Raw genomic sequence first — 134,290 nt, forward strand, 5'->3', positions numbered from 1 at the left:
TACAGTAAGGCAAAAAAAAAAAAAAAAGAAAGAAAGAAAATGAAAAAAAGCAAGAAAGAAAAAGAAAATGTACGAACAGACCAGATTCCAGAGACCAACATCCTTGGTAAAGAGTGTGGGGAAGTCTGTAGTCAATTTGCCTTACGAGAACTACATTTTAAGTGACTAACCTAAATATTAATGCCCTAATGTCAGCAAAACAACTATAAACACACATGCTTCCAATATAGATATCTATATTTGTATCAGCTCAAATTTTACTAAGATTCTTAAAATAATTTAGTGTATTCCCAAAATTATTACTGAAATCTAACAAAGTGAATGACATGATTACTATTTAAATGTTACACATGTGGTATAGGTAGCATTTGTATTTTAAACATTCACTGTGATAGCAGAGGACTATCTCTATGTGACACACAGGCACACACATAGATACCACACACCCTGTCTGTTAAAGTTCCTTAGGTAACCAATACGAGAGTAGCTCATTGCTCATTTGACAAGATTTATTTTATGGTACTTTGTTTTTAAATAATTATAGCTTTGCTTTTATGACAGGTAACTGGCCATATCTTTATTTATTTTATATTCAATCTTTATTCAGAAACCATGTCCTATTTTTTGACACTGTAACTATAGAAATTCGTGGTCAGATTTATGATACAAGAAAAACTCATTGCTATGAATCCTGAATGATGAATAGAAGATGACCAGAAAAGAATGGGCGAGGGTTTTGTAGGCAGAGAAGACAACATGAAAAAAAAGATACGGAGGCACAAAAAAACCCACGTATATTTAGGGAAGGGTAGATGATATTATGGTGAAATCACTGCATGTGTGGAAGCGTGAAATAGGGGAGCTTTGGCGCAACTGTTAATTTTATGCGTCGCTTTGACTGTATCATGTTAGATGGAAGAACGGCTTTGTTATTTCCTTTATCTGGACATTAAGTGCAAGAAAATGTGTACGGATGCTGAGTAAACAAGCGCTAAACTGTGATAGCTAATTTTATGTAACAGCTTGGCTGGGCTATGAAATCCAGCTGTTTGAGCAAACATTAGTCTAGCTGTTGCTGTGGGTGTGAATTTTATCTGTGATTAACTTTTATGGTCAGTTGACTTTAAGTAAAGCAGATTATAGCAGACTATCATGTAGCAGGCTTCGTCCAATCCATTGAAGAACAAAGGGCAAAGGAGTTTCCAGAGAAGAAGGAGTTCTGCCTCGAGACTGTGACATAGAAACCCACCTGAGTTTCCAGCCTTCTGGCCTGCCCTGTGAATTTGAGATTCCAAACTACAACATCAATTCTTACCTGAACTTCCAGGCTGTGCCTGCCCCACAAATTTCATATTTTCCAGTCCCCACAATCATGTGAGCCAATTCCATAAAACACAGGTCCCTGCAGACATACCATCCATCTATACAGTATATCTGTATAGATATATAGATAGATAGAGATACACAGATATAGGTAGGGTTCTGTTTCTCCGGAGAACCCGGACTGATACAAGAGGTTACAGGTGATAATTAATCATCCTCCCCTCCACACTCTGAGAATTGAGAAAGAAGAAGCCAGATAGAAAGAGATGAAGATTAGCCTAAACACTGATGAAGTTCATAGAAGGGCATAGCTTAGAGCTGCAGCCACAACAGGACTCCCTAATTCCGTCTGTGCTTCCCCAGATTAATTTTACAAACCTAGACACGAGCTGAGATGGCAACTGCAGCTCTTGTCTACGAAAGGAGAGCACTTAGAAGAGGAAGAAAGAGACTCCTGAGGACAGGGCTGTCCTAAAAAGAGAATGCTCAGGGGGCTCAGCCATCCTTAACCCATGCTGTTTCCCAGCCTCAAGAGGCAGGAGTCACTATTCTTTCTGGGGGTTGAGTCTAGTGGGGAGAAGGAAAAGAGAAGGGGCTCCTCCCACTCTTTACCTTCCTGAGGCACAGAAGGAGTAGGTATCCCATTAAACAGGCTGGTCTGCTTTGGGTTCAGTCACAGACGGGGCAATCATTTCCCCACAGCAAGTTTCCTTCTTGTGACATGTAAAATACTTGCTTGTAAAGTTCTGCTGTAGTTCAGTACTGTGCTATCTTACTTTTGAGATGAATTAATTTTTTTTAATGTTCTCAAAAGTAATTAAGAAACTTTAAGACACAGCTTCTACTTTTTCCCCGTTTAGCGTAGCTGTTTCTCTCTGCTAGTCAGAGTTTGGATCTGCCTCTGGGAGCCCAAGTGCAATTGGAGGGTAAATACACAAAGTGTGTCGCTCAAGTCAAGAGCAGCCAGAGACCTCTCAACCTAACAGCCTGAGTTTTCTTTTACATATTTCAGAGTCCTCAGTAAAAATCCAGAGAAGGCTCCCTCAGTTACTTCCTAGAGTTACTATAGAAAACAAGAAATTATGTCCTTTGAGTTTACACATGTAGCAACTTTAACAACCTCCATGTTCGATTTTGCTTCAACACTGAAAGCAATGAAAGGAGGTGCCTACCCTGTCTCCCTCCCCCATTTGGTTGATGCTAAGTGGGAATTCCTAGGCTAGATCTCTATAAAAATGGCCGAAATTCAGTAACACAATTTGTGGAGCTGGCAATTAGGCAGGGTCTTTACATTGTGCACATGACAAAGCCCTTTTCATATCGCCATCTTCAATTAAATTATATAAAATTATTCAAAGCTACTAAGATCTCTGTTTTCCTGAGTAATGGCAGGTAATGCCTTGAGAGAGCTTAAAATCAGTTGATATGGAGTAGAGAGGAAAAACTGTTCATTTGCTATTGGTTCCGGGGAGCAGTATTGTGCCCTTGAAGAACAGCAGGGAAGAGTCACACCATAAGCATGTGACGTTTTTCTTCTTTTCAGAGGTTCAAATTGGGGCATACACTCGCTGTTATTTTCAGAAAGGCAGAAGCTCTCTACACAAATGCATCATCCTTTTAGTCAGAAAACATTTAATGCCCTCATACTCTCAGCAATTCTAAGTAAAATAGGAAATAAAGAATAAATAATAGCCAGTCATTTTTTAGGTTTTCTTTAGAATATAAATTTATTGAATAATGCCTTAGTGCTTGCTAGAATTTACTTCTTAAAATAAGTATATACATGATATATAAATATATTTGTATACTATGTATATGTGTGTAAATATATTCCCCTTATTAAGTAAAAAAGTCTTTGTAAGAAGCTGTGTCTTAAGGTTTCTTAATTACTTTGGGGAATATTTAAAAATATGTATCTCAAAAGTAACAAATATATATATATGTGTATATATATATATATGTATATATATATATGTATATATATATATATGTGTGTATATATATATATATATGTGTATATATATATATACATATATATATATATGTGTATATATATATATACACATATATATATTTTCTTCCCATAAAAAGAGAAGATGCTATTTAAAAATCAGCATAGGCCTAAACATTTTTAATGTCAGTTCAGACAGGATGACTTTTTCTGCTGCTGCCACCTGGTGGCAGCTTGCCTAAAACTCAAGGAGCGTAACAAACATTCTCAGTAACTCCCTCTGGCCCAGGGAAAACCTGACAATTATACAGCAAGTTCTAAACCACAGAAAACCTAGATTTGAGATCCAAGTACATCTGTACAGGGAAGTTGCACTGCATATGAAGAGAGAGAAAAAATGATATAACAGTGAAAAGTTAGCACCAGCACTTGAATGTTGACAGGAAGAGAAATACACAAAACATTTTAAAAGTTTTTACAATAGAAAGAGGCCAGGCATGGTGGCTCACACCTGGAATTCCAATACTTTGGGAGGCCGAGGCAGGAAGATTGCTTGAGCCGGGAGTTCAAGACCAGGATGGACAACATAGCAAGACAGACCCCATCTCTACAAAATATAAAAATAAAATTAAAAAAGAAAAAGAATTGGGGGAAAATGTTTTAAGTTAATAAAGGCATACTCATGGTTTTGTTCAAGAAAGGAATTAGTAAAAAAAGAACATTCAAGGTACAAGAAAGAAATGAAAATCTGAGGATTTGACCTAAAATTCATATGGAACCAAAAAAGAGCCTGCATAGCCAAAGCAAGACAGCAAAGAGAACAAATCTGAGCATCACATTACCTGACTTCAAACTATACTATAAGGCCATAGTCACCAAAACAGCATGATACTGGTATTAAAAATAGGCACATAGACCAATGGAACAGAATAGAGAACCCAGAACCCAACACTTAGAGCCAGCTGATCTTCAACAAAGCAAACGGAAACATAAAGTGGGGAAAGGATGCCCTATTGAACAAATGGTGCTGGGATAATTGGCAAGCCACATGTAGAAGAATGAAACTGGATCCTCATCTCTCACCTTATACAAAAATCAACTCAAGATGGATCAAGGACTTAAATCTAAGACCTGAAACTATGAAAATTCTAGAAGATAACATTGGAAAACCCCTCCTAGACATTGACTTAAGCGAAGACTTCATGACCAAGAACCCAAAAGCAAATGCAACAAAAACAAAGATAAATAAATGGGACTTAATTAAACTAAAGAGCTTCTGCACAGCAAAAGGAACAGTCAGCAAGGTAAACAGACAACTCAGAGTGGGAGAAAATCTTCAAAATCTATACATTCAACAAAGACTAATATCCAGAATCTACAAGGAACTCAAATTAGCGACAAAAAAAACAAACAATCCCATCAAAAAGTGGGCTAAGGACATGAATAGACAATTCTCAAAAGAAAATACACAAATGGCTCACAAACATACGAAAAAAATGCTCAACATCACTAATGATCGGGGAAATGCAAATCAAAACCACAATGTGATACCAACTTACTCCTGCAAGAATGGTCATAATCAATAAATCAAAAAAAAAGATGTTGGTATGGATGCAGTGAAAAGGGAACACTTCTGTACTGCTGGTGGGAATGTAAACTAGTAAACCATTATGGAAAACAATGCAGAGAATCCTTAAATAACTAAAAGTAGAACTACCATCCGATCCAGCAATCCCACTACTGGGTATCTACAGAGGAAAATAAGTCATTATATGAAAAAGATACTTGCACGCACATGGTTATAGCAGCACAATTTGCAATTGCAAAAGTATGGAACCATCCCAAATGCCCATCAATCAACGAGTAGATAAAGAAATTGTGAGATATATATATAATCTCACATATATATGTGTGTGTGTGTGTGTGTGTGTGTGTGTGTATACACACACACACCATAGAATATGACTCAGCCATAAAACAGAATGGAATAATAACATTTGCAACAGCCTGGATGCAATTGGAGACCATTATTCTAAGTGAAATAACTCAGAAATGGAAAACCAAACATTGTATGTTCTCACTAATAAGTGGGAGCTAAGCCATGAGGATGCAAAGACATAAGAGTGATACAATGGACCTTGGGGACTCGAGGGAAGGGGTGGGAGGGGGCGAGGGATAAGAGACTACAAATTGGGTTCAGTGTACACTGCCTGGGTGATGAGTGCACCAAAATCTCACCAATCACCACTAAAGAACTTACTCATGTAACCAAATACCACCTGTTCCCAAAAAAACTATGGAAATAAAAAAATTTTTAAAAAAAGAAAGAAAACTTGAGGATTTGAAATACTTAGGATGGGAGGGGGCGGCACTAAGAGCACATGAAAGAGCGTTTGATCAAATTCAATACCTTCAATAGTTCAATCATTATTTTTAAATATTCAGTGAAATAGGAATCAATGACATATTCTAAAGGTAAATGTGAAAACATCCTTATAGTAAAAATATTAGATACATTCCCATTAAAGCCTGAACTAGACCAATATGTCTACTATCTCTTCTATTAATTAATATTGTAAAGTAGGGAACCAATGCAATTAGACAAGAGAAAGAAATTAAAGGCAAAAGAATCATAAAGGAAGAGGTACAACTATCTGTATAGGCAGATACTATTATTAATTTTTTGGAAATTCCAAAATAATCCATGAAACATACTAAAAACAATACCAGTTACGTTGCAGGAGTAAAATTAGAAATCAATATACTTCGTATACAAACAATAACCTGGTAGAACATGTCACAATAGATCTCATTACAATAGAAAATAAAATTTCTAATCAAAAATCTAGTTTAAAAATGTACAAAACCTACATGACTAAAAGTACGCACATACCTAAAGGACACAAAAGCATATCTAACAAACAGAAAGGCATACGGTGGTCTCCCATTGTCAGACTCAACACCAGAATGTATCAGTTAGTTCTAAGATTGTAAATGTAACATGATCTTGATAAATATAGTAGGAGGGTTTTTTTTGTTTTTTTTTTTTTTTTTTTTTTGTCTGGAGGAAGACAAACTGATAATGAAGTTCGTCTGAAAGAATAAATAGGCAAGAATACCATGGAAAATCCTGGGGGCATGAGGGATCACAACTTGTAGAAGCTAACCCTAACATACGTGAAAACAACATAATTAAAGCTTCTGTAATTAAAGCAAAATATTAGCACGTGAATGGGGTGGTAGTCCACTGGAACAGAATATAAAACAAATCAAAATGTAGTTTAATATTTGATGAAGGTAGCAACTAGAATCAACAGGGGAAAGGATAGGTTATCGTTTTTTAACGGTGAGGGTATAACTGGATAGCCTTATGAAAAATAATAAAATTAGATCTATTTCTCACACCACAAACAGTATAAATTTCAAATACATCCAAATGTAAAAATTAAATTCATACAAGTTCTGGAAAGGAAAATGAAACATAGACGAAGTTATTTATAACCTGAAAGTAGATTATACTTGGCAGACAATTATTCAAAACCCAGAGCCTATAAATAAAATTTTAATAAATGTGACTATATTCTAGAAAGCGCTTTTTGCCTGGAAAAAAATTGTAAGAAAAGTCAGAAGATAAAAAATGAGAAAAATCTATATGGAATTTATATCTCAGACAAAAAGCTAATATATTTAATAATGACCTTCTAGTATTTGAAAATAAAAAGACCTACAACCCAAGACAAAAATGAGCAAAAGACATAAATAGAGACTTCAGAGAAAATAGATATATTAATGGCTCTTGAACATATAAAAAGATATTCAACTTTTCTCATACAAGAAATGCACATTAAAACTATAGGAAAGATGCTTCAAGAAAAAGGAGGGTTGAGACTTTCTCTTCTAATCATGATGGAGTAACAGGGTCCTGACTTGCCCCCTACCCTAAATCATTAGAAAACCAGAAAAAAATGTGCAAAACAACTGTCTTCAGACATTGACAAAAGGTAGCAGAAGATTGTTATTCCAGAGGGAGAAAAGGGAAAACGAATGAGAATTTCCTGCTTAGAGGCAATTTCAGGAAGGCAGGGATCAGGAAGAAAAAGGGCTTGGTAGTCTCACTGAAGTGAAGAGACAGACGTGTTCAGGAAGGTCAGAGCAGCAGGAAGCTGTGGAGCAGAAAGTGAGAAGAGGGAGCTCTGCAAAAAAGAACCCCACAAATCTGCACAGAGGTCTACCGGAGACTTTGGCTTGATACCTAAGTTAAGCTTAAAAATGAACTTCAAAAAGATCAAATTGACCCTCAAGATGCTTAAAAGCCTTCCAAAAGAATTCCCAACACACCTTAAAGGAATATAACAAAATTTAGCACTCAACAACATAAAATCTATTATGTCCGTGCCTGATTGAAAATTACTAGATGTGGAAGAAACATAAAAATGTGACCTGTAGCCAGAAGAAATTTCTTAGCAGAAACATCCCAGAAATGACAGAGATGATGGAACTGGCAAATTGAGCTTTAAAATTAGCTATTATACGTTCAATATAGTCAATATTTTTTTTAAAGTAAACATGATGCTGAGAGAAATGGAAGATACCAAAAATAACCAAATGGAACATCTAGAGATTAAAACATATATAATATCTGTAAAGAAAAATAATGACTTGATTGTATTAACATCAGATGCTGCAGAAGAAAATATCAATGCACTTGAATACACAGTGATAGAAATTATCCAAATTGAAACGCAGAGAGAAAAAAGACTGACATAAAAATTGAATAGAGGCTGGGCGCGGTGGTTCAACCCTGTAATCCCAGCACTTTTGAAAGCCGAGGTGGGAGGATCACGAGGTCGAGAGACCGAGACCATCCTGGCTAACACGGTGAAACCCCGTCTCTACTAAAAATACAAAAAATTAGCCGGACGTGGTGACAGGCGCCTGTAGTCCCAGCTACTCGGGAGGCTGAGACAGGAGAATGGCGTGAACCTGGGAGGCGGAGCTTGCAGTGAGCCGAGATGGCACCGCTGCACTCCAGCCTGGGCGACAAAGCGAGACTCCGTCTCAAAAAAAAAAAAAAAATCCTAACACAAAGGCCAAAGCCCATGTTCTTCCTAGGAAGGCCTATTTATGGTTATGAGTATGTGCACAAACTTATCAATAATTGCTTATCTTCCTCCATGGGCCGTATTCAACCAAGGCTCAGCAGTAATAGTGCCTCATGTGTAGATTTTCAATGAGAATGTTGCCACATCCTTCAGTGTTATTAATAAATCCCATTCCTTGTTCTCAATCCCACTGCACAAAATTTACAACTAGAGAAAAACAGTTCATTAGGATGAACTTCAAATAAGCCCCATAAGGCAGAACCGCCTTGAGACTCAAGAGCAAATAAGACCTCAGGGATTCGTTAAAAGTTGACTTTTCTCTAAGAACCTTTGAGGGTTCTTGTCTGGATGAGGCAACTCTAGGGCAAGTCCCTCTGAGTTGATGTCACTTCAGAGACTGTTGCCATGGAGGCTTCATTTCAAATGCATCTCAAAATTAGAGTGTTGCCTTTTTGTTTATTTTATTTTTATTTTTTATTTTTGTTGAGATGAAATTCACCATTTTAAGCCTTTTAAAATGTGCATACAGTGGCTTTTAGTACATTCGCAGTGCTGTGCAAGCATCAGCACTTATTGGTTCCAGAATATTTTATAACCCCCAAGCAGAAACCTCATACCTAGCAGTCACCCCTATTCCTTCCTACCTCCAGCCCCTGGAAACCAGTAACTGGCTTTCTATCTGTACTGATGTGGCCATTCAGGACATTTCATATAAATACATTTATACGATATGCGTCCTTTTGTGCCTGACTTCTTTCACTTAGCATAATGTTTCCAAGGTTCATCCAGGTTGTAGCATACATCAGTATGTCATTCTTTTTTTTTTTTTTTTCCGAGATGGAGTCTTGCTCTGTCACCCAGGCTGGAGTGCAGTGGCTTGATCTTGGCTCACTGCAACCTCCACTTCCCAGGTTCAAGCAATTCTCCTGTCTCAGCCTCCCGAGTAGCTGGGATTACAGGCACCCACCACCACAGCCGGCTAATTTTTATATTTTTAGTAGAGACGGGGTTTCACCATGTTGGCCAGGCTGGTCTCAAACTCCTGAACTCGTGATCTGCCCACGTCGGCCTTTCAAAGTGCTGGGATTACAGCTGTGAGCCACCGTGCCTGGCCTATGTCATTCATTTTTATGACTGAATAATATTCTATTCTGTGTGTATACATTTTATTTACCCTTTCATCAGTTAATGGTCATTTAGATTGTTTCCACTTTTTGGCGATTATAAATAATACTACCTGAAGGTCAGCCGAAGGTGAGATCTTAGAGCTAGAGCCTTCTCAGGTCTTTTCTGAGTAGCGTTCAGCCCTAAGCATGCATCTGACCTTCTAGGTTCCCAGGAATACGTGGGGGCTTTTCAGAGTTCCTATTTCTCAAAGCATCTCATTCTCAGTCTACCATGCCAGGCTTTTGGTTAACCTATTTTTTGCCCCAATTGTGATCTCTTGCTTCTGACTGTGTCTATTACATTTGCCTTTGCATACTTATAACAAGCCCCACCTCCGTACTCCCATCCGGCACCTACAAAGCCACCTTAGCCGTGGGAGAGTCCCAGGTTAGGCAAGATACAGGCAAATCCTTTGAGCTGATCTTTCAGAGAGCCACCAGGGAAGCCAAAACAAACATCAATTTTTTTTTAATCATCCATGGATGGATGAGTGGATAAAGAAACTGCAATACGCACGCACACACAATACATACACACACACACACACACAATACACACACACACACACACACAAGTATTATTTAGCTTTAAAAAAGGAGATTCTGCCCTTTGAGGAAACATGGATGAACACGAATCTGAGGGCGTTATGCTAAGTGAAATAAGCTAGATGCAGAAGGAAAAATATTGCACAAAATCTCTCTTATATGTAGAATCTAAAAAATGTCAAACATATAGGAGCAAAAAAGAACAATGGTTACCAGCGGCAGGTGGGGTGCCGTGGAAAAATGTGTGTCAAAAGGTAAAAAGTTGCAGTTATGTACCATGAATAATCTAGAGATCTAATAAATCTAGTTCTCTATAGCAGGAGAACTGTAGTTAATAATATTGTATACTGGAAAATGTTCTAAAAGAGAGGATTTTAGGTGCTCTTACCACACACACAAAAAGGTAACTATGTGAGATCATGGATATATCAAATTGGTTACTATAGTAATTATTTCACTATGCCATGTATATCAAAATCAGGTTGCACACCTAAAGTTTCTACAATTTTTCTAAAAATCTCAGTTTTTTGAGAATAAGGTCTGTTATGCTCCCTCAGGTACTGGGTACTTGTGCCAGGAATGCGGGCTCCTGTCTTCAAGGCTGTTGCCAACTAGGTAAGAGCAGGAGAAGCCCCCAGGATAAGTTAAAATGCCACAAAGCTCGCTTATGAGATCCAGCTCTTTTTCCTTAAGTGTCGCCTTGGTTGCTGCACGTATGTTTGTTTGTTTGTTTGTTTACTAGTATTCATAGTTCTAAGCAAGTTGATTCTGAAAGTTTTTTACCAGTTTATTTGTTGCTTTTGTGGGTGCAAAAAAGAGTTTTGGAGTTCCCTACTCTGACATTCTTGCTGACATCATTCTAAAATCAACCCCCTTTGTATCCCACTTGAATGACAAATTAGATGGTCCTACTAAGGTTTATTCAGGCAATAAACTGGAATCAGACTGATCTCAGTAAAAATGCTGGCTCTGCCACATCCTAGCTGAATGACAGCGATAAGTTTGTTTATCTCTCTGGATTTCAAATCCCTTAACTTAAAATAAGGATAATAATGCCTAAACTCAAAGAGTTATAGTTATGAATAAATGATGCCATTTCTGACACCATAAATTGAGGTATAAAGCTTATGATGTAATGTGCTTTCCCTGCTTTTACTACTGCAACATGAAGCTTATAGACTTTTTCCCACACCTAAGAAGGAACATAGGATAGGTATTGTTATTGGGTGCGGGGTTAGGGAGGATAAGTGAAATAAAACTATGTGGTTTATTTCTTGTCTTTTTTTTTTTGTGACACAAGTTCTCACTCTTTCACCCACGCTGGAGTGCAATGGCACAATCTTGGTTTACTGCAGCTTCAACCTCCCGGGTTCAAGAGATTCTCCCACCTCAGCCCCCAGAAAATGCAAAAATAATAATAATAATAATAATACAGGATTCTTCTTTGTCCCTATGCTATGCTGTTAAGACAATCAAGAGTATCAAGAGTAGAAGCACTTGTCTTGCAAGTCACCAGGTGGGCCCTCTTCCAAGTGTACTAAAGAAAAATAATATTTTTAAAAGAGTACAACTGGTGCAGTCACAATGCCTAAGACACACAGGTGCACAAATATAAGAGGCTGCAAAATAGAGAAGTAGTTCTCAAATGTTAACATTCATTAGAATTGCCTACAAAAGTTGTTAAAACTCAGGTTTCTTGGCTCCATCAGCAGAGGTTTTTATTCAGTAGGTCTGTGGGTGGAGCCCAAGAATTTATATGATAAGTTCCCAGGCAGTGCTGATGATGCTAGTCTGAGGACCACAAGCTGAGAACCACTGAAGGCAAGGCAACAAGCTCAGGCGCTTCAGGTTCAAGTTCCATGTCACCTCCATTAGCTCTGTGACCTTGGGCAAATCTCTTAATGTGCGATTCAACTTCTTCACCAATAAAAAGAATATCATAATTCCTGCTAATAAATATCACCTGTCCCCAAGATACTTATGAGCATTAAATGATTTAAACTCGTGACAGGAATGCACAAATTCTACTGAATTATGCAAACATCATTAATTATATGAGTTAAGCAACTATCATAGCTAGAATTCACATTATTTCCATATTAGGAACCCAACAGTGAAGATCCATGCTTCTAGAAAACGTGTCTGAAATGTGAGTACTTTGCTACTATGAAGATAATAGTGCCTTGCTTAGACACCATGATGTGAACATGTGAAAGATAACAATAGTAACCACAAGAGTTAAAATATATTGAATGTTTCCTATTTACTAGGCATGGTTCTTAATTTAAGCCTCACAATCCTATGAGGAAGCCACTTGTAATAATTCAAAATCTGTAGCTTAAGAAAGCTTGGGTTTCAAGTGGTCAAGTACCTTTCTCAGGCTCACACAGAAAAGATCAGAAGCAGGGTTTCTAAATAATATGCCTACAGTGCTATTTGCTGATTCATCTAGTTTAGACATGATTGATTGATCCAGGGCCCAGAATAGTAGCTAACTCATAATAGTTATTCAGTATTTTATTTTATTTTATTTTATCTTATCTATTTTATTTTATTTTATTTTATTTTATATTTTATTTTATTTTGATGGAGTCTCCCTCTGTCACCCAGGCTGGAGTGCAGTTGTGCAATCTCGGCTCACTGCAACCTTCACCTCCCAGATTCAAGCAGTCCTCCCGCCTCAGCCTCCCGAGAAGCTGGGATTACAGGCTCCTGCCACCACGCCCAGCTAATTTTGGATTTTTAATAGACATGGGGTTTCACCGCATTGCCCAGGCTGGTCTCGAACTCCTGACCTCAAGTGATCTGCTGGCCTCAGCCTCCCAAACTGCTGGGATTACAGGCATGAGCCACTGCACCTGGCCTTCAATAATTTTTTGCTAAGGGAATTGCTACCAATTAGATTTGATTGGAATTTAGTTCTCTTATGTTCCCCATCCCTAATCTTTCTCTCCTATCTTCCCAATATAGATAAATCACAATATTCATTTCTCAACACTAAATGTCTACTGTACTTGGGGTTTTTTTTTTACTTGTTCTATTTTCTTTTTCCCAGAGTAAACACTGTCCTCATTGCTTTCTATGTGCCTCTTCTTAATATTTCCACATACTCCATTATAACTGCCAAGCACCCAACAATATTATTTCCCAAAAGCACAAACATATGGGACAGTAAATAGATTTCGTTTTCTCCTGGAGGACTCCCTTCTCCTATTCCCACCTGGATTGCTCTCCAGGCTTGAAGCGTGGCTGTCATCCTGGAACTTCCTTCTGCTGCACTCTTGGGTTGGACCTGCTCTTTTCTGGATTCCATGTCTTGGATTACAGTCAGACCTTTGTTCTGCTAGAACACTTTATTCAAAAGTTCCCTTAAAGAAAGAAAGGAGGAGGAGGAGGATGCAGAGAAGGAAGGTAGGGATAATTTTTTGAGTTCTTATTTTTGAACGTATCTTTAGTTCTAACCCTTATACTTGAAAACATTAAGAATAATTTTTGCCATGGAATAATAAAAGGATTCCTCTGTTGTCTTTTATTATAGTAATCACTATTGCCATCCAGATTTTTAATTCCATTCTCATTTCTCTTATGTGCAGGGCTGTCATATCTAACAAATAAAAATACATAACCCTCAGTTAAATTTTACTTTCAGGTAACAAAATATTGTTAGTATAAATATGTCCCAGGCAATATTTGGGATATACTAAAAATGTATTCATGTTTATTTAAACAACGAATTTAATTGGGTACCCTGTATTTGATCTGGAATCTCTATTTGTAAGTAATATTTTTCTCTCTCCCTGGAAGCTTTCAATATATTCTCTTCTCCAAAGTGTTCTAAAATTTCACGATGATGTATGTATCTCTTTTTCTTACTTATTATACAGTATATTCAGTGAGTTCTAACTCTGGGGGAGAAAAACTTTCACCCCTAGGAAATTTTCTTAATTATTATTTTCTTCCCATTCACTATTTCTGTTCCTTTCTCTTTCTGGAATCCTTATTATTGACAGGTTGGACCTCCCCTCCTAGTTTCCATTTTTTAAAAGTTTGTTCATTTCCCTAGGAGACTTTTATCAACTTCACTTTGTAGGCTTTCTATTGGAATTAGAACTTTGCATATTTTTATTTTCAAAAAATGTCCTCTTTATATAGACTGCTTATTTTTCATATCATTCTGTTCCTATTATGTGCACATATCAAAGGATGCTTTTCAATATAAATATTAAGAAAGATTCCCAGAAATACTAATACCTTGTAACTAGGTTACTTCCCTCACTACCTTTAACTACTCTGAATTGTTGTGTTATATAATCCTTCAGACTTGAGAGAAAATAGCTTTTTCGCCCACATTGAACCTTTCTTTCCTCATCCATATCTTAACATCACAAAATCAGAGGATTGGAGAGATATAGAGTCATTTTGTCCAATCACCCAACCACCCATCTTGTCTAGGACTCTTTATGAGTTATCCACTTTGGGGTAACAAATTACACAAATTTAGGAGCTTGAAACAACAGACATTCATTATCTCACAACTCCTGTGGGTCAGGGATTCAAGCACAGCTTTGCCGGGTCTTCTGTTTAGGGTCTCACCAGGCTGCAGCCAAGGGGTTGCCAGGACTGGTTCTCAACTAGAGGCTTGACTAGGGAAGGATCTTCTTCCAATCCCACTCATGTTGTTGGCAGCATTCTGTTTCTTGTGGCTGTAAGAATCACAGAAGCTTGCTTCTTCAAAGCCAGCAACAGAGACAGACTCCAGAAAGATGGGAACTAACACTCTTACACAATCATACACCCAGAATCACATGCATACCATCACCTTTGCATTCTATTGGCATGAACCTCAAGTCACAAGCCCACCCACACTCAAGAGGAGGGGATGACACTAAGGTGTGACTACCAGAAAGCAGGGATCATGGGGACTACCTTAAAATCTCAACCTTGGCACTATTAACATTTGAGAGCCAAGAATTCTTTGTTTTGAATGGCTGTCTTGTGCACTGAAAGATATTTAACAGCATGTCTGGCCCCTAGATGCCAGTAACATGCTGCCACCCCCAGATAAAAATGTCTCCAGACATTGCCAATAGTCCCTTAGGGGCAAAATCACCCCCTGTTGAGAATCACTTCTCCGTAGGAATAATCCGATCACTTACAGTGAACAACTTTCTCAAAAGAAAGGTCCTATTTGCTCTTACAAGTTATGCATTCCTTCTACAGCTTTTTTTCTGAATAGCAAATAAATAAATAAGTGTGTTTGTGTGTGTGTCAGAAGAGGGTGTAAAATCCAGTGATACAGTGATAGCAATTGCTTTTTTAAAAATTGAGACATAATTCACATACTATGAAACTCATCATTTTAACGTGTACAATTCAGTACTTTTTAGTATATTTATAAGGTTGTGTGACTTTTACCACCATCTAATTCAGAACATTTTCACCATCCCAAAAAGAAACCCTGTGCCCTGTGCCCATTAGCAATCACTCCCACTTCCTCTCTTCCCCCAGCTTCTGACAAACACTAATCTACTTTCTATCTCTATAAATTTGCCTATTTGGATCATTTCATGTAAGTGGAATCATATACACATATATGTATATGATATATATGTATATGATTCCATATATATGTATGATTCCATATATATGTATATATGTGTATACATGTATATTTGTGTATATATGTATATATGTGTATATATGTGTGTGTATATGTATATATGATTCCACTTACATGAAACGATCCAAAGTATATATATGTGTATATATGCAAAAGGCTGTATATATATGTATATACATATGTATACATATATACACATATACGTATATATACACACATATATACACATATACACATATATGTATATATACACATATACGTATATATACACATATATACATATATACATGTACATATATGTGTATATGTATACACGCATATATACATGCATGTGTATATATGTATATATATGCAAAAGGATGTATATATGTGTATACATGTATACATCCTTTTGCATATATATACATATATACACATGCATGTATATATATGTATGTGTGTATATATATATATATATATATATATATATATATATACAGCCTTTTGCAACTGGCTTATTTCACTTAACATAATGTTTTCTGTGTTGTAGTATGTATCAGTACTTCATTACTTTTTATGGTTGAATAATATTCCATTGCATGGATATACCATATTTTGTTGATTCATTCATCAGTTAATGTATATTTGGACTGCTTGCACTCTGTGACTATTATGAATAATGCTACTACGAATATTTGTGCTCTTGTGTAAACTTATGTTTTAATACTCTTGGGTATATACTTAGGAATGGACTCACTGGGTCACATGTTTAACTTGTTGAGTGACTGCCAATATTTTCCACAGTGGCTGTGCCATTATATAATGCATTCCAATTTCTCCACATCCTCAGCAACAATTGTCCACCTTTTTATTATAGTTATCCTACTGGATGTAAAGTGTCATCTCATTGTAGGTTTAATTTGTGATCCTTGATGGCTAATGATGTTGAGCACCTTTCCATGTGCTTGTTGGCCATTTATATATTTTCTTTGGGGAAATGTTTGGTCAAGTCCTTTCCCCATGTAATCGAATTGTTTGTCTTTTGTTGTTGAATTTTAAGAGTTATTTATATATTCTGGATCCTAGACTCTTATCAGATATATAACTTCCAAATATTTTCTCCCATTTTATAGATTGCCTTTTCACTTTCTTGATAGTGTTCTTTGAATGCACAAAAAAGCACTCAACTTTGATAAAGCCTAATTTATCTATTTTTAATTTTGTTGCTCCTGCTTTTGGTGTTGTGTCTAAGAATCCACTGCCAAATCCAAGGTCATGAAAACTTATCCCTGCGTTTTCTTCTAAGAGTTGTATAGTTTTAAAAGCAATTGTTTTTTAAAGACCAAATGTTAACCTGCCTTTTTTGTCATAAATGTCCCAAGATTCCTCTAGCAGGCCTCTTGGGCAGCAACATACAATTATCATCAGCTACAAACCTTTCTGCCCTGACCATAGGTTGACCCTAAAAGTGGAAAACCAATAAACACTGATTTGGGAATCAAAGCTAAAAAATAGAAAAATGGTGAAGCAATAGGAGCGGTTGAGATTTTTCAGGGGTAAAATGTGACATGGGAAGAGGAAGTCAAGGACACAAAGACTTTTTGGGACCTCAATGTAAAGGGCACACAGTGGAAGAGAATCCAGTTCTCCATTCAGATTACTTTGCTTTTGATTTTTGAGCATGTTATATTCTATTTCTAGTTCCACCTACTTCTAAACCTGACCTAACCTGAACTTTCCTGAGCTCCTCTGAGCATAGAAGGAGGCAATAGATCTTTTCTATTTTTCTTAGTTCCTTTATTTTTCTCAGGATAAACTACATTCCAAGTCTAGTTTGCCCAAATAAACAACGAAATTCTCAGTTGACATTAACTATTCCTTCTGTAGCAGAACACAACCTCCTGCCTAGAGTCATAGATGTTGGCTTTTCCACACCCACATGGCTTAAGCCCAAGTACAAATTTATTGGATTCAATTTCATATGCGAAGCAAACCTACTTATTGGCATAAATACACAAAGTGGCATATCCTATTTCTTTTCATATTTTCTTTCATTTTCAATACATATACCCACAAACATATATGTAATTTTTCACAAATATGTAACTGTGATAACATGCATGCTTTGGTGGGTGTGTACAATTCTTCTTTTCTTTATTCTTTGGTAACATTGTGCCAATACCACAGACATGACACATGCAGACACCTACACCAATGTTTCTTCATGGTCTTCAGACTTTTACATCTGTGTGTATTAAAATTCAACTTGTTGAGCTCCATTAATACTGATATGCATGGCCTGTCAGGGTGCAGATTGTACTCCTTTTTGAAATGATTTCTCAGGAACCACCAGATGACATTTTCACCCCATCGACTTCCCTCTGATTTCGCTGCTAACTAACCTCCCCCAAAGTGGAAGGACACCCGCTGTGTTAGATCATAGAGCTTCAAGTCCAGGGGAAAACTAAGGATGATTTACAGATGCTTGAGGGCAACTTACATTTCTATAGCAACTAAGCATTTGGAAAATCATTTGCATACACATTATCTCCCTTTATGCTTACAACATGCCTTGGGAGTTGACGTTGTTACTCTTCATTTTATGGATAAGGAAATGACTTGTCACTCGGTAAGTAGTTTAACTATAACCACACTACACTGTACTCTCTAGATTTGGAATAATGTTAGTTTTATATTATCAAAGCCTAGTGAATATTTTGGGATTGCCTATACAAAAAGGGAGATTAAATTTCAGAAGCAAAGTAAGCATCCAAACCCAAGAAGTAAAACATAAAAATTTTCATCTTTAAATATGTGAAAAGCTTATACACAGTGAAAACTCCAGGTCTAGCTCATTTATTCCAACTAATTCGATCTCTGGAACATTCTCTGGCTGGTCTGATTCCTAGAGAACATTAGTAGTAATGGCATGAGTAAAATGCAGGAAACAGCTCAGTCAGGGGAGATGCTCATACCTAGCTCCACCAGGAAAATGGCAGCAGAAAGTCACTCTACGGTGACAGAGTTCATTCTCAGGAAAAAGCCAGCAAGGGCTCCAGCTCCCCCTCTTCTAGGGATCTGTTTGAAAACCGTAGTGGGGGCCCTCATCTTGATCACTCTAGTTTTCCTTAATTCTCAGCTTCACCCTCCCATGTACTACGTCATCAGAAATTTATCATTTATGGATCACTGCAATTGCTCTATTAGTACCCCTAAAATACTGGTGAAGTTTGTGTTAGAGAAGACCATCATCTCCTATGAGGACGGCATGTCACAGCTTTGTAGTGCTTCGTGTTTATATTGTCATGGCCAAGCGTAACATGCGGACCAGCAACTGCTGTCATCACATTTCATCAAGTCAGCTCCCTGCTGGTAGTTGTAGTATTTATATGGAGTTGACTGGTACAACAATAGATATTTTGCCTTGTATTAAAATAGTACTAGTGTGAGTTATTCATCAGTCATACTTCTCTCATGCACTAGCATCTATGATATTGATAGGACAATTTTCTTTTTTACTTGATGCAATATTGTAGTCACTAGATTAACAGTTGTTTCCTACTCCTTTTCTCTCCAGCATCCTCCACATCAGCTTTACAAAGGGCAAGCTCTGGGTTTTTCCCGTAGGTCTGACGCATTCATGCTGTTGCCTTGTCCTCTCTTGGATTGCTTGCTCCAGAGAAAGGCAGGTGCCATGTAGTGAGAACATTCAATCAGCCCTATGGAAAGGGCCATGTGGCGAAGCACTGAGGCCTCCTGCCACACTGAGGCCTTCTGCCAAAAGCCACATGAGTGAGCCATCCAGGATGTGACTCTTCCAATCCCAACTGAGACATCAGATGACCAAAGCCAAGCTCTTGACTGCAACCTTTGAGCAACTCTGAGTCACAGCAACCCAGCTAAGATGCTACCAAATGCCTGACCTGCAGAACCTGGGAAATAATAAATGTTTGTTGTTTTAAGATGCTAATTTTTTTTTTTTTAGATGGAGTCTCACTCTGTCACCCAGGCTGGAGTGCAGTGGCACGATCTTGGCTCACTGCAACTTCCACCTCCTGGGTTCAAGCAATTCTCTGCCTCAGCCTCCCAAGTAGCTGGGATTACAGGTGCCCACCACCATGCCCGGCTAATTTTTTGTATTTTTAGTAGAGATGGGGTTTCACCATCTTGGCCAGGCTGGTCTTGAATTCCTGACCTCATGATCCACCCACCTCAGCCTCCCAAAGTGCTGGGATTATAGGCATGAGCCACCGCACCCAGCCTTAAGATGCTAATTTTTAAAGTAATTTGTTACTCAGAAATAGTGCACATATGAAGAGCTCAAAGTCATTAGTCATCAGGAGAAAAGACAATTAAAGTAACAAGATATCATTTTACAGCAGTAGCCCCAGAGGACCTAGAAATTCTAGACCTGGACGTGTATCCCAACTGAATTTTCCTTTAGGACCATGAGGGGAAATGTATGTTATTTGTGGAAGTAAAATGAGTCTCCATCAATAGGCAAGTGAGTAGGTAAAGTATTTTGCAGCAGTAGAAACAGATTTGCTGTGGACATAACAACATGGATTGACTTTAAAGTGCTGAGTGTTTTTTTATTTATTTTATTTTATTTTATTTTATTTTTTTGAGACGGAGTCTTGCTCTGTCTCCCAGGCTGAGCACAGTGGCGTGATCTCGGCTCACTGCAAGCTCCACCTCCTGGGTTCACACCATTCTCCTGCCTTAGCCTCCAGAGTAGCTGGGATTACAGGTGCCCGCCACCATGCCTGGCTAATTTTTTTGTATTTTTAGTAGAGACGAGGTTTCACCATGTTAGCCAGGATGGTCTCCATCTCCTGACCTCGTGATCTGCCCGCCTCGGCCTCCCAAAGTGCTGGGATTACAGATGTGAGCCGCTGCGCCCAGCCTGAGTGTTTTTAAAAATAAGAAACAGAATGAAATATAACATGGAATATCACTTATGTATATTAAAATTACAAAGCACAGACTTTCAAGTAAGGTGCAATATGTCATGTCATAGCATGGCAGGTGAATGCTCCTGCAGCAACAAATAGAAAAAGCTGTATCAATAACAAAAAGTATGTTTTATGGATATCTGGAAGCTATGAAAGAAATGAGAATGAGAGGAATTGAAATTCCAGAGGAAACAGAACTATTTTGCAGTAAGATAACAAGTTATTTCTGTTTCTAGGAGACTTGGTCCAAGCACAGGGCCTCTGTTGAGAAAAAAATAAACCATCAAAGCTTTTAATGATTCTTACCAGATGGAGTGACAATTAGAAACTTGAGGGACTTCACACACATGGCCAGTTGTCCCCAGAGGACATAGACTGAGCGCTAGAGTCATGTGAACTGAAGACCAGAACAGAAGTTTCTAAAATACAAAGTGAAAACTGCTACACTCTGTGATGCTTAGAAAACGAAGACCCTCCAGAGGGACGGGGTCTGCACTGAACTCACTGATCCAAACTCACTGAGCCAGTGTCTAACATTTGCCAGATTTTGAAGCAGTAGGAGGCTAAAGTGCTAAATGGAAATCCTCTAAAGAGGATAATAGAACTTCTCAATCTTTCATAGCTTAAGAGAAAAGACCCAACAGGTTCTCAGTCAAAAACCTGGAAAGGTCAAGCTTAGGAACAGGGAAAACTAACTGTAGACAGAACCTTACTAAAATTCCAACACAGGCCTAACCATGCTCAGTTCCTGGTAGAATTGTAATCAGCTTCTCACCCTATTTACCTAGTAGAAGGGTGAGCCATCTTTAGTGAATGATAGCATCATCTAGAACATCTATGGTTCTTATGGTTTTGTATACACAGTCTTCAGCATACAATGTGAAACTACTAGATATACAAGGAGATGAGACCACATGACCAATAAAGAAGAGAAAAAGTAGACAGTAAAAGCAGATCCATAGACTACCCAGATTCTGGAGTTAGCAATAAGAATTTTAAAATAACTCCGATTAGCAAGATCAAGAAAATATAAGATGGGTGAATTAGATGAAAGTTATGGGCTGGGCGCGGTGGCTCATGCCTGTAATTCCAGCACTTTGGGAGGCGGAGGCAGGTGAATCAGGAGGTCAGGAGTCCGAGACCAGCCTGGCCAACATGGTGAAACCCTATCTCTACTAAAAATACAAAACATTAGCTGGGCTTAGTGGCAGGTGCCTGTAATCCCAGCTACTCGGGAGGCTGAGGCAGGAGAATCGCTTGAACCTGGGAGGCGGAGGTTGCAGTGAGCCGAGATTGCGCCACTGTACTCCAGCCTGGGCAACAGAGTGAGACTCAGTCTCAAAAAAAAAAAAAGAAAGTTATGGATATTTCTGCCAGAAAACTAGGATCTTTAAAAAATAATCAAGCAGAATTTTCTGGAGTGATGATAATGTTCTAATTGTAATGGGGTGTGGATTACACAGGTGTATGCATTTGTCAAACTCCATGTATGCACACCTCAACTTTGTTCATTTCATTGTATGTAAATTTTACCTCTAAAAAAACTGTAAATAGGCCAGTTGTGGTGTCTCATGCCTGTAATCCCAGCACCTTGGGAGGCCAAGGTGGGTGAATTACCTGAGGTCAGGAGTTCAAGACCACCCCGACCAACATGGTGAAACCCCATCTCTACTACAAATACAAAAATTAGCTGGGCGAAGTGGTGGGCACCTGTAATCCCAGCTACTCAGGAGGCTGAGGCAGGAGAATCGCTTGAACCCGGGAGGTGGAGCTTGCAGTGAGCCGAGTCCTTGTGCCACTGCACTCCAGCCTGGGCAATAAGAGCGAAACTCCGTCTCCAAAAAAAAAACAAAAAACCTGTAAATCAACATTGAGGTATAGTTGATGTGCATGCTGAAATGTTTAGGGAAGAGAATATCAATGTCTGCAACTTACTTTGAAATGCATCCAAAAAAAGATTAATTAATGGGTGCACGGAGGCTGGATAGATGAATAACAAAGCAAACCACGTGAAGTGCTAATGATAGAATTAAGGATTGCCAGCATTCACTATAAAATTCTTTCAACCTTGCTATATATATAAAATTACATAATACAATTTGATATAAGAGGATATTATGATTACTAGTATGCCAACAAATTTGACAGTTTGAATGGAAAATGGACAATTTTCTCAAATTTTTAACTTATTAATATAATGGTTTAAAATAGTTCTCAAATTCTTTGACACTCCTTTAAACTGTGTAGCTTAATTCCCTTCCCTGTGGGTATGGGGACTTAATGACTTCCTTCTAGTGAATAGTAAAAAGCAGAAATAGCAGTTGCAACTTCAGAGATTAGGTCATGCAAGGCACTGTCGCTTCCTGTTTGCTTTCTCTCTTGGATCACCTGCTCTGGGAAAACCAGCACCCATGTCACCCTAAGGAGAGGCCTATGCAGTAAGGAACTGAGGCCTACTGCCAACACTCCGCAAGAAACTGAGACTCCCAGCCAGTAACCGCTCAGTGAGTATAGATGTCTGCAGCCCCAATCAACACCTTCACTAGACCCTGAGCCAGAACAGCCTAGCTAAGCCCCTCCCAAATTTCTGATCTGTAGAATATTTGAGATAATAAATTTTTTTTGTTTTAAGCCCTACATTTTGGGGTAATTTTTTATGCAACAATAGAAAGCTAGTGCATTTAAGCTATGTTAAGAGAAACTAGAAAATCTGATTAGTCAGGCCAGGCGCGGTGGCTCACGCCCGTAATGTCAGCACTTTGGGAGGCTGAGGCGGGGGGATCACCTGAGGTTGGGAGTTCGAGACCAGCCTGGCCAACATGGTGAAACCCTGTCTCTACTAAAAATACAAAACTTAGCTGGGCATGGTGGCACACGCCTGTAATCCCAGCTACTCCAGAAGCTGAGGTGGGAGAATCGCTTGAACTCTGGAAGCAGAGGTTGCAGTGAGCCGAGATAGCGCCACTGTGCTCCATCCTGGGCAACAGGGTGAGACTTCATATCAAAAAAAATAAAATAAAGTAAAAGTTAAAAAAAAGAAAATCTGAATAGTCAAATATTGACTAAGGAAATTGAATCCATTACTAAAATTCCACACAAAGAAAATCCCAAGACTAGGTGGTTTCACCTGTAAATTCTGCCAAATATTTAATGAAGAAATAATACCAATACTGCACAAACTCTTACAAGAGGAGGCAGATAAAGAAGAAATACTTCCTAACTCTTTTGGCATGGCCAGCATAACCTGCCAAAGACCTGATAAAAAAGGAAAATTAAATCAAGTTCTTTCTTCTTTTTAAATAGAAATGTAAAAATCCTTAACAAAATATTAGCAAACTGAAACCAGTAAAAAATTTAAAAGGTAATATATCTGAACTAAGTGAGATTTATTTCACAGATGCAAGAGTAATTTAACATTCAAAAATTGATCAATATATCTCATCAAAATAATACACATAAAGATAAAAATCATATGAGCATCTCAAAGTATGCAGAAAAAATATTTTTAAAAATTGAATATTCATTCATATCAAACACACTTAGCAAGCTAGGAATAAAGGAGAACTTCTTTAATGTGAAAAAGAATTCCTACCAATAAAAAAAAAGGAAAAAAACCTACAATGAACATCCTGCTCAATAATAACACTGAAAACTTTCCGCCTGAGAGAAGGAACAAGACAGAGATACCCATTATCACTACTCATATTCAATATTATACTGGATGGCCTAACCAGTGTAATAAGGCAAGAAAATAAATAAAAGGCATAACGATAGAAAGAAAGAAAGAAAGAAAGAAAGAAAGAAAGAAAGAAAGAAAGCTGTGATTTTTCATAAATGATATGGTTGTATAGATTTTTAAAAATCTGAATTAATCTACAAACTATTAGAATCAATAAATGAATTCAATAAGATTGACGTATACAAGATCAGTGTACAAAAATCAGTTGTATTTTCATATGTGAGCAACAAACAATTAGAAAATCAATTTTTTAAAAAATATATGGTTAACAATAGCATCAAGAAACATCAAACACCTAGGAATAAATCCAACAATAGATGTGTAAGACATCTGCACTTAAAACCAAAAGTTGCTACGGACAGAAAGACGTCTTTTTTTTTTTTTTCTTTGAGACAGAGTTTCACTTTTGTTGCCCAGGCTGGAGTGCAGTGGCACGATCTCGGCTCATGCAACCTCCACCTCCCGGGTTCAAGTGATTCTTCTGCCTCAGCCTCCCGAGTAGCTGGGATTACAGGTACCTGTCTCCACGTCCAGCTAATTTTTCGTATTTTTACTAGAAATGGGTTGTCATCATGTTGGCCAGGCTGGTCTCGAACTCCTGACCTCAGGTGATTCACCCACCTTGGCCTCCCAAAGTGCTGGGATTACAGGTGTGAGCCACTGCACCCGGCCTCAGAAAGAAGTCTTAAGCAAATGGAGGGATATGCCATGTTCATAGATTTGAAGACTAAATGCTGTAAAGAAGGCAATTTTTCCCAAATTAAGCTGTAAATTAAAGTCACAATCAAAAATTCCAGCAGGTTTCTTTCCTGCTGAAATTCAAAAACTGATGGTAAAATTCATGTAGAAATGCAAAAGATCCAAAATAGCCAGAGCAATCCTGAAGAACAATAAAACTGGAAGATCTACACTACAGGTGCCAAGACCTACTATAAAGCTATACTAGCTAAGATATTGTAGTGTTGGCAAAAAAAAAAAAAAAAAAAAAAAGACATTGTCAGCTGGAACACAGTCACCTGATTTATGACCATGACAACACTGCACTGCAATGAGAAAGGAAAGGTCTTACAATAAATTGTGCTGAGTCAGCTGGATAGCCATATGGAAAATAATATTTCTTGACTCATATCTCATACCATATGTTAAAAAAAATTATAGATGAACTGCAGACCCAAATGAGAAAGATAAAACAAAAATATTTTGGAGAACACCTAGGAAACATTTTTCATGGTATTGTAATTAATAACCAATTGCTTCTTAAACAGAATACATATAGCACTATCCATAGAAAAAAATGATACATTGACTGTATTAAAATTAGAAATTCTGGTCATCAAAAGACACCATTAAGAGAATGAAAAGGCAACAAGTGGAGTGGAAGAAGATATAAATAAAACATATTGCTAGCAATGGTCTCACATCCAGAATATTTGAAAGAGTACTACAAATCAATAAGCAAAAGACAGACAACCCAACAGAAAAACAGGCAAAAGACTCAGACGTACACCCACATCCATCCACAAAAGAAGATATCCAAATGGCCGAAGTAGCCAACTTCATTAGTCAACAGAGATATTCAAGTTAAAACCACATTGCATTACTACTATACACCTTCCAAAATGGCTTAAAAAAAATTTTAATTCCAAAAGTGTAATGTCAAGGATGTGCAGCAACTAGGATTTTCATAAGCTGTTGGTGAAAGTGTAAACTGAAACAACCTCTTGAAAAACTATAGAGATAAACATATGCATAGCATTATGACCTAGCAATCCCACCCCTCAATATGTACCCAACATAAGTGCATACATATATTCACCAGGAGACACATATTAGGATGTTCACAGCAACAGTATCTCATAACATCCAGAACCTGAAAACTCAAATATCTGTCAGCTTATGAATGGATAAACAAATTGTTATATATCTACACAGAGGAAACGCATTTCTGGTACATGCAACATGGTGAATCTCAAAAATATGTTGAGCAGAGAATCCAGACACATAAACACATGCACATGATTCCATTTACATAAAGTACAAAAACAGGCAATGAAATGGATGATTCTCATAAATATGATGTGGAGCAAAAGAAGCCAGACACAAAAGAGTAAATACACAAGATTCCATTTTCATAATGTATAAAAAAGCAAAACTAATCAATTAGAAGTTTATATAATGCTTACCGTTTGGAAAAGCTGGAAGAGAGGAGCACAGAGGTGGTTTCTGGGGTGCTCGTAATGTTCTGTTTCTTGATCAGACGAGTATTTATTAAACTGCATCCTTATGGTATGTGAATTTTTCTCTCGTTTTTTGGTCTTTTTAATTTTTTATTTCAATCGCTTTTGGGGTACAAATCGTTTTTGGTTACACGGATAAACTGCATAGTGGTGAGGTCTGAGATTTTAGTGTACCCGTCACCCAAGTTGTGTGCACCGTACACAATACTAAGGTGTGTACATTATTTCTCAATAAAAATGTATTTTTAAAAAGTAAAAGGATATGCATGCATACAAACTAATAATAAACATTTGGCAAAAACATGCCTAATTAAAAGATACAGAAATGTGGTGTGGGGAGGGTAATGGGGAATAGAAATAAAGGGTCCCTTCTGCTGCCCCATGACCCATACACGCCAGTTAGCCCACGCGGGGCAGCTCTGAATCCAAGTTGGCCTCTAGCCTGTGGGATGGGGAGAGAGGTAAGCCCAGCCCAAACATTTGTGGCCTAGGAGAAAAAAGTTCAAATACAGATCCACATACCATATATCTAAAATATTAAAAGTTATAAACCAAGTTAACAAACTGTTAAATAAAATATGTTATTCTTGCTCACCTAGACATATATAGACAAACACACCCCAGCTTCATAATGATCAGGAATGCCAGATTCAAATTTAGAATCCTCAGACTCTCCCAAGCCCCTGGCCCAATCTTCTCTTCCCAACTCAGCTAACACCCACATTGCAAAAAACCTCAGAATTGCATGTGTGGACACCCCAAGATTTATAAATTGCATCCAAACCCTGACAACCAGCCATTCCTTGGGCCTAGAAGTGCACACCAGCAGCACAATCTTCCCTTGGGCAGTTGCCCCTGAAAAAAAGGCCCACACAGGTCTGGGAAGCAGGCTGAGGCCATTTGGGCAGGGCCTTAGAGAGTGGTTTCTAGCTGGGTGCACAGACTCTGAATGGACACATCCCCTTGGGCCCACGTACTCCTTGCCTCATGAGAAGGACACAACCAAAGAGGATAAGGTTAAGAGCCTCTATTGCCAGTTTAAGGGCAACACTAGAGACAAGAGTGCCCTATTCTCCACTTACCCACCCCCACCAAATTGAAATAAGAGCTGACACTTCTGCTACACTTTACGGTTTACAAAGCACCTTCACAAACAATACTCTTAATCAATCCCCACAGTCTTGTAAGCTTGTTACATATCACAATTTGAGAGATGGGGAAACTGAGCTAAAAGTGACTTGCCTGAAGTCACACAGTTAAAACCTGAGTACTCCTAGGTCTCCAGTGGAGGAGTTTCTCCTCCGAATTTCAAAGGTTGTACTCTTTCCATGACTCAACACTGCCATGCATCCCCCAGCTTTGTAAAGAACCCAAGGGCTAAAAAGGAATTGGAAATTGTAAATATGTAGTTGAAACATTTTGGAAAAAAGACCATAGTCAGGGAAGGAAATCTAACACCAAATACAGAAAAGTTCTGGGAAAGAGTCTGGGCCCAGAGCAAAAATCATCACTGGGACAAAGACTACTATGTAGGGTAGCAATCCCAGCTGGGTCGTGGGGACTCCATTCCCACTCCAAACCACAAAATGAGTGCCTTCAAAACATTTAAGCAATCCTCACCCAAATTCCACACAAATTACATGGAGGGGGGTCCTGGCTCCACAGCCCTCCTTCTCTCCACTGAAAATACTTTATCAATGACAGGGCAGCATAAAGCCACAGACCTCCATCTGCTCTAGGACAATCCAGACAGCAGCGTGGCACCAGGCCCAGGTAAGGCCCGACCCTCCTCCAGCAAGGACCCGCTAAGGCTATGCCTCCCTCTAATTAGCAGGGCCTGGCTCAGGGCCTGGGCAGTTATTTAGAGAACCATCGCCTGCTCCCAGCAGAGATATCCATAAGGCTGGGGTGGCAGGCACTGTCTGCCCAAAGTCAGCTGCCTGAAGCTGCCGTCTCCTCATTCCACCATCCCAGGACCCCTGCTGCCACCTCTGCACCCCCAAGCTCAGCAGCATCATGTCACTTGCACACACAGCTGCAGAGTACATGCTCTCAGATGCCCTGCTGCCTGACCGCAGGGGACCCCGCCTCAAAGGACTGCGTCTGGAACTGCCCCTGGACCGGATAGTCAAGTTCGTAGCTGTGGGCTCCCCCTTGTTGCTGATGTCCCTGGCATTCGCCCAGGAGTTCTCCTCTGGTAAGTTGCTTCCAAGACCCAGTGCGCAAGAGAGACTCCCCCTCATGTCACTCTCTGCATGGGCTCTGAAGTGAGATGGTGCGCACAGTGACGGGATTCCATGGCTTCGGGCTGGGCTGGATTATCCAAAAGGCAGATGGTGCATGAGTTCAGGGCACCAGCAAAGCAGAGGCACCAAAAAATTTTGAAAGTCATCTCCAAAATGTTACAGTAAAAAAAAAAAAAAAAAAAAAAATTGTTGTAATTTTAGTATTCATATATTTTATGTCATTTCAAATGATGAAAGCTTTATTTTGGCTTTCATTATGGATGAAAGAAGTTGACACTCCTGGTAATGTTTTTAGGGCCTTAGACCTCTTCATCTTAGCTGGGCTGTCGCCAAGTCTCTTATTTGCTCTGGGCCCTCTTCCCACCCCTAACCCGCCAACTCCAGGGTTATTGACTTGAGAACATGTGTTAAGTGCCTGAGGGCCATGCACATTGGAGATGCTGCATAAACCCACTGCTTCCTGTCTACAAACCCCAGCCGCACACACAGACATTAGCATACACATACATCTAGGGTTTCAGGTGCTAGATTCAGTCAGCAAATCCACTACCTTTGTTAAAGAGAATGTGGACTTCCTGAGAACTGAGACTTCTGGCTTTCCTTTCTGGCAGTGCCATTAGCTTACTACATTTCCCAAACAGGTGTGCCAGCCTCCCACCGCCTCTTTATTCATCCACAACCAGGGCAGAAGAAATGGCTCCCACTTCTTCCTCTTTCTGGAGAATGATGTGAAAACAAAAAGGCAGGAACTCTCCTCCAAGTCCACTTTCCTTTCGGCATAATTTGCCCACCCTTTCTCTTCATTTAGGCTCGGAAGCCCAGGCAATTCATCCTCAACATTTTAGAGTCTAAAGGATGTCAGTTATTTCAGGAAAGAGACATCACCATCAAACCGCAAGCCTTCTGGTACCAGACTACAGGAGCACAAAAAGCCCAGGGGGTGCTCTGAGAGCAAAGAACCACCAGACCCAAAAGGCTGAGTCAGCACTGGCAAGCCCTGGCCATACAGTGGGATGCGTCCAGGAGTGCCCTGTCCTACCGTGACATGGCAGTGCTCAACCCAGAAGACTAAGGTGTGGGAAGAAGACAGTCCCTGCCAGAAACAGAAACTGGGGAAGAGTTAGATGATTGCCCCTGAGTCCCCACTCCTCCACTCCAACTCAGGCGGCCTCAAAGCTGTGTTCCTGTTGCAGGGTCTCCGATCAGCTGCTTCTCTCCCAGTAACTTCAGCATCCGGCAGGCAGCCTACGTGGACAGCTCCTGCTGGGACTCACTGCTTCACCATAAGCAGGACGGGCCTGGCCAGGACAAAATGAAATCTCTCTGGCCCCACAAGGTAAAGCAAACTCTCTGTAAGGCCAGCTTCACGGCTGAGTGGAGTGGTGCAGAACCCCTTCATTCTACTCCCTCTTGCCTCTATCCCCACCACCCCTAACCCATTTATTTTGGTCACTTACTTTCATGTTTCAGGCATTCTCTGAATCTGGCAATCTTTGGTTGCTCCCTTTTATCTAATTGGAAGCTTTGTGCCTAAGGGTGAGGCACATAAACAGGCAGACTTCGGTTTAAGGTGATCCCTTTGGTCTATTTCATTAGTATGTGAAATATTGACTCTGTAGTCCTTTCTCCTGGGCTCATCAGTTTCCTCCTAGAAGAGTCATTCAAACCTTAATTTGTGGGGAGGGGCGGGGTGCAGTTGGAATTAAGCCAGGCTGCCAACCCTCTAGGAACTCGGCTGTGGGTCTCACCATTCAGAGTTCACTCAGCTGCTCCCCCTGTCCCAGCACGGCTCCCCTGCCTCAATGGACCCAAGAGCAGAGTTTAATCTGGTTTAATCTCTCCAGGGAGTAACCGTCAAGCCTCTGTTAGGGGAGGGAAAGAGGAGCCGCTTGACTGCCTCACATTACAGAAAGGATCTGCGGGCTGCTTCTCACACAGATTTTTCCAACAAGATCCCTGTTTTCAGCCTCTCCTGCACTCTTGTTTTCAGAAGTACCTGGTGTCTCCAATTCCTGGTTCTGTGGTGAAAACAGCCTGCCTGTCCCTGCCTCCTCTCCCCATCCTCCCCATGAACTGGTGTCTTCTATCTTGCAACTGCTTTCCAGTCTTCAATATTGGGCTCCCTTGTCTCCTCTCCTGTTCTCTTTGGCCTTATAAAAATATGTCTTATTGTCATCCTAGTGGGGTTTTAGGAGGAGGCAGTGGTAACATGTATGTTTGATTCACGAGGTTTAGTCAGAAGACACTCGTAGCATTTTCTAGGCACGACAGTTTCAAGGCGTCAAATTGCCACAGTTCTAGGACTGAGACAAAACCAGAGACTTAATGGAAAGAGTTAATGAGATTTCTATCACTGGAAGTTCAGGAAGGATCTAAATGGTAAAAAAAAAAAAAAAAAAAAAAAAGAAAAATAAATTCTGTGGTAGAGGAATTCACATATAAGAAAAGGATCAAATTGCCTGATAATCAAGATCGCCAGAAAACTTTATTTTTTTGAGACGGAGTTGTTTTGTGCTTGTCACCTAGGCTAGAGTGCAATGGTGCCATCTTGGCTCACTGCAACCTCTGCCTCCCGGGTTCAAGCGATTCTCCTGTCACAGCCTCCTGAGTAGCTGGGATTACAGGTGCATGCCACCATGCCTAGCTAATTTTTGTATTTTTAGTAGAGATGGAGTTTCACCATGTTGTCCAGGTTGGTCTCAAACTCCTGACCTCAGGTGATCCACCTGCCTCAGCCTCCCAAAGTGCTGGGATTACAGGCATAAGCCATAGCACCTGGCCACCAGGAAGCTTTTTAAACCCAAATTCTCAGGCTCCACTTCAGCCTACTACAACAGAATCTCTAAGTATAAAGGAAGGGTTTATTTTCAATAAACGCCCTTTCTTTTTTTTTTTTTTTTTTTTTTTGAGACAGAGTCTGGCTCTTGTCCCCCAGGCTGGAGTGCAATGGCACGATCTTGGCTCACTGCAACCTCCACCTCCCAGGTTCAAGCGATTCTCCCGCCTCAGCCTCCCAAGTAGCTGGGACTACAGGCACCCGCTACCATCCCCAGCTAATTTTTGTATTTTTAGTAGAGATGGGGTTTTATCACGTTGGTCAGGCTGGTCTCGAACTCCTGACCTTGTGATCCGCCCACCTCGACCTCCCAAAGTGCTGGGATTACAGGCGTGAGCCACCGTGCCCAGCCAAGAAATGCCCTTTCTTAGCAGCAAAAAGTTTCTAATTTTCTCTAGAGCCTGGTGTGCCTTTCCCAACATATCTTTCTTGTTTAATTCAGAAAACACAAACACACACCTTTCTTTTCTTTTCTTTTTGAGACAGAGTCTTACTCTGATGCCAGGCTGGAGTGCAGTGGAGCAATCTTGGCTCACTGCAACCTCCGCCTTCTGGGTTCAAGTGATTATCCTGCCTCAGCCTCCTGAGTAGCTGAGACTACAGGCACCCGCCACCAAGCCCAGCTAATTTTTGTATTTTTAGTAGAGACAGGGTTTCACCATGTTAGCCAGGATGGTCTCGATCTCTTGACCTTGTGATCCAACTGCCTCAGCCTCCCAAAGTGCTGGGATTACAGGTGTGAGCCACTGCGCCCGGCCCCACACCTTTCTTTTCTACCCAGGTACAATCAATTATGTATCCTCCCTCTTTTTCTTCAAATTCTCTTCTGAAATAACAAGCCATCCCTGGTTCAGGAGAAGCTATAAGTGAAGTAATCATTTAGGGAATAAGCTCCAGAATCAGACAGCCTATAGTTCTAAATCCTGGCTCTCCCACCTACTTGATGTACAACCCTGCACAGGTTACTTAATCTTTTCATGCTTTGGTTTCCTTATCTGTAAAATAGAGATACTAAATTGTATCTACCTGATGACATCCTTGTGAAGATCAAATAAAATAATGCATATTAAGCACCTAGCAAAAATGTAGCTTTAAAAAATATTTACAGGCTGGACGTGGTCGCTCACACCTGTAATCCCAGCACTTTAGGAGGCCAAGGTGGGCAGATCACTTGAGGTCAGGAATTCAAGACCAGCCTGGCCAACATGGTGAAACCCCATCTCTACTAAAAACACAAAAAGTAGCCGGGTGTGGTAGTGAGCACCTATAATCCCAGCTACTTGGGAGGCTGAGGCAGGAGAATTGCTTGAACCCACAGGAGGCGGAGCTTGCAGTGAGCAGAGATCGCACCACGGCACTCCAGCCTGGGCAAGAGAGCGAGACTCAATCTCAATAAATAAATAAATAAATAAATAAAAATCTTTACAAGTAGAGATTTTACTGTAGGCAAAATAGTTGGCCCAACCCTGCTAGGTGTGGTAAGTATGATGAGGAAACCTGAAGAAAAGTGCCTGTGTTAATTTGCTAGAGCTGCTGAAACCAAGCACCACCAACTGGGTGGCTTCAACAATCAAAATTATCGTCTCAGGGTTCTGGAGACCGGAAGTCTAAGATCAAGGTGTCATCAGTATTGGCTCCTCTGAAGGCTGCAAGGGAAACGTCTGCCAGGTTCCCACTCCTTGGCCTGTAGATCCAGTGCCCTGGGCAGTCTCCCTGTATGCATTTCTGCTTCTTTACCTGGCTTTTTTTTTAAAAAAGAAAAAAAAGAACATCAGTCATAATGAATTGGAAGCCCACCCTATTCCAGTATGACCTCATTTTGAATTAACTAGTTGCATCCACAACAACCCCATTTCCAAATAAGGTTTCATTCTGAGGTACTGAGAATTAGGACTTCAAGGTATGAATGGAGGGAGGTGGACATGGACACAATTCAACCCATATCAGTCCCTTATTGCAGATAGCTAATGATGCAGTCATTGAGCAGACAAGGCTTATGGATTCCTGAAAGTCACTTATAGATTTACATGCCTGAAAGAGCCCCGCAAAGAATCCCAAGACAGTGTCTGATAGTGTAGTTTGGCATTACCAAGAATCCAAAAATCAGAAAAGACCACTGTGCATCAGACAAGTCCAGGAAGGTGACAGGGAAGAAATGGGATTTTCTCTCCCTTAGGACAACATGGCCTCTGCTGGCCATGATCCCTAGCTAGCTAGCTGCCCAGACTACTTTGAGGGAGGTAGGCAGATGGCTCTCTCTCTCCTTTTCTCTCTCTCTCTCTATATATCCCTCTCCTGTCCTCCCCTCCCCTCCCTTCCCCTCTCCTTCCCACCTCTCCTCTCTCTCTCTCTCCTTATTCTCTCTCTCTCTCCTTATTCTCTCTCTCTCTTCTCCCTGGGACCCCACACAGACCCTGGATCAGAAAAGTGAACCAGGGGAGCATGAAGGTGCACATTCCTTCTGAAGCAGGCCCGCCTGTACTCAGCCAGGTCAGTAGGGTGCCTCAGGGGCTGAGCCTGGGCTAGCCCATTCCCCAAACAGCCTTCCCCTGCTGAGGCAGGAACAGGGGAAAGGAGAGCCCCTCAGTCAGCACTGTCACTCGGGGTCTCAGCAGCCCCGGCCTCCCTCCTCAGCTGCTCTCGCCCTGCAGGCCCTCCCCTACTCCCTGCTGGCCCTGGCCTTGCTCATGTACCTGCCGGTGCTGCTGTGGCAGTATGCAGCTGTGCCAGCCCTCAGCTCCGATCTGCTGTTCATCATCAGCGAACTGGACAAATCTTATAATCGCTCCATCCGCCTCGTGCAGCACATGCTGAAGATCCGGCAGAAGAGTTCCGACCCCTATGTGTTCTGGAATGAGCTGGAGAAGTGAGTTGTCTCTTCCACCTTTTTCTGAGAAATTCAGTCAAGCATTAAAATGATAACTTTGCATAGTCATCTTTAAATGATCTTCCATGCCATCCTTCTCAAGAAGGCAAAGTGCTTAACACATCATCTCATTAACTTTCTATTGTTTCTGTAAAGGGAGAGAGAAAGGACTCTTCCTCTAGTGTACAGATGACCACACTGAGCCCACAAAGGGATTCATCTGTCTAGAATTCCACTTTCATACACTACTGCCTTCAGAAACCTTAAATAGCTCCCTTCATGCCTACCAAAGAATACCCAAACTTTCCCAGATATGTGTGCAAGGCCCTCAACACACTGTCACCATCTACTTTTTCAAAATTCTAACTACCAGGTGACAGAAACCTTCCACCACACTTAGGCAGCCTCCTCCTTTTCCCCTGAACAAATTATTTATCTATGTAATCATTCCTCCACCTGCATACAGGCATTGTCCTGGGTGCTTCTGATACATTCACTTGTATGTGTTGGGGGATGGGGGTAGGAGAGACAAAGCTGTACCTACCCATGTGGGGCTTACATTCTATTAAGGAAACACAGACAAATAAACAGAACACAGAAATGAAATCTACGTTCTGAGATAATAAGTGGTATGAAGAAAAGAAAAAGTAAAGTGGGAAGTGGGGCAAGAGGAAGCTGGAGGGATGGAGAGTGGTGTAGCTTCACACAGAGTGGCCAGGCTAGATGGCCCAAGGAGACAATTGCGCTAACATTTGAATTATATTGTCCCATATTTATGCACATACTCTATCTTCTGAAAAAAAATCCTCTCTATCTTTTGAAGCCCAGATTTCAGCCAATATTTTCCATAAGGGTTTCTGAACATTGAAGGCCACACTGTTACCTCCCTCTCCTAACTTTTACAGCCACTGTGGTTTGTGTCCACTATTTTAGCAACAAACCAAGTGTCATTTTTATTCCGTATTTGCATGTCTTATCTGCCCCTTCCCCACAAGCCAGTCTCTAAGCTTCTTCAGAGCACAAACTGGCTTACATGTACCTGAACACCAAAGCTCTCGACAAACATTTGTGAGCCAAATTATTTACATAAGATGAATGAATTGTCCCAAAGATCATACACAGAGTACACAGGCCAAGAACCAGAATGTACTTTTTTTGGAGTGGGGGGGTGGGGGAGACAGGGTCTCACTCTGTTGCCCAGGCTGGAGTGCAGTGGCACGATCTTGGCTCATTGCAGCCTCAGTCTCCTGGGCACAAGCAATCCTCCCTCCTCAGCCTCCCAAGTAGCTGGAACCATAGGTGTACACTACTACACCCAGCTAATTTTTGTATTTTTTCATAGAGATGAGGTCTTACTGTGTTTCCCATGGTAGTCTCAAACCCCTGGGCTTATGGGACCCTTCCACCTCGGCCGCTGGGATTATGAGCATAAGCCACCATGCCCGGCCCAGAATGCACTTAGCTAAACCCCCAATCCAGTGCTAATTTCATAAGCCTATTGCTACCTAAAGATCCTACTTCAGCTTAGAACTTTAGTCCGCCTTGCTTGGCAGAAATCCAGTGTAATAAATCATTACTCACTGATCATTCACTGGGTTTATCACATTGCAGTAAGTACTTGGAGAATCAAGATATACTCATATGCCTCAGTTTGGGGGAGAAGCATGGTTATGCTCGGGAAGACAGATTTTCATGGGAACCAAGAATGCCATGTTGAAAACAGATCTGTTACTTTGTCACATGCCTCTCTTAGAGTATGGTTCTAAATGGTCACTACTAACCTTGCCTCCTTCCTTCCACTGCCCAGGGCTCGGAAAGAACGATACTTTGAATTCCCTTTGCTAGAGCGGTACCTGGCATGTAAGCAGCGTTCACATTCGCTAGTGGCTACCTACCTCCTGAGGAACTCCCTCTTGCTCATCTTCACCTCCGCCACTTACCTATACCTTGGTCATTTCCATCTGGATGTCTTCTTCCAGGAAGAATTCAGCTGCTCCATCAAGACAGGGCTGCTAAGTGATGAGACCCATGTCCCCAATCTGATCACATGCAGGCTGACATCACTGTCCATTTTCCAGATTGTTAGCCTCTCCAGTGTAGCAATATACACCATATTGGTTCCAGTGATAATATACAACCTCACACGGCTATGTCGGTGGGACAAACGACTTTTATCTGTCTATGAGATGCTCCCAGCTTTTGATCTCCTCAGCAGAAAGATGCTAGGATGTCCCATCAATGACCTCAATGTGATCCTTCTTTTCCTCCGAGCTAACATCTCTGAGCTCATCTCTTTTAGCTGGCTGAGTGTCTTATGTGTGTTGAAGGATACAACCACCCAGAAGCACAATATTGACACAGTAGTTGATTTTATGACTTTATTGGCTGGCTTAGAACCCTCAAAACCCAAACACCTCACCAACTCGGCATGTGATGAACACCCATAGTTAAGAAACCATGGAGCAAGAAAGCTTGTGGAAAGTCTCTCTCCTTCCTCATAAGACATGCACACTAATACACATACACACCAAAAAATTACACATTTTAAAACTGCTAAGCTTGGATTTAACTGAATCATATATCTTTTATCATGTTATCCTAAAAGTGAGAAGACATAACCAAGACATGGAAATAAATGTGAAAGCTGGAGCCGAAGAGTCAAAGAGCTAAAAAATTAAGTCTAGAACATTCTATGAGGATAGTATAAATAAAAAGAAATACAGTCTAGACATGCTGCAAGGAAAGAAGATTCTAAAGTCCGTTTATGGAGGCAATTCCATATCCTTTCTTGAACGCACATTCAGCTTACCCCAGAGAGCAAGTGAGGCAATCTGGCAAAAGATTAATAAAGATGTAAACCCCTGGAAACCCTTTGGTGTGGCCTGAAATCCTAGGAATTTACCCAGCTTGCTTTGTAGAAGTTATCAACCTTGTCCAAGTCCTCTGTAGCCTCCAAAGTGCTGGGAGATGATGGCTTCAATTTGTAATCTGCTCTTAGGATGTAAGGACATAGTAGAACAAGGCTGGGGCCATGTCTCAGCCGTGAGTGGAGCCTTCAGGTGCCCAGATACACTTTTCACCATCTAAACCAGGAACTCATTTCACCAGGGGCTGGGATTATGGGCTATGGACTTCTTCACAACTGTTAACGGAGCCAGGTATGCTTTTAATACTCCAGAGGATACTATGCCTTCCCTTACAGCTAATCACTGAATAGCAAGCACTTACAAATGGGTAGACAGTAAAGTGCTATTGAACTTCTTTCTCTTCTGATTTATTACCCTATTTTAGCTTCTAACTCCCATTCCTATGCCTGTAGTTAATGGAACTTTGGTCTGACTTCAAAGACCACACTCAGACACAATATCATGCTGTCTGCCATTTTATATTTCTTTTTAGAGCTACACATTATGCATTTCTTTAAAGAATTTTTGCATAGGCCATTTAGACCCTTCTTCGTATAGTTAAGTAGAAAAGTTGTGTTGCTTCTGACAGATTCAGGTAAGTTTACCTAACACAAGCAAAGAGCTGATAGATGGTTTCCTATTGTCACTGGGTCAAAGTCCAACTCTTCAGTTGGTACACAAGACTTTTCATGACCCAAAAAACCCTACTTACTGCTTCAGTCTCTCTTCTTGCTTCTCTCTACACACATCTTTCACACTGATCAACTACTTGCAGTTCCCATACTGAGCCTTTGCATATGCTGTCTCCACCATCCAGCATGCCCCCCTTTGTTCTTCACTGGGCCAACCAACCACTACCTCTCCTTCAGAGTCTGCCCAGATGTATCTCCTTTAAGAAACCTTTCCTATCTCCTCCCTCCTTCCCTGAGTGCTGCCAAATAAAATAAAACCTACCTCTGAAACAAACTTATTATACCATATTAACATTGCCAATTTACTTGTCTGTCTTTCCTTCTTAAATTAAGGTTCTTAAAGGTGGTATCATAATAGGCACTAGGTAAATATTCTTCTAAACAAATAAGGACTGAATGAGTTGCTCAGTGGCATGACCTTTGTGGAGCACACATATCCAGCCTCTGAACAGTCCTATATGGAAAAAGCTTTGGACGCAAAGATATGCTTTTAATGGAATTGACCAAAAAGTCAAAGAACATGGAAATAATTATGCAAAATATAATATAGCCATAACTGGAATATTAACCAGCCACTTAAAATTATGCTTATAAGGAAGCTATACTAACATTTGTGAAACTGAAATGATACAATGGTAAATGAACAAAAAGAAAACTTTATTTTCAGTATTGTCTAACCTATACAAAAATGCATAAAATATTAGACACATATACTAACATGGTAAAAGTAGTTCATTCCAAGTGGTAGCATTATGGATTTTTAAACCTTTCTTGTACTATATTTTCTAAATTTCTAAAGTTCGAATGAAATGTTTTGTAAGTGTAAGGAAATGTGTCCAATGAAGAAGAAACAAAAAATATCTTCATGCAAATCCCACTAAAGTCCATTGGCCAAAACAGCCTGCAAACTAGGACAAAGGATAGCACTTTTCTTCCCCCTAGATGTGATACATGTATATGAAAATAAATAATACAAATAAAGTCAGACCCCAAAGCCCGCAAGGACAAAATACAGCAGAACAGCAAATTTTTTTTTTGAGAGAAAAAACTAGAGAGTTACTGAACTAGTTATTGGCATCGCTGGAAGAAGATGCAAGCAAGCCTTCTGCCATCCAGCCTGGGTCACTTACCAATACCGCACCCTAAAGATTTTTCTATCTTCCCTAATTTTAAATAGACCTTGGTTGTAAAGTTAGAACCATATACATGTACATATTATGTACAGAAATACACTTCTGGTTTCACTAGACAAACATTTACTGAGTGCCTACTTAGTGCTAGTATTAAAACTGCGTGTTAAATCTCTCATCTTCCCTACTAGAAAGAGCCAAGGCCTTTCTTCCTGTTCACTACTGTGTTCCCAGCTCCTGGGAAGATGATAGCATTAGGAGGCCCTGCAAACACATTTCTGTGAGCTGCAGAAAGGAACGAAGCAGGGAAAGAAGCAGAGTCCCAGCACTTGGGCTCACTTTGTCCTACAGTCTGGGAAAGCCTGTCTGCACGAAGCATGAAAAACGTATTAAAACGCAGTGGCCCAGCGGGGGAGCGTGAATGAGAGCTCGCATTGGTAAGCTTCTTGTTAGTTCGTTGGTTCAACTATAGTACCCTTCAGCTAAGCACACGGCCGCCGGCCCTCCCTCCTCTCCTCATCCAGCACTAGCCCCCAGCTGTCTCTTTCCTCCCGGTGCCCACGATCGCACCGCCCAGACCACCCTACTCTCCCTGCCCCGGAAGTTACACACTGCCGACACCGGGACGTAACTTCCGGGAAGGGCTTACTTCCAAGACAGACACGGAAGTGCTGGGAGGCGCCGGGAGCCCGTTCGGTTGCGGGTGTCTCTGGCCCTGCGGTCAGCCCTGGGAACGTCCCGGAGAGCTAGATTCCTAGAGGCCCGATTCCGCTAGCCCGGAACAGACAAAGCCAGCGCTCCCGCCCGCTCCCCGACTTAGGATCCGATGCCGGCAGCGTCCTGGGGCCCCCGTAGCGGGGCTGGACCATGAGCCTGCTGGACGGCCTCGCTTCCTCGCCGCGGGCTCCGCTGCAGTCCAGCAAGGCCAGGATGAAAAAGCTCCCGAAGAAGAGCCAGAATGAGAAGTACCGGCTGAAGTACCTGCGGCTGCGCAAAGCGGCCAAGGCCACGGTGTTTGTGAGTCTGACCCACGTTCAGCCGGTCCCCTCCTGGAGACTCCCTCACAAAATCTTTCCCCAAGCTGTTCCCCCTTCCCAGTGTGACAGTATTAATACAGTGTTGGCTTTTCCGTATACGTTACTACTTGTTAGCCTTGTGTCCTTGGACAAATTACGTAATTTCTCTGTGTCCTCATCTGTAAATGAGCTAGTAACTGTCTTGCAGAATAATGAATATTAAATGAGTAAAGAAAAGTGCTTGGTGCGTAAAAGACATACCAATAAATTTTAGTCATCGTTGTTACTGCAGGACTCTAGGAAATGTGTTTGATTCTCGAGATACAGCCCTGAGAATTAGGCATTATTTGTAAAATGAGAACACTGAAGCCCAGAGAGATGATTTGCCCAAGGGTACTGTGTCAGAGCCCTGACTCCAACTTAGATAAACCTGATTCCGTTTTATGACTTCCAGTACACAGACTATTTTCTGAGCACCTCAAATCCCCATAACTGACCCTTTGCCCAAAGAGGTACATGAAACTGTCAGTAATTTCCCCCCTCTAACCTTTGAGTGTTCCAAGTGTTTCTTCCTTTCTTTTATTGTAGAAGCACTGGATTTATTGAGTGAATAAACTTAATATAGCTTGCCAGCCATAACTTTATATTAGAATAGTTTGGCTTGCCTCAGTGCTTGGAAATAGGGGTGGAGTCCTCAAATGTCCCCCCACATCCAAGTCAACAGTTCATCTCTTCTCTCTACCAAAAGCTTGAACGTCTCTCAGCATTTTTGGAAGCATAAGGAAAGGTTCAGAAATTAGAATACACATTCCAAAAGCACTTATTCAGCACTTGCTATGTGTATTGCTTGCTATTTGCACTGGAGAGAAACAAGAAAAGTAAAACTAAGAGAACTTAGCATCTGATTGACTGTTCCCTTTCTTTTATCCCCTATACGTCAAAGGTACCTAAAGCTTGGAATTTATGTTATTTCAAGGATATTGGTTCCATCAAATACATAATGAAGATTTTGTGAAGAAAAAGCGATGTTGTTTTGAACATTGAGAGTTTGAAGTTCCACCTATGGGGGCATTCAGATTCAGCATTCCCTTCAGGATTGGTGCTTGGGAGATAGATTGAGTCATCATTTACAAAAAAAAAAAAAAAAAAAAGAAAAAAGATAATACTTGAATTCGTATAAGTAGATTGTGAAGTTTAAGAATTTTACACACTAAATTTGATTTTGTTCTGTCCAGTTTTTCTCTATTTGGGTTAGACTGGCTTTGTAAGTTTTTCAAGAGTTGAGGCACTTGGGAATAGACAGTTTTCATATTTATAGTATTTAATTTAAGCATATAAGGATTTAAGCAGTATGCCTTTTTCTTTGCCAAAGGCTATACTAATTAGGGTGACCATTAATCTTGGCTTGCCCAGGACAGTCCTGGTTCACCGTATTGTTCTGGCATAAGCATTAATAGTACCCCCTTTTCACTCAAAGATGTCCCGGATTGGATAATAAATTACATAGCTATACCCTGTCCATAGTAGAACCTGACTACCTTTATCTATGGATTTATTTATAGTTTGTCACACGGTCGAATAGCTCCTTCTTCTCAGTAATACAAGCTTTTTTGGTTTGAAATATGGATCCTCTTCCCAGCATAATAATGTGATTTTTTTATTCATTTTATGTTATTATATTCACATTTTTACTTAAAGGAAAATGCTGCTATTTGTGATGAAATTGCTCGTCTTGAGGAAAAATTTCTTAAAGCAAAAGAAGAAAGAAGGTGAGCTGGCTTCATTTTGTGTTCAGCATCACCTTTTTGGTGATTGATTTGGTGATTGATAATGGTGTTACTGCTCTGGAGACTTTTTTTCCCAGTGGGATTGATGCGTATCGCACAGCCCCTTGGCCACTTGATCAAGCACAGAGAAACTTACAGCCTGAGGCATTGGTGCCTGCACACCCAAGTTATGTTGGGCCATGGCGATGAGACAGCTCCTCTACTCATCTTTCTGAAAAAGCCATCTTGCCACATCTAATAAATAATCTTACTAAGATTATTTAATCTTATGGCCCAATTATAAAAGCCAAGTGATAAAAGCAACTGCCTCTCGTTCTACAAATATTTATTCTGTACGTACTATTCTGTGCAAAGCACAATGGGTATATATACATGTGTAAATAATGTGCCTTTCAGAAGCCTAACACCGTCCAACATCAAGGTAGAGGAACCGTCCAGATGCAAGAGATAAGCTACAGTTCTTATCCTTGGCCTCTTGAAGTATTGATTATCCTCCAGGGCTTTATGATTCATAGGGCCTAATAAGAACCTTTCTTTTATGAGTATAGTAATCTTTGTATATAATTCTGGCTTTTCCCAGTACTTGAGTAAAATACTGAATTGAGACAATACGGAAGTTCATTTCTCTGCTCCTTTCCTTCCTGATCTCAGGTACTTGCTAAAGAAGCTCCTCCAGCTTCAGGCTCTAACTGAAGGGGAAGTACAGGCTGCAGCTCCTTCCCACAGTTCCAGTTTGCCCCTGACTTATGGTGTGGCCAGCTCTGTGGGAACTATACAGGGAGCTGGGCCTATTTCAGGGCCCAGCACTGGGGCTGAGGAACCATTTGGGAAGAAAACTAAGAAGGAGAAAAAAGAAAAAGGCAAAGAGAACAACAAACTGGAAGGTACTTTGGGGAGATGATATCAGTTGCCCCAGTGACTCACCTACTAATGACAGTTAGACCTGGTACTAACTGACAGACACACACAGCTGCAGATGTACTTAGAGTCTCATCTGGTTCTTAAGGAGCCCTAGGAGCCCTTGAGAAAACAAATGTCAAATGTATTAGAGCCACTTTGGGTGGAGAAATTCGAGCTAGACTTCGTTAAATGCAAGGGGAGCAGACTGAGACTTCCCCCTTCCCCCAACTCTCTGGGTTGCATTCCATTTAGTCTTTCCTAGAGGCAGGGAAATGGGCTAGGTGGCCTTTGGAGCACACTGCTGGCTTGGTAAATTTCTGATCTTACAGATGAAATAAGAGGCCTTAAAAAGTATAAGGCCTTTGGCTCCTAAGCACTAATCTGGGCAGGTTAGAAAGCTACTCAGGGCTTTGGGCGAAAGCCCCATATGCCCATTCAGTAAGTATATAAAACCAGGATTGGCTTATTGCCCTCACCATTCACGTGCAAATTTATCCCTTCCCTTCAACATTGGAAGGGGCCTAAAGTGGGTGACCCCAGATTTGCGTTTCAGTTCTGAAGAAAACATGCAAGAAAAAGAAAATGGCGGGAGGTGCTCGCAAGCTGGTTCAGCCCATTGCCCTGGATCCCTCAGGACGGCCTGTGTTCCCCATCGGACTAGGGGGTCTAACAGTATATAGCCTGGGGGAGGTGAGTGAGACCAGCGATATATAGAGAGGAGAATCAGGGAAATACGGGAATGGGGTTGAGCCTTCCCTCCCTGTTCCCATTAGCAGCAGCCTCTTGCTGATCCATACCAACCCCAGCGTATCTCCAGTCCCTGCAAAACCAGGTCAGTGTTGTCTGCTACACAGCCTACTCTCTGTCTTTGTGTGATTTGTCACTCTTTGCAGCCCCAAAGTGGTTCTAAAGGCTACCACAGGAAACTGGACTTCTAAATTCTTCAGTGACCTCAATCCCAGGTTGGGGGAATGTTTTTTATAGATCATCACCGACCGACCTGGCTTTCATGATGAGAGTGCCATCTACCCCGTGGGCTATTGCAGTACTCGAATATATGCCAGCATGAAGTGCCCAGACCAGAAGTGTCTATATACCTGTCAGATCAAGGATGGTGGTGTGCAGCCTCAGGTACCCCCTCTAATAATAACCACTGTTTGTCTTTAGAACCTTCTCTGTGCTAGGATATGTATTACCTGTTCTGATACCTTACAAGGTAGATATGTATAATCACCATTTGGGTAATCCCAAGATGCAGAAAAGTGGCTGGCCCTAAGTCACACCTCTGCTAATAAGTGGTTGAGTTTGGATGTGAATCTATTATCTGTCTCATTCTCAAACTGATGCTCTTTTCTCTTGAACCATGCTACTTCAACTGCTGACTTTGTGACTATGTGAGGCTTGATCAAGCCTACTTATGTGAGGTACAGGCCAAAATAGAGGGAAGATTAGTTTGATACACTGCCATTTCAAGTTGGACCAAGATGGAGTTAGCAAAGAAATTGCATATTAGTTTCTGGCTGCAAATACTCTTAAGGACCTGAGAGTCTTAAATCCTAGTCTTACTAAATACCTTTTTTCATCCTTCTCAGTGCTAAGATTTGAGACAGTACATTTTCCCCAACCATCATCTCCTGATTGTTAGGGAAAAACAAAAAAATAGACCATTTTCGGAGTTCTAAGCTTCACTGAGGAAGTTACAGATCACTAGAAAGTAAGGTAGAAGGAAGTAGAGGCAAGGTAAGGAACCTTTGAGCAGAAGCTGGGAGAACCCTGAGACAGCTTGACTTCTTATAGATAATATTGCATCACGCCTATCAGAGCATTGTTAGGCATAGTTGAGAGCTTACGTGACCTCAATTATGCAATAGTTTCTTTAGAAAGACTCATTATTGTAACGGTATACCATATTTATAATACATCTTTAAATGCAATGCAAATCTAATCAAAATCCTAGTAGAAATTGAAAAGCCGATTCTTAATTTTCTCTGAAAAACAAAATGCTAGAACATTTTTGAAAAAGAAGAATCTGTGGAGTTTTTAATTTTCTTTTTTAGGTCATTAACCTAACTGGACATTATTTTTAGGTGTGTGAGCTAGGAATCTAGCTTCAAATTTTGTTCCAACTAACGTCAAGTAGCTGTTTTATATATATATATATATATATATATATATATATATATATATATATATATATACACACACACACACACACACACACACACACAGACTAAATATATGTAATTCTTGTATCTCTTTCCAGATGATTCCTTTTTATTCATCTTTTTGTCTATACATGTCAATATGACTTTTTATTACTTTAGCTTTATTGAATATTTTATTCTATAAATATGTTAAAGGAAAATGTAAAAGAATTTTTTATAATCTTAGGGTGAGATGAAAAGGCTTTCTTTAGCAAGACATGAAACTTAGAAGCCATAATGGAACATAATAACATATTTAACTATTAAAAATGTAAACTCTTCTGAATGGCAAAAGACACCATGATCAGAGTTAAAACACAAGCAATAAACAGGAAGAAAACGTATGACAAAGGATTAATACCAGATAAAGTGCTCCTGTAGAGTAGGAAAAAGCAATATTAAAAAAAAAAAAAAAAAACCCACAGGCATTTCACAGAAACAGTGCAGATGGTAAAGTGTGGGCCTCATCAGTAAGTGGGGAAATGCAAATAAAACAAAACTGAGATCTTATTTTGCTCATAGGCACATATCAGAGGGATTAATAATATCCAGTGCTGGCCGGGGTGGAGGAAAACAAGTACACGTTAGTAGGAGTGAAAATTGGTAGTCTTCTGGGAGGGCAACTTGGCAGTATCAACAATTTTAGTATGTGTATCATTTGACCCAGAATATGTCTAGATAGTCTAGTATCTAGACTGCACTAGGTACACATTTGCACCTAGAGAAATGTGCAAATGTGAACAAAGTAACATGTAACAATGTTCACTGTGGCAGTATTTGCAATAGCAAGAAATTAGAAATAGCCTAAATACCTATCAATGAGAAAATGGTTAAGTAAAATATATCCACCGTTGTATGTACAGCAATTAGAAGAATGAGGTAGATTTATACATTAGTACTAACAAGGAGGTATCTTCAAGACTAAAGTATAACATTTCTATCTTTAATGCTCTTTACTCAAATAGGGTAAAAATTTCAGTACAAAAAAAGTAATTGAAATTGACATGACAAATACTAAATAGTAGAGCAATCCTGGACTATTTGAAATTAATTACACACAGCAAAATTAGCCGGGCCTGGTGGCGTGCGCCTGTAGTCCCAGCTGCTGGGGAGGCTGAGGCAGGAGAATGGCGTGAACCCGGGAGGCGGAGCTTGCAGTGAGCCAAGATCACGCCACTGCACTCCAGCCTGGGCGACAGAGCAAGATTCCATCTCAAAAAAAAAAGAAAAAGAAAAAAGAAAAGAAATTAATTGCTCATGGTTTTTTCATTTATTAGCTGAGAAATAAATATAAAACATTAGAATCTTAACCTGGCAAGGTATGCCATTGGTTGAAATAAGAAAACCACCATTGATTGAAACCACTCACAAGAGAATTTATTACTGACAAAATTGACAGATCTCTAAAATTTGACACGGTAAATTGAATCCAGTGAAATAATAACCACAGAAGAAAACTAACAGTAGTGGAAACTATACTCAGTAAAAATTGCTTTGACTTTTTTTAGAAATCAGTAGTGCTCGATATCATTCTAAAAAATTATACAGAAAATAAATTAATCCTGTTCAGGATAATTTGACTGAAGTAAACATTGAAGAACTAGAAACTGTTTAAATGAACTTTAAAACTAGTCAAATAATTTAATTGGCTAGATAGAACTTGTTACAGAAATATTTTCCTGGCAAAAAAATCATTGCGCTTTATAGAAAACTGGCCAAATAATTAAATCAGCTAGTTAACTTGTTACATTTGTTACAAAAATATTTTCTTGGCAAAAATTCCTCAGAATTAGTGTAATTTCGATGCAACAGTTTCTTTTTATTAACATAACCAAGATATTTTAACGTTCAAAATGAAAGTAAATACAATGAAATGGCAGTTTGCAGTCAGCCTGTTTCTCCTAGATCTTGTAAAATTGACTTAAAAGATTACATGGAGAGTGATCTCATTTGTTTTTAAAATACCATTTGTATTTGTACTTAAGGATATAAATAAGTGGATTGGAAAGGTACACAACAAATTAAACGCTCACTTTTGGAAAGCTGTCAACCAAGAAGGGTAGAACTGAAACAGTCAAAGGACTTTCTCTAGGTACTTGGATTTGTTTCAATTTTTAGCAGCCCTATAGGAAAGTATGTGTGTCCCTTCTGAAGATGGTATACGTCAGCTTCACGTTCCAGAGTAAAGAAATATTTACAGAGTAGTATGCCCCTCTCTCCTTCCTTCTTGAGGATTGATCTCATTGCTCGTTTGTCTTTCTCAGTTTGAAATTGTTCCTGAAGATGACCCCCAGAATGCCATTGTCAGCTCTTCTGCAGATGCTTGTCATGCAGAACTGCTCAGGACTATAAGCACTACTATGTAAGTTGACCAAAAGCTTGAAAACAGGCTAAAAGATCACTGTTGGTACAGTGAAACCTTTTCTCTTGCTTTTAATGGGTGGAGATACTTTATTTTATAGAAACCTATCCTGGATCCTCCTGACATTGTGCCAACTAGAGCCTCCACATTATCAAAGTCAAGAAAGCTTATCCTGTTTGTTCATACCACTATTCTGTTCTTAAATCCATCTTCATCTCCCGCTAAGCTCTCAAACTAAAATTATCCCTCTCCTGTTTAGGGGGAAACTAATGCCTAACCTGCTTCCAGCTGGAGCTGACTTTTTTGGATTTTCTCATCCAGCCATCCACAACCTGATCCAGAGCTGTCCAGGAGCTCGAAAATGCATCAAGTAAGTGTGATCAAATTCATTCCCTTGAGAAAAGCTCAGTGATCATCCGGCCAGGGACTGGCAGTTCCTACTTTGTTCACTGACCTTCTGTGTCCAAAGCCTGCCTGCTTCTCGACCAGTAGGGCTCAGTATTGGCCCCCTTAGCCCTCTGGACAGGTAAGCAAGAGCCAGGACTCCACTGTTCGCTGATTATTACTATTTTCTGTATGTACCATGACAGCAAAAGGGGTGGGAAATCTAGCAGACTAATTTGTCACTAAAGAGGCCTGCTTATTTCTTTTAGGTTTTTGTTAGCAAATATGTGTTTTAGATATATATGGGCGGAATATAAAGAAAAATTACCTGATCCCTTTAGTGATAGGAATGGGTATTTATGTCTAGCAGATAACTCTCAAGGGTGATTTCCCTTGATTCTGCAGTTACCAGTGGGTGAAATTTGATGTGTGCAAACCTGGAGATGGGCAGCTACCTGAGGGGCTGCCGGAGAATGATGCAGCTATGAGCTTTGAAGCCTTTCAGAGACAGATCTTTGATGAAGATCAGAATGATCCCCTTCTGCCAGGTATCTTTAACTTTACCTTTCTGGTTTGAAAATTGACTGTGTTTAGGCTACCTTCCCATCTTCACACATAGCCGAGTACCCTAAATATCTATGCATTGAGTGATAAAAGCTTTCATTGAATCAGCCTTGCGGAGTGCTGAGTTAGAGGGGGACCTGCGGCCTGCATAGCTTCCTAGATTACTCACAGATGTCATGGGGAGCACCTGCGATCATAGTAAGGCAGGGTACCCCAGAAACTAAGGTATCTCATTCTGTAACCTAAGCAAGACTGGAGCAGAACACCAGGGGAAAGTTTACTGTGCAGGGAATAACATTTCAAGTGAAGTCAGTGGGGTCAAGTCAAGGCCTTGGCCCTGCCTGTGTTCCATGAGTTCCTCCCACAAATGAGTGATCAAGGGTTCAGGCTTTGGGGTCATATAGGGAAAACTCTGGGTTAAAAAATGGAATTGAAATTCTCACTCTTTGCCTAATATACTATATAACCCTAGGCAAGTCACTTAATGTTTCAACCAGTTTTCATTGTAAAAGTATCTGTCCTATCTTAACAAAGGCAAAATTGAGCTGACAAATGCAAGGGTGTTAAGGAATTGATTGAAAGGACATGTATATGTCTGACCAAAACAGTCTGCCCAGACTCCCGAGCAGCAGTGGAACTTAAGGAATTGTTTTCTCCAGGATCCTTGGACCTCCCAGAGCTTCAGCCTGCAGCCTTTGTGTCTTCTTACCAGCCCATGTACCTGACACATGAACCCTTGGTAGATACTCACCTGCAGCACTTGAAGTCTCCATCACAGGGTAGCCCAATTCAGTCTTCAGATTGAACAAGAAGGGATCAGATGCCACATCGTTTTTGTCGTGATTAATTTAACTTAAACTAAAATTTTGGGTATATGAAAGAAGGCAGCAATTCAGAAGTAAAGAAGATACTAACGTATTTCATCATGGAAGGTCCTGTGGTGATGGTTTTCCCTGGGAAAACCTTCAGCTGCTTTATTTTTAGTAATAAATTTCTCTTGTCAATTCTGTTTACTTTCATCTTGTAATCGGGATGTAATCTTTTTTGCTTAGCTCTGCCTGAGGTAAAGTAAACTTCAGCCTCTTATAAACAAGAGTGATAGAGAGCTGCAGGCTGCTACAACAAATACCATAGACAGGTTGGTTTATAAATAACATGAATTTATTTCTCACAGTTCTGGATGCTGGGAAGTCCAAGTTCAAGGAGCGCAGATTCAATGTCTGGTGAGGGCCCACTTCCTAGTTCTTAGACAGCTGTCTTCCTGCAGTGTCCTCACGTGGTAGAAGAGGAAGGCAGCTCTCCGGGGTCCCTTTTATAAGATCACTAAGCCGGTTCATGAGAGGTCTGCTCTCATGACCTAATCACCTCCCAAAGGCCCCACCTCCCAATACCATCACATTAGGGGTTAGGATTTAACATGAATTTTGGGGACATATAAACATTAAGTCTGTAGTAGCAGCAGCTGACTAACGAGGGAGATAGGGAGATTCTGACAAACTTCTACTCTTGATTGTGATCCTAATTCAAGGAATATCAAGTCCCAGCCCCTGCAACCCAGGCTGCTGCTTAATTTTCATGTCAGTATCATCAAAATCCAATGTTCTGCTTAAACTCAAGATGGAAAGTCCAGTCCAAGGTACACTGTTCATCTTTTTCTTCACATTTTGCACATCCTTCAAGGGGATCTTTAACCTCTTTAACCTTTGTATTGCACCTCAGATAATGTGCTTTTTAGCTCAGTACACTGAAACCATATGATAACACAAATTCACATATAATTGGGGGTTAGTCCCATACTCTATAACAGACTTAGTCCTGTCTTTTCATTAGCCATGTAATAATATAACTCCATGTTCCATGCAACTGGATTTTTGGACCCTGTTAATAGCATTAAGGTAGAGGTTTACTCTATCACCTAACACCTCAACACTACCTGTGGGATGCCTTAGTTACCCAGCAGCAGGTTACCAAGGGCTGTCTGGAAAGGGAGGGACAAAAGGACCCAGAAGTAGAAGAATGGGGATGGAGTGGTGAGAATTGAATGGTTAATGCACTGCCATTCATAATTGCCAATTGAGGACAACACAAATGGGATTGGTACTTTATAGTAATAAATCTGACCAGCAGAGGGAGGGATCAGGCAGCAGTGTTTAGAGCACACCACACTGGCCACTGTAAACTGAGAAGCTAAGTTAACTGGTATTTTATGATTTTGAGTATAGTCTTTTTATAAGTTGTATACACTTTACAATGTAAAAGAAACAAACTTTGTATAATAGCAAATCGGGAAGGGGACTGCTTAAAATGTTAATGCAGTGTTTTTCTTTTTTTCTCTGCATAAATGGCTTGAGCATACTGGCATTTACACAGAAATGATATATGCTGCTTTTATCATATAACAAATATTTTCCCACTATTACAGCCTGAGTAATACCCGTATTAAAAGAGCCTCATTTTAGAAAGACATTTAAAATTTTTGGAACATACCACATGTAGAAAGGTTGAACTGGTTTTTCAGCTATAATGCATATACAACTATAGTGTGTACGTATACCACATATACATATACTTGTATGAAGATATGTGTAAAATGTTTTTACTATGGATCATGGATTTAAGAAACTTGAAAAGCTGGGCACGGTGGCTCACGCCTGTAATCCCAGCACTTTGGGAGGCTGAGGCGGGTGGATCAAGAGGTCAGGAGATCGAGACCATCCTGGCTAAGTCGGTCTCTAATAAAAATACAAAAAATTAGCCAGGCGTGGTGGCACGCGCCTGTAGTCCCAGCTACTCGGGAGGCTGAGGCAGGAAGAATCGCTTGAACCCGGGAGGCAGAGGTTGCAGTGAGCCGAGACCGCGCCACTGCACTCCAGCCTGGGCAACAGAGCAAAACTCCAACTCAAAAACAAAAACAAAAACACCTTGAAAAACACTGCCTTAGTATACTTAAACTATCTTTTCATCTATCAGATTGTTAAGGATTTTTTTTAAATTTGACAACATCCAGTGTCAATGAGGGTGAGGGCAAAAAAAGGACTACCTTGGTGAGAATGTAAGTTGTTTAATCCTTTGGGAGGGTTAAGCTGTAGATATCTAAATTTTAAATATATATTTATCCTCTTCCATGTTAAGAACCCTAAGAAATAACTGGACGAGTGTGGTATGATGTTTGCATGTGATATTCATTACAGTATTATTTTAATAGTAGAAAATTGTTAAAAATCTATATGTCCATTAATAGGAAATTGGTTAAATAAAATGAGGCTTCCACAAACTGAAACACTCTAAATCTATATTCTATTATTTACATAAGAAAATTATTTTGGTAAAGTAAGTAAGTCAAAAACACAGATTACAAAATAATATGTACTGTATAAAATTATATAACTCAAGTCAAGTGAATGGTTCAGCAAAATAGTGTTTCTCTGAATGATGAATTTGGGGGTGATTTTTACTTGCTTATACTTTAGTGTCCAAATTTTCTACAGTGACTATAAATTTCATTTTAAAACTAAAAAGTTCTTACATTTGGGGAAATGCAGTGAATTCCCACATCATGTTTTAAATTACTCAGCCACTAAAAATGAATGTGCATGGCGTCATTAACATAATCATTGCCTGAACCGTATTTTTCACACTATGTACTCTAGGTTCCTGGAGGTGAAAGGAATCTGGACTTAGAGTTCTTGGCTACCTCTGGCTGCCCCCGAATTAGAACAGCCCATGGGGGTATGTGTATTGGGAGTGGAGGAGTGGACGGGTAGATTGACTTTTTCTCAGGCATCAATCTGTTACAAGGTTCATGGTTTCTATGGGGCCAGATGCATGAGAGGTCAAAGCATGGGCAATAGGGGTTAACTGAACGAGTTGAATGCTAGGAAGTCCTCAGGGGAGCCAACGTTCCTTGTAAAGTGTGTAGATTTTTTGTTTTTTAACTAAATAAAATCTTGGCACTGACAAAGTTATTCCTGCTGTTTGGAGCTACACCAGAACCCCTTGGAACTCTACAGAGGGGTAGAACTAAAGCAAAAACCATCATTCACCCTACAGAGTATTATAAATTTCATTTTCACACAGTAAAAAGTTCCTAAATTGGGGGAAACATAGTGAATTCCACATAATGTTTTAAATTATTCAGCCACTAAAAATAAATTTACATATGATTTCATTAATATATTCACTATCTAAACCATATTTTTTACACTACGTAAAATACATTGTATATGTACAGTGAGTGATGCTTTTTGCTTTAGTTCTCATTTTTCACATTAAGGGGAGGAAAGCTACCCATAGATAGTATTCTTACTCCTTTTCACATGCTTCAAGGACAGTTTGCAAGTGGATATAAATACATACACATCACTAGTGATTATGCTTTTATTTATTTCCAACTTCTTATAGGTAACATAATTTTCAGACAATGTTAGCTGTTTTTAATCCATCAGTAAACTGCATTAAGATTCTTAATAAACAAACACTGAAGGCCTCTTTCATATTTGTATCATCTGCATTTTTTTTTATATGCTTGTCATGTGGCTTTACTTTCAGCCTCACTCTTTTCTTCTTCCAAATGGATTATCCTTAAACCTTTTACCTTTAAAGAGCCTGAGATTTATATTTAACTCGAACAACAGTTTGCCTCTGTTGCCCCTGTGTTCATGTTTTCCTAAGCCAGAGTTTCCCACGCCTCCTGTTCCTGGCAGCCCAAGTGCCTTCGCTGGGCTACTCCCACCTGGCCCTTGCTTTTCATTCCTTAGGGCAGTCACTTAGCACCTTCCAAAGTGCCTGCACATGTTTCTTATTTCATTTCTTAAACATTCATATTACCACTATTTAGATTGAAGGAACAGAATTGGTTTGGGCTTGAAGAGAATACAAAGAGATCTGTCTTCAATTATCTGATAGTAGTAAAGTTTCACGGGAGAAAGAAAGATTTCGGTTCCACATAAGGAAAAACTTGGAAAGTTTTGAATGGAAAGTTCATAGAGAGATTCAGTAACCACCTGTCAGGAATTTTGTAAAGACGTCTACGGCCATATCACCCTGAACGCGCCTGATCTCATCTGATCTCGGAAGCTAAGCAGGGTCGGGCCTGGTTAGTACTTGGATGGGAGAAATTTTATAAAGAACACATGAACACTAGCTGGCCTATGTGGCCTTTAAAATCTCTTCCAATCCTGAGATTCCCACAACTCTGGATAAAAAGGGGCAAAAGTATTAGACATTTCACTCCCATTAATATGAGGGAAGTAAATGACATTGAGGTCCAATTTGTCTGTAGTTCAGAATTAGTCCAATACAGACCCTTAGACCAACTAGGGAACAAAAAGCAAGCATTTCAAGTTACCTATAAGCCTGGGCTCATCAGAATATAGAAACAGCCATGTGCTAGCTGAAAGCCATTCAATGAGGCTTTCTATTAATTTCCTTTAAAAGCAATGGTTATTATTGAAACTCCTAAATGCTAAAATCTGAAGGACCCATCCTTATATCTAAGTTCTGATCATACTGAAACAGTCATTTAGCAACATTGCTCTGATGTCCAGGACCCTGGTCTGTAATGAAAGCAATGAAGGGAGGGGCTGGCAGGGCACTACTGGGGTGGTATAGGGGACACTGCTTATATTCACAAGGCCACGTGGTCCAAGCATAGCGGAGAGCAACCACAGTGCCATGACAAGAATCGATCGCCAGGGTCAGGGACTGGGTGGAGACGGTGTTCATAGAAGCTGGAAGCCACTTGCATCGATGGTCACTGCAACAGGAGATCTAATAAGAGAGCCATAAAATAGGAATGATTAGGTCAGAAGGGTCTTCCAAGAAACTGGGCACTGCTCTTTCAGACAGAATGGATGGGAGGAAAGGAGACACTCTTCACCAAGGACCTACTCCTACAGTAAGCAGAACAAACCTGAGCCCACTTTGGATCTAGTCAGCACAGCCACAGGTTGATAATACATGTTCATGTGATCAAATAAATAATTTTAATAAATAAAACATTTACTGAGGGAGACAAGGAAGCATGATCACATAAGGCATTTAGGGAAGGCTGCTCCCCTGAACATTCTTTGGGTGATCCCTCTTGCCAAACAGCAAGGCAGACAGGAATTTAAGTGAACAGAGTGGCCCAGCTGCTGCTGCTCCGCTCTGGCACTCCCAGAGCCACTGCAGAATGAAGAAGGGGCATAAGATACAAAACCTTTCTCAAGCCAGAAGGCAATCCAGAAATGGGAATACAAATTATCCAGACCACTGGCAACTGACTAAAGAGAAGAGCTCAGAATGCAGACGTCTCTCAATTCACCTGGAACCCAGTGTGGAAAGAAGCTAAGTGGGGTAAGTGCCAACCAAGCATCTGAGGCAGGTGGATACCGTAGTTAGGACTTCAGAAATAGCAGCCCTAGACAAACTCCCGTGTAGTTAAAGTTTGCCTTTAATATTCTTTTCTCTTCTCCAATGCATTCTTTTCACACACCCCTTCCCAACCTAAGGCCTCATGATTCCCAAAGTCACTCATTTAAATGTTCCATGTAGGAATGCCTCCATCTCCCACCCTCAAATATCGAAGACTCCTGAATAATCTTTCATCAATGGCCCCAGTTCCACAGCAGAATGACCCCTGCTAGGTATTAAAAGGACTCTCATTATATTGTCACACTAAGTTACAAATACCTAAGAATAAGCCTCTCAAAGGAGAACCTAAACTCAGAAAATGTCAGGATTTAGGAGAGTGTAACAAAAAATACACCCAAGGATGGGGTAAATATTCTGGAGCAAGGATCCTTCAATAGGTAACCTACAAATAAAGCTGCAGGCCCTGCCCTAGCAAAGATGGTTGCTTCGGCAGAGAAAATGTAAAAGGAAATTAAAAATTTTTTAAAGTCCATTTTAATATGGACTTGTTTTCCCTTTCTCGATTGTGCTGTCTGTCAAAAGTGCCTCCAAGCTACTGAATTAACAGCTGTTTATTTGCAGCTCTGAAATAAGCTCAGCCCCCAACCAACCAAGACCCGCCACATCGTAATAACAAAAGAGATGGCCTCAAGTGCGGAGGAAATCTTGACTCCACCACAAAATGAACCCCTGTTTATTCTGCTGTTCTTCTCACCTCAAATATCTTGTTGTCCTTTTTCTGCACCTGGATTTGCTGGTAATATGTGAGATTGAGCAGCCCCTTGTGAGCCAAGAGTTCTATCTTCTCAGGCAGTGGTCCTTCAAAGGTCAAATTCTTCTCACCATAAGCCAGAGCACGGGCCCCCAAATGCAGCCGATAAGCCACAGTCTGTTTATCTCGAGGGTGGATGCTACAGGATAAGGAACAAGTAGAGAACTTTGGGTTTAAGCTCAACAATCACCACATTTTTTTAAAAGGGGGATTATACAAAGCACCCTTTATGAAAGTAAGAATAAAGTTGACTGAACTCTGTGATCAGTGGCTAGTCAGCTCAAGGGAAATGGTGAATGGTAACCATAGATGGGGCTCTGGGCCTTCTATGGGTTGGAAACCTTGAAATAATAGATGACTTGGAAGGAAGGAATAAAGGGCAGGTTGGGAGGAGGGAGGGAGACATGGAAGAAGGAAAGATACCAGAACTAACCTAAGAGAGCTAACTCATAAGATTGTTCCTAACCACTAAAAGTCAGGTTTCTTTGGAATCAGCTGATTCATTATTTGGTCCCCTAGAGCTTTTATTCATTTATTCAATAAATCAATCAAGTTCCTCCTATAATCCAGACACTGTGTGTTGGACTCTGTTTCCTATGTGGAATCCCCTCACATCCTACAGTTAGTGTGTGGTGTTCCCTGGGGCTGATCACAGGTATCTCAGTATTCCTCCTGTGAGGCCAGAGGAATGCTGGAATTCCATTTCCTGCTGCCACTGAAGTTAACCGTAGCCTTATGACTTGGTTTGGCCAGTGCAATGTGAGCAGAAATGACTTGTGTGGAAGCACTGAATTGCCAGTGTGACACTTTAAGATGACTATGGAAGCATAGGTCAACTTGGAGCCTCTATTGCTCTGGGTCTATGAATGATTACAGTGAGCAAAGTCTCTGTTGACCTTCTTTTAACAGAGAGAGTGACCAAGAAATAAATTGTTGGTGCATCAGAGAACTGAGATGTTGAGGGTGTTTGCTGTTGTTACTGCAGCACACCCCAGCATACGTGACTCTTAAGTGCCAATCCTCAGTCTAATTGCCCCTCACCGGTGAACATCAGAGTGAAAGACTACAAAGAACATACACTGTTCATGCAAAGCCCAAGAAGCAATCATACCTGCCAAAAGGCGAGTCTCTATCACAGAGATCCATAGCTACAGCCATGAAAGTATTGGGCATCTTTGGGTTGGGGACATAGCCGAAGTCTGCTGTTTGATGCCAACGGATCTGGGGAAATCCATCGTCTGAGCTCTTCTTAGACAAATCTGAAGATAACTAGAAAGCAGAGACATTGCTAATTTTATTGTATCAGAATCCCACACTGGAGTCTTTTTCACTGGCAGACTCTGCTTCTGCTTCTCTCATTGCATTTAAATGCTCATTCAACACGTATTTACTGAGCTTCTTACTGTTGTGGCAGTGTCTCTCCAAAGACAGCTGCAACAGTCCCTCTCATCCCATGTGCCCTCTTGCAGTGCAACTTTGCCACACCTCTCATCAAGCAGCGGGGTCTGTTTCTCTTCCCTTTGAATCTAGGATTTGCTTTGACCCATAGAATGCAGGAGAATTGATGTTGTACAGCTCCTGAGTCTTGGCCTTATGAGGCCTTGCCTTCTGAATTCATTCTCTTGAAACCCTGAGCTGGTCATGTAAACACCATCCAGTTACCCTGCTGGAGAGATTATGGAGTGAGAGGGGCCTTGGAAATTGAAAGATCATAGAAAGAGAGGCTCTAGTGTTCCAGCAATCACAGATAAGGGCCAGTCATATGGATTTCTAGATCCTCCAGTTAAAATTGCAGCCACATAAGCAAGCCTAGCTGGTATCATGTAGGGCAGAAATGAGCCATCCCAGGTGAGCCCTACCTGGCCAACCCAATGAATCATGAGCAAAAAATATGGCTGATGGTTTAAGCCCCTAAGTTTTGGGGTAGCTTGTTACAAAGCAATAGATAACTGATACATCTGTATACAACACAGGGCTAGGCACTGTAGGCAAGCAGAGAAGAATCTGCCCTTGAGCATGTGCTAAATTGCATCAGTGACCCCAATTCTTCACTCCCTCCTATATCCACACCCTCTTGCCATGTGGATTTGCAGTTCCTCCCGTTAACAGGACAAGTATGTTTCCCAAACCCTTGATTCTAAGCTCAGCCATGTGGTTTGCTTTGACCAATCAACAGAAGCAGAAAGTATGGTGTGTCACTTCCTAGCCTAAGTGACTCTGCATGGCTCCACTTGCTCATTTGCACTGCTGCTATCGCCATAAGAAGGACGTGCCTGGGCTAGCCTGCTGCTCCCTGGAGAAGGACAAGAGCGCCCCTGCTGACCCACAGAGGTCTGAAAGAGCCCAAAGATCTGCAGCTTAGCCAAATCACCCAAACCCCAGCTCCCCAGACAAGAGCTACCTATATAAGAAAGGCTATTTTAGGCCGGGGGTTTTGAGGTAGTTTGTTACACAGCAGTAGCTAACTGGTACAAGTACTTTACAGCTTTGTTGAGGAGGACAGACCTACACATAAGAAATAAACATAAGGATTGAATGGGTTTATGTTTCATAAACATATAAAATAGTATGGATTAAATGTTAAATGAGTGCCACAGACAGCAAGTACTAAACATTTAGAACAGGCAAAGATTATTATTATAGGAAAACGTGGTCTCAGAATTCATTAAAACAAATGGGCATCAAAAATATGAGAAGTCACTACAGGCAGTACTGCTCACACTTCACATGTTAGAAGCATGTAAGATGCAAAGGTGGGGAGGAGAATGGTCGTTCTGAGAGAGGGGCAATCCAGGTGGACTGGAGGATTTGTGAAGGAAAGGCAAAGTTGGAAAGATAGCAAGGCAAGTGTTTGTATAGTTGATTCTTTTGTATTAAACAATAAAGAACCTCTGTAGAGGTGATAGCTGCACGACATCGTGAATGTGCTAACGTGCTACTGAACTCAATTGCATGTTATATGACTTTCACCTCAATTAAGAAATTACAGAGCCACTGAAATTACTGACATGATCAAAGGACCATTTCAAAAGATTGTTCTAGTGATCATACAAATGGCTCTGGCAAAAAACAAAATAAGGCCGGGCATGGTGGCTCACGCTTATAATCCCAGCATTTTGGGAGGCCGAGGTGGGTGGATCACCTGAGGTCAGGAGTTCAAGACCAGCCTGGCCAAAATGATGAAACCCCTTCTCTACTAACAATACAAAAAATTAGCCGGGAGTGGTTGCAGATGCCTGTAATCCCAGCTACTCGGGAGGCTGAGGCAGGAGAATCACTTGAACCCAGGAGGCGGAGGTTGCAGTGAGCCAAGATTGTGCCACTGCACTCCAGCCTGGGCAACCGGGCAAGACTCCATCTCAAAAAAAAAAAAAAAAAAAAAAGAAACCAAAATAAAGGACTTAACGCAGAGAGACAGATTAGTTAAGCAGCTATTATAATATTCTAGACACAAAAACAAAGATCTAATCTACAGAGATAGTAGTAGAACGGGATGATGAGAAATAATAAAAACTGACAAAACCAGGCAACCAACTGGATATGGAGAACAAGAGGAAGGGTAAAATCCATCATTCGGAAGCCACGGCATCTGAATTAACTGTGTGGCATCTCAGGCATCCAAGTAGCACCAGAATATTTGGGGAATAATATTGTTCCAGAAAGAGCCTGTGAAGGATCCACAGCTCATGTATTATCAGTCAGCTCATGTATTTATTCATGCTTTTAACAAATATTTACTGAGCACCTACTCTGTGTCATGCACTAATACTGGCCTAGGAGATAGAGCAGTGAACAAAACACAAGAATCCCTTCCCATTCTTATACCCTAGTGGAAAGAGAGAATGAATAACAAGATAGATCTGTAAACTACATATCCTATGAGAAAGTGACAAGTGCACTGGAGAAAAATATAATAGGGAAGGAGGAGAGAGTGTCAGAGTTGAATGAAGACTAGAAGGAGATGCGCAAAGAAGCTATGAGGATATCTGGGTATGTTAGGCGGATGACCCACAGGGAGCCGCATCCTTATACAATACTCTCCTCTTTGTGGTAGGGGGAACTCGTAATTTGATTCTAACCAATAGGCTATGGCAAAGGTAATGGGATATCACTCCTGTGATTATGTTGTATATGGCAAAAGTGAAGGGATTTTGCAGATGTTACAAGTAACGTCCCCAGTCAGCTGACTTCACATTGATCAAAAGGGAGAGTATCATGGTGAGCCTGACCTAATCAGGTGAGTCCTTTCAAAGAGGGTCTAGAAGCCAGGCCCCCTCCCCTGCTGGCCTTCAAGAAGTAAGCTGCCATGAGTTCTACAGCTTCAAGGAGGTGAATTCTGCCGACAACCACATGAACTTGGAGGAGAACTCCAAGCCTCAGATGAGACTCCAGCTCTGTCTGACACCTTCACTTCCACCCTCAGCAGAAGATCCAGCTAAGCCATGCACGCCCAGACTTCTCACCCATAGAAACTGAGATAATAAATGTGTGTTGTATTGTTTTAAGCTGCTAAATATGCAGTCATTTCTTACTCAGCAATAGAAAACTAAAACAGCAGGAAAAGAACTTTCCATGAAGAATGGAAAAGAAAATGGCAGGCCCCAGGACGGGAGTATGCCTAGCGTGCTTAAAGAAAAGTAAGGCAGCCAGTGTGGCTGGAGTGGCATATGCAAGGCAGAGAGAATTAGAAGGTGAGGTCGGCGGGTAATGTGGGCAGGGGGCACATCATGTATGGCCTTGCTGACCTCAGCACACGGGGACCCACTGGAGCCTTCCGACCCGACTTACACTTCAAAGAGTCACTTTGATATATTGAGAATATCCTACAGGAGGAGAAAAAAAGGTAAAAGCAGGAAGAAGACCAGTTAGGAGGCAATAATACAAGGGAGAGATGATGGTGGCTTAGACTAGCGCAGGAGGAGTAAAGGTAGTGAGAAGTGGTCAGATTCTGAATGCAGAGTGAGTTAACAGGATTTGTTTTCATCTAAACGGAAAGTTGATACACTCCTACTCCTGCAAAACACACAGGCTCCCAGAGAAAAAAATCTTTACTATTACTATGACACAGGCAGTCCAGCTATTTCTTCCTTCTTTTTCTGATGTTTACATCACCCTGTCCTTTGATTTAGATAGCATCTTATTCTTAGCTCCAGTTCCAGCCAATGAGAGGCATCAACCTATTATCTCTCTTTTACAAACCATGATCTAACTGTAAGTCAAACCACAAACTGGGAAGCAGTCTGGGCCAGCAACAACATTTTTTTTTGACTCCATTTCAAAATGTCTGACCCCATCAGAGGACTGCATTTTACACAGACTGTTCCACCCAGCCTTATTACTCACAGCCCAGAAAATACCTGACATCATCCCTATGAATGTGGCCAAATGCAACTTTGAATCGAGGATATTTTCTGCTCTCTGAGTTGCTCCAGAAAGATGAGAAAATCATCAGGAGTACACGGAGAGGTTGCAATAATAACAGAAAGGAGCCTTGGATATGATATGGAACCAATAGGCCATTTACAATTCTCTTATTAAAATTATCTTAGGCAAATCAGCTTTAACATAGGAAATGATAGAAGGTGCCACTGAAGCCTCACAGTAGAATCTCATGAAGACTAGAAAATGGGAATAAAAAATCTATTAAGTCACCCTACTTCTTCCACACCCAGAAGACAAAGTGGAACCATGTGCACCAGCCAGGGTCATAATGAAGATCACAGTAACAACGCCACAGGAAAGAGTCTGTGGTGAGAAAAAAAAAAAAAAAAAAAAACTAGCCTGAAGCTCAACAGGGAGCAATGCTAATAACAGTCCCTCAAGTCAAGGGAATTTTCTCAAAATGGCAGTTTGCTGAGAATTCTTGCAGCAATTCACTTTTTCATTGACTGCACTATTATATACTCGCCACATGGGGGCACCGGCGTACTCCACACCCACATGAAATTCCTGTTTTCCTAATCTGAGATACAGTGGGGCGCTAATCCGTCTCCCACAGTGGCTGGTAGAAATACTGCGGCTAATAAAGGCGTGGACCAGCCAAAGAATATAAAGCTGGCCACGCTCACAAATAACATGCTGCAGTTTGTGGTCTGTTCAACTGTTCCTCCAAATCCCTATTTAAAAACCACACTCCTTGGGACTCCAGCCCCTAGCCTCTTGCTGTTTCGCTCTCAGGCTCCAGGTGGCCTTTCTGCTAATAAGTCTGGGATACACGTGTCCAGCCCTGGTCTCTCCGTGGAACTCACATCCTCCATCTCTAGCTGTACTCTAGTCACTGCAACCATCATTTCAAACTTAGCACTTCTATGAAGCCAGTTCCTCTTTCCTTACAGACCAACTGTCCCTCCAGATCTTCTGATTTCTCTCATCAACAATATTCAACACTAACATTATCTGGTATGTTCCCGGCTTTCCATGGATGAACTCATTCAATATTTAAAATAACAAAGAGTTCAGTATCGTGTTCGAAATCACGTGGCTCAGGAGGTGTCACAGCTAGCATCTGAATGCACTTAGTCTAGCTCAGACTCAGTCTGAACCATGACGCTGTCATGCTGGGTATTTCCCTTTGAAGGGATATGTTTATATTTCCAGACTTCCACTAGTAACCAGCATGTTTTTGTTGGTGATAATAAAGTTAAAACCTGGAGGTTAAGGGACTTTCACTAAACTGTAAGGCATAAGTACAAGAATCAGGTCTTTCTGATTGCTATATTTCTTTTTTTTTTTTGAGACGGAGTTTCGCTCTTATTGCCCAGGCTGAGTGCAATGCTCACCACAATCTACGCCTCCTGGGTTCAAGCGATTCTCCTGCCTCAGCCTCCAGAGTAGCTGGGATTACAGGGATGCGCCACCACACCCGACTAATTTTGTATTTTTAGTAGAGACGGGGCTTCTCCATGTTGGTCAGGCTGGTCTCGAACTCCCGACCTCAGGTGATCCGCCCACCTCGGCCTCCCAGAGTGCTGGGATTACAAGCGTGAGCCACCAAGCCCGGCCTGATTGCTATATTTCTAGCACCTCACAAGATTCACAGCATATAATAAGCATTCAACACATACTTTTGGTTTGAGTTGGCTAAAGTCATACTCAAATCACCATGTGCACAGGCCAAGGGAGAAAAAAGTACTTCCAAAGCCCAAGTGTAGTTTCCACCAACAGGGATGCAGAACTGGTGACAGGAGCTGCTACTTTGAAAATAATGAGCAGAATAATCTTATTTCAAAGTCAGAACAAATGCAGGAAAGAAGAAAGAAAATAATCATAAAGGCATTTTAAGTGAGAAGGTCTATACAAATATTCAAAAGAAGGTACAGTGAAAAGGACAAGGTAGGGGAGTGGGGAGGATGGTGAGAAGTCATCTGTGGGGCGTGCGGAGGTGGTGTCTGGGACCATGGATGTCCCATTTACACAGGAAAGCCTACTCTGTTGTCATGTTTTAAGATGGGCATTGTTTTTATATCACCTTACTTGTTTGATTTCTTATGTTCTAGAAAAACCAGCACTACCACCGTGCTAAAAAGTGTAGTTCATATGAACATGTGGAGGCTAGGCAATTATGAACTTGGTCAAATATGTTTATTCTTTTTATGCAAGGCTGAAAGCAGAATCTTTCTGACTAGTTATCTCTAATTAAATGTATGGTTTCTCTTGCTATCTTTTTTCATTCACATGTTAAGCCACTATTTAACGAGTGCCAATCAACTACATACGTACTAGGGATGTTAAGTGTGACCCAGGAAAATGTAGTCATGTAGGCAACCTCATGCAAATAAAAAGGGGAAGTAGAGAGAAAGGGGGCATCTAACTAATCTGGATAGTCACAGAAGGCTTCCTAACTAATATGTAGGCTGTCTGGGACCTAAAGGATGATTAAAGTTAACTAGGAAAGTATGGAAGGCAAGGAGCAAGTGCAATGGCCAGGGAGTGAGAGAGCACGGTGGATTCCAGGGAGTGGAAGGGATAACACCAAGTTGGGGAGGGGGTGGGGAAATGGACATTCTCACAGACAGTTGTTAAGAGCATAAATTTATACAAATTCATGAATTTCTTCAGAGAAATCTGGGGACATGTTCAAAGCCTTACAAAGGTGTACCTTTTGAACCAGAAATTTCATTTCTGGGAATTTACCTTAGGGAAATAATCAAGCATATATGCAGTGATTTAGCAACAAGGAAAATAAACATGCCAAAGCTTATTAAAGCAAAACGTTTAAAACAACCGAAATGCCCAATCTATAGACAGCTAGTTAAATAAACTACAATGTAACCATATTTCAGGCTCTACAATCATTACAAACTGCATTGAAGATTAATATTTATTGACATGAAAAATCGTTTACTACTTATCTCTAATTGAAATATTACTTTTAGAGAAAAATGCAAGATATAGTACAGATCTATTTCAAAAATAAATGAGCAGAAGACAGCTGCTTATTTTTGGATTGGAAAATTATCAACTTTTTTAGCTTCTTTTTTGCTTATCTTTTTAATATTTCCTCAATGAAACTGTAATGCTTTTTAAATAAGAAATATTAGTTACTTATCAACTTTTTTTGAAGATTTAATTGTCCTATCAGTGAACTGAGATGAAGTAAGCCTTACATTCAGTTCTTGACCAGCACATTATGAGGACAAAAAAGGAAGATGAAATCCAGGAAAGAGATCCAAATAGCACATCCCCACACCAATGCCCATAAACCTCTTCCTCTCAACACAGGAACAGGTGTTGACATGAACAGAGAAGCCTTTACCCACATCGTACCTGGACAAGTCCAAATGGGAAGAAACGCTCCGTCTGCCCCTGGGAACCACGGTGGAAGGTTTCACGCCAGTCTTCGATGAGTGCAGGGAATGTGCAATTGTACAGATCCGTGTTATAATTTATATTGGACTCCCCTAAAAACAGTCCAAATTGTAAAGGGAGTTTGGAGTAGACTGCAAAAATGACCACACATTACTCTCCTCCCTCCATCCATGCCCTGAGGTAGTGGTCTTCCCACGGTCTCTCTGGACTGGTCTTTTTCCAGCCAGTGGGGCATCAGCAAATGTGGTACGAACAGAGGCTTGAAAAGTACTTCAGGTTTGGGCTCTGTCCTCTCCTGATGACCCTGGAATCCTGAGACTATTATATAAATAATAAATGAGTCTATACTGGCTTGCTGAAGGATAAGAGGTCACCTCAGAACCATGTTGCAACAGCCCCCAGACAATACATCTAGGGAGAGACCATCCTAGGTCATCCAGCCACCAGACAATCTGCCAGGTGGCCAAAGACACATAAGAGGTCCCAGCAGGAATTAGCTGAAGCAGCCCAGACATAAAAACTACCCTGCTCACCCACAGAACAGTGAGCTGAATAAAATTATAAAGTTATTGTTGCTTTAAGCCACTACGTTCTAGGGTGCTGTGTTATACAGCAAACGCTATCTGATACAATGGAGAAAGAGTACACTGAACACTTACCCTGGTACCATACTACCCCTTTCAGAGTCATATTGCACAGTGGATGGATCATGGCATTCCAGAGAACAGAGTGCTTACTGGGACCAGTTACAGAATCGTATGGAATGGACCTGAAATCATATGATGCACAAGTGTCACCAGAGAGCCAGTGATTGATCACATAAGGGTCCCTAATTGGTCATCTATCCACTTTCACTTGTGGTAAACTTCTGATGAAAGCAACACAGAATTAAAATTGAATCGAAACTCTTTTTCTTGAAAACATATGAATATTCTCTGAATTTCACCTCCAGGTTATTCCCAAAATAAGTGTATCGGTCAGCTTTCTATGGTAATTAAAGGTAATTTCTAAGGTAATTAAAGCCACAGGGAAGGAGTGCTTTATTGTTGAGTTTCTCACATTGTGGGGGGGGGCCAATAAATTTACCTAACTTTTATTAAATAAACCTTTATTTAATGCACAGACATTTAGGTTGTTTTAAACTTTTTGCTTTTATATGGAATGCCAAGATCATCTTCCTTATAGCTAAGTCATTGCATACATGCTTAACTATATCCATAAGATAAATTCCCAGAAATGAAACTGCTGTGTCAAAGGGCATCTTTTTTAAGGCTCTGAACACGTTCTCAAATTTCTCTGTAGAATATTTATATGAATTTATCCTGTAGCTGCTGCGTGTGAGAAGCCCACTTGCCCACACCCTCGGGATTATCCCTTCCACCCCCAGAGATCTGGTCTAACGCTCACTCCTACTCTACTGCAGGCCATTCTTCCTGTTCCAAAGTTGAATATCTTCACTCCCCCACAGGCAAGCTTTTACCCAAACTATACCCAGAGCTCAAGCCCATCCTCCTCCCACAGGGCTTCCCAGCGTGAATGAGACATGGTCCATGAAAGCAAGTCACATACTGCTCATCTCTACATTGATGTTAGTATCGGGATTTGTATTCACTAGCCCTTTCCCTCCCCAAGTATTCTTCCTGATCCAGCCTTTCCTAAGCAGGTGTTCATAATCAGTATACTGATACATTTCTTTGAGTACATGTTTATAACATTTGTTCTTCCTGTTGGATTGTTTATTCTTCTAGGCAATACAGCACAATGGTTAGGTGCACAGACACTGAAGCCAGACTTGCCACTTACTAGTCATGCTCATGAGCAAGTTACTAAGTCTCTCTGAAATGTAGTGTCTTCACCCATGGTCTTTAATATCTACACTTCAATATATTAATATATAATAATATATATTCAATATATTCATAATTTATATATATAAAGTGCTTAGCACAGTGTCTGGCATATAAAAAGCTTTCAGTAACCACTAGCTATTACTATTACTGGGGGAAAAGATACTTTTTTTTTACATGTTCTCAAACGATTGTGGTGGCAGTGACAGTGAAAATAATGCTTTCCCTCTACATGAATAAATTACATACATTCAACACATATTGGGACATTCACCATATACTTAACTCCCCACAGAGGACGATGACCCTCTCTCTTGCATAATTCCCTGGTAGGCTCTTTCTCAGACTGGAGAATGCTGTCTTACCCTTGTTTAGGGACCCCACAGGCTTTCAGTGACCGTCCAGATGACCAGGCTTCAATGGGTGTCCCGCCCCAGCTGGAGGCGATCAGCCCGATGGGATACTGCAGAGTGTCATAAAGGTGACGTCCAAAGAGCCAGCACACTGCTGACATGTACTTGAAATATCCATGGCCTAAGTTTTCTGTTCAGAGAAATGGTTAAAGAAAAAGAGCCAGAGAAAGGTTGATGGATACAAACTGCAGCTGCTAGGTGGGTCGAGGTGAGAAGGGTGGGCAGAGGTCATTCTTCTGTTGTTTTCTAAGACTTTCAAAAGTAGGATAAGATTGAGAGGCACAGAGAAGATACAGCATCAAGACCAATATGCTGGTCTGAACACTATTATCTCTTCCAAACCTTCCCTAAGGAGAATCTTTTCCAAGGGAGAAAACTGTAACCTTAGTGATAGTTTCCTTTTATCTGTCTTCATGTTTTTTCAGTTACTCAAAATGCTTGTTCTCATAACAAGGAAATAGCTCTCTCTGCCTGGGAGAGAGGCAGATATGATAGCGATTTTGCTCTCAGTCTGATTATAAATAATTCACTTACATAACATGGAAGTTAAAACTCTGGCTAGGCAATAGGCTTCCCCATGCTTCCCATCACTTACAGGATCTGCAGACTCTCGGATAATCAATGCTCTCCCTCAAATAGGTGAGAGGTGGGAGGGCCATCATGTCCCCATGCTACTCTCTTCTGTGTCTCCCCTCTTACTCAGCCACTCATTCCCACTTAGCTCTGTGGAAGGGAAAAAGCAAGGAGGGGGCAACTTAAGAAGAAATGTGTATTTCTTCTTTTTTCTGGTGGCTTTATACCCAATTTTATAGCTATGCTAAAGAGGCTGGGCGCAGTGGCTCACACCTATAATCCCAGCACTTTGAGAGAATGAGGCAGGTGGATCATCTGAGGTCAGGAGTTCGAGACCAGCCTGGCCAATATGATGAAACCCCGTCTCTACCCAAAATACAAATATTAGCTGGGCGTGGTGGTGGGCACCTGTAATCCCAGCTACTCGGGAGGCTGAGGCAGGAGAATCGCTTGAACCTGGGAGGCATAGGTTGCAGTGAGCTGAGATCGTGCCATTGCACACCAGCCTGGGCAACAAGAGCAAAACTCTGTCTCAAAAAAATAAATAATAAATAAAATAAAAGTCAAAAAATAAAAATAAATAGCTATGGTAAAGAAAACATGGACAGATAAGTGATGGGAAATTCGGCCCAAAGGGAAAGCCACAGAAGCCAAAACTAGTGTTTAAATTCTCAGCACAGTCTAATTCATTCATCCAATTACACTGCCCAGTAACCAACAGAGGCAAGAGTGAGCAATTTCATGTTAGAAGAAAGCTGGTGAAGAGGGGGGCATGCATGTACACACAAGGATGGGATCAGTTCAGCCCAAGGTTTATTAAAGACTGACTATGGCTAAGTCACTGGCACTCCAAAAGTAGACAGTGCAATAGTGAGGATTCAAATCAATTCCAAAATAATTAAATGGACAGAGCACCTACCATGTATCAGGAACTACTAGATGGATGGGAGACAGTGATGAAAGCAATATAGAGACACATGGAACCTCTCCTCATAGGTCTATTAGTTGATAGAATAAGGCAAGTAGGGCTGGGCATGGTGGCTCATGCCTGTAATCCCAGCACTTTGGGAGGCTGAAGCAGGCAGATCATGAGGTCAGGAGTTCGAGACCAGCCTGACCAACGTGGTGAAACCCCATCTCTACTAAAAATACAAAAAAATTAGCTGGGTGTGGTGGCGCACACCTTTAATCCCAGCTGCCTAGGAGGCTGAGGCAGAAGAATCGCTTGAACCTGGGAGGCGGAGGTTGCAGTGAGCTGAGATCGTGCCACTGCACTCCAGCCTGGGCGACAGAGCAAGACTCCGTCTCAAAAAAAAAAAAAAAAGAGTAAGACAAGTATTTAGTTGAATAAAATATATGGCAAAAGATGGTAAGTACAAACAAGTATTAAGGAGTTTTAACACAAAGAAAGAATATCAAATGAGAGGCAGATCCTAAAAGGCCTAATAAACACTGACCTCCCCGCCCCGCACCGTGCTTCCACGACACTCTGTGCATCGCTCCATCACTAGACCTTGCAATAACCATCTGTTCAGTGTTTCCCTTAGCTCACTACACTATTAGCAGAGACTTCACCTGATTCACGTCTGTATCCCCAGCGTCCAGGACATGATGGAGAGTCAGTGTTTGCTGACTGATTGAGGGTGGCTGTGGTTTCACTGACAGTAGGTAGAGGGGAGTGGTAAACAGGAGGGAAGAAGAGAGCTGGAGAAGCCTTAAACCAGCAACAGGAGTTTAACAGACAGAGCTGGCACTCAAGGCAGAAGAAAAAATACGTGAAAAGGCACACAGAATAGGAAATATTCTGAGAGTATTTGGCTGGAGCAGAGATTATAAAAGAGAACAGTGGAAGATAAGACTGGAGGGGAGGTTAGAGCCACATCTTGGAGTAAAGAAAATGGAAACCCACTTGAAAATGCTTGAGAATGAGAATGTGGGGTGTAGGCAAAATAACAGACCCCAAAGACGTCGACACACTCATCCCTGGAACCTGTGGCTGTGTTACCTTGCATGGCGAAAGGCACTTTGTAGATGTGATTAAGGTTAGGGACCTTGAGATGGAGAGAGTGTCCTGGCTCATCTAGGTGCGTCCAATCTAATTACAAGAGTCCTTAAAATCAGAAAACCTTTCCCAGCAGCAGTGATGTGATGACAGAAGAGGCAGGAGACCGGGCGCGGTGGCTCACGCCTGTAATCCCAGCACTTTGGGAGTGTGAGGCAGGCAGATCATGGATCACTTGAGGCCAGGAGTCCCAGACCAGCCTGGCCAACATAGTGAAACCCCGTCTCTACTAAAATACAAATATTAGCTGGGCGTGGTGGGGCACACCTGTAATCCCAGCTACTCGGGAGGCTGAGGCAGAAGAATCACTTGAAGCTGGGAGGTGGAGGTTGCAGTGAGCCAAGATCACATCACTGCACTCTAGCCTGGGTAACAGAGTGAGACTCGGTCAAAAAAAAAAAAAAAAAAAAGGGGGAAGAGCACAGCAGGCAGGAGAGATTCTCAACGTGGGAGAGATGGATCCTCTGTGCCCTTCCTAGGTATCTGAATTGCCTCGCCTCTTTCAGGCTGCTACTGAAATGTTGCCTTTCCCCATCCCAGCACGAACACTTCCTATTGCCTCCCTTCCCTGATATATTTATTTGTTTTTGTCTCATTAGCACGTCACCCATTAACCTATCCTGTGATATCCACATTTATTCATTCAGTTTCTGATTTCACAAAGTGAAAACAAGTTCAGATAACAAGGCATAATACATTATCCAAATTTGATTGAGTCCTGAGTTTTGGATACCATGTAGTAAGAGTTCATAGAGCAAAGGATTCATCCAAAAATTTACCTGAATCCATTCAGTTCCTGAGCTCTTTTATAGGGAGAGTTCGGATAGTGTAAGACTGGATAGCATCAGATACTTTGTCTATAATTTGCTTATTTTATGATTCACTTTCAGAGTTCCCTTACACTAGACTGTAAGCTCCATGAGGTCAGGTATTCTTGCCTGTTTTACTCACTACAATATCCCCAGCACTTAGAACAGTGTCGAGCACATAGTAGACACTCAAATATTTGTTAAGTGAATTACTACTTATAAATGTAGGAGCATCTGAGCACCAAGGAAAGCATGCACAGGAGAAAAAGAAAAAGTCCAGGGGGAACACAGGGACCACCTCTGAGGGAAGGGAATGAAGAAGCAAAGAAAAAGGGACAGAGAAGACAGAGGAGGAGAAGTAGGAAAAGAAAGTACCAGGCAAGCAAGGAGGGACATGCAGTTTCTAAAGGGGGTGGTCCGCAGTGCTGAATGCGGCAAAGGTCTCTAGGTTTATCATTAGAAGAATGATAGTAACATCAAGGTGAACAAATTGTTGAGGTGGAAGCAGAAGCCAGGTGACAAAGGGCTGAAGAGTGAACACAGGGAAAGGCAGTGAAAAGAATGAAAACAGAAGACGTTCTAGAAAGGTTTAACAAAGCAAAGGAGAAAGATGAAGCATCTGTGAAGGGTGTTTGCGATGTTTACTGTTGTTTTGTTTTGTTTTATTTTGTGAGAATAGAAGAAAGGCTAAGCTCAGAGAGCAGGGACTGTGTGTCCGTTTGGTCACTGCTGTATCCCTGGGGCCTGGCACAGATCCTGACACAAAGCAGTCATGAAATGGAGAGTGGCCGGGTGCAGTGGCTCACGCCTGTAATCCCAGCACTTTGGGAGGCCGAGGTGGGCGGATCATGAGGTCAGGAGTTCGAGACCAGCCTGGCCAATATGGTGAAACCCCATCTCTACTACAAATACAAAAATTAGCTGAGCGTGGTGGCTGGTGCCTATAGTCCCAGCTACTCGGGAGGCTGAGGCAGGGGAATCACTTGAACCCAGGAGGCGGAGGTTGCAGGTGAGCCAAGATCACACCACTGCATTCCAGCCTGAGCGACAGACTGAGACTCCGTCTCAAAAAAAAGAAAAAGAAAAAAAAGAAATGGAGAGCTCATGCTGAATGGACTGAGGGGAAAACCACAGTGCCTAAGGGATTAAAGAAGGCTCTGGAGAAAGGAGAACCCAAATCAGAGTTAGCCCTGAAAAGAGACCAGTTGTCTACAGACACAGAGACAAGGGAAGAAAGAAGAGAGGATTTGGAGTGAAGGCATCGGCGAGAGATGCTGGCGGAGCCCATGCCGAAGGGCCTTGATATTTTCACTGAAGATGTTGAAGGAAGACTCATTTCCCCACAGCAAGAGGGAAGATTTGTTGGTAGTCTTGGGAAGAAACCTGAAATAGTCACCATCAGGAAGGATGAAGAGTCAATAAGAAAGGAATAAAAGGCATGAGTAATAATAAATAGACACATAAGAACCAAATTCAGTCTTACAGATTCCACTTAGGGCGCTAACCCATTATATAAGAGACAGCACGTTCAAGCCGTCACATACCTGAGGTGGGCTTAGACCACTGCAAGTCAACCGCAACAAGGTCCTCCAGCTCCTGCTCTGCTTGAATGGGAGAGACAGAGAGGATGCGGACAGACTGATATGCCGCAGTGTTAGACAACTCCCTTGTAGCATTAAATATCTGGAAAAGAAATTGAAACGTCATTTAACCTAGCAGGTGGTGAACTAGCCTGACACCTCTTAGTAAACATCAGTCCTCTGAGCTCCTGAGCTTTCAATATACTGAGATCAAATTAATAACCAAAACCAATGGGCTGCACTGAATCACCTTGATCCACTTTTACCAAAAGAGACCAGGATGAATCATGTTCCCAAAGAGGGTAGAAATATAATGAAATCTGTGATCTTAAGGAGCAGGTCTATGTTAGACAAGAGGAGCCGTGAAGTAGCTGAGGCTAAAGAATATTGCCCAGCACTTACAACACTCTGATACCTTGAAACTGAAATATTTCTACTCTGAAAAAGTATCTCATAACACAAAACCAGACCAATTAACTTCTTCTTTTTTTTTTTTTTTTGTGTGTGAGACAGTCTTGCTCTCTCGCCCAGGCTGGAGTGTAGTGGCCAATCTCAGCTCACTGCAAGCTCCGCCTCCCAGGTTCACACCATTCTCCTGCCTCAGCCTCCCGAGTAGCTGGAACTACAGGCGCCCACCACCATGCCCAGCTAATTTTTTATATTTTTAGTAGAGACGGGGTTTCACCGTGTTAGCCCGGATGGTCTCAATCTCCAGACCTCGTGATCCGCCTGCCTTGGCCTCCCAGAGTGCTGGGATTACAGGTGTGAGCCACCGCACCCAGCCAATTAACTTCTTTTTAAAATGGTGCTTAGGATATTATGTGGAACCAAAAAGGCCGTGGGGAGGTAGATTTGTCTAATCCATACCACACAAGAGAAGCATGCTTAAAAGAAACACAGCTCAGACATGACTGTTGAACTACTGAAACATAGTTGAAGTACTGAAACATACTGGAATAAGTCTCAAAATGCATATACAGTTATCCTTCATGTCCACAGGGCATTGGTTCCAGGAACCACACCCCCCCACACCAAACCCCAGCACATCAAAATCTGAAGATGTTCAAGTCCCTTATACAAAATGGCATATTTGTTTATAGCCTACAAACATCCTCCTGTATCTCTATATTACTTATACCTAATGCAATGTAAATGCTATGTAAATATTTATTATATATGTTAAGCAACCCTAATCTGAAAATCCAAAATCCAAAATGCCCCCAAATCCAAAATTTTTGGTGTGCCAACATGATGTCAACAAGTGGAAAATTCCACACATAAATACTTCAGACAAATTTTGTTTCATGCACAAAATTATTTAAAAATATTGTACAAAATTACCTTCAGGCTATGTGCATAAGGTATATAGGAAACATAAATGAATTTCAGGTTTAGACTCGGGTCCCGTCCCCAAGATATCTCATTATGTCTATGCAAATATTGCAAAATCCAAAAAAAAATCCAAAATCTGAAACACTTCCAATCTCAAGCAACTTCAGAAAAAGGATACTCAACCCGTATGTATTGTTTTTTCAATGTGTATTATTTATTGTTGTATTGCCACTTTTAATTTTTATTTTTCAAATATTTTATATCCATGGCTGGTTGAATCTGCACATGTGGAACTGGTGGATACCACAGGCTGACAGTATCCTCATCTTGGTCTTGGTAAATCACCAAAGAAAAGCAAGAGAGGCATGGAGACTAGAAAGGTGGTGTTCAGGGTAACAGCTCAGAACAGTCCCAAGGAATTAAAGAAGAGGGTCCCTCCAAAGATAAATCATATTTTCCCAAATCACTGTATTAAACCTCATCAATTGTCAGGAGTATGAGAGGAGTGGCTTAGGGTTTTCTGGAAAAGAATGTGTATGCTACACTCAGTTCCTTCTTTGTTAGTCCAGTAAAGCATCATTCCTCTATGAACTTATGCACAAGTGCTATTTCCTCTCATCCTGACTTTTTAGTTATTTTTTTATTTTAAAACAAATATATCAGAAATATTTTGTTTTTGTTTTTTTTTATTTGTGTATTTCTTCTTGAGTCCTTTCTATCCCCCTGGACTGGCCCAGCTTCTCCCAAAACAAAGGGCCAACGGGAGCATCAGGAAGCCCAGTTACCGCTTGCCTCAGGGAGCAGGCGCTCCAGCTGAGTCGGGGCTGCCACAGCAGTGAGAGGCACAGGAGGCCGGGTACGTTCCATTGGCCGCTGGTCACAGAGTGTGCAGCTGGCTCGCTTTCCACCCCCACCCACCCACCACAGAGAATACAGCTGGCCCTCCAGCCACAGCGTAAGAGAAACTCTGAAAGATGCTGCCCCTTGAATCTCTCTGGACTTGCCACTGAGCCGGCTGTGCCCAATAAGATGGCCAGATGGAAATGAGATAGCTCTTTTGATCACAGTGGGAGCCACAACCTGAAATGCTCCCTTGGTGGTGGCAGCTCTAGGCTGTCAGGATTACTGACTGGTCTTCCCATTCTCAGGACAGGTTACACATGGTCTCAAGAAAATTCCACAGGAAATCCAGACCTGTTTGTTCAGGATCATACCTGGCAGGTTAATGTAAAGTAAACACGAAGGAGTAAGAACAGGCTAATGCACTCACAGTGTATCTGGCAGGGAAATTATTTTTCAGCAGCAAGTACCTGTAAAAAGCCGCCTCCTTTGGAATTCAGTTCTGCACTAAGCACTCAGGATCCTATGTTGCTTCCATGGAAACAGTGGATGAAACTGCTTTCATTCTCTCCACCCACACTAGCTTCCGCACTGACTGGGAACTCAAGTGCTTCATCACAGTGAGACGCCAGCTTGGGAGGCAGTATGAGAGAACATGCTACTTGTCTTTTAGACCCGTTGCTAACACTGTAGAGTACTGTGAGGCCAATAGAGTCAGAATGGTTGGCATTCTCCTATATTGATACCAGCACACGGAAGTGGATCCAAAACATTGACTGGAAAACTTCCATTTTCAAATTCACATTTGTGTGTAATTTCAAGCCCAAACTTGAAAGCCACAGAGAGTGTCAGCAAAAATGGGGGTGGGGACCATTCCTTCTGTACCTGACAACATAATGACAATTACTTCAGAAATTGGTATCCTTCCCCAATAACTAGGCCTTTTTGATGAAAGCATTTCCTCGGGGATATGTGCAGCAAACTTAGGAATAAAGAGATTGCAGGAAGATTTTCATTTAAATGACATTTGGTTTCCCTGCTGATGAAAGGGGAAACCTTACTCCATCTGCTGAGATCAGATTTCATCTCATCAAACACTGCAGTGTTATTATTTTTTTACCAAGTATTTAAATGAGGATGTAAATGAATACCAAGGTATTTGAAGTCATTAACACCACAGACGCTGGGAGAGAGCACCGCTGCCTCTCTAGGGACTGGACCGTTCACCATCAAAGCAGCTGCTCACTGGTGTTCATTTTGTAACCTTTATACCACATTCTTGAATTAATGAAGACACGTCAAGAATCTATTTCCTCAGAGAATCTTGGCATGGGGTCTGCATAGGGGAGCAAAGCATGCGTGTGAGTGTGTGTCTGTGCACACACACACACACACACACAGAAGGACAGAAACTTTATTTACTTAAAAGAATTTGGAAATGCTCTAAGTTACTTTACCTTCTACTATGGTAGCAGTTCTAAAATTGAGGAGATAACTATTAAAAAAAAAAAAGCCAGCCTCATAAGTCCTGTGAATCTTTTGTTGGAATGTGGTACCAGCCCTTCTCTTCTGGATCTTAATTTCTCTATTTGTAAAGTAGGAATGTGGGGAGTTCTGAGATATTGAAAAATGGGTTTCCTGATGGATATTGGCCATCTTTTTCTGAGCATAACTAGAAATATCCAAATCTTAAGACCTACCCTGACTTAGGAGGCGACAGATGAACATTTAGACTCTTCTCCATTTATAAACATCTCACTCAGCGTTATAAATAACACTCAATTTTAAAATTCCACTTTACCCTAACAACAAGATGGGCACACAATCTGCCATTTCCTTGATTTGAATGTGAAGAGTGGTAGGTTATAGTGGAACTCTTACCTCCTCAGAGAAGTCACATGGAAGGAGGGAAGGAGAAAGACTCGTGTGTGTATGTGTGTGTGTGTGTGTGATGTATGTGTGTGTGTTGGGGGTTTGTAGGAGGAAAGGAGCAAAAGGAATAAACAGAAAGCCATGTAGAACATTCTTTTAATCAAAAAACAAGGTTCCATAGACTGTTAAGAGACTAGAAACTTGGCTTTTGGTACTGTCAGCATCTAAAATGTTATCTTGCAAACTAAGTGCATGATTTAAACAAAAATAAAAAATAAATATTAACACTTGGATGTTTCAGACAGAATTTTTTTCTGTTCCCCTATATCTCAGAGCTTAGAGACCTAGCTTTATACAGAAGATGCTCAGGGGTAAATTCTAGGCAGAGAAAATATGTTTACTCTTAACAATCAAAATCTAATTTAGCTTGACAGAAAATGGGATGGAATCCCCTGGCATAGACTGCTGTTGAGAAAGCGACTATATAGATACAAACAGATCTGGTCCATGCCTTTCTGTGCAAACAGGGAACTGCAATTACAGCATTAAGAAAAATACTGTTTTCCTTAATGAGTTAACAGCAATTCTGCTTCTACACAAAACCATCCTTTCTATCAAGAAATAAAACTTTGATTCTGCTTCTACTCTCTTATGCTAAAAGAGTCCAAAGTTCAGTTTAATAAACATTTTAATTCAAAAAGCCCAGCATGGGTAACATAGCAAGACCCTATCTCTATAAAAAATAAAAAATCAGCTGGATATGGTGGCTCACACCTGCAATCCCAGCTACCCAGGAGGCTGAGGCAGGAGGATCCCTTGAGCCCAGGAGTTCTAGGCTGCAGTGAGCTATGATCATACCACTGCACTTCAGCCTGGGTGACAGAGAAGGACCTTATCTCTTTAAAAAAAAAAAAGGGGGGGGGGGGGCTTCCGTATATATAAATAAGACAGAATGTAAGAGTAAATAAAATGTTGATAAGGAAGACTTCAATGCAAGAATTTAAATTCTAAATCAGAAAACTAATGATGAAATGAAGTAGATATGTTCAGAGTAAGATCATTTTAGTAGCATTATTTAGTAGAAGACTACAAAAAGAAAAAAATAGAAAAAACTAAGAAACAGAAGCAAAACAATAAATCATAGAGTATACAAACATATTGTATTTCATAAATTTTTCAAAAAGAGATGAATTGAGTTAACGGTCTAGTTCTATACAGGTTTACATCTCAAATTTAATATTTCTCAAAGGAATGATTAAAAGGCAAGAAAACAGGCCGGGCTCAGTAGCTCAGGCCTGTAATCCCAGCACTTTGGGAGGCCAAGGCGGGTGCATCATCTGAGGTCAGGAGTTCGAGACAAACCTGGCCAACATGGCGAAACCCCGTCTGTACTAAAAATACAAAAATTAGCCAGGCATAGTGGCAGATGCCTGTAATCCCAGCTACTTGGGAGGCTGAGGCAGGAGAATCGCTTGAACCCGGGAGGTGGAGGTTGCAGTGAGCTGAGATTGCACCATTGCACCCCAGCCTGGGCAACAAGAGAGAAACTCCGTCTCAAAAAAGAAAAAAAAAAAAAAGCAAGAAAATAAAAATCAACTTGAGAAGAAACTCAGTTTTGGAGAAAGTGCTAGAGAAAACAATACTCCTTCTAAGTTCTTAACCTATATAGAATACATTAGCACCAATCAATAACTACCAATTTAATCAATAGCTTATCTCTTAAGATTGTTAAGTCAAATTAATGAATTCATTCAAAGCATTTAGAACATATCTTGGCTCATGGTACTCACTAAATAGAAACAGCCCTGCTTCTCCTTGTTGCCCCCTTATTCCTCCTTCTTTTCCTTCTTCATCACCAACACTGTGTATTATTGCTGAGACTCTGCAAATTACCTGTAACACAGTCATCTGCATGTTACTCTGCCCACTACAGAGCCAGACATCTCCAAACAGGACGTCATGAACTCTCAGGGTGAAGTTTATTTTCTCCAAAGTCTGTTGTGCCATCACTTCGAAAGGTCCTCCAGGCTTCATAGGATCCAGTACCACCATCCACGTATCAGAGTGAGCTGAAATAGTAACAGGACTCCAAGGAATTAATCAATCAATTAAAGTGAAATCAAAGCCCAATTATACTCATTTGTGGCTATTCCCAGCCTCTGTAATAAACCGAATTCAAAGCTATGAAGATTGGCCAAATTTCAGATAAGAGGATAGAACTAACACGAGCAGCAGCATTTTTATCCTTAATCTGTACCAATCCCTCCTTACTTTTAACTGAAGCATTTACAAAAAAAGTAAGTTACCCAGTTATAATCCTAAATGAGGATAGACAAAAATACACACAGATTAAAATTCAAGAGTTTAATAGAAAACATAAAAGAGAAATTCTTATTATACTATCCAGCTGTCAAAATTAACATTAATTTCATCTTATAGTGCCCCAAACTAACTTGCAATTACTCAATTGAATGTGACCACAGGGTATAGAAAATCAATGATAATCTGGAACTTCCCCTGGCTTGACAGTATCACCCTTGCCTTCACTCCCCGTCTCCTCCTCTGTTGCTAACAAGGATTAACACTACCAGTGGTCTGGGTTTTCCTAACAGCAAACTGTTGAGTGGAGAAACCGACACATCAAAAAGTAGTGGGAGGCATATAAATTAATCTCTCTGTGAAAAAGATATTCCAATTTGCCCAATTAATTATTTTCACAGACTTATTTACAAGACTTAAGGCTTTGGGACTCAATTAGGGAAATGAGAAGCTGTCTGAGACCCTATTTCAGAAACTCATAGCATATTCCCTAGAACCACCCCATCACCCTCCTACCTCTCATCACTCACCAGACCACCCCTGCCAACAACATACTTAGAAGCTTCAGAAAAATATCTTCAAAATGGCAAAAATTATGCCAAGGAGAATCAAGCAACATGAACAAAGTTGATAAAACAAGCATGGGAAAATAGAAAAAAAATGGGAAATTAACATTTTAAAATAAATACTCTTGGCATTATGCCAAAGAATATGAACTGATTTATAATTCATACCCATCAGATCAATGTAAATTCAAAGGGAAAGAATGATAAGAACTGGAAATGGAGCATCCTAAAATGATTACATCCAATCTATGGGAAATAATAATTCTAAAAATACTATCCAAGGGCCTACTATGTGCTAGACACTGCAAAGTTCTTTCTAATCAGCAAGAGCTAAGCAGAAGCATGAGATGTCCTAATGTACAACAGGTGACTAATAAAAACTCAATTCATAAAGGATTTCTCAGAGTCCTGGGGAAAATGTCCAAAAGCCCCAAGACATCAGAGGAAGGGTGCATGCTTGCTCCTCTTAAAAGCATAAGCAACTAAGCTTGCTACTCCCATCCCTAAGAGGTTAATTAAATCTAAGACCAAATGTTCAGTATTGCTTTTATACCATCAGTAGCCACACGTCAACGTATTAAATGTATAATTCACCTAAACCAGAAAAATCACTGTTTTGGAAACAGTGGGCAGCTAGGACAGATTGTGTCGCACAGGTGTGATGTGTTCCATGTGGCTCACACTTCTGAGCAGGCAGACACTCCAATCTGTCCCAACTCCAGGCTTGCCAAGGTCTTTCCAGGCTTCCTGCACTGACACATCTTACTGGAGCTCTGTCCTTCTGCCACCAACGTTATTTACTTATGGTGGTGAGGTCAACCTCCAGAAAACCAAGGACTATTTCTTAGCCTTCTATTGCTATACAATTTATTCCTATTCACTGCTATTAACTGGGTATTTACACTTAGCCTCAATCCAGGCAACGTGGCTGGTGAAGAAAACTACCTTCACCAGAGGTTCTAAAACACTCTGCTACCCAGTAATTAAAAGATAATGCCAAACTATTTAGGCCAAACATAGCAATACCATCCTGCTACAGCCAGAGGATGCACTCCCTCTAGGGCCTAAGGAATCGAGAGAACTAGGCATCAAGACCCGAGCCTTGTTCCCAAGAACTGCCTCCCAGAGAAACCTCCTTCCAACTTCCTCAAAGACCTCAGAAAACTTCCTTCTGTGCTAGTCCTCAAGATGTTAGTTTCTAGCTTTTTTTCCTTTCCTACTTGATAAAAGAAAAGTAAACTCTGGCAAAGCACAGTGGCTCATGCCTGTAATCCCAGCACTTTGGGAGGCCGAGGCAGGTGGATCACCTGAGGTCAGGAGTTTGAGAACAGCCTGGCCAACATGGTGAAACCCTGTCTCTACTAAAAATACAAAAATTAGCAGGGTGTGATGGCATATGCCTATAATCCCAGCTACTCGGAGGCTGAGGCAGCAGAATCACTTGAACCCAGGAGGTGGAGGTTGCAGTGAGCTGAGATTGCACCATTGCATTCCAGCCTGGGCAACAAGAGCAAAACTCCATCTCAAAAAAAAAAAAGTCATGTAAACTCTGACAATAACACAAGTGTTAAGAAGAGTTAACTTCCAGGCAAGGCAGGGAAAACTTGATACACTCCAGAGAGGTTACTAATGGTTAAACCAACTCAGAGACAGTTCATTTAAAACAATAAGGATTGGCCGGGCGCAGTGGCTTGCGCCTGTAATCCCAGCTCTTTGGGAGGCCGAGGCAGGCGGATCACAAGGTCAAGAGATCGAGACCATCCTGGCTGACAAGGTGAAACCCTGTCTCTACTAAAAATACAAAAATGAGCTGGGCATGGTGGCGGCACCCGTAGTCCCAGCTACTCGGGAGGCTGAGGCAGGAGTATGGTGTGAACCCGGGAGGCGGAGCTTGCAGTGAGCCGAGACTGTGCCACTGCACTCCAGCCTGGGCGACAGAGCGAGACTTTGTCTCAAAAATAAAATAAAATAAAATAAATAAGGATTTACTCCTATGTAAGCATATACAAAGGACAGCAGCACCTGTGAAGACTGTTTCTTAGACCAAAAGCAAGGGTGGGATTAAAAAGGCAAAAGCCACCATGTTTCATAAGAACTGGCTGGTCCTTAGCTTATCCGTTCAGGACTGGTTGGTTGAAATGGAGCTCACCACAGGCCAGTTAAGTCCAGTTAAGAGTTTTCAGAAACAGTGTTGACCCACGAAGTCCATAAGCTGGAGTCCAAATAAGAAGCTTGAGCCACTAACCACAAAGAGTTTACCATCCAGCTGCCTTTCTGCTGATAGAGATCAGCTTTCCCAACAAGTTGCTCTGCATCCCTCTTCTGGGCCCTAATCACTTGCTATTAGCTATTCCAGGCCAGGCCCAGGTTTCTGTAAATTCTCACTTTCAGTGCATTCAAATCTCTGCTTCCTCGCATTTTTTCTCGTACCACCTAGGAAGATTAATTTCCTTCCTTCATTATACAGCTACTTAGAGTGCTTAGTGTGCCAGGCACTCCATCAATTAAATGGTAGGAAGTAAACCCCATCCCTGGGTTACACTGACAAGAGAGCCATGCAAATTGACTAGGGCTTTATGTTCTCATGTCTAGGGTTAGCATTTCTGGTAGCCTATTTCTTTTTTTTTTTTTGAGACAGAGTCTCACTCTGTCGCCAGGCTGGAGTGCAGTGGCGCGATCTTGGCTCACTGCAACCTCTGCCTCCCGGGTTCAAGCAATTCTCCTGCCTCAGCCTCCAAAGTAGCTGGGACTACAGGTGCGCACCACCACGCTCAGCTAATTTTCTTTTTGTATTTTAGTAGAGACGAGGTTTCACCATGTTGGCCAGGATGGTCTCGATCTCCTGACCTTGTGATCCACCCACCTCAGTCTCCCGAAGTGCTGGGATTATAGGCATGAGCTACCGCATCCGGCCTCTAGTGGCCTATTTCTTATTGTTGCTCTTCTTCTCACATTCCAGCCAAGGGCAGTGAAAAACTCTCTGTCTCCACCTTCTCTCCACCTCCCAATTAACTCCCACCTCATAATGGGAAGAACAAGCAAACAATCAATGGAAAAAATGAAAATAATTTGTCTAGAGACATAGTCATAAAGTGCTTTCTTGTTTTTTCTTCTTGCCATTCATATCAGATGTTAATTATTTTGTTCTATTATTGTGCCAAAATCTGATGCCAAGAAGAGAAAAAGGAAAGTTATCCATGACCGTTCCCTTCCCGAGAAGAACAACCTAGAAATGAAAAAAGCGCCCCTGTTCACTTCCCCCCCACCCCCACCCAACAGAACCCTAGTTCCTCACTGGCTGCAAAGTGGCTCAGTGGTTTGTGGAACTGGCTTGGAAGTCAAGAAGGCCTTACTGCCTACACTGCCCCTCACCAAACTACATTTATTCTGTTGTAACCTGAAGTTCATCTCCACCATCAAATATGAATGCAAAGGAAAAATAGCTTAAGTGCTTTTGTATCAATAAAACTGCTCATGCAAGTTACTTACACTATAGCCTGTGGTGGCAGACACAGCCTAAGGTGACACCCCAAAGTCACATGCTTGTGTGGCTGGCAGAATCTGTGACTGGCTTCCAACCAACAGAAAATGGCAAAGGCAATGAGATGTCACTCTTGTGATTAGATAATGTTATATGGAAAAGATGGGATTTTGCAGTTGTGATTAAAGTCCCTAATCATTTCACTTTAAGTTAATAAAAATTGAGATTTTCCTGGGTTGGCATACATAATAAGGTGAGCTCTTTCAAAGAAGATATAGAGGTCAGAGATGTGAAACAGCAGAGGTGCTGCCATGAGCTCAACACCTAAATGAATTCTGCCAGCAACGTAAGGGAGCTTGGAAACAGGTAACTCCCTACTCGCACCTCCAGGTGGGAACGCAGCCTGGCCTACACCTTGATTTCAGCCTTGTGAGACCCTCAGTAGAGAATCCAGCGAAACCATGACCAGACTTCAGACCCACAGAAATTGTGAGATAGTAAAAGCGTGTTGTTTTAAGCACCTAAGTTTGTGGCAATTTATTATGTAGCATAGAAAACTAGTATGCAAATTAGCCAGGCATGGTGGCGGGTGCCTGTAACCTCAGCTACTCAGGAGGCTGAGGCAGGAGGATCACTTGAACCTGGCAGGCAAAGGTTGCAGTGAACCGAGATCACACCTCTGCACTCCAGCCTGGGTGACAGAGCAAGACTCCATCTCAAAAGAAAAAAAGAGAAAAGAAAAAAAGAAAATTGGTATGCATGCCAACCAGGGGCAGGGAGGGTTTTAGGCTTCTGTATTATTTTAAGGTAGAGAAAATATATCTATTTACCTCAATCATGATGACAAAAATATAGACAGACACACCCTCATTTTATCACCTACATACACACACCCCTACCATGTATGTCAAAGTGAGAGGATATGCCTGGTTTTCCCTGCTCGTATTCCTTGTGTCTGAAAGAATCCTCTTACATCATTTGACAACATCGTTTGAACCAACCCAGTACCTGACCATGGTGCCAATCATCCCTCAGGTATTAATTTTCCCAATGTCTAAGTGTCAGTCTGCTGGACAAAAACCTTTATGCTGTTATATCTTACTTTGTTCTGGGTACCTAGGGGACTATGGGTAATAAGTTAAATATTACCAGAGGCAGACAAAGCAGCAAATTGAGGTAATGTGGCTGAAAATCTCAGAGTCCTCATTAAAATCTAAACCAGAAATCCACCCTCCAATATTCTCTGTGGTATCTCTTTTGAGAGACATTTTCTGCCTATGAAATTTCTTACATGTCTACCTCCTTTACTCCAATTAACACTTCATCTATTTTGCTTGATGGGCAGAACAAAGCAAGATACCCATTGAAGCAGGTTTGCAGATCTCTCTAAACTCAAATACCTTCCCCTTTTCTACCAAGTAAATGTGGAAAGTCTAATAAATAGGTCCCCACCACCACCAATAACATCAACCTCTTTTCCTGTGAAATTATCATCAGTATCCATGAATCACTCAATTCTCTTAAGTTGCTGCTGGTTATTTTAACTACAAATGAAGGATACATCCCTTTGCAGTGAGGCAGCTGGAGCATTACTTGAGCCTAAACTACTAAATGTGTAAGGATGGAATGGGGCAGTGAGTTCTTGAAAGATGGGCACTATTTGTATTCTTCTTTATACTTTCCTAGGGTTTCTGGCTCAGTGTTTTAGACATAGTAAGCCCTCACTTGGCTTTTATCAAATTAAACTCAAGATAAATGAGCAGCTTCACAATCACTGTAAAGGAAAAGGGAGGCTTCCCTCCTAATTATTACCTTTCATTCCACCTAGCCTCCTGCCTCATCTCTGCCCACCTCAAATATTAGTTCTGAAACAGGCATGAAGGGAGAAAAACTCTAAAAATAATGCAAAAGGATTTTTTAAACTGAAATGCTATGTAATATTGTATGCTTTCTGTATGTATTTCTACAGCACTGTGTTATCTCTGTCACCTAAATATTATTGGTAACTTAATTGTTAGCACCATGTAAATCCCACTTCTTATTTTTAAACCACAGCAGTTCTTTGGATTTCCAAATCAGCATCATTTACTGAGAGTGCCATTATTTGTACACAATGCTCCTTATTTCTAAGGTGACCCAGCACAAACAGAAAGCACTGAGAGTCCCTTGAATCCTTCACTTTCAGGACATCCTGCAAGTCACTGACGGCATTTAGATCCAACAGAGAAGCATGTCTCAATCAGCTGAAGCTTCCCTTTCGGTCTTTTAGTTTACCCAACAACATTCTTACCTTAAAAAGTCTTAAAACCCAAGAATTAGAAGCACTTACCTTACATCAATGCCTGGCATATAGTATTTTTAAATGTTTGCTGAATGGAAATGAATTTTGAAGAGACTGCATCAGGGTCTGGATCACTCGGGATTGGATCATCAGTTTTGTATACTGATAAAACCAACCAGACAATCCTTGCTTTCGGGGGCCAGTACAATTCCCACAAGCATCCCTGTCACATATATATGCTAGCCATTGCTCAAACCACCAATTTGTACCTGAACTCCACCTCCACCTCTGAGCAGCCTCCTCATCTGTCTCATTCGCACCTCCACATCACACAGCTATAGCGCTATCTGTAACATCCAGCCCTGAGCATGCCTTCCTTCATCCCATAACTTCTAGCTTTGCCTCCTCCACACCGGCTTCTATATCTTTATCTCTTCTAGACAGAGACTCACTCCTTTGTAATATCTCCCTGCTCATGAAAACTGCTAATTCTCACCTTCCTGAACATCCCCACAGCCACTCTATGAGGTCAAACCCTCATCATCTCTTGCTTGGATATCACAGCAGCCTGCCCACCACCTCTATCTTACTGATCTCCAATCCATCTTCCACAGTGCTGCCACAGCGAACTTTCTAAAATATCTATCATATTCTTTTGCTGTTTAAAAATCTGTCCGTTTAGAATAAAACATACACTCCTTAGCAATGACAAACAAGTCTCCCTGTCTTTCCAACCTATCTCCTGTCATCTGCCCAGTCACACACCCCCCAGTGTTCCAGACCAACCAACCTGCCTGGCATCTCTCCCATGGCCCAGGTACACTCAGGCCTCCATGCTTTTGCCAGGCTATTCTCACTACCCAGTGTGCCCTGCTCACCTCTCAAGATGAGCCTCAGACTACGTAATTATCCCTACTCTCTACAAAGCACTCCCATCGCACCTTGTTCTTCCTCACTGTGGCACTTATCACACTTAACGATAACTGCTTACTATCTTCCTGTCTAACCTGCATGCCTCATTAAGGAAGAGGACATATCTGTTTTACTCATCACTGTATCACCAGTACCTAGCACAGTATCGGGCACATAGTAGGCTCTCAATAGATATTTGAATGACTGACTAAATAATAATAGTAATAGTTACAATCATGACTGCTAAAACTGACTCTGCACTTGTGTGCCAGGCACTGTTACAAGTCTTTACCAGTGTTAATTCGTTTAATTCTCACAGTAATCCTGTAGGTATCATGACGATCTCCATTTCACATATAAACTGAGACATGGAGATGTTATATTACATGTCCAAGATTATTCAGCCGTATAAATGACAGAATCAGGGCCTGAAAGCAGTGACTTCCAGAGCCTTAGACTACCAATATGAAGTCTTACATTCTTACATTATGGCACTCTCAGTAAATGATGCTGACTTAGAAATCCAAAGAACTGCTGGTTCTAATATATTGGTTTAAAAATAAGAAATGGGATTTACATGGTGCTAGTCTTGGGTTTTAAGACTTTTTAAGGTAAGAAGGTAAGAAGGTTGTTGGGCAAGGACTACCAGAGTTCTTACCCTCTCCTCCATACTGCCTCTCCTCTATATATGATTCAGCTCAAATACCATCTTCTGTGGAAACCTTCCCTTACCACCCAGTCTGAGTTCAATGTTTCTCCTCTGTACCCCAAGACACCCCACATGTACCTTCATCATAGCATTCATCACGCTGTCCTATATAACTTGGTATCTATTCCCATTATTCTGTAAGTTCCTTGAGAACAGGAACTTTGACTCAGTCTTATTTTTGTTTGTATCCTCAGTGCCTAAGCACATGGCAAATATTCAAATAACTTTTATGGATGAATGGACAGACGGATGTAGGGACGGATGGATAATGTGAGCTACAGCATTAGCATTCATTTTCAGATAATCCAGCAGGTGGCAGAAGAGGGCAATAGCTGAACGGAAGATGGGCTGCCTTACCTTTCACACTGGTCACTTTCTTCATGATGGTTTCCTGACCTTGGCGCAGGGTCACGGTCACTGTGGCTCCAGGTGTACCGAAGCCCCATATCACTGCCCCAGCAGGCTCCTTCTGCAGCACCATATCATTATTGATGTATGAAGCAAAGCGAAAACCAATACCTAAAAAATTTAACAAACACTGAGGGAAGCATCATCGGAGAGATATAGCACCAACTGGATCAAGTGAAACAGCAAAGAACATACAGTCTTTATGCAAGAGAATTTTAACATACTAAGTCCCTTTAATCGTCTAAAACTGGCTCTTCTTCCTCCTAATTAGGCAAGCAACATAACAAGAACAGTTTCCAACAGTATGCATCATAGCACATGATGACCACTAAGGAAAATTCCCAGAGCCCAAGGCAACCAATGGACCATAGTCTTCCCTCTCCTTCAGAGCTCTTGATCTTTTTTTGCTCTTGGGCTTGGCCCTAACGCTGGGCTCTCTCCCGCAAAATCACTAAAATGCTCCTTTCATGCACCTATAGATGGTGTTTATGAGAAAAATAAACCACTTCCTTTCCCTACTTTCCATTACCACACCTGCTCCTAATGACTGGGAATAAAACAGCATGCCTCTCTCCAAACAGCCTTCCCTAATCTTTTTCCCCTTCTCTATCTCCCCTTTTCTATGCCACTAATGCCAATTTCCTTCAAATAATGCCCCTTATCATGGTTTTTTGACAACCCAGTGTACTGCATCAAAAATTCTAAATAAGCCCTTATAAATACTCATGACAAGTCAGCTTCCTTCTCAGGTAAATTCAAATAAATCAAGACACATAAATAAGGTCAGTGAGAGATAGAAGGTCAACATGTCTGAACAAAGGTCTTCTGTCACAATTTTACCCATTCCACAAGCTAAATTATACTAAAAGGACAAGAGAAAGCACACTAGAAACTGGATTCTATTCTAGAGAGTCACTAACAAGACTGAATAAGAACTCGCTTTAACGACATCATTCCTATTTTTAACATCCAGCCTATATAAAAGTATTTTATTAATACAAACATCCATCCAAATTATCTCAGCGTGTTCCTCATCAAAACTTAACAAGGAAAAAAATAAAACAAATTATATCCCAATTTATCTGAATAAAACAGACCCCAAACTACCTAAAATAATTAACAAAATTTAGATCTTTTTAAGCATTTTAAACAAAAATGATAGGCAGAAAAGAGAACCAGAATTAACAAGGCTGACATTTTCCTCCCTGGAAGCTACAAATGATGAGGGCCCCTTCGGCTATACTTAACAGGGCAGCACAGCTAATGGAGTCGCCTACACAGCTCCGTGGCCTATTTATCCTGCTCTTGGAATAACAGCCCAGTCCCTAAAAATCCTCAGCGCTCTCTTATGAGCTAGTGTGATCAAGAAACCTACATGACAATGAAAGATCACCCAGAAGGCCTACTGGGCTGGAGATGCACGGTTACCATGAGCAAAATGCTCTAAGAAAAGAATACAACGCCCCAGAATTGCATAAGCAGGTTGGCAGCCTGCTGGAGGGAAGGGGGAGGCACATGTGTGGGAGGGCCTTGTCTTGGGTAGGTGCTTCATATGGAACCAAAAAAAGGAAAACCACAGACATAAATAAGAGCTAAGTAGAGAGAGGGTGGGGGTAGGGGAATGGCTGCAGCTTGCACATTTGTGTGCAGTCAGTAGTCCATAGGCTAGGGGAAATACCTTCCCAAGTCTGTCTGTTTTCACCAACATACACTTAGTGAACATCTTTGTGGATGACTCTGTGCTGGGCTAAAGAGTTTTAGAGGTGGAAAGGATCTTCATAATCGTAGTATAAACACGCTACTTACTGATCAAGAAGTATAATCATATTACTGATCAAGTAACTGAGACCAAAGCAGATGAAACAATTTTTTAAAATAGCTTGCATGTTCATTAGTTAATTCAACAAATATTTATTGATGCCTACTATTTTAAGCATTGGGGATATAACGATGAAAAAATAATAATAATAATAGCAGGCAAAAATCCTTGCCCACAGGGAGCTTCCATTCTACTAGAGACTTTACCTGTGGCAGGCACAGTGCTAAACACACCACAAACATTAATGTTCTTTGGTCTCAAATCACACAGTTTATGACAAGTTAGAAAACAAGTCACTTGATTCCAAAGTTGAAATTCCCACTTTGCCGAAATTAGATACTTGTGGCAAATCAAAGAAAAAATCATATTCCTCATCTTTGTAAAGTTTAAATTCTAAGTTCATTAGAGTAGACAGTGGAACATCAAGGAATTGTGCAATGGACAAAAAAAAAGAGAGAGAGAATGAGAAAGAGAGCAAGGCTGGTCATTCCTTGTGCCAAACACAAGACACATACATTTACCATTTGATTTCTTGTTTGTTTGTTTTTTTGAGACAGAGTCTTGCTCTGTCACCCAGGCTGGAGTGCAGTGGTGCGATCTCAGCTCACTGCAACCTCCGCCTCTGGGGTTCAAGCGGTTCTCCTGCCTCAGCCTCCCGAGTAGCTGAGATTACAGGCATGTGCCACCACACCTGGCTAATTCTTTTTTTTTTTTTTTTTGATATCTTTAGTAGAGACGGGGTTTCACTACGTTGGCCAGGCTGGTCTCGAACTCCTGACCTCATGATCTGCCCACCTTGGCCTCCCAAAGTGCTGGGATTACAAGCATGAGCCACCGCGCCTGGCCAATTTTTTTGTATTTTTAGTAGAGACGGGGTTTCGCCATGTTGGCCAGGCTGGTCTTGAACTCCTGACTCTAAGTGATCCGCCCACCTCAGCCTCCCAAAGTGCTGGGATTAAAGGTGTGAGCCAACATTTGGATTTTTTAGGTCTTCAGTTTTTTCCTTCATTTGGGGCTGGAGTAGAAAAACAGGAATTAGTGTTATGGGGAAGAGAGGGCAGTGGTTGCCTCTGGTGAGGAGCTCCGGATGCATTGGCGAGGAGCACAATGGCAGGCTCAATAGACTGGCAATGTTCTAGTTCTTAAGTTGGGTACTGCTCTCATGGGTGTTCATTTTATTGTGTCATTGTTACATATAATTTTGTACATCTCAAGCATTACATGGTAAACATGGGCACAGGGAGAATGACTTAAAGGAAAAACGTCAGGATACGCAACCAAGTAGAGTACTAATGAATGAAAAATGTGATCAATGTTAATGAAGGTGATGTAACAATAAGACCCAAAGGAGGAGATAAAATACTGACACTAAAATAAACAGCCTTTAACTGAAAACCTAATAAAATATCTTTTCCCCACCTCATAAGATGGATCTCAAAGGTCACTGAGTGGAGATAAGAGTCAGGAAATGGCATACAGAGTGCTAGCATTTTGCACTTTTGTTAGACTCTGAACAATCATTTATGGGCTGCAGTTTGTCTGAATCTAGGTACTTTTCCGGCTCTCAGGTAGAGCAGGAGTCATTTTTCTGCACGCTGTTCTCCTACCCCAACTATCATTTCTTAACAGGGATCTCTGGGGTCCACTCTTTGAGTGTTTTGAAACAGAAAGGAAGAAATCCAACATTATCACTTTAGTTTGCATTATCAGACAGATTGCACCTTCTGCTTTCTCCATACTGTGACCCAGTGTCCAGCCTAGGGTATTCGAATGGCAAGATCTGACCTGCGCAACAGCCAAAGGGAGCCACCAGCCTCCCCTATGCCACTCACATTTTCCCACCACCAATATCTGTAAGCGGTACCAGAAATCAAAACTGAGCCTTAAATAGTCAGAGCTAGTGAGGGGGTTGTATTTCTTAGCCCTGATAACCACTTAAACGAGTAAAATTTAATTCCCCTAAGGAACCCCGCCTGAAGCAAACCCTCCCCAAGGGCACCACTGAGGGGGTAGCGCTGAAATGTTTTGGAAGATTCAGTCACCTGTTTCCAAATATTACCTAACTAGCTTCGCCTCCTTCCCTCCGAGCTCCCCTGCAGTTACTCCAGGACCCCGAAGGCCTCTTTCTGGGCACATTTGGGCCTCCCCACTCAGACAAGCCGCACTTTCTCCCTGCTCACAGGCTGCATGTCAGGGATGGTAAGTGGGGGGTGGAGAAAGTGGAGAGGCCGGGGTTCAACCCAGCAGACTCCTGCAGACCGGGCCTCGGTCGGAGACGCGAGCCCCTAGCCTAGCTAGGTTCCTTCGTCGACCTTGAGAAAGGGGCGCGGATCCGTGTCCCGCAGAGGACACGGGGTCTCGGAGCCCGCACAGGCTGAGGGGCAGGGGTCCGGCCGAGCCGGGCCGCCTCACCTGCACTTCTGTCGGCCCACAGGATTAATGGCAGCACCAGCCCGAGTACAAGCCCCGGCGCGACCATGCTTGCAAGGATCTGACCGCCGCCTAGGACTGGGAAAGTGGGTTCCCGGCAGGGGCGGGGCCTGGGCGGGGGCGAGGCCGACTCCACCCTTTTGCAGTCCTCGCAGCCTCCCGCGACCTCAGGACTGGGCTGTACTCGCCCCTTCTCGGCCGCCGTAGTTTTTTTTTTTTTTTAAAGAAAAAACGGTTACCCAGCAACTAGAAAAACAACCGGAACCGGCGGCACCAGCTCGGAGAGAAAGGAGGTGAGGCCGCTTCCCCACTTCCTCTCCGATACCAAGACCTAGCCTTTTCCCTTCGTCTCTCTTATTCTCTCAGCATCCCAGACACAGCCTCGGAGCCCTGGGCCGTTTGGGAGCCGAGGCAGCCCATTCTGCGCGAGTCTGAAATCCCAGGTCCTCAACATCCCGCCCCCGACTAGACCCGTCTGCCCCCTCCGCCCGCCCTCCTCTGCCCACATTGGTTCAGAATCTCGCCAGCTCTTTTCACCACTCTAGAATGGTTCGATACCCCCATCTACTGCTCCCTCAGAAAAAGCAAAAGAGAGGAGTCAGGCGTGGTGGCGCGCGCCTGTAATCCCAATTGCTCGGGAGGCTGAGGCGGGATCATCGCTGGAGCCCAGGAGTTCGAGGCCAGAGACCCCCTCTCAAAGAAAAAAAAAGCGATGAAACGAGAACCCTCCATAGTCTGAGCCTCATTAAACCGTCCAGTTCTCCCAACCTGGACCCCTACCACGGCCTCCGCCTCTATTCCGCATTGACGCACACTCTCACATTAACAGGCCAGGTCCCGGAGGATTCTTTTCATACTCAGTAGTAGCTCAGCCCGCTGCTTAGCAGCTACCCTTAATCTAGCCCTTGTATTTCAAGACAGAAAGAGACAACCTGATCAAGAAGAAACCGAAAAATATAAGAATTCTAAAACTTTAGAGGCTGGGATTTCAAAATCATGACACACAGCCCCATCCCATCCCATCCCTCCCTCACACACACGCACGCACAACCCCATTCCACAGTACGAAGGTGTTCGAAGCATTGTGGGTCATGCTTCAGAAGTGGCAGCAAGGGGAAAGATTGTGCAACTTCTTCATTCAACAAATTAATTTCTAGAACCAGGACTAATTTCTACTCTTTAAAAAAAAATAGACCTCAAAGAAGGTCTTCTCAGCAATTGACAATGAATTTAACTTTTTAGCAATCATTCTCTCTAAATTCCTGTGTGATAGCAAAAATTACCCTTACCTTTTGAGCATATAAAGGGTAAAGAGAGAAAAAGTCATATTGAAAATTATGGGTTTTTTGCAGGATTTTAAATGATTTGGCCTAGTGAATGGGTCTGTGTTTGTATTATACTAATTCACAATGGAGATTTCAAAACTCTTTGGAAGAAATGGATGGGCTTGGGTTGTGTTAGGGAAAAAAGAATTCAAGTCCAGATGTATGAGTCTCAGAAATAATTTGTTGGCATAGTTGTGATTATATAAGTAAAATCAGACAAATTTAAAGACAGTACTCTTTAATGAATCTTTAGGTTCCATAGGCAGTTCTTACCAAGAAGATGTCGATTCCATTCTCCAACACCCACTACCGAATTCCACAAGGATTTGGGAATCTTCTTGAAGGGCTGACACGCGAGATTCTGAGAGAGCAACCGGACAATATACCAGCTTTTGCAGCAGCCTATTTTGAGAGCCTTCTAGAGAAAAGAGAGAGTAAGCTTTCTAAAATTAGTCATTTTTTAAAATAAGAAACTAAGCATTTGTTTATGGTAAAACTTGCTTAAGACCATCTCCATTCTGCAGAAAGCCTTTTATGAGGCAGGGAGTTTCAGATAACAGTTCTTGCTCTTTGAAACAGTATGTACCTCTTTGATATGTTCTCTTAAATTCGTTTCATATTATCGAAGATTACCAGTTCATTATTCAGACCGTCTTCATTGTATTTCTCACGGACATACAGCGTGGAAGGTAACTGCAAAAGAGCATACATTTCTCGGGAGAAATCAGTGGGGGAAAAAAAGATCATACAGTCTACCCTCGCCACGTTCCAGCATACTGTTCCTATGCATCCCTGGCAGCTGACTGTTATTCCTGAGATGAGTATCTGTGGTTTCCTTTCAATTTTGATTCCTTCCATTTGAAAGTATTTTAAGTACTGCAAAAAGAATTCTGCACTCTTTAAATAAACTGATATTCACTGGGGTATATGAAACTGTTCTGCAATAACGGCACAGACAAACTGATTTGAAAGGTGGAATACCAGTTTGGAAAGGTAATTTATATTCTTTATGCTAAATTCCATCCTGCACAGAGACCCAGATGCCCACTAACAATAACTATTTGGTTGAAAGCCAAGGCAAAATTCCTTCACTCCTATAAATAAAATTTACAAATCCCCAACCTTGAAGGTTTATGACTGTCAGGACTTTACCAGTTTTGTACTAAAAACCTATCCTAAGCCAGGCATGGTGGTGCGCACCTTTAGTACCAGCTACTCAGGGGCTGAGGCAGGAGGATCACTTGAGCCCAGGGATTCAAGACGGTAGTGAGCTATGATTAAACCTGTGAATAGCCACTGCACTCCATCCTGGGCACTCCCACGACCCCTGCCCCAACCCCTGGAAAGCCATTGTTGATTAGAACATCCATTTTGTATAAATTCTTGTCATCATTACTTTTTATTACAGTATTCTAACAGAGTGGTAAAGGTGACTAGAAATAGGCACAAGCAAACAAACATTCTATTGTAATCATTTTATAGTGGAAGAAAACCTAGCACAAGGGTAGAATTAAAACAACTCCCACACACACTGCATAGCTCCACCCCTTGCTTTTTTTGCCCTGCCCTAGCAGAGCTCAAAATCTCTGCCAATTTCCTGAATGTTGCTGGTCTTTTCCATATCCGGTCAGGGTGAATATCTGTTGCACAATCTGAAACTTTAAATATTTTCCACTGAAAACATTTGATAAACTATATTTAGAAGAGGAACGTTATTAAGAGAAATCATTTGGCAATAGACTTGGGGGCCTATGTGAGAGCAGAGGTAGGAGGAGGGTGAGGATTGAAAAACTACCTATCAGGCATTATGCTGATTACCTTGGTGACAAAATTGTCTCTACACCAAAGCCCCTTAACACAGAGTTTAACCATGTAACAAATCTGCACGTGTATCCCTTGAACCTAAAATAAAAGTTGGAAGGGGAAAAAACTAAAATTATTTGGGAAAAGAGGTGAATTATAATGAACATCAATTTTATTATAAGATTAACTACAAATTCTTGCAGTAAAAGTCTTTAGTCATTTATTTAATTTTAGAACTCAGAAATATTCCATTATAAAAACATTTGCGTCATTGTTACTGGATCACAATAATTAAAGCAAATGATGATTCAGATTAGTGGTCTCAGGACACTAGCTCTCTAATAAACAATGGGTAAAACCATTTGAAAAAATTGTAAGCACCACACCCAATTCCACCCATGTCAACCAAAGACAAATTATCTAGAAGATACAAGTATCAGAATTCAGTCTCTTCAAAAAGGAAAAAAAACAATCATTATGGACCTCTGGCTCAGTCTCCCACACAATGCAAGAATTCCCTTGCCAGCATTCATCATAGGTGGTTACTACTCTTAATTTTTATTTTTGTGATGGGGAACATGTTAGTATATGATTTAAATGGTATTTCAGGTCACTAGGAAAAAGGTGGACTTTTTGTTATTTTAAGATAAAGGAAAAAGATAAAATTGGATCAATTTCTTATACACAAAGACAAATTCCAAATTAGTCGAGTATATAAATATTTTTTAAAAGAAACCATACAGATACTAGAAGAAAATATGGATGAATTTCTCTATAAGAGAAGAAAAAATTTTGCTAGCTAAATTGCTTTAATTGCTTCAAAAATTCGGAAGCAATTAGAGAAAAGATTGTTATAAATTGACAACATAAAAGTAAACTTTTACATGAGAAAAAGCACTGTGAGGAAAACAAAACTACAAAAGACAAACAAAAAATATTTGCAATTTATATCCCAATGGGTTAATAGCCCTAATAAATAAATAGTTTGTAAAAACAGTGTGTTATAGGCTTATAGAATCCAACAGAAAATATTGGCAAGAGGTATGAGCAAACAATTCACACAAAAATGAATGCAAATGGCACTTATGAAAGTATATTCAAACTAATGCATAATAACAGAAGTCCAAATCAAAACTACACTGAGCTACCAATAACAACCCCTCCATTACATTGGCAAAAAGCCAACATGCTCTGTAGGCTGTGGGATAATAAGCATTTATATACATTGCTGGTAGATAAGCAAAATGCCATAACTTCCAGGAGGGGAACTTAGCAATACCTACCAAAATTATATATGTATTTAACCTTTGACCCGGAGGTGCCACTTCTACACTTTTCAGGGCATCATTCTTTGTAGAAACAACCCAAATATCCACAGGAGTTTGAGTGAACAAACTATAATACATCTATACAACTGAATTATATATATAGCTGTTTTCAAAAATGAGAACTATCTCTCGATAATACTATGGATGATACTGTGGAGTGATTTTCGGGATATATTCAGTGAAAACAGCAAGATGGGGAAAAGTGTGCTTAGTGTGCTACCATTTTTTTTTTAAACACAGACGGGGGTCTCATGATGTTGTCCAGGCTGGCCTCAAACTCCTGGGCTCAAGTGATGATCCTCCTGCCTCAGCCTCCCAAAGTGCTGGAATAACAGCTGTGAGAAACAACACCTGGCCAGTATGCTATCATTTAACAAAAGAGGTTGATATGAATACATAACTGTGTGTGTGTGTGTGTGTGTGTGTGTGTGTGTTTGTGTGTGTATTTGCCACAGGGTTTGGCTCTGGCTCTGTCGCCCAGGCTGAAGTGCAGTGGTGTAATCGTGGCTCCACTGCAACCTCCCAGGCTCAAGCAGCCTTCCCACTTCAGCCTCCCAAGTAGTTGGGAACTACAGGCATGCACAAACACGCTGGGCTAATTTTTGTTTTGGGGAGTTTTTGTTTTTTGTTTTGGCAGAGACAGGGTTTTGCCATGTTATCGAGGCTGGTCTTGAACTCCTGAGCTCAAGCATCCGCCAGCCTCCGCCTCCTAAAGTTCTGGGATTACAAGAATGAGGCACCATGCCCAACTTTGTTTATATTTTTAAATGGAAAAGTAAATCTTTGAAAACTTAACATTTGCCTTTAGGAGAAAGTGAACAGGGTAGAGAGAACATGATAGAAAATATCTTGAATTTCGAATCATAAAAGTTTAACATAGTTATAATTTTAAATTTAAAATTGTTAAGCTACTCGGGAGGCTGAGGCAAGGGAATGGCTTGAACCCAGGAGGCGGAAGTTGCAGTGAGCCGAGATCGCACCACTGCACTCCAGCCTGGTGACAGAGTGAGACTCTGTCTCAAAAAAAAAAAAAAAGCAATTTCTAAAATGTAAAAGCAAAGTGAAACATATGAGCCTAACTAGTATAGACTGCGTGACATAACCATACAGAAAGGAATTATTTCAAGTGATATTAAAATGGAGTAATTTGACCGTACATGCCTAGTGCATATATCCTAAAAACAAAATGAACTTCAAAAAAAAAAACCCTTAAGCTGTTTTCAGTAATCATTGTTAATCATATTATGGTATGGTTATTCTGAAATTATATAGTGAAATTATATATTGTAGAACAAAGCAAGTAAGCAACTAAGCTAGTGTTATTAGGAATAAGATTTTTGGTGCAGGAAAAACAACATACAATTATGAAAATGAAAGAGGTTAATAAAATCCTGTAATCTTAAATTTGAGTTGAAAAATATCAGTGTGACCTCATGTTTTCTCTTTAAAAAATGAAAGAAGTATTTTCTAGCTCTGTACATTAAAGGTCTCAAAACAATGACCAACCCAATACCAGTGAGCACCCAGCTTCCAGGTTGTCATCTCTAAATACCATTCCCAGGAATGAGGGCTTCTTGGAAAACAAGCTAATTTCATGAACTTGGCAGGGAATATACCAGATTAGGCTGAACGTCTTGCCATACCAGAGAACAAGGAAGCTATCAAAGGTTACTAGAGGTGTTTCCAAAGGACTCAGGAACATTTGAGCACCTGAATAAGCTACCACTGGACAAATGTTTAATAATTAGAGCATCAATAAGAATAATACGTGCATTGGATTAAAATGCATCCATTTTCTTAAACATTCGTGAATTTGTGATGGTTAAAAAAAAACTCATTGGTCATCCTGAGAGGATCCTAGGAATCCAACTGATTATTCTGAAAACTGGTAAATAAAAGGAAAGGAAAGAACTAAACCTTTAACCTTTCTTTTCTGTAACAACTGTTCTTCGGAGTAACCAAACAGTTGATGAGGAAAAGTTTTCCTTAATGAGTACTCCAGAAAATAAAGAAGTATTGATCAAATTAGAGCATTACCATTTCACAACCCCTAAGGAAATGATCTAAGCAAGGATCATCAGGGGGCCGATAAAAATTATAAAAAGAGTAACCAGATATTATAAATTTTATGACAGAATTACACAGCACTACCAATCAAGTATACTTGCAGAAAAAAAATCAAACCGTCAAACCCGAATTAGATCAAACCTATACAGCTAGCTACCAGTTTACAGGAAATTCAAAGGCTGAAGAACTTGTTAAAAGCCACCATGGGGATAGTCAGAAACATCTGAACTGTGAAAAACTCCAAAGGGAAAATGACGTAATTTCATCAACAGATAAATTGCAAGGAAAGAATAGGGGCTGGGGGCTCTTCCTTTAAAAGAAATTTAAAAGACATACAAAGAGCTGTGTGTGCCCGTTTTCGGGGTCCTGATTTGAACCAACAAATAAATAGACAATGGAAGAAATTTGGATAGTTGACTGAATAGTTGAGGATATTGAGGAATTATTAATATTTTTAGTATTTTGAAGTATGATAATGGTGGTGTGGTTATATTTTAAAAGAGTATATATTGAGATACATTCTGAAATAAATAATTGTAGATAAAATAACAGGATGCAAGGGGTTGGGTTAAAAATAATCAGAAAAAAGTGCAGAAAAATAATCAGAAGAAAAGGTTATAAATAAAATAAATCATGGGTTGATCATTGAATCTAGACAGTATGCTCATGGGAGTTTGTTATCATATCTACTTTTTAAGTATTGAAATTTTTATAATATAAAGTTAAAGAAAAAAATTGTTTAAAAATAAATACCTCTGCTTGTCTGTGTCAACTGTCTACATAATATACTTCATTAAAAAAAATTTCTCCCATCTTTCACTTTTCCAGACTTTCTGACAACTTAGCATTTAGGTTTATACATTTTTCTGTGTTTACTAATACATGTTCTAAGTGTCTACATTTATATTTAAGTACTGGCATTTGTTCTTTTTCCCATTTTATTATAAATTTTATGAAGGCAGAAATTACGTTTTTAGTGCTTTTCTAAATATCCCCAAAGGCTCATCCAATGTTCAGTTGGTTATCATATGTTTAATAATCACTGGTAATGTCTGCAGTGCTACGCTATGCACAATGTCAATAAGATTTTGGACTGCCAGTAAAGAACCTGTAATTTGAAACAAGAAACTTACATTTGTGTCACTATTCTACATTTACCTTAATGAATTCAAATAAATCTGAAGTTCTTATATTTTTATTATTTAGAAACCAACTTTGATCCAGCAGAATGGGGGAGTAAGGTAGAAGACCGCTTCTATAACAATCATGCATTCGAGGTATGGTCCTTTGAAGCTGTTGGATTTGGCTATTTCTTCTCTCTGTCTACAGCTAGCAATTATTAGGCTATCCCCAGAATTGTGAGAATTATGTGAGGAGGCATCACAAATAACTTATTAAATCTTATTAAATTAAAATTTAATAAATCTTATTTTATTAAAAAGATTATTTATTAAAAAGATTTAATAAAAACTTATTAAATCTTATTAAAACTTATTAAATTAAAATTGTGCTGGGATTTTTTGCTGAGAATATTTTTCTAAAGTATCTGAGTCATGTACAGATATTTCACTTAAGTTTAATGATGAACAACAGGAAGAAGGTGCTTAAAAGTTATGAATAATTATTTCATCATTTATTCTTCAAATGTTTTCAGCATCACAGTGCTAAGCAATAGCAGGTACTCCACAAATAATTACTGAATTAATAGATGATATTTCGTAGACCAAAACACTATTAGTCCAATTATTTCATTATCATCGATATGATATTATTGATACAAAAGACCGGTTAGAATTAAAGGTGGTAATGGTGTAGTTTTCTCTATAAAGCTAGCTTTTTCAGAGTCTGAGCCTTTCTCTTTAGCAGCTTTACAAAGACAGCTTTCTCAACCAAGTTTCCTCAAAAAAATTAAGCCCTAAACCAAAGGCACTAATTGCATGTAAGGAATCAGTGTCCTGATTTGTATCTAGAATGGTTCTGGTTAGGTACCATCCTTGGGAGAATTGAGAAAAGAGCTTCTCAAAACATTCTCTGTGTTCCATGGTTCAGATAATGAATGCTGGTTGAGAAAGGCTGTGTGGAATCAGCATTATTGGCATCAACTGGAAACTTGATAGAAATTCAGAGTCTCACAGGAAACATGAAAAACAAGGAAGTATGACACCCCAGAATGAACACAACAGTTCTCCACTAATAGATCATAACCAGAATGAAATTCTTAAAGTCTCAGATAAGGAACTCAAAATACTGATTTTTAAATATGGTCAGTGAGGTGCAAGAGAAATCTGAAAACCAATACAAAGAACTCAGTGAAACAATTCAGGATATAAATGAAAAATTTTACAAGGTGATAGATTTTTATTTTTAAAAAAACCCTAACATAAATTCTGGAATTGAAGAATTTATTGAAGGAAATATAAAATACATTCAAAAGATTTAACAATAGACTAGACTAAGTGGAACAAAAAAATTTTAGAACTTGAATACAGGTCTGAAACAATCCAGTAAGACAAAAATAAAAAAGAATAAACAAAGCCTTTAAGACATTTGGGACAACATAAAGCAGCTGAATATTTGAATTATTGGTATCCGCAAGGACAAAAAGATCAGAAGGCTTAGAAAACCTATTTAATGCAATAATAGATGAAGACATCACAAGTCTAGCAAGAGATTTAAACATCCAGATATAGGCGGTGCAGTGATTCCCCAAATACAATGCAAAAAAAAAAAAAAAGTTTTCACCACAGCACATTAAAATCAAACTGTCTAAAGTCAAAGAGTGAATTCTAAAAACAGCAAGATGAGAACATCTCATCAACTGTGAGGGAAACCCGATCAGACTAATAACCGTACTTCTCAGCAGAAACCTGACAGGCCAGGAGAGAGTGGGATGATAATTCAAAGAGCTGGAAGAAAACAACTATCAGCCAGGAATTCTATATCCAGCAAAATTAACCTTCATAAATGAAAGAGAAATAAAGTATTTCCCAAACAAGCAAATGCCAAGGGCATTCGTCTGTACTAGGCTGGCCCTACAAGAAGTGTTCAAGGAAATCCTAAACTTGGAAGCAAAAAAATGGAAGTTAGCATCATGAAAACACAGGAAAGTATAAAACTCACTGTTAAAGCGACCACACAAAGGAGGAACAGAAATGAATCAAATGGGCCCACTACAGAATTCCACCAGTCCACAATGACAAACAGTAAGAGAAAAAGAAACAATGTATAAAATAACCAGAAAGCAATTAACAATAAGACAAAAGGAACAAAACTCCACATATCAATAATAACTTTAAACATATATGGATTAAATGCTCAACATAAAAGCTATAGACTGGCTGAATGGATTTCTTTAAAAAAAAAAAAAAAACATGATTCAACTATATGCTGCTAATAGGAAACTCACCTTACCTGTAAAAGCATTTAGACTGAAAGTAAAGAAGTGGAAAAAGATATTCCATGCCAACAGAAACCAAAAGCAAGCAGAAGTAGCTATAGTTACATTAGGTAAAACAGACTTTAAGTTAAAAACAGTAGAAAACAACAACAAACAAGTTTATTTTATAATGATAAAGGGATCAATTCAGTAAGAGGATATAACAATTGTAAATATATACACACCCAGCACTGGAGCAACCAGATTCATTAAAAAAAATTTCTATGTCTAAAGACAGAGGTAGACTGCAATACAATAATAGTGAGGGGCTTCAACACCCCACTCATAGCATTAGACAAATTATCTAAACAGAAAATCAACAAAGTAACTGATATCATTTGGCTGTGTCCCCACCCAAATCTCATCTTGAATTGTAGTTCCCATAATCCCCACATGTTGTGGGAGGGATGCAGTGGGAGGTAATTGAATCATGGGGGATGATGGTTTAATAAGGGGCTTTTTCCCCTTTGCTCAGCTCTCATTCTCTCTCCTGCCACCCTGTGAAGAGATGCCTTCCACCATGATTGTAAGTTTTCTGAGGCCTCCTCAGCCATGCAGAACTGTGAATCAATTAAACCTCTTTTCTTAATAAATTACCCAGTCTCAGGTATTTCTTCATAGCAGTGTAAGAACAAACTAATACAGTAATTTTTTTTTTTTTGAGGCAGAGTCTCATTCTGTCACCCAGGCTGGAGTGCAGTGGCACAATCTTGGCTCACTGCAACCCCTGCCTCCTGGGTTCAAGTGATTCTCCTGCCTCAGCCTCCCGAGTAGCTGGAATTACAGGTGCATGCCACCATGCCCAGCTAATTTTTGTATTTTGTATTTTCGCCATGTTGGCCAGGCTGGTCTCAAACTCCTGGCCTCAAGTGATCTACCCACCTCGTCTTCCCAAATCACTGGGATTACAGGCATGAGCCACTGCTTCCGGCCTAATGCAGTAAATTGGTACTGCAGAGAGTGAGACACTGCTGTAAAGATACCCAAAAATGTGGAAGCAACTTTGGAACTGGGTAACAGGCAGAGAGGTTCGAACTCTTTGGAGGGCTCAGAAGACAAGAAGATGTTGGAAAATCTGGAACTTCCTAGAGACTTGTTGAATGGCTTTGACCAAAATGCTGATAGTGATATGGACAACAAAGTCCAGGCTAAGGTGGTCTAAGATGAAGATGAGGAACTTGTTGAGAACTGGAGTAAAGGTCACTCTTACTATGCAAAGAAACTGGCAGCATTTTGCCCCTTCCCTAAAGATCTGTGGAACTTTGAACTTGAGAGAAATAATTTACAGTATCTGGTGGAAGAAATTTCTAAGCAGCAAAGCATTCAAGAGGAAGCAGATCATAAAAGTTTGGAAAATTTGCAGCCTGATGACACAATAGAAAGAAAACCCCATTTTCTGGGGAGAAATTCAAGCTGGCTGCAGAATTTTGCATAAGCAATGAGAAGCCAAATGTTAATCACCAAGACAATGGGGAAAATGTCTCCAGGGTATGTCAGAGACCTTCACAGCAACCTCCCATCACAAGCCTGGAGGCATAGGAGGGAAAAATGGTTTCCTCAGCTAGACCCAGGGCTCCCCTGCTGTATGCAGCCTCGGGACATGGTGACCTGTGTCCCAGCTGCTTCAGCTCCAGCTCTGGTTAAAAGGGGCCAATGTACAGTTCAGGCCATTGCTTCAGAGGGTGCAAACCCCAAGCCTTGGCAGCTTACATGTGGTGTTGAGTTTGTGGGTCCACAGAAGTCAAGAATTGAGGTTTGGGAAACTCCACCTAGATTTCAGAGGATGTATAGAAACACCTGGATGTCCAGGCAGAAGTTTGCTGCAGGTGCAGAGCCCCCATGGAGAACCTCTACTAGGGTAGTGCAGAAGGGGAATGTGAGGTCGGAGCCCACACAGAGTCCCCACTGGGGCACTGCCTGGTGGAGCTGTAAGAAGAGGGCCACCATCCTCCAGACCCTAGAGTGGTAGATCCACCAACAGCTTGCACTGTGCACATGGAAAAGCTGCATACACATGAAAGCAGCCAGGAAGGGAGCTTTACCCTGCAAAGCCACAGAGATAGAGCTTCCCAAGGCCATGGGATCCCACTTGTTGCCTCAGCACACCATGGATTTGAGACATGGACTCAAAGAAGATCATTTTGGAACTTTAAGGTTTAATGACTGCCCTGTTGTATTTCAGACTTACATGGGGCCTGTAGCACCTTTGTTTTGGCCAGTTTCTCCCATTTGGAGCAGGTGTATTTACCCAATGCCTGTACCCCCATTGTATCTGGGAAGTGACTAACTTGCTTTTGATTTTACAGGCTCATAGGCATAAGGAACTTGCCTTGTCTCAAATAAGACTTTGAACTTGGACTTTTGGGTTAATGCTGGAATGAGTTAAGACTTTGGGAGACTGTTGGAAAGGCATGATTCTGTTTTGAAATGTGAGAGCATGAGATTTGGGAGGGGCCAGGGGCCAAATGATATGCTTTGGCTGTGTCCTCACCCAAATCTCATCTTGAATTGTAGTTCTCTTAATTCCCACATATCATGGGAGGGATCTCGTGGAGGTAATGGAATCATGGGTGGGGGGGGGGTGGTTTTATAAGGGGCTTTTCCCTCTTTGCCCCACTCTCATTCTCTCTCTTGCCACCCTTTGAAGAGGTGCCCTCCGCCTTGATTGTAAGTTTCCTGAGGCCTCCCCAGCCATGCAGAACTGTGAGTCAATTAAACCTCTTTTCTTTATAAATTACCCAGTCTCAGGTATTTCTTCATAACACTGTGAGAATGGACTGATACAATAGCATTGGACTTAAACTTGACTTTAAACAAATGGACCTAACAAACATTTACAGAACATTCTACCCAACAACTGCAGAATATATATTCTTTTCATCAGCACATGGAACATTCTCAAAGATAGACCATATTGTGTTAGGGCACAAAACAAGTCTCAACAAATTTTAAAAAGTCAAAATAATATCAAGTATCTTGTCAGACCACAGTGGAATTAAACTAAAATTCAATACCAAGAGGAGCTTTGGAAATGATACAAACACATGGAAATTAAACAACATGGTTCTGAATGTCTGTTGGATCAAAAAAGAACTTAAGACAGAAATTTAAAAAAAACTGTTTGAAACAAATGAAAACTGGAAACACAACATAACAAAACCTATGGTATACAGAAAAAGTAGTGCTAAGAGAGAAGTTGATAGCAATAAATGCCTACCTCAAAAATGTAGAAAGATTACAAATTAACAATTAAAGGATGAACTCAAGCAACTTGAAAAGCAAGAACAAACGAAACAGTAGCAGAAGAGAGAACAAAGATCAGAGCAAAACTAAATTAAATAGAGACTAAAATAACAATACAAAGGATTAACAAAACAAAAAGTTGGTTCTTTGAAAAGATAAATAAAATTGACAAATGGCTAGCTAGACTAACCAAGAAGAGAGAAGACCCAAATAAACAAAATCAGAAATGAAAAAGAAGACGTTACAACTGATAGCACAGAAATACAAATGGTCATCAGAGACCATTATGAACAATTATACACTCACAAACTAGAAAACATAGAGGAAATAGATAAATTCCTGGAAACATACAACCTACCAAGATTGAACCAGGAAGAAATAGAAAACCTGAACAGACTAATAACGAGTAGCAAGATTGATTCCATAATAAAAATCTCCCCCACCCCAACACCACCAAAAAAAAAGCCCAGGACTGGATGGTTTCACAGCCAAATTCTACCCAGTTCTACATACAAAGGAGAGCTAATACCAAGCCTCCTGAAACTATTCCAAAAAATTGAGAAGAATGGATTCTCCCTAACTCATTCTATGAGGCCAATATCACCCTAATACCAAAATGAGACAAGGACCCAACAAAAACAGAAAACTGCAGATAAATATTCCTGATGAACATAGATTCAAAAATCTTCAACAGAATACTAGCAAACAGAATCCAACAGCACATCAAAAAGGTAATAAACCATGATAAAATCAGTTTTAAACCAGGGATGCAAGGATGGTTCAACATATGCAAATCAATAAATGTGATACATCACATCAACAAAATGAAAGACAAAAACCATATGCAGAAAAAGCATTTGATAAAATCCAACATCCCTTCATGATAAAAACACTCAACAAACTAGGCATAGAAGGAACATACCTCAAAACAATAAATGCCATGCACAAAAATCCCACAGCTAATATTATACTGAATGGGAAAAAGTTAAAAGCAATCCCCCAAAGAACAGGAACAAGACAAGAATGCCCATTTTCACCCGTCCTATTCAACATAGTACTGGAAGTCGTAGCCAGAGCAATGAGGTAAGGGAAAGAAATAAAAAGCATCCATATTGGAAAAGAGGAAGTCACTTATCTCTGTTCACTGATATATATATGTATATATATTCAGGGATGGGGTCTCACTCTGTCATCCAGGCTGGAGTGCCATGGTGTAATCATAGCTCACTGCAGCCTTGGCCTACTGTGCTCAAGGGAATCTCCCATCTTATCCTCCCAAGTTGCTAGGACTACAAACATGTGCCACCACACTGAATAATGTTTTTGTCTTTTGTAAAAACGGGCTTTTGCTATGTTGTCCAGGCAGGTCTCAAACTCCTGGCCTCAAGTGATCATCCTGCCTTGGCCTCCCAAAGTGCCGGGATTACAGGCATGCATCACCATGACTGACTCCCAATATAATCTTATGTCTAGAAAAATCTAAAGACTCCACCAGAAAACTCTTAGATTTGTTAAATGAATTCTGTAAAGTTGCAGGATACAAAATCAATGCACAAAAATCAGTAGCATTTCTATACACTAATAACAGTCTAACTGAGAAAGGAATCAAGAAGGCAATCCCATTTATAATAGCTTTAAAAAACACATAGGAGTAAACGTAACCAAGGAGGTGAAAAAGCTGTACAAGAAAAACTACAAAACACTGATGAAACCAATTGAAGATGACACAAGCAAATGGAAAAGCATCACAGGCTCATGGATCAAAAGAATTAATATCTTTAAAATGACCATACTTCTCAAAACAATCTACAGATTCAGTGCTGTCCCTATCAAAGCACCAACTCACTTTTCACAGAATTGAGAAAAACAATCCTAAAATTCATATGGAACCAAAAAAGAGTCCAAATAGCCAAAGCAATCCTTAACAGGAAGAACAAAACTGGAGACATCACATTACCTGACTTCAAATGATATTATAGGTTGGTGCAAAAGTAATTGCCATTTTTGCTGTTACTTTTAGTGGAAAAGACAGCAATTACTTTTGCACTAACCTAATACAAGGCTACAGTAACCGAAACAGCATAGAACCGGTATAAAAACAGATACATAAATCAACGTAATAGAGGAGAGGAGCCAGAAATAAAGCATATACATATAGCTAACTGATCTTTAGCAAAGCTGATAAGACCATATATTGTGGAAAGGACATCCTCTTCAATAAATAGTGCTAGCAAAATTGGAGAGCCGTATGTAGAAAAATGAAATTGGACCCCTATCTCCCATCATACACAAAAATCAACCCATCATGGATTAAAGACTTAAACATAAGACCTAAAACTGTAAAAATACTAGAAGAAAACCTAGGAGAAACTTTACTGGATATTGGTCTAGGCAAAGAATGTATGACTAAGATCACAAAAGCACAGGCAACAAAAACAAAAATAGACAAATGGGACTTAATTAAGCTAAAAAGCTTTGCACAGTAAAAGAAATAATCAACAGAGTGAAGAGATAAGCTGTTGAATGGGAGAAATTACTTGCAAACTATTCATCCAACAAGGGACTAATATCCAAAATACACAAGGGAGTCCAACAATTCAACAACAACAAAAAATAAGTAATCTGATTAAAAAGTGGGCAAAGGGCTGGGCGTGGTGGTTCATGCCTGTAATCCCAGCACTTTGGGAGGCAAGGCAGGAAGATTGCTTGAGCCCAGGAGCTTGACATTAGCATGCGCAACATGGTGAAACCCATCTCTTCAAAAAATTAGCCAGACGTGGTGGTGTGCACCTGTAGTCCCCAGCTACTTGGGAGGCTAAGGTGAGAGGATCACTTGAGCCCACAGGTCAAGGCTGTAGTGCACTCCAGCCTGGGCAACAGAGTGAGACCCTGTCTCAAAAAAAAAAAGAAAAAGAAAAAGAAAAAAGAACTTGGAAAAGGACATGAATAGAGATTTTTTAGAAGAAGACATACAGATGTCCAACAGGTATATTAAAAAATGCTCAATATCACTAATCATCAGAGAAGTACAAATCAAAACTACAGTAAGATATTATTTTACCCCACTCAGAATGGCTACTATGAAAAAGACAAAATAATAACAGATACTGGCAAGGATTCAGAGAAAGGAGAACTCTTATACACTGTTGTCAGGAATGTAAATTAGTATAGCCTCTAAGGAAAGCAGTATGGAGATTTCGCAAATAACTAAAAATAGAATGACCATTCAGTCCAGCAATCTCTCTACTAGGTATCTACCCAAGGGAAAATAAATCAATACATCAAAAGATACATTCATTTTTATGTTGTTTGCAGCACCATTCACAATAGCAAAGATATTGAATCAACCTAAGTATCTGTCCAATGGATGAATGAATAAGGAAAATGTGGGATGTATACACAATGGAATACAATTCAGCCATAATACAGAATGAAGTCGTGTCTTTTCCAGCAACATGGATGAAACAGGAGGCCATTATCTTAAGTGAAACAAGCCAGGCACAGAAAGACATGTAGTGCTTGTTTTCATTCATAAGTGGGTGCTGAAAAAATGTGTTTAAATGGACATAGACGTGGAATGATAGATAATGGAGACTCAGAAGAGTGAGGAGAGGTGGGAGAAAGGAGAATAATGAGAAATTGGTTAAAGGCTAAAATGTGCAGTATTTGGGTGATGGACACCCTAAAAGCCCTGACTTGATCACCAATCCACACATGTAACAAAATTGTACATGTACTCCATAAATTTGTACAAATATAAAAGAAAAAGAAGAAATTCAAAGTATTGGGCCCCATTCCAGGTCTACAAATCAGAAGTTACATTTTTAAGAGATCACCAGAATAATTCGTAGGTACATTAAAATTTGAGAACACTGCTCTAGACAACTGAGGTAGTACTATTAGCCACAAAGCACAGCAGATATTAGAATTGAAAAGAATTAACAAAGTTCAAGTTCTCCAGTAGATTTGGGGAATTTCTTGAAGAAGGAGCTGTCACTTATTACACAAGTTTGAAAGTGAAGTTCCATCCATTTGTGCCTGCAGGTATGGGTGTGTTCTGTGTATTTCCATTTTACTAGATTCTCTGTGCTCATGTTTTATTTGTATTCATGTTTATCGAAGTCAAAGGAATAATGTTGAAAGATTTTAAATCCTTGCATCACATAGCAATTTTGGGGTGTTTCTTTTTTTAATTCTAAAGGCTTTATTTGATTAACTTATATATTCTTAAATTTTGGTTTTATGGGTTAAAGAAGCTCTTTCCATAGGTGTGAATTAGCAATGAAGGAAGACTTAAATAGCCATGTCAAAATAGGCAGAGGTGGTTTCTCCTTTTATATTTAAATCATAAAGCAAAACTCCACAGCAAAACTTACTTCTCTGACTAGTTTTAATCCATAAACGTCACTAAAAAGTCAATTTGATGTCACATTATGGAACACAATGCCATTTATTTTATTCCTATTTTAGAAACTATTGGATCCTCTTTTTTATACTTTGTTCAGGATTCATTACATCATCTTATCAACTTTTAGTATAGGACAGTGGTTTATTTTTAACATAAAACAGTGGTACACACATTCCAAAAGCAACAGATCAAACATTTTTGCCAATTATTTGGTCTTTAATATTTGTTTACACGTATTTCCTTAAGAGCTTTTATTATTTCTTCTTGTTTCAATGTATTTTCCTTATTAAAAGATAAATACGTAGTATTTAATTCCCCCTATTTCTCAGTAATTTAAAGTAATGTTTCATTACTTCTAAGCAGTTTGATACAAGACTTTGCCATTTTGGAAACATTGCTAATTGTGGCTCTCTCCTATCTGTCCAGGAGCAAGAACCACCTGAGAAAAGTGATCCTAAACAAGAAGAGTCTCAGATATCTGGGAAGGAGGAAGAGACATCAGTCACCATCTTAGTATGTAATATTTTTCATGTACTATTGGATTCCTACAAAGAATGATATTGCCCAATTTAAAACTGAACTCCAAATATGAATGTCTGTTATCTTTATTGTCAAAATTATGACTTTACTTTCCAGATAATTAACATCAGTGATAAACTAACTGGTAGATAATTTTCAGCCATGCCTCTCTTGATCAAAAATTCATTTTTCCTTTAAAAATGAAATCTTATTTTTCAAGATTGTTAATGGATGGAAAAATCTCCCTATGGGGAAGGGCAGACAGAACTCACAGACCCAGTCATGATCCTTCAGATTCATCTTCCACTTTGGGAATTTTTCACTAATTGGTGCTGTCACCACTACACAATGGCAAATTTCAGAGATAACAAAAGGAAAATCACAGGGAATTACATACAGCCAAAATAATGGCTTTACAACAATGTGGCTTATTCATCTTCCATGCATAACGCTCTACAAAAATGCCTTCGTGCCTGATGTACTACATCCAAGCAGTCAAGACATAGCGGAGGCCGGGCGTGGTGGCTCACGTCTGTAATCCCAGCACTTTGGGAGGCCAAGGCAGGCAGATCACGAGGTCAGGAGATTGAGACCATCCTGGCTAACACGGTGAAACCCCATCTCTACTAAAAATACAAAAAATTAGCCGGGCATGGTGGCGGGCGCCTGTAGTTCCAGCTACTCGGGAGGCTGAGGCAAGAGAATGGTGTGAACCCGGGAGGCGGAGGTTGCAGTGAGCCAAGATCACGCCACTGCACTCCAGCCTGGGCGACAGTACAAGACTCCTTCTCAAAAAAAGAAAAAAAAAGACATAGCGAAGTCCACCCTCAAAGGCCCATTGTTCAGTAATGTCACTTTAATAACTTGAAGTCAGCCACAATGAGAATATTAAGACCATGGCAAACACTGCAAATCAGGGCTTTGTTTCTTCTGGAGAGCCAGTTGTTAAAACACTTACCAGTACATCATTGTCTATATTCTTCATACTCCAGACTCTTGTGGACTAGGCCTCATAAGAAAGAAGAACTCACTCTCTAAAATGTCGAAGTTCAAACTTCTGAGTTCCTTTTTATGTCTCAGGTCCCAGGTAGTTGCCCAAGAACTGGCAGCCAGAATGGATATCCCCTCAAGGAATACCCTACTTCCTACCTAGTGATGCATTGCTTTTCCCTATAAGATTTACAGGTTGTTCCACAATTGCCATTGGGTTGTACTGAAATAACATTACATTAGGATATAACAGGAAGATTAACATTAAGATGTAACAGGAAGTCAAGGAAGAAGGGAGTTTTATTTCCTTACATCTTTCATAGGTGCTTTTACACAGGTTTTCATGAGTTTGAGTAGGGATCTCATTGATTTCCAACTTGAGTGTATTTGTTTGCTATATTAGGATGTCATCTCGAAGAATTTTATACCATTCTGTTTGCATTTAAAAGTTTAAGAGCTAGATTTGTCTCATTATTTATAATAGGGGGATAGGAGGCTTGAGCAACCCAAAGGTCCATTAATATGAGATTGAGTAAATATTAAATCAAGGTACATCAGTATAATATAATGATGTCATAAAAAAAGAATGGGGAGAGTTATACACTGACTAATAATACAGAAAAAGAGAACCAAGATATATCGTTACATGGAAAAAGTAGCTGCAGAACTCTGTGATTAGGATGATCTCATTTTTAAAATAAAAAGACATATATATATATATATACCCATATGAATATATTTGCATATAGAGAAATTTTGGAAGGATGTAGATACTCAACTCATAATAATGGGTATCTCCCAAGAGCAGGATTTGGATAGGTGGAGAAAACTATCACTGCCAGTGACATTTGAGTTTTTAAAGTGTATACATGTCATTTCTATAATTTTAAAAGATATATTAAAAGCTGTATATTCAATTGTACGCTGAAGATTCATGCATTTTACTGTCTGTAAATTTATAGCTAAAAATTTATACCCAATTTTTTTAAAAGAGGGTATGTGCCAAAGTTCAACCAACCCTGTTAAAACTGACATTATTGGACTAAATGGATTTCTCTTTGGCACCTCACTTTAAATGTATGACGATGATTAACTAATCATTGAGAAATTGAGAAGTTATTCTAATTCATTATATGTAATTGTGATTATTTTGAAACATAACATTTACAGTTCTTTCTTCTTAACATTTTTACCATGCCTCAAGGATTCTTTCTTGTCCCCCCAACCCCCCAAAAAATGTTGTTGCTCAGGAAACTTAAATAGGCACTATTTTAGGGGAAAGAAAGTTGGCAATGATCTTTTGTTGCAGAGACATATTAAAAGAGTGACAAAACAAAATGCCTGCTATTTTGGCATTTGCCATTTGGTACATATACAATGTGACAATATATGAAATTCCCTCAGGAAGCAACAGCTCTCAGATAGTTGCATCCCTAAAATGATTAAATTTCATCCATTTATTTTTGTGGCATCAAAACTACGCCATATTTAAAGAGTCTCTTACTTTTTCTCCTTTCGATGAAGGACTCTTCTGAGGAAGATAAGGAAAAAGAAGAGGTTGCTGCTGTCAAAATCCAAGCTGCCTTCCGGGGACACATAGCCAGAGAGGAGGCAAAGAAAATGAAAACAAATAGTCTTCAAAATGAGGAAAAAGAGGAAAACAAGTGAGGACACTGGTTTTACCTCCAGGAAACATGAAAAATAATCCAAATCCATCAACCTTCTTATTAATGTCATTTCTTCCTGAGGAAGGAAGATTTGATGTTGTGAAATAACATTCGTTACTGTTGTGAAAATCTGTCATGAGCATTTGTTTAATAAGCATACCATTGAAACATGCCACTTGAAGATTTCTCTGAGATCATGAGTTTGTTTACACTTGTCTCAAGCCTATCTATAGAGACCCTTGGATTTAGAATTATAGAACTAAAGTATCTGAGATTACAGAGATCTCAGAGGTTATGTGTTCTAACTATTATCAAATGAATAAATCCTCTCTATCACATCCCCCAAAAATGTTCTTTAGCTCCTGTTTCACTCCTAGTGGTAAAGAATTTCACTGCTTTTTAAGGATAGTCTATTTAATTTTGGAATTTTTAGAAAGATAAGCTGGGACAAAAATCTGCCTCCTTCAGCCTGGCCAACATGGTGAAACCCCATGTCTACTAAAAGTACAAAAATTGGCCAGGCGTGGTGCGCACACCTGTAATCCCAGCTACTCGGGAGGCTGAGGCAGGAGAATCGCTTGAACCTGGGAAGTGGAGGCTGCAGTAAGCCGAGATCGCACCACTGCACTCCAGCCTGGGCGACAGAGCAAGACTCTGTCTCAAAAACAAAACAAAACAAAAAAAAGCCTCTGCCTCCTTGTAAGTTTAACCCACTGGTTTTCATTTATCATACATGTATTCAATCATTTATTGAAAATGTATTGAGTACTATTCATGTGCTGGGAATTAGTAGTGAATACTTGTTCTTACACTCATACAACTTACAATGCTTTATTGTTTTGCTCTCCAGAACCACACAGAACAAGACTAATAACATCATATTGTAAAAAGCAAAAGCTATCATATCATGCTGCCTTCTTCAGTTAAAACTTCCCAAGTTTTTAAATATACAATGGTAATGCCTGTTTAACAAACTCAGAGGCTTTATCTCTTTTATGTTTTCAATGATTCATTCAAATCCCTAGTGCCTTAGTTTTAGAAAGTTCCGTCTCTCCTTTTTGAGGCCTCTCCACCCTTGATTGTCCAAGAAACTGAGGGTTCATGTCTTAGACCAAAGGGTGCAGTTCTCTTCCCAATACAAAAGGTAGAAAGTGGAGTCTTACCATTTAGTTAATGCTGTTGCCTTCTACCATAATGTTGTAGCATAGTCCAGCAGACTGAGGTGATTCTCTGGCTGGTTCCAATTCCTGCCTGCACCATAGTGGATGGCCCATGATTTAGTTCCAGGATTACATCTCTCTTGGTTTATAGTCACAAAGCCAGTGTTCCCCCAAAGCTTAAAAACAAGCCAGGATGGCTCAGTCCTGAGGAGATTCTAAAACCAGGTCTATGTTGTCACAACAAATACTCTCCTACAAACACTTTGATCCTTGTCCTAGGCTTAGACATGCTCTTTCTGCAAAGCAGTTTTATTTCAGGTGCCTCACTGCCCTTCCCTGGCACTGAGCCTTTATCAGGCTCTGCAACAGAGGTTCCCCCAAGTGATCGCCACTCAAACACAGTTGATTCACACCAACCCTTTCAAGGTTGTGGCTTTCATTCTCTAATGTCCACTCATACAGGCAGCCTTTCTCCTTCCAAAATCTTGCTGCCACTGTAGAGAGTTTCATGCTAGCTAAACACAAGTCTCTAATATCCCCCTTCCTCTCCTCCTTAACCCCTCTCCTCCAGGCTTACAGAGGAAAAGAAATCAGTTCTCCTCCAGGATTCCAGCTGTTCGTCCCTCCCATTCCACTGAAAGCACCAGCTTCTAACACCTTCCCCTCTCAGACAGAGCCATCCTGCTTAGCGGATTGTCAAGGGGGGACCCAGAATTTATGCAAAGACTTAGATTCCCTGACCTGGAGAGATCAGAAGAGGAAAAAAGGGATTTTTTCCCTAGTGAGTATATAGCAGGAAAAAAAAAAAAGATGAGTTAGCTTTTTCAGTAATTCTCCTGTTATACACATAAAGTGACTAGCACTATGCATTCCATACACACACACACACACACACAGATCTCATGGTAGTGATATTGGTAGTGAAGGAGGAAAAGGAAAAGGTGAGCAATGGATGTGATATTATGAGAACAACACATATGAATGACACTTTATTAGAACTTATCTGGTTTTCCTCTTATCTCTCTGGCTGTTCCTTCTCAATTCCCTTCACTGGTAACTCTTCAACTCCCCAACCACTAAATGCTAAGTGCCCTTAGGCTCAGTCTTTCGACCCCATTTCTACACTCACTTGATTTCCTGCAGTTTCATAGCTTTAAAATCCAATCTTCTTAATGATCACTCCCAGACCTTTCTCTCCTCTGCCTGCGAACTTCTATATTCAACTGCCTACATAACATCCCCATTTGGATGTCTATAGGCATCTCAAAAGTAACATATAAAAAATGAATCCTGATATTGCCCCCAAATCTGAAACTTCCCCCACACCCAAGTTTTTCCATTCAAAAATGGCTGCTCCATTCTTCCATTTGCTCAGGCCAAAAACCTTGGATTCATCTTTAATGCGTCACTTTCTTTCACACCCCATATACAATCTATCAGCAAAACCTGTGGGCTGTACCTATAAAATAATACTCAGAATCTGCCTACTTCTAACCACTTCCATTGTTACCGCCTTGGTCCTAGTTCCCATGATAGCCTTGTGAATTATTGCAATAACCTATATTGGCCAGTGATTATCTCACTACTACTGCACAACCCATTCCAAAGTTAGTGGTTTAAGACAATTATATTTTCTCCTGGGTCTGTAGGTCAGTGGTAATGTAGCTAAGCTAGGCTGGACTACAATCTCAAGGTTAGGTTCAGGTCAGCTCTAAGCTGTGGGTTTGTGGGCTGACAGGAAGGTCTGCTTCAGGCTGTGGGCCCAAGGGTCAGCTGCAGCACAGTGCCTCTGCTTCACGTGTCCTTTTCTGAGCCCCTGCTGAAAGACGTTATCCAGGACAAGCTCTTCTCATGCTGGTCACAGAAGACAAGCAGGAAAACCCAGCATGCAAGAATATTTCAAGCTTTTGCTCATATCACTTCCACTGACATCCCATATACAAAAGAAAGTCATCTAATGAAGCCCAAAGTGAGGAGGATGAGGAAATACACTGTTCACCAATAGCAAAGGCTTCATGTGTGCATAATACTACTACAGGGTAGTGAAGAATTGCGACCAGTAATTTAATCTACCACGATCTGCTTTCTTGATTATAATTATGTCTTTACCACATGCAAAAATTGACCCACTCCTATCCCAAAACCCCTAAAAGTTCCATCACATCTTTGAAATCCAGGATCTCATGATCTACATCAGGTCCAGATATAGCCCTTCTTGATATAGAGACCTATGAATTAAAAGAGCAAGCATCTTTTTATCACATACCAAACATACAACAAATGATGGAATAGAGACAATAATAACCACAAAAAAATACTCTTATTCACAAAGGGGAGAAATGGAAGCAGATCACAGCCACTGGTCCATAACAATTAGGAAAACTCATTGGACAATGGTTGTCAGGTTCCTCCATTGGAGGGAATTGTGTTTCATGATTAGGCACTGTTTCTGCTCCTTAAAAATGACTTTCCAGTCTATCCTCCACAGCTCTTTGTTCTACACTCTAGGGAATCATTCTTTTTCCCTCATCTTCCTTAGTCACTTGCAAAGGACATTAGAGAATATGCCCTTTTTGGTGGATAAATGGGTTCTTCAACCTGCTTTCTGCCTGTAGAAAATTAGAGGCCAATAATCTGTTTATATCTTGTAGAATGTCTATTTTAGCTGGTACCGGTACTTTTGTCAATAAAGTTCTTTTTTAAACTTTGTGGACTTCCTATGAATTTGACTATAGTCAACTCCACGTGCCAAAAGGTGTGGTGCACTCGCAATTTCTTTCAAGATTTGCCTCCCTTTATCTCTCTGTTTCCAATTCTGTTAAGAGTGAAAAATTGGAACCAATATTTCAATATATAGATATCATAACTGCCGAGCATTCACTATCCCTTCTTCTCCCAGCTTCCACCTTGTGTTACTCAGGGTCTCCAGAGAAACAGAGCCAATAGAATATATATAGATATATGACTAGGAATTTATTATGGGAATTGGCTCATGCACTTATGGAGGTTGAGAGAGCCCACAATATGCTGTGTGCAAGCAGAGAACCAGAGAAGCCAGTGGTGTGATTCAGTCTGAGTCTGAAGGCCTGAGAACCATGGAAGCCAATGGTGTAGCTCTCAGTCCAAGGCAAAAGCCCTGAGAACCAGGGGGGCTGCTGGTGTGAGTCCTGAAGTCCCAAGGCCCAAGAACCAGCACCTCTGGTGTCCAAGGACAGAGAAAAATGGATGTCCCAGCTCCAAAAGAGAATTTGCCCTTCCTCTGCCTTTTAGTTGGTACTGGTACTTTTGCCAATAAAGTTCTCTTTTAAACTTTATGGACTTCCTATGAATTTGACTATAGTCAACTCCATGTACCAAAAGGTGTGGTGCACCCTTCCCAAGATAATTTGCCCTTCCTCTGCCTTTTTGTTCTACCCAAGTCCTCAATGTCAATCTGCCCACACTGGTGAGGGCAGACCTTCTTTACTTAGTCTACCAATTCAAATACTAATCTCTTCCAGAAACATTTTATCAGCTATCTGAGCATCCCTTAACCAGTCACGTTGTCACAAAAAAATGAACCATCACACACCCTTTCCCCCTTTCAACACATCAGCCAGAGTATCCTATTATAATTTAAGTCACATCATGTCACTCCTCTGCTTAAAACCCCCAACGGCTCCTCATTTCACTCAGAGTAAAAGTCTTCCTTATGGTCACAAAGCCCTGTGGAGATCTTTCCTCCTGTTACCTCTGACCCCCATATCACTTGTTCACTTGGCTCCAGCCACTCTGGCCTCAGAGCTCTTCCTCAGACATTCCAGGCATGCTCCTGTCTCAGGGATTTTGCATATGTCGTTCCCTCTGCCGGGAATGCTTTTCCCCAAACATTGCCCCATTCCTTCAAGTCTTTAGTCAATGAGCAAAAGTCAATAAGATCTTCCCTGAACCACCCCCCTACCAAAAACAGCTTTTAAAAAAAGCACTCCCCTTTCTCCTTGTTATGTATCTCCATAGTTCTGGACACCATCTAATATATCTTGTTTACAGCCTGCTTCCCTCAGTAAAATCTATGCTCCATGAAGATAGAGATTTGTTATTCTATTCACTGCCTAGCGCCTTTTTTATATGCAGTGGGAAGGAATGAATCACTTCTAGTGCCTCATACAGAAGTTGAAGGAGTCCTAGCAAATCTCCTTCCATCTAATTAGCTTTGATTGGGTAATACATCTATCCTTGAATCAATTATTGAGGTCAGGGAAAAGGAATATGCTAATAAATTTATGCATTTGACTGTCAGAACCTGTCCCTGGAGTAGGTCAGTTCTGCCCAAAAATATCTGGCTGAAAGTGAAGGAAATTTGAAGTCTCCTATAGGAAATAGAGGAATAGAGGAATGTTGTCAACTAACAAATATCCACCACAATGCTTTAATCACCACCTGGCTTCTCACTACACTGCATTTGTGAATTATTCATCAAAACCAAAGATGAGAGAAGTATCAAGAATAAAAGGAAGAAAAATGAAACAGCATATGAGGGGTTAACAAGACATGGGAATGTGGAAATTTGGGTAGCCTGCCACATAAATTGCAATGCTAATGGTGCTTCTTGGAGCTATGCAATGCAAAAAGGAGACTCTCCCAAAAGAAAGAGCTTTGGGTGCACCCTTTGATAGCTCAGCTGGTAGAACAGAGGACTATAGGCTGTATAGAAAGAGCTTTGGGTCTAAGAGAGTATGAAAAATCATGAGAGAGGGAGAGAGAGAGAGAGAACTTGAACTGTTTTAGAAATATATGCAAAATTTTCTCTGTGGGAAGCTAAGTGTGAGAGTTTGTCAACATGAATTTTTCATAAAACATTCTTATGAACACTGTACCTATGGAGAAGGAATCTTCCGTCGAGATCATCAAGCAGTTCTTTTTAATAGACACAAACCCAGCATAATTTGGAGGGAATTTTTCTCTGTTCCACTGTGATATGAAGCTCAGTCAAACAATGTCTCTGTGATTCCGAGATGAACCCAGAATAAGGTCTTGAATTATCACTGTCATTCTGCCTCTAAACTATTACATCATTCACTTTCTTTGTTCTAAAGCAAACTGAACAGTAATTTCCCCAATTCCTCAATAAAATTAGCCCAATAGTTTCTATACCTCAAAACAACTTGAGCTTTCCCTTTTTTATATAATTTCAAATTTTATTATAGATTAAGGGGTACATGTGCAGGTTTGTTACATGGGTATATTGTGTGACACTGAGGTTTGGGCTACAAATGATCCTGTCACCCAGGTAGTAAGCATAGTACCCAATAGTTAATTTTTCAGCTCACTCCCCCTTCTTTCCCTCCCGTCTAGTAGCCTCCAGTGTCTATTGTTCCCTATCTTTATGTCTGTGTGTATTCAGTGTTTAGCTCCCACTTATAAGTGAAACCATGCAATATTTGGTTTCCTGTTATGTTAATTTGCTTAGAAAAATGGCTTCCAGCTCCATTTTGCTACAAAGGACATTATTGCATTCTTTTTTGTGGCTATGTAGTATTCCATGGTATATATGTATCACATTTTCTTTATCTAATCCACTGTTGAAGGGCACCTAGCTTGATTCCTTATCTTTGCTTTGAATATATGAGTGCATGTCTTTTTGATAGAATGAATAATTTTCCTTTGGTATATACCCAGTAGTGGGATTGCTGGGTGAATGGTAGTTCTGTTTTAAGTTCTTTGAGAAATATCCAAATGCTTTCCACAGTGGATGAACTAGTTTGCATTCCCACCAAGAGTGTATAAGCATTTCCTTTTCTCCTCAGCCTCACCAGCCTCTGTTCTTTTTTGACTTGGTAATCATTGCCATTCTAACTGGTGTGAGATCTATCTCACTGTGGTTTTGATTTGCATTTTTCTGATGATTAGTGATGCTGAACATTTTTTTCATATGTTTATTGGCTACTTGTACATCATCTTTTGAAAAGTGTCTGTTCATGTCCTTTGCCCATTTTTAATTGGATTATTTGCTTGTCGATTTGTTTTTTGTTTGTTTGGGTTTTTTTTTTTTTTTTTTTTGAGACAGGGTCTTGCTCTGTTACCCATGTTGGAGTACAGTGGCACTATCACGGCTCACTGCAGCCATCCTCCCACCTCAGCCTCCCAAGTAGCTGGGACCACAGGCTTATGCCACTACATCTGGCTAATTTTTTTATTTTTATTTTTGTAGAGACAGAATCTTCCTGTGTTGCCTAGGTTGGTCTCAAACTTCTGGGCTCAAGTGATTTCCCACCTCAGCCTCCCAAAGTGGTGGGATTACAGGCATGAGCCACTGCACCTGGCCTCGTCTCTGATTTCTTTCAGCAGTGTTTTGTAGTTCTTCTTGTCGAGATCTCTGACCTCCTTGGTTAGATGAATTCCTAGGTATTCCACTTGAGCTATCTAACATTTGGAAATATTTCAGCAGACACCATATTATCTTCAAACTTGGATTTTCCCCTGTAAAATTATTCCAATGTTCTTGTTTTATTGGGGCAGCCCGGGGGTGGAGGAAATACAAAAACTAGGTACTAATTTCCTACCTGTAGGTTTCTTGGCTTGAGGATATTTCTAGAGTGCATTATAAACAGGACTAGGACTCTACTTTTATTCCTATTTTCCCTTTCCTGCTATCTGTAATGAACATATAATCCATTTTGTATCAATTCATGATGTTGACAAACTCATTTCCAATCTGAAGTGCTTTTTACAAATATAGCTACTTGGAGGCCGGGCATGGTGGCTCACGCCTGTAATCCCAGCACTTTGGGAGGCCAAGGCAGGTGGATCACAACGTCAAGAGGTCGAGCACATCCTGGCCAACATGGTGAAACCCCATCTCTACTAAAAATACAAAAATTGGCTGGGCATGGTGGCATGCACCTGCAGTCCCAGCTACTCGGGAGGCTGAGGCAGGAGAATGGCCTGAACCCAGGAGGCGGAGCTTGCAGTGAGCCGAGATTGTGCCACTGCACTCCAGCCTGGGTGACAGAGCGAGACCCTGTCTCAGAAAAAAAATAAAAAATAAATAAATAAAACAAATATAGCTACTCGGATTGACAATTATTTATGCCTGTGATTGTCTCAGAAGAGTCTGTACATGCAGAATACAATACTTCAGAATGTGAAATTATTTTCATGAATGAAATAGGCTTCAAAGTAAGCAGCCTCTGTTGTGTAGATCCAAAAAATTAAAGCCTGCTGGGGAGTGATGTTATTATAACCAAAATTTCAGGAGCCACCATACACTTTGACAAAGGACTATCAACACTGCAAGACCATCAGATTACCACAGAAAGTGTATGAACTACAACCCTAAGAGGGTCAGATACAATGGGGAAGGTATGAGAATCTGCCACTATTCTACCCCTGAAGACACACTCCTATCTCAGAAGGCTTCTGACCAAAAAGTATAGCATCTTATACAAAAATTAACTAAGATGGATTAAAGACTTAAATGTAAAACCCTAAACCATAAAAACTCTAGAAGAAAACCTAGGCAATATCATTCAGGACATAGGCTTGGGCAAAGACTTCATGACAAAAAGTATAGCATCTTACACCACTGAAACTATATTACTAAGAAGTACGGTCCAGTTTAATAAACCAAGTACTAAACCCAATTTTGGAAGCTATCAGAAAAACTTGTTTATTAAGTCCTTGAAATTATAGAAAATATGCTTACCTGGACCCTTAACAAGCAGTTGGTAGGAAAGAATGATTACTGCAGTGCTGTTGTCCCAGTAATGAGTTTAGAGACACTGGCCTTTGGATTGCTTGAGTAATATAGTCAATGCTGTAATGTGCTACCCAGATATGCCCCCTTCTCCCCACTCTTTCAGGACTTAAAGCTGCCTCTATTCTAAGAATTGCCCTCAGCATTAAATTTGTGCCCTCCCTGGGGGCAGCCCCCATCTAATGCCTAGTCAGTGCTCTGGTACCAGGGCTGATCCCTTACCTCAAATTTAGACAGTTTTGCAGAGCCGTCCCAGCTCTCACCCAAAGGATTGGCTAAACTTTTATTGTAACCTTATCGCAGTTCAACCTCATCTATCCAGTCCTGCTTCTCTGTCATCCTTACAGGTGTTTTTCCCGAATGTACTCTCTAGTAAACCACCTATGCTCAAATTCTGTCTCCAAAACTATGCCCAAAAAACCTGACCTATGACCGATTAAGTTGCAAATTTCTGGCATACTTGCACATTTTTAAACCCTTTGCTTCCTCTAATGTGACCTGTATAAAAATTCAATGATAAGCGTATTTGCTTGTCAGGGGATAATCTATAACAGAAAAAAATACACATTTCTTCTCTAAATGAATTACAATTACCAAAGCCCCAACCAGTAATGCTATGGACTCAGTTGTGTTCCTTTCAAAATTCATATGTTGAAGTCCTATAACCCCTAATATGATGGTATTTGGAGACAGACTTTGGGAGACAATTAGGATTAGATGAGGTTAATGTGGTGGGTCCCTTACAAGGGTGTGCCCTTATAAGAAAAGACACCAGACAGCTTGCCCCCCACCCAGCCTCCACTCACACAGGCACCAAGGAAAGGCCATGTGAGCACACAGTAAGAAGGTGGCCGTCTGCAAGCCAGGAAGAGAGCCCTCACCAGAACTCAACCATGCTGGCACCCTGATTTCAGACTTCCAGCCCCAAGAACTGTGAAAAAATAAATTTCTGTTACTAAGTCACCCAGCTTATGGTATTTGTTATGGCATCTTAAAAAGACCAAGATAAGTAACAACTGAACACCTGATATGCCCAAAACTTAATACCACGTCAGTGTTTGCCATCTTTTCTGAACCACTGACGTAGTTATTCCTTTCTAATTTTGCTATAATGTATACACCTGAGTGACAAAGAGAAGAGAAAATTGGAATGGATGAGCTGCTGGTGAGGGCTCTGGATTAATTATTGGATATTAAAATGGGAGACGCCCGGCCAGCCGCCCCGTCCGGGAGGTGAGGGGCGCCTCTGCCCGGCCGCGCCTACTGGGAAGTGAGGAGCCCCTCTGCCCGGCCAGCCGCCCCGTCTGGGAGGGAGGTGGGGGGTCAGCCCCCTGCCCGGCCAGCTGCCCCGTCCGGGAGGGAGGTGGGGGAGTCAGCCCCCCGCCCAGCCAGCCGCCCCGTCCGGGAGGTGAGGGGCGCCTCTGCCCGGCTGCGCCTACTGGGAAGTGAGGAGCCCCTCTGCCCGGCCACCACCCCGTCTGGGAGGTGTGCCCAACAGCTCATTGAGAACGGGCCAGGATGACAATCGCGGCTTTGTGGAATAGAAAGGGGGGAAAGGTGGGGAAAAGATTGAGAAATTGGATGGTTGCCATGTCTGTGTAGAAAGAAGTAGACATGGGAGACTTTTCATTTTGTTCTATACTAAGAAAAATTCTTCTGCCTTGGGATCCTGTTGATCTGTGACCTTACCCCCAACCCTGTGCTCTCTGAAACATGTGCTGTGTCCACTCAGGGTTAAATGGATTAAGGGCGGTGCAAGATGTGCTTTGTTAAATAAACAGATGCTTGAAGGCAGCATGCTCGTTAAGAGTCGTCACCACTCCCTAATCTCAAGTACCCAGGGACACAAACACTGCGGAAGGCCGCAGGGTCCTCTGGCTAGGAAAACCAGAGACCTTTGTTCACTTGTTTATCTGCTGACCTTCCCTCCACTATTGTCCTATGACCCTGCCAAATCCCCCTCTGTGAGAAACACCCAAGAATGATCAATAAAAAATAAATAAATAAATAAATAAAATAAAATAAAATAAAATAAAATGGGAGAAGGGTGGCAATGATCACTTAGCTGCCACGTTGAGCCTCATATCACAATTTTCTGGGGGTGACCATTTCTTGATTATTTAGCATCACTTCCACTTCCACCTTTGCCCTTTCTACTAGTACCTAACTTTTCTTTTTGTTTCTAGAACATTCATTAACCCAGAACAAAGGTTGAACCAAACCTGGAGATAAATCTAGATTAGCTTAAGCCAGTCAGCACCTTCCATCACTCAGCAGCCTGTCATTATTTCTGAACCCATAATTTAGGACCATTTAATTAGGATAGTATTTCACAGCCAGGGGTGATTTCACCCCCCAGGAGAAACTTGGCGATATCTGGAAACATTTTTGGTCGTCACAGCTCCATGTGGAAAAGGGGAGTGCTGCTGGCATCTAATAGGCAGATGCCAGGGATGCCACCTAACATCCTGTAATGTTCAGGACAGATCCTCCCACAACACAGTATTATCTGGCCCAAATGCCTCGAGTATCAAGGTTTGAGACCAGCCTGGACAACATGGTGAAGCCCCATCTCTACCAAAAATATAAAAAATTAACCAGGCATGCTGCCATGTGCCTGTGGTCCCAGGCTACTCGGGAGGCTGATTGGGGAGGATTGCCTGAGCCTGGGAGGTGGAGATTGCAGTGAGAGGAGATTGTGCCACCGCACTCCAGCCTGGGTGACAGAGTGAGACCCTGTCTCAGAAAATAATAATAATAATAATAAGACTATAGAGGATGAAAAAAGTATAAAAATCATGGTCCTTTCCTCAAGGAAAAATAGACATTCACCAAGCAGATAAGACATACATCCACAGAAAAGTTATACCACAAAAAGCACAAACCATGAAAGAAACATCTGATAAATATGATCATATTAAAATTAAAAACTTTCATATATCAAAAAACACCATAAGCAAAGTGAAAAACACAGCACAGAATGCGAGGAGATATTTGCAATTCAAAATGCATAAAATTAACAAATGATTAGTATCCAGAATATAAACTCCTGCTCAGTGTAAAAGCTTTGCATGAGAATGGTAAACACTAAATTCATGATAGTGATTATCGTAGGGGAGGAACAGTAGGAGAACAGGATTGAAGAAGAAGGCCCGAAGGACGGCAAGTATGTATATGTTTTATTTCTTTAAAAGAAATAAGACAATGTTAAGATTTAATGAAGCTGGATGGTGGGAATATGAATATCTCTTAAATTATCTTCTTATCTATATGTTTCAAATATATTTCACCAAAAAAATTTTTTTTAAGAATTCTTGCAAATCTGCAAGGAAAAAAACTCAAAAATTAAGCAAAAAATATGAGCAGCCGGGAGAAGTGTCTCACGTCTGTAATCCCAATTATTTTAGGAGGCTGAGGCAGAAAGATTACAAGGTCAGGAGTTCAAGACCAGCCTGGGCAACATAGCAAGGCCTCATCTCTACTAAAAATAAAAAAAAAAATTAGCCTAGCATGGTGCTCACGCCTGTAGCCCCAGTTACTTGAGAGGCTGAGGTGGGAGTATTACTTGAGCCCAGGAGGTCAAGGCTTCAGTAAGCCATGATGGCACCACTACACTCCAGCCTGGGCAACAGAGCCACACCCTGCCTCAAAAAAAAAAAAAAAAATACATGAGCGGAAGAGAAACTCAAGTTCAATAAACATATGGCAAAATGATGCTCAGCCTCCTCCACAAGGGAAATGCAAATTAAGCAATAGTGAGATGTAATTTCTCATTCATAGATTGGCAAAATTAAAACGTCTGACAATACTAAGTGGATGATGTGGAATGACTGGAACTCACTTATACTGCTCTTACAAATGTAAATGGGCACAATAGCTAATAAACACAATGATAAGCACACTTAGAGTTTAAGAGGGTCAATATATAATACCCCCTCTTCCCAACCCAAATTCTGAACCAACTGAGGGAAACTAAGGAGGAGAGCAGGGATGAAAAAGTAGTGTTTAGGCCAGGCACAGCGGCTCACACCTGTATTCGCAGCACTTTGGGAGGCTGAGATGGGAGGATGGCTTGAGGCGAGAAGTTTGAGACCAGCCTGGGCATCATAGCAAGACCTCATCTCTATAGGAAAAAAAAGCAAGGTAGTGTTTAGAAACAGAATATTCAGATTGGACTATGACTGAATTTGACCAGTAGTTAATATATAGCCCAGAATAGATCATGAGACTCTCCCCCATATGAATACCATTGCTGCCTGAACTTTGTGTCTCCTCATACTGGGGGAGAAAGTGAAAATACCTTTGTTTGTAGGAAGGTAGAAACAGTCAATTTTGTGATTGTATGGAAATTTAAGTGAGTTGAGTCATGTGCATACGAATCCAAGTAGCCAAAGGGGTAGACCATACCAATTACTAAGCTGTGGGTGCTCAGCTTCCAGTCCCACTTCTGGTTGGCTTTGTGATGCTGGAGTCGGGCTCTTCAAACCACATTTTTCCCCTGCCAGGTGGATTTTTTAGGCTCAGAGAATAGGGGTCCTTAGAGGAGACTTCAAGGCTGGAAGTGGAGAGTGGCACAATCTTCCAATGCCTGTTGGTATCACGTTGCTTCTTCCTCATTCCCAAGCAGCAATTCAGTCCAGGAACAGTGGAATCCAGTGTCCCAGCACTTGCGTTCGGCCTCATCATGCTCCCTGAGAAACACCAGCCCCAGCCTATCAGGTTCCTCCTCAGAGTACTGAGTTTCAGCTGCCTGAGGCTCTTTTTCCAAGTTTCAGAGTTTTAGTAATTCAGGGCTTCGGGCCTAGGGGTGGTAGCTGCTTCTTGAAGTTTCTATCTCCATAATAGCTGTGTCTTCTCTTTGAGCTTTCTCAGTCACTATGCTAACAATTCTTTATACCTGACTAACAATTATTTATATTAAATTCTATCTGTTAAAATAAGTATAGTGGTTTCTGTCTCCTGATTAGACCATGACTGATTTGGATAGAAATAAAAATGTCTGATTTATTTACTTAGAAAGGTGGATTGGAGACTTCTAGATTAACATGAATGACTGAAAACATACAGCTAATTCTGCATCCTCCAAAAACTCCATTACAACAACAGCAAATGATTTTAACTAACACATGGGTAGGGCAACAAGAAATGAGACAGCATCGACACGTTTTGAAAGCTGGAAACCAAATTTATCCAGCAGGACTACGAGAGCCAAATCCCAAGCCCACAGAGTGAGGAAGGCTGAGAATCAACACAATTAGCATCCCAAAATTCACAAACAGCACAAGATTAGCAAGTACCAGGTACTGCCAGAACTAGAAGTAAAAGTCGGATCCCAGCACTTTGGGAGGCCAAGGCGGGTGGATTACTTGAGGTCAGGAGTTCCAGGCCAGCCTGGCCAACATGGAGAAACCCTGTCTCTACTAAAAATACAAAAAAAATTAGCCAGGTGTGGTGGTGGGCAACTGTAATCCCAGCTACTCAGGAGGCTGAGGCAGGAGAATCACTTGAGCCCAGGAGGTGGAGGTTGCAGTGAGCCGAGATCATGCCACTGCACTCCAGCCTGGGTAACAGAGTGAGACCCCATCCGAAAAAAAAAAAAAAAAGAAAGAAAAAAGAAGTAAAAGTTAAGAGGGCTAAATTTCAAAAACCATGGGTAAAAGCTTTTTTGAGAGTTATTTGATCCTTAGATTCCATGCCACTGGGAGCCTGCCCCTCCCTCATACTGGCAGAAATCTGGAGGTGTAGAGTCCAGAAGAAATAGAATAGTCTCTAGACTGGGAGGTACCAGGCCCCTTTGAGGACGGAAATACCATGCCTGAAGAGGAGGATTCAGTGGTCACGGGCGTTCCGAATCATAAGTACAGAGACTTCCAATCGTCTTTAACAAACACTCCCCAGAGCACTGGTAGAAAGATCCTAACCTTCTAGATGAGATTGGAAGGTCCTTCTCTGAAAACATCTGGCCTAAAGATGACTAACATTAGGAGTTCTCAACAAATGTCCGATCGAATCACTTTGAAACTCCAAGTTGAGACCACCCACACCACATGATCAAGACCATGATCCAATCAGCTTTCTGGTTCCCCACTCCTGAATACAATCACTCTGGCTTGGCCAAGGATTGAGATATTTGGGAAAACAAATTTTTTTTTAAAAAATTAAATTAACTTTGTAAGACAGACTGTGCAGGGAGAAGAAAATTTCAAAAAAAAAAGTATTGACATCATCAGAGAGGGAAGAGAGATATTACATTCAATTTTTAAAAAGAAACATTCAGAAAATGAATAAAAAGAGCTTTTAGAAATGTAAAGCTTGTTAGCAGAATTTTAAAACTCTATAAATAGAGTTTGGCAGTTCTTCAAAAAGTTAGACATGGAGTTACCATATGACCCAGCTATTCCACTTCCAGGTAAATCCCAAGAGAATTGAAAACATGCGAACACTAAAACTAGTGAACACATGTTCATGGTCGCATTATTCATAGTAGCCAAAACGGAGAAACAACTCGAACATTCATCAACTGATGGACTAAAAAAATGCAGTATATCTATACCACAAAATACTATTCAAGCATAAAAAATAATAACATAGATATTGTTACACGCTAGAACATGGATGAACCTCAAAACATTATGTTAAGTGAAAGAAGCCAAACACAAAAGGCCACATATTTTATGATTCTATTAGTATAAGATGTCCAGAATAGGTAAATACAGAGATAGAAAATAGATTAGTGATTTTCAGTGCTGAAGGTAGAGGGGAGTTGGGACTAACTACTGATAGGTACAGGGTGATGGAAATATTTTGGGGATGAAGTAATTTGTGCAATTATGCAAGTAGTAATTATATTAAAAACACAATGTAGTAATTATAATAAAAACCACTGAAGCATACACTTTAAAATGGTGAGTTTTATGTTATGTGAAGCATATTTCAATTCTAAAATGCTTTTAAAGTAAAAATCAGCCAGGCACAGTGGCTCACACCTGTAATCCCAACATTTTGGCAGGCAGATCAACTTGAGGCCAAGAGTTCGAGACCAGCCTGGTGAATGTGGTGAAATCCCATCTGTACCAAAAGATACAAAAATTAGCTAGGTGCGGTGGCACGCGCCTGTACTCCCAGCTACTTGAGTGGCTAAGGCAGAAGAATGGCTTGAACCCAGGAGGCAGAGGTTGCAGTGAGTCGAGATCACACCACTGCACTCTAGCCTGGGTGATACAGCTAGACTCTATCTCAAAAAAAAAAAAAAAAGAATGCTATTAAAAACAATACTCAATAGAAGGACTGAAGAAAAAAAGTTAAGGAAATCTCCCAGAAAGAAGAGTAAAAATACAAAGAGAGAGAATAGAAGAGAGAAAAATAGAAATTTGGAAACAGAGAGCAGTGAAAGAAAATAGGGTAACTCATGGATGAAACAATTCAAGAAACATTTCCAGAACAAAAGGCATAGTCTCCAGATTGAAAGAAACTTATAATTGTCTAGAACAATGAATAAAAGCAAGTCCACTGCAAGGCACATGGTAAAAATTTGTGAAAATTTGACTGGGGCAAAAACAAGGTTCTGCTAGTTTCCAGATAGAGATAGACAGAGAGAGACAAAACAGTGCACACATGAAGAGTGAGAACTCCAAAGAATTTCAAACCTCTCAGTGGAGTCCACTGGAAATTCCTTCAAACTTTTTTTTAAAAAAATAAAACTATTGAGATATAATTCACATGTCATACAATTTACCCATTTAAAGTCTACAATCCGGCCGGGCACGGTGCTTCATGCCTGTAATCCCAGCAATTTGGGAGGCCAAGGTGGGAGGATCACTCGAGGTCAGGAGTTCAAGACCACAGTGGCCAACATGGTGAAACCTGTCTCTACTAAAAACACAAAAATTAGCTAGGCATGGTGGTCGGCGCTGGGAGAATCACTTGAACCCGGGAGGCAGAGGTTGCATGAGCCGAAATCGTGCCACTGCACTCCAGCCTAGGTGACCAGCAAAACTCTGTCTCAAAAAATAAATAAAATAAAATAAAATGGGCCAGACGCGGTGGCTCACACCTGTAATCCCAGCACTTTGGGAGGCTGAGGCGGGTGGATCACGAGGTCAGGAGATCGAGACCATCCTGGCCAACATGGTGAAACCCCGTCTCTACTAAAAAAAATGCAAAAAAATTAGCCAGGCGTGGTGGCGGGCGCCTGCAGTCCCAGCTACTTGGGAGGCTGAGGCAGGAGAATGGCGTGAACCCGGGAGGCAGAGGTTGCAGTGAGCCGAGATTGCGCCACTGCACTCCAGCCTGGGCGACAGAGCGAGACTCTGCTCAAATAAAATAGAATAAAATAAAATAAAATAAAATAAAATAAAATAAAATAAAATAAAATGTACAATCCAATGGTTTTTAGTATGTTTGCAGTTTGCAACCATCACCAAAATCAATTTTAGAACATTCTTTTAACCCCCCAAAAAGCTCCATAATTATTAGTAGTCATTCCCTGTTTCTCTCTGCCCCCATCCTCTCCCTACAACCCCTCAGGCCCTGGCAATCACTTGTGTACTTTCTATCTCTCTATATTTGCCTATTCTGGACATTTTTAACTGACAGATAAAATTGTATGCATTTGTCATGTACCATATGATGTTCTGAAGTATATATCCATTGTGGAACAGTTAAATCGAATGCATTGCCTCACATGGTTATCATTTTTGTGATAAGAACACTTAGATTTGCTCTCTTTGCATTTTTTTTCTTTTTCTTTTATTTTGTATTTGAGATGGAGTCTTGCTCTGTCACCCAGGCTGGAGTACAGTGGTGTGATCTTGGCTCACTGCAACCTCTGCCTCCCAGGCTTAAGTGATCTTCCCACCTCAGCCTCTCAAGTAGTTGGGATTACAGGTGCACGCCACCATGCCTGGCTAACTTTTTTTTGTATTTTTAGTAGGGATGGGGTTTTGCCATGTTGCCAAGGCTGGTCTTGAACTCCTGGACTTAAGTGATCCACTTGCCTCGGCCTCCCAAAGTGCTGGGATTACAGTTGTGAGCCACTGAGCCTGGCCACATTTTTCAAACATACAATATATCATCATTAACTATAGTCATTGTGCTATACAATAGATCTCTCGAACTTATTTATCCTAACTGTAATTATGCAGTTATGCATCTCTTAATGACAGGGATACATACTGAGAACTCTGCCTTTAGACGATGTTATCATTGTGCAAACATCATAGAGTGTACTTACACAAACCTTAGATGATACAGCCCACTACACACCTAAGCTATATGGTATAGTCTATTGCTCCTGTAACAAACCTGTACAGCATGTTATTGTACTGAATACTGTAGGCAATTGTGGCACAATGGCTAGTATTTGTGTATCTAAACATACCTAAACATAGAAAAGGTACAGTAAAAGTACAGTATAAAAGATTAAAAATGATACACCCGTATAGGGCACTCACCATGAATGGCGCTTGCAGGACTGGAAGTTGCTCTGGGTGAGTCAGTGAGTGACTGGTGAGTGAATGTGAAGGCCTAGGACATTACCATACACTACTGTAGACTTTGTCAACACTGTAAACACTGTACACTTAGGCTACACTAAATTTGTAAAAAATAATAATAAGTGTGCTACAAGGTTAGGATTGCTACGACCTCACTAGATTACAGGAATTTCTTCAACTAACTCCATCATAATCTAATGGAACCACCATTGTATATGCCATCTGTCATTGACTGAAATGTCATTACATGACACATGATGGTATATCTTTTGACCAACACCTCCCTATCCCCCCATCAACTACTCAAGCCTCTGGTCATCACCATTCTCCTTTCTACTTCCGTGAGATGGACTGTTTTAGATTCCACATATGACTGAAATCATTCAGTGTTCATTTTTCTGTGCCTGGCTTATTTCACTTAACATAATGTCCTCTGGGTTCATCCATGTCCATATGAATGACAGGATTCCGTTCTTTTTTACCGCCCAGTAGTATTCCATTGTGTGTATGTACCACTTTTTTTTTTTTTTTCGAGATGGAGTCTCACCCTGTTGCCCAGGCTGGAGTGCAGTGGCACAATCTCAGCTCAGTTCAAGCTCTGCCTCCTGGGTTCATGCCATTCTCCTGCTTCAGCCTCCAGAGTAGCTGGGACTACAGGTGCCCGCCACCACGCCAGGCTAATTTTTTTGTATTTTTAGTAGAGATGGACTTTCACCATGTTAGCCAGGATGGTCTCGATTTCCTGACCTCGTGATCTGCCTGCCTCAGCCTCTCAAAGTGCTGGGATTACAGGTGTGAGCCACAGCGCCCAGCCCCACATTTTCTTTATCCATTCATCTGTTGATGAACACTTAGATTGATTCCATATCTTGGTTATTGTGAGTAATGCTGCAATAAACATGGGAGTGCAGATAGCTCTTCAACATATTGATTTTATTTCCTTTAGATACATACACAGTAGTGGGATTGTCTTCAAACTTCTCAAGGAAATTATTTCAAACCTAGAATTCTGTGTCACCAAACTGTCCTACAAGTATGAGGGTAAAACAAAGATATTTTCAGACACACAATGGCTTAGATATTTTCTATTTTCCCTTCCAGACCTATTCTTCATTGTGTTTATGCACTAGGAGGATTTTTTAAATAAACTGCATCAATGAGCTCCTTAGCCTTCTAGGTTGGACAATGGCAGGCACCAGGAGGAGATCAGAGGGTGGGAGGAGAGCAAGGTGATGCTATTCATTCCCCTTGCCTCCCTCCCTGGTTCTCATGGATTGCCTGCATCCCTCAACCAAAGGCCACAGCTCTTATCATACAGTCCTCTCCTCTAGCTACTCTCCAGGTTCTAGTAACTGCTTCCTCCCCTTGATCCTTCGGCCTACCATCAACATCTCTGAGGTTCTGTCCCATCTCTTAATGTTTTTTATTTACTCCAGAGCATCAGCTATCTATTGCAACATTAATGCTGCATAACCACTACGCCAAAGTCCAGTGTCTTTTAAAAGACTATTTTTTTCTCATACATCTGCAGGTCAGCTAGAGTGGGGCTGAGTTACGCTGGGCTCAGTTGAGCATCTTTACCTCATGCCTTGCTAGCTAGAGCAGCTATGCTTCCCACTGTAGATCTATGAGGTGGTTGGAGCAACTCTGTTCCCCATGTATCTCATCTTCATTAGATCAGCAAACATGTTGCTTGTGGCAGCAGAGGCACACAAGAACAAACAAAAATACATGATGCCTATGAAAGCCTAAGCTTAGAACTGCCATGCTGTCATTCCCACTCGCATGTCATTGGCTAAAACAAATCACACGGCCAAGCCCAACGACACAAGGCAGGGAAGCACGGTCCACCCATCAAGAGGGCATGAAAGGATACAGATACAGATAAGAATGAAGAATTGAAGTCAATTTTTTAATCTGCCACCCTGCCTTCATCTTTATAAATATTACCTTTATTAAATCCACGTCAATTACCCCTATTCTCGTGTACCTGAGCACCTAGAGCTTAGCCACATTTGAGTGTGGCTTAGTGGTTGCCTCATGTTGCCTTCTGGGTTCCAGAGAAATATAGGAATAGGTACCAGGAAGGGCCCAAGAAAACAGAACCCCACAGTAGGATTCTGAAATTCTATTGCTTTTATACTTAAGAAGCACAAAACTTCTTAAGTAACCTCCTTACCAGGAGAACAGTGGATACTGGTAATCCATGGCATTCAGTGACATAACAGTGACTAGACTTACCATTGTTGGTGGCAAGGAATAAATTCAAGGAGGATGGCAATAGAAATAAAGTGACTGTGGTACTTAGTCACCATGGTGACAATAGTGATTATAAAGACTGTGGAGTCAACTGACTGTCTCTGATGGCTCTAAAGAGTAAACACGGAAAAAAACATATTGAAAGCCTTGCATACCCAACTGAAAACATTATGGGAAATCAGAACATCTCTACAGTAGCTCTAATGGAGTCCTTCTCCTCTAGTCAATGGACTGATATGGAAGAAGACCACATCTGAAAAATGATGTTAATAGCTGCAGAGATGCAAAACCAATTAAATACTCAAATCCTTCCGTTTCAATTTCTTACAATATGCAAAGGGTACTAAGGGAGAGAGATGGGACCCTGAGAGATGCGATATAGACATTTGTGTAGACATGGATGAGACTAAGAATCTGAATCCTAAAATCCCCCTAAACCTCTCTGAGGAGGTTTATACCCTGCAACCCCAACTCCATTGAATAAAATCCTTTCAATGACTATTCCTCAGGCAGTTCCCTTACAAAAAAAAAATGTGACTTTCCTCAAGACCCACCTCCACTGCCCCTCATTGCTTCCAGATCCACAAAGAAAGTAAAATGCCAGCATAGTCCAGATTGCAAAGTATAGAGGCTAGGCCTCAAGGAGATAGACTTTATGCCAAAAGAGTTGCAGAACTTCATTAACTTTTATCAGCAGGAGTCTGGAGAACATTTATTTAAGTGGATTGTAAGGTTGTTAGGCCAAGAAGAATGTAACTTAAGACTTGATTAAGCTGAATTTATTGAAATGGGTGCACAATTGGGAATCAGTATTTAATGTCATGGTTTGAGCACTTGGGAAGCGGCACTAATAGTCGGCTAGATTGGTCAATCTCAACAGCAAGCCACAGTCAGTAAAGATGAAATGCCAGAACTTGGCATACTATAGACAGAGGAAGAAGTCTAAATGTGAACAGGCATGAGAAAGCTAAAATGGATCTATTATATGCAGCTTGATTAACCCCTCCTAGCCATATCCCCCCAGGAAGGCCCAGAGGATACTCCCTTCTTTAAGGCAGTAAGAAAGGAATTAAACTGACTAATCCTAAAACCTGAAATCCTACCTTGGTTCACTAATCAGAATGTGCTTATGGAAGTCAGGTAAAAGCGGGAGTTTTGGTCTAAGTCCAGTGGGATCATGGATTCATTTTGTGGCTCCCAGCCTCAGGAGGTATATTTAAAATAGATATATTTAGTAATTAAAAGACCCTCACATCTGAGCTGCAGTGAGCCAAGATCGCGCCAGTGCACTCCAGCCTGGGTGACAGAGTGAGACTCGGTCTCCAGGAAAAAAAAAAAAAAAACAACCAAAAAACTGCCGAGATCCTCATATCTATTTCCTAGCTCACAGAGTGAGGTATCCTATGGCCATAAGGGAGGAGCCAGTAGCAAGTAGAAGACCCTAGAATTGCCCTACCCAACCCACTCCCCCATGCCAAACTAGTAACCCAAAGTAAACCCACTACCCCAGAGGAACTGCAGGGTTAGTGCCACCCATTAAAGGCTTGACAGAGGCAGAGGTGGGATTCTAACCACATCTCCACTTAACTTCCTTCCTGGCTCTTAGAAAAGCCAGATGGTTTTGGAGAATGACTGTGGATTATTACACACTTAATCAGCAGTGCCACAATGCAGCCCTTGGAAGCTGGTATGCAGATATTAGCCTAACAAATTCCTCCCCCCAACCCATTCCTACCGCCAAAGGAAATCAGAAGCAATCTCTTACCTCAGGCTATGGCAGTGCTCCTGCACATTGTCATCATGTAGCCTGGAGAATCTTGATTGTCTTAATATTTTATAGAACATCACACTAGTCCATCGTATTGGTAACATGATAGAACGTTCAAAGGCTTGCCACTTCAGTGAAGTTCATAAAGGTCTACAGGTCTAGTTCATATCAAGATATACTTTTTAAAGTAAAAAATGGCCAGGGGCAATTGCTCATGCCTGTAATACCAGCACTTTGGGAGGCCGAGGTGGGCAGATCACTTGAGGTCAGGAGTTCGAGACCAGCCTGGCTAACACGGCGAAACCCTGTCTCTACTAAAAATACAAAAATTAGCCAGGCGTGGTGGTCAGC

The 134,290-nt window shown here is 40.7% G+C and overlaps 4 protein-coding genes, 2 long non-coding RNA genes and 2 pseudogenes across 18 annotated transcripts, besides 6 other annotated features; 6 read left to right on the top strand and 2 right to left on the bottom strand.

Moving 5' to 3' along the window:
• OR8Q1P (olfactory receptor family 8 subfamily Q member 1 pseudogene) lies at positions 18,681-19,337 on the top strand (annotated as a pseudogene).
• Positions 28,506-37,434, top strand: PANX3 (pannexin 3). Its single transcript, NM_052959.3, has 4 exons — positions 28,506-28,815; positions 30,058-30,200; positions 34,352-34,566; positions 36,374-37,434. The coding sequence occupies exons 1-4, from the start codon at positions 28,635-28,637 to the stop codon at positions 37,011-37,013; spliced, it is 1,179 nt and encodes a 392-aa protein (NP_443191.1). The 5' UTR covers positions 28,506-28,634; the 3' UTR covers positions 37,014-37,434.
• Positions 33,122-40,279, bottom strand: LOC124902779 (uncharacterized). The gene is made up of 2 exons (XR_007062932.1): positions 34,394-40,279; positions 33,122-33,441 (listed from the first exon to the last, which is right to left on the bottom strand). It is a non-coding gene; the product is annotated as an uncharacterized LOC124902779 (long non-coding RNA).
• TBRG1 (transforming growth factor beta regulator 1) lies at positions 39,942-53,004 on the top strand. 8 transcript variants are annotated; one of them, NM_032811.3, is made up of 9 exons: positions 39,942-40,311; positions 42,009-42,079; positions 42,749-42,981; positions 43,551-43,687; positions 43,982-44,128; positions 47,466-47,563; positions 47,823-47,933; positions 48,353-48,495; positions 49,171-53,004. In NM_032811.3, exons 1-9 carry the CDS (start codon positions 40,162-40,164, stop codon positions 49,314-49,316), a joined length of 1,236 nt encoding a protein of 411 aa, NP_116200.2. In that variant the 5' UTR covers positions 39,942-40,161; the 3' UTR covers positions 49,317-53,004. The 8 variants fall into 8 exon arrangements, 6 of the variants coding, with proteins under 6 accessions (NP_116200.2, XP_047283703.1, XP_016873931.1 ...); NR_016021.2 differs by lacking the exon at positions 43,551-43,687; XR_007062515.1 differs by lacking the exons at positions 47,823-47,933; positions 48,353-48,495; positions 49,171-53,004 and adding an exon at positions 43,771-43,829 and having other exon boundaries at positions 47,466-47,550.
• Positions 40,019-40,088: an enhancer, noted in NCBI's record as "active region_5688". NCBI's record gives its function as "activates an Ori minimal core promoter by ATAC-STARR-seq in GM12878 lymphoblastoid cells {active_cell/tissue: GM12878}" and the evidence as "EXISTENCE:reporter gene assay evidence [ECO:0000049][PMID:35858748]".
• Positions 50,191-93,381, bottom strand: SIAE (sialic acid acetylesterase). Of its 4 annotated transcripts, NM_001199922.2 has the most exons (12): positions 93,263-93,381; positions 92,649-92,755; positions 92,336-92,480; positions 86,438-86,599; positions 77,706-77,881; positions 71,733-71,871; positions 66,697-66,874; positions 65,144-65,253; positions 64,443-64,576; positions 56,788-56,945; positions 55,620-55,815; positions 50,191-54,280 (listed from the first exon to the last, which is right to left on the bottom strand). In NM_001199922.2, the coding sequence occupies exons 4-12, from the start codon at positions 86,559-86,561 to the stop codon at positions 54,029-54,031; spliced, it is 1,467 nt and encodes a 488-aa protein (NP_001186851.1). In that variant the 5' UTR covers positions 86,562-86,599; positions 92,336-92,480; positions 92,649-92,755; positions 93,263-93,381; the 3' UTR covers positions 50,191-54,028. The 4 variants fall into 4 exon arrangements, with proteins under 4 accessions (NP_001186851.1, NP_733746.1, XP_047283088.1 ...); NM_170601.5 differs by lacking the exons at positions 92,336-92,480; positions 92,649-92,755; positions 93,263-93,381 and adding an exon at positions 90,720-90,817; XM_047427132.1 differs by lacking the exons at positions 71,733-71,871; positions 77,706-77,881; positions 86,438-86,599; ... (1 more) ...; positions 92,649-92,755; positions 93,263-93,381 and adding an exon at positions 68,893-71,566.
• RNA5SP352 (RNA, 5S ribosomal pseudogene 352) lies at positions 53,537-53,670 on the top strand (annotated as a pseudogene).
• Positions 90,753-90,872: a silencer, noted in NCBI's record as "silent region_4024". NCBI's record gives its function as "represses an Ori minimal core promoter by ATAC-STARR-seq in GM12878 lymphoblastoid cells {active_cell/tissue: GM12878}" and the evidence as "EXISTENCE:reporter gene assay evidence [ECO:0000049][PMID:35858748]".
• Positions 90,753-91,092: a biological region, named in NCBI's record as "ReSE screen-validated silencer GRCh37_chr11:124543663-124543821".
• Positions 90,845-91,003: a silencer, noted in NCBI's record as "fragment chr11:124543663-124543821 (GRCh37/hg19 assembly coordinates)". NCBI's record gives its function as "represses an EF-1alpha promoter that drives an FKBP-Casp9 reporter gene in an ReSE screen in K562 erythroleukemia cells {active_cell/tissue: K562}" and the evidence as "EXISTENCE:reporter gene assay evidence [ECO:0000049][PMID:32094911]".
• Positions 90,913-91,092: an enhancer, noted in NCBI's record as "active region_5689". NCBI's record gives its function as "activates an Ori minimal core promoter by ATAC-STARR-seq in GM12878 lymphoblastoid cells {active_cell/tissue: GM12878}" and the evidence as "EXISTENCE:reporter gene assay evidence [ECO:0000049][PMID:35858748]".
• On the top strand, positions 90,982-114,596 carry SPA17 (sperm autoantigenic protein 17). Of its 3 annotated transcripts, none has more exons than XM_024448583.2 (5): positions 90,982-91,180; positions 92,316-92,496; positions 98,467-98,537; positions 108,774-108,860; positions 111,381-114,596. In XM_024448583.2, the coding sequence occupies exons 2-5, from the start codon at positions 92,343-92,345 to the stop codon at positions 111,522-111,524; spliced, it is 456 nt and encodes a 151-aa protein (XP_024304351.1). In that variant the 5' UTR covers positions 90,982-91,180; positions 92,316-92,342; the 3' UTR covers positions 111,525-114,596. The 3 variants fall into 3 exon arrangements, with proteins under 3 accessions (XP_024304351.1, NP_059121.1, XP_011541172.1); NM_017425.4 differs by having other exon boundaries at positions 90,982-91,030; XM_011542870.3 differs by lacking the exon at positions 90,982-91,180 and adding an exon at positions 91,272-91,571.
• LOC124902780 (uncharacterized) lies at positions 92,503-93,183 on the top strand. Its single transcript, XR_007062933.1, has 2 exons — positions 92,503-92,640; positions 92,744-93,183. It is a non-coding gene; the product is annotated as an uncharacterized LOC124902780 (long non-coding RNA).
• Positions 124,997-125,197: a silencer, noted in NCBI's record as "peak1498 fragment used in MPRA reporter construct". NCBI's record gives its function as "represses an SCP1 promoter by STARR-seq MPRAs in K562 erythroleukemia cells {active_cell/tissue: K562}" and the evidence as "EXISTENCE:reporter gene assay evidence [ECO:0000049][PMID:32103011]".

Source organism: Homo sapiens, chromosome 11 (assembly GCF_000001405.40).
Source record: "Homo sapiens chromosome 11, GRCh38.p14 Primary Assembly".
NCBI classification, from domain to species: domain Eukaryota; kingdom Metazoa; phylum Chordata; class Mammalia; order Primates; family Hominidae; genus Homo; species Homo sapiens.

Coding starts and splice junctions, on each gene's coding strand:
- PANX3 (NM_052959.3), top strand. CDS start 28,635: ATGTCACTTGCACACACAGCTGCAGAGTACATGCTCTCAGATGCCCTG. Junction 30,201..34,351: donor AATCTCTCTGGCCCCACAAG/GTAAAGCAAACT, acceptor CTCGCCCTGCAG/GCCCTCCCCTACTCCCTGCT. Junction 34,567..36,373: donor TTCTGGAATGAGCTGGAGAA/GTGAGTTGTCTC, acceptor TCCACTGCCCAG/GGCTCGGAAAGAACGATACT.
- TBRG1 (NM_032811.3), top strand. CDS start 40,162: ATGAGCCTGCTGGACGGCCTCGCTTCCTCGCCGCGGGCTCCGCTGCAG. Junction 44,129..47,465: donor ATGGTGGTGTGCAGCCTCAG/GTACCCCCTCTA, acceptor TGTCTTTCTCAG/TTTGAAATTGTTCCTGAAGA. Junction 47,564..47,822: donor AGGACTATAAGCACTACTAT/GTAAGTTGACCA, acceptor TCTCCTGTTTAG/GGGGAAACTAATGCCTAACC.
- SIAE (NM_170601.5), bottom strand. CDS start 90,786: ATGGTCGCGCCGGGGCTTGTACTCGGGCTGGTGCTGCCATTAATCCTG. Junction 65,254..66,696: donor TGTGGGGTCCCTAAACAAGG/GTAAGACAGCAT, acceptor ATATGATTTCAG/GTCCATTCCATACGATTCTG. Junction 56,946..64,442: donor TCCCATTTGGACTTGTCCAG/GTACGATGTGGG, acceptor TCTGCTTTCTAG/TTATCTTCAGATTTGTCTAA.
- SPA17 (XM_024448583.2), top strand. CDS start 92,343: ATGTCGATTCCATTCTCCAACACCCACTACCGAATTCCACAAGGATTT. Junction 92,497..98,466: donor CCTTCTAGAGAAAAGAGAGA/GTAAGCTTTCTA, acceptor TTTATTATTTAG/AAACCAACTTTGATCCAGCA. Junction 108,861..111,380: donor AGACATCAGTCACCATCTTA/GTATGTAATATT, acceptor CTTTCGATGAAG/GACTCTTCTGAGGAAGATAA.